General features: G+C 35.5%; 2 protein-coding genes across 4 annotated transcripts; both read right to left on the minus strand.

Moving 5' to 3' along the window:
- Positions 1-12,068: 12,068 nt before the first annotated feature.
- LOC138333495 (S phase cyclin A-associated protein in the endoplasmic reticulum-like) lies at positions 12,069-77,157 on the minus strand. 3 transcript variants are annotated; one of them, XM_069281917.1, is made up of 27 exons: positions 77,058-77,157; positions 76,162-76,293; positions 74,816-74,985; positions 73,375-74,210; positions 72,806-72,982; positions 72,544-72,613; positions 72,110-72,224; positions 70,382-70,493; positions 69,810-69,950; positions 69,134-69,235; positions 68,502-68,698; positions 66,914-66,995; positions 65,657-65,815; positions 65,140-65,241; positions 64,507-64,637; positions 64,298-64,363; positions 62,236-62,362; positions 61,786-61,898; positions 60,279-60,402; positions 59,420-59,667; positions 43,702-43,848; positions 36,337-36,574; positions 34,598-34,747; positions 26,934-27,125; positions 19,889-19,937; positions 18,516-18,629; positions 12,069-18,483 (listed from the first exon to the last, which is right to left on the minus strand). In XM_069281917.1, exons 1-26 carry the CDS (start codon positions 77,150-77,152, stop codon positions 18,526-18,528), a joined length of 4,179 nt encoding a protein of 1,392 aa, XP_069138018.1. In that variant the 5' UTR covers positions 77,153-77,157; the 3' UTR covers positions 12,069-18,483; positions 18,516-18,525. The 3 variants fall into 3 exon arrangements, with proteins under 3 accessions (XP_069138018.1, XP_069138017.1, XP_069138019.1); XM_069281916.1 differs by having other exon boundaries at positions 12,069-18,629; XM_069281918.1 differs by lacking the exons at positions 12,069-18,483; positions 18,516-18,629 and having other exon boundaries at positions 19,851-19,937.
- A 1,571-nt stretch (positions 77,158-78,728) lies between these two features.
- On the minus strand, positions 78,729-113,996 carry LOC138332629 (S phase cyclin A-associated protein in the endoplasmic reticulum-like). The gene is made up of 3 exons (XM_069280631.1): positions 113,775-113,996; positions 95,804-95,939; positions 78,729-78,970 (listed from the first exon to the last, which is right to left on the minus strand). Exons 1-3 carry the CDS (start codon positions 113,910-113,912, stop codon positions 78,729-78,731), a joined length of 516 nt encoding a protein of 171 aa, XP_069136732.1. The 5' UTR covers positions 113,913-113,996.
- Positions 113,997-128,085: the final 14,089 nt, after the last annotated feature.

Genomic DNA, 128,085 nt, shown 5'->3' on the forward strand with positions numbered 1-128,085 from the left:
AGTTCGAATCCTGTGTGGAGCAGTGCCAGGTACTATAACCACTGGTCGGTGGCTTTTCTCCGCGTACTCCGGCTTTCGTCCACCAACAAACCTGGTTGTTAATAGGATGTAAATTAATAAAACCAAAACTAAACCAAATGTAATGATATTTATTAAAGAAGTGAAATATGGACGAATCTCAACTATATCTGCTGAATCCTCTATGATATGTTGGTATCATAAGTACATGTATAATTTGTGACATGGACGCAATTTCTCCGGAAAAGGAAATTATGGCACTATACCCTCGCCGATACGTCATGTTGAAGTACATCTAATCTTCATAGTGATGATAAAAACATGAAATGACACTTTTCCTATCTCAAGTTTGAACCGGAAAGGTTAAATATATAAATACATGTATGTTGAAATATCAGGTTCATAAAAAATGCAGATATCCATAAATGATTTTTGCAGTTCGTGTTAAGATTTCGGTGCTTCCGACACCGATGGGAATACTAAACCCAAAGTTGACATCACTAGTATGTGTTGAAAAAAGCTACGGAAGGAAACTGGCCATTTTTTATACCCAAAACCAACATCTTTTCCAAATAATTCAATTATAGAGCCATGAAACTTGTAAGTCTGTTTTCTTTCACTGTCCGAACCTACCGTAATATGTTATTTAAAACTCACATTTGAAATTAATTTTTTGTGCCATCATACCGTACGTTTGTTGAAGTTTTTTCCGGAATTTTACTATCAGTTTGTCAGCTTGTAATTAAATCCTGCTGCTAACTCCGGCAACCTGCCAATCATCTTCTAGGTCGCCTCCCACCATCCGCCAGGTGTCCAAGGCTTATTTATACCACACAAGATAAAATGCATAAATATGTATATAGATAAATATTAAAGGGGCGAGGTATGCACAATATAATGCACATGCGTAAATATGAATATTGCATTTTGAAGTAAAGAAAATGCACACTTGTAAAATATGTACTCTAATGAGGATAAGAGTGAGTGTATTGGTTTCGTTTAGTTTGTTTATTTTTACGTCCTATTAACAGCCAGGGTCATGTAAGGACGTGCCAGGTTTGTTGGTGGAGGAAAGCCGGAGTACCCGGAGAAAAACCACCGACCAGCGGTCAGTACCTGGCAACTGCCCCACATGGGATTCGAACCCGCATCCCAGAGGTGGAGGGCTTGTGGTAATATGTCGGGACATCTTAACCACTCGGCCACCGCGGCCCGGATAAGAGTAAGTGTATTGGTTTCTTGTTGTTTTTATGTAAGGAAACTTTATGCAGAGATAACTTATATATACATTTATCATACTGACTTATCGTTTTCCATGTTAAAAAGGGACGGCGTTAAGCAACGGCTCTATAGAGTCAACGGTACATGTAACAACACTCGTCTGTTTGGCTGTGGGAGAATGTAAAGGCGTATGCTATTCCGAAACATTTGGTCACACTTCTCAGTGTACCATTATTCAAATCGGAAAAGTATTTGAAAGAATTATACACAAATACCTCCATAACTATTTACACGAAAATAATTTATTATATAAATATCAATCCGGCTTTGTGAAAGGACATTCAACGGTTTATCAATTAATTGAAATATATCACAACATCTGCTCAGCTCTAGAATCCAAAAACAAACATGCATGACTTTTTTGATATTTCAAAAGCCTTCGATAGGGTCTGGCATAGGGGACTGTTAATAAAATTGCATATTTACGGAATCAGAGGAAATATTCTTTCGTGGCTAAAAGACTATCAAACGAACAGAAAGCAGCAAGTTATATTAGGCAACACGTCCTCATCTATTGGTCATTTAAAGGTAGGTGTCGTCAAAACTTAAAATTCGGTCTAAATTTTTGATACACATGATGTTAATATTTCATGAAGTTTTGACGACGTTTAATTAATTCGTATTACAGGCAATTGCAGTTTTAAATGTCTTTTTATATGTACTTATATGTTTCTAAATTTTCACCTTTATTGACTTAAATGAAAACAAAAATTGGAGAATCTCGAACAGGCATACTCTCTAACATCTTCGCGTCTGCCTAACCAGTTATATTTCGAGCCCGTTTACCGAAACCAGGTATTTGTAAGTAATATACGTCCTTGCCAAAACATTTCATTTTTATTATGTCTACATCGGTATTGCATGTCCACAGTTTTTAATGAAAAAATAAATTGACCTCATATCAAGGCACTAGGAAGTACACCAATATAATGGGAATTCCAGAAATTATACGTTTGACATTCGTTCAACCACAACATTTTTTTAATTGACCTTCATTTTATTCATGTGGATGTTTGCAAATGTTTGGTTAAACAACTCTTTGGAAATTAAGCACAGATCTAGATAAACCATTCATTCCAAAGTCTGCGGACCCCGTCCCTTTAACGAAGCATCTATACTGAAGGATTGGACGAGACTTTAACGACTTAAGACTTTAAATACACATCAATGTGTCCGCGCGTGTCCAGTTAAGAGATATAGGAGAGGAAAAGGGGAGGGGAGGGTGTAAATTGCTGGGGATTAACACTCGGATGCTTATCTTATCATCTGGCTTTGGGACTTAATGGGCGCTGTTTGGTTAGAGGAAGATTTACGGGGCACGATACAAGAACTACCGTGTTCTGGTCTATACACGAACCACATCATATCAAACTATATATCTACATTTACATAGTTATCTATATCAAACAGTATTTATAATATGATTTACATTTTTTCACACCACTTAAGTAGTACACGATACGGTGATTGTATCGCAAAAGGAGTATCTAAAGTCCAGAGAAAATGAAAAGTGATGATGAAAATGGCAAAAAAAACATATATATATATATAATAAAATGGTTGGTTGTTGACTATAAGTAATACGGAATTACTTTGTACAGGTTTATATTCTGCGAAGATTAATTAATATTATCAATTAAATGATTACGATCTGTAAGCCATAATTAGTTGAATTCCTTTACGTGTACATATTAAAAAACGGCTAACAGCGTAATAAGTTATAAACAATGTTATAAACAATTTTAGTTTCTATTATGTCCTCGTGTACATACATGTATGTAACACATTGATGTGACTATTATGTCCTCGTGTACATACATGTATGTAACACATTGATGTGACTATCTATGTCCTCGTGTATATACATGTATGTAACACATTGATGTGTGGCTATCATGTCCTCGTGTATATACATGTATGTAACACATTGATGTGACTATCATGTCCTCGTGTACATACATGTATGTAACACATTGATGTGACTATTATGTCCTCGTGTACATACATGTATGTAACACATTGATGTGACTATCATGTCCTCGTGTACATACATGTATGTAACACATTGATGTGACTATTATGTCCTCGTGTACATACATGTATGTAACACATTGATGTGACTATCATGTCCTCGTGTACATACATGTATGTAACACATTGATGTGACTATCATGTCCTCGTGTACATACATGTATGTAACACATTGATGTACTATTATGTCCTCGTGTACATACATGTATGTAACACATTGATGTGACTATTATGTCCTCGTGTACATACATGTATGTAACACATTGATGTGTATGTCTCGTGTACATACATGTATGATGTGACTATTATGTCCTCGTGTACATACATGTATGTAACACATTGATGTGACTATCATGTCCTCGTGTACATACATGTAGTAACACATGATTGCTATATGTCCTCGTGTACATACATGTATGTAACACATTGATGTGACTATCATGTCCTCGTGTACATACATGTATGTAACACATTGATGTGACTATTATGTCCTCGTGTACATACATGTATGTAACACATTGATGTGACTATCATGTCCTCGTGTACATACATGTATGTAACACATTGATGTGACTATAATGTCCTCGTGTACATACATGTATGTAACACATTGATGTGACTATAATGTCCTCGTGTACATACATGTATGTAACACATTGATGTGACTATCATGTCCTCGTGTACATACATGTATGTAACACATTGATGTGACTATAATGTCCTCGTGTACATACATGTATGTAACACATTGATGTGACTATCATGTCCTCGTGTACATACATGTATGTAACACATTGATGTGACTATCATGTCCTCGTGTACATACATGTATGTAACACATTGATGTGACTATATGTCCTCGTGTACATACATGTATGTAACACATTGATGTGACTATCATGTCCTCGTGTACATACATGTATGTTGTAACACATTGATGTGACTATCATGTCCTCGTGTACATACATGTATGTAACACATTGATGTGACTATATGTCCTCGTGTACATACATGTATGTAACACATTGATGTGACTATCATGTCCTCGTGTACATACATGTATGTAACACATTGATGTGACTATATGTCCTCGTGTACATACATGTATGTAACACATTGATGTGACTATCATGTCCTCGTGTACATACATGTATGTAACACATTGATGTGACTATAATGTCCTCGTGTACATACATGTATGTAACACATTGATGTGACTATATGTCCTCGTGTACATACATGTATGTAACACATTGATGTGACTATCATGTCCTCGTGTACATACATGTATGTAACACATTGATGTGACTATAATGTCCTCGTGTACATACATGTATGTAACACATTGATGTGACTATCATGTCCTCGTGTACATACATGTATGTAACACATTGATGTGACTATAATGTCCTCGTGTACATACATGTATGTAACACATTGATGTGACTATCATGTCCTCGTGTACATACATGTATGTAACACATTGATGTGACTATCATGTCCTCGTGTACATACATGTATGTAACACATTGAGTCCTGTGTACATCATTATGTCCATTGATGTACATACATGTTGTGTACATACATTGATGATGACTATCATGTCCTCGTGTACATACATGTATGTAACACATTGATGTGACTATTATGTCCTCGTGTACATACATGTATGTAACACATTGATGTGACTATCATGTCCTCGTGTACATACATGTATGTAACACATTGATGTGACTATATCATGTCCTCGTGTACACTGGTACACATGTCTCGTAACACATGTTGATGTGACTATATGTCCTCGTGTACATACATGTATGTAACACATTGATGTGACTATCATGTCCTCGTGTACATACATGTATGTAACACATTGATGTGACTATCATGTCCTCGTGTACATACATGTATGTAACACATTGATGTGACTATATGTCCTCGTGTACATACATGTATGTAACACATTGATGTGACTATCATGTCCTCGTGTACATACATGTATGTAACACATTGATGTGACTATCATGTCCTCGTGTACATACATGTATGTAACACATTGATGTGACTATTATGTCCTCGTGTACATACATGTATGTAACACATTGATGTGACTATCATGTCCTCGTGTACATACATGTATGTAACACATGTATGTGTGGCTATCATGTCCTCGTGTACATACATGTATGTAACACATGTATGTGTGGCTATCATGTCCTCGTGTACATACATGTATGTAACACATTGATGTGACTATCATGTCCTCGTGTACATACATGTATGTAACACATTGATGTGACTATCATGTCCTCGTGTACATACATGTATGTAACACATTGATGTGACTATCATGTCCTCGTGTACATACATGTATGTAACACATTGATGTGACTATTATGTCCTCGTGTACATACATGTATGTAACACATTGATGTGACTATCATGTCCTCGTGTACATACATGTATGTAACACATTGATGTGACTATTATGTCCTCGTGTACATACATGTATGTAACACATTGATGTGACTATTATGTCCTCGTGTACATACATGTATGTAACACATTGATGTGACTATCATGTCCTCGTGTACATACATGTATGTAACACATTGATGTGACTATCATGTCCTCGTGTACATACATGTATGTAACACATTGATGTGACTATTATGTCCTCGTGTACATACATGTATGTAACACATTGATGTGACTATTATGTCCTCGTGTACATACATGTATGTAACACATTGATGTGACTATCATGTCCTCGTGTACATACATGTATGTAACACATTGATGTGACTATCATGTCCTCGTGTACATACATGTATGTAACACATTGATGTGACTATCATGTCCTCGTGTACATACATGTATGTAACACATTGATGTGACTATAATGTCCTCGTGTACATACATGTATGTAACACATTGATGTGACTATTATGTCCTCGTGTACATACATGTATTGTAACACATTGATGTGGCTATTATGTCCTCGTGTACATACATGTATGTAACACATTGATGTGACTATCATGTCCTCGTGTACATACATGTATGTAACACATTGATGTGACTATTATGTCCTCGTGTACATACATGTATGTAACACATTGATGTGACTATCATGTCCTCGTGTACATACATGTATGTTAACACATTGATGTGACTATATGTCCTCGTGTACATACATGTATGTAACACATTGATGTGACTATATGTCCTCGTGTACATACATGTATGTAACACATTGATGTGACTATCATGTCCTCGTGTACATACATGTATGTAACACATTGATGTGACTATAATGTCCTCGTGTACATACATGTATGTAACACATTGATGTGACTATAATGTCCTCGTGTACATACATGTATGTAACACATTGATGTGACTATCATGTCCTCGTGTACATACATGTATGTAACACATTGATGTGACTATCATGTCCTCGTGTACATACATGTATGTAACACAATTGATGTGATGTCCTCGTGTATACATGTATGTAACACATTGATGTGACTATATGTCCTCGTGTACATACATGTATGTAACACATTGATGTGACTATATGTCCTCGTGTACATACATGTATGTAACACATTGATGTGACTATCATGTCCTCGTGTACATACATGTATGTAACACATTGATGTGACTATCATGTCCTCGTGTACATACATGTATGTAACACATTGATGTGACTATCATGTCCTCGTGTACATACATGTATGTAACACATTGATGTGACTATCATGTCCTCGTGTACATACATGTATGTAACACATTGATGTGACTATCATGTCCTCGTGTACATACATGTATGTAACACATTGATGTGACTATAATGTCCTCGTGTACATACATGTATGTAACACATTGATGTGACTATCATGTCCTCGTGTACATACATGTATGTAACACATTGATGTGACTATTATGTCATCGTGTACATACATGTATGTAACACATTGATGTGACTATCATGTCCTCGTGTACATACATGTATGTAACACATTGATGTGACTATCATGTCCTCGTGTACATACATGTATGTAACACATTGATGTGACTATCATGTCCTCGTGTACATACATGTATGTAACACATTGATGTGACTATCATGTCCTCGTGTACATACATGTATGTAACACATTGATGTGACTATCATGTCCTCGTGTACATACATGTATGTAACACATTGATGTGACTATCATGTCCTCGTGTACATACATGTATGTAACACATTGATGTGACTATCATGTCCTCGTGTACATACATGTATGTAACACATTGATGTGACTATATGTCCTCGTGTACATACATGTATGTAACACATTGATGTGACTATATGTCCTCGTGTACATACATGTATGTAACACATTGATGTGACTATATGTCCTCGTGTACATACATGTATGTAACACATTGATGTGACTATCATGTCCTCGTGTACATACATGTATGTAACACATTGATGTGACTATTATGTCCTCGTGTACATACATGTATGTAACACATTGATGTGACTATCATGTCCTCGTGTACATACATGTATGTAACACATTGATGTGACTATAATGTCCTCGTGTACATACATGTATGTAACACATTGATTGATGTGACTATCATGTCCTCGTGTACATACATGTATGTAACACATTGATGTGACTATATGTCCTCGTGTACATACATGTATGTAACACATTGATGTGACTATCATGTCCTCGTGTACATACATGTATGTAACACATTGATGTGACTATCATGTCCTCGTGTACATACATGTATGTAACACATTGATGTGACTATCATGTCCTCGTGTACATACATGTATGTAACACATTGATGTGACTATCATGTCCTCGTGTACATACATGTATGTAACACATTGATGTGACTATAATGTCCTCGTGTACATACATGTATGTAACACATTGATGTGACTATCATGTCCTCGTGTACATACATGTATGTAACACATTGATGTGACTATTATGTCCTCGTGTACATACATGTATGTAACACATTGATGTGACTATCATGTCCTCGTGTACATACATGTATGTAACACATTGATGTGACTATTATGTCCTCGTGTACATACATGTATGTAACACATTGATGTGACTATCATGTCCTCGTGTACATACATGTATGTAACACATTGATGTGACTATCATGTCCTCGTGTACATACATGTATGTAACACATTGATGTGACTATTATGTCCTCGTGTATATACATGTATGTAACACATTGATGTGACTATTATGTCCTCGTGTACATACATGTATGTAACACATTGATGTGACTATCATGTCCTCGTGTACATACATGTATGTAACACATTGATGTGACTATCATGTCCTCGTGTACATACATGTATGTAACACATTGATGTGACTATCATGTCCTCGTGTACATACATGTATGTAACACATTGATGTGACTATCATGTCCTCGTGTACATACATGTATGTAACACATTGATGTGACTATAATGTCCTCGTGTACATACATGTATGTAACACATTGATGTGACTATCATGTCCTCGTGTACATACATGTATGTAACACATTGATGTGACTATTATGTCCTCGTGTACATACATGTATGTAACACATTGATGTGACTATTATGTCCTCGTGTATATACATGTATGTAACACATTGATGTGACTATCATGTCCTCGTGTACATACATGTATGTAACACATTGATGTGACTATCATGTCCTCGTGTACATACATGTATGTAACACATTGATGTGACTATTATGTCCTCGTGTACATACATGTATGTAACACATTGATGTGACTATCATGTCCTCGTGTACATACATGTATGTAACACATTGATGTGACTATCATGTCCTCGTGTACATACATGTATGTAACACATTGATGTGACTATCATGTCCTCGTGTACATACATGTATGTAACACATTGATGTGACTATCATGTCCTCGTGTACATACATGTATGTAACACATTGATGTGACTATTATGTCCTCGTGTACATACATGTATGTAACACATTGATGTGACTATCATGTCCTCGTGTACATACATGTATGTAACACATTGATGTGACTATTATGTCCTCGTGTACATACATGTATGTAACACATTGATGTGACTATCATGTCCTCGTGTACATACATGTATGTAACACATTGATGTGACTATCATGTCCTCGTGTACATACATGTATGTAACACATTGATGTGACTATAATGTCCTCGTGTACATACATGTATGTAACACATTGATGTGACTATCATGTCCTCGTGTACATACATGTATGTAACACATTGATGTGACTATTATGTCCTCGTGTACATACATGTATGTAACACATTGATGTGACTATAATGTCCTCGTGTACATACATGTATGTAACACATTGATGTGACTATTATGTCCTCGTGTACATACATGTATGTAACACATTGATGTGACTATAATGTCCTCGTGTACATACATGTAGTAACACATTGATGTGACTATATGTCCTCGTGTACATACATGTATGTAACCATGATACACATATGTATGATGATGTGACTATATGTCCTCGTGTAATACATGTATGTAACACATTGATGTGACTATATGTCCTCGTGTACATACATGTATGTAACACATTGATGTGACTATCATGTCCTCGTGTACATACATGTATGTAACACATTGATGTGACTATCATGTCCTCGTGTACATACATGTATGTAACACATTGATGATGAAATTGAGTGATATCATGTCCTCGTGTACATACATGTATGTAACACATTGATGTGACTATCATGTCCTCGTGTACATACATGTATGTAACACATTGATGTGACTATCATGTCCTCGTGTACATACATGTATGTAACACATTGATGTGACTATCATGTCCTCGTGTACATACATGTATGTAACACATTGATGTGACTATTATGTCCTCGTGTACATACATGTATGTAGCACATCGTGACTTGAATGAATAAAGAGTTTTGAATCTTGAAGAACGACAAATAAACATGTAGGGTACATTCAGACTATATACTGATTGGTATAGATAATGTATTTAAAATATTGAAACAAGCACAAAAACAGTTGGATCACTTGATGTACTTAAAACTTCATGTAACATTTTATGTGCACGGATTGTGTGCTTTACATTCACTATAATAGCATTCAAATGAGTACAAGAGTGACTCAATCATTGAAAAGAATTCTGGCTGACAGACACTGTGGCTTTTTATCCGGAACATTATCATGGATTAACAATGAATGGAATGTCTTAGTTGTGTATAATCTCCCACTTCTGTTTACATAATTATACGCCAATTTTTTATATCCCTGCTCACTAAACAATTCAAATTTCACATAAATTCTCGAGAAATCCGCCTCTTTAGAAACCCACGCTGTCACAGTGTTTAAATCGTCAACATGTTAAAAGATAACAGAGATATTTACTGTACAATTGGAACTGCTATCCCATGATTTACGTCCAATAAACTGTTTTGAAATCTAGCAAAGCATTCAACCCCATTCTTATTTTTCAGACAATACCATTTCAAATGTCAGTTCAGCCCAAAGTTATCTAGAGCTAAAATGATACACAGGTTCAAGCAGCAGGAAAAACGAAAGAAAAAAGTCAAACTGCGATTTGTTGACAAACAGACGATTATTAAATTTGACAGCTATTCCTTCACGTAAAGACTTGGTTTGAGTTTGGCAAAATTAGTACATGTATGTATTATGATAAACACTACCACCGTAATCAATGAATTAATTTCATCTTTTAACATTTACACATCCAATCGGCAATCAAACACATTTAAGCTATCAAAAACTTACAATGTAGGTGACTATACAAAAGAACGAAATTTGTCAAGATACAGTGTACCATCACAATCTTCAAAAGCTCCCAGCTCAAATTCTGATATGGTCCTAGTCTTAAATGTGGATTGAAGATATCTTGCATTTTATAAGTAGACTCAAATCATGTTCAACGGTATGGTAGCTCATTTGGAAATTATCAATTTTGATATGGATTTTAAATTGCATCTCAATGAATTGCTTTCTCTTCTAGAATGCATGGTCTGTTGTGCAATGCAGAGCTTGTTCTACTATAGTACAGAGTATCATATCTCGGAGAACGAGATCATTCTTCTTAAATTTTGTCTAATGTCTTGATAGAAGAGTTCACCATCTTAGAGCATATGGTTGGTGTGTGATAGAAAGATCCGAGTCTTATAGAGCAAAATATCTGGTGCCTGGGAGAAAAATCTCTCTTCTGGAACACATGGTGCTGTGTTCAGGACGAACAGCTCAAATCTTCTAAAGCTCCTGGTCACATTTCTCCCTCTTTAAAGCTCTCTCCACAATTCAGAACTTTGTGTATTTTTATTTGAATTTTGTGATAGTTTATTTGACTCCATATTGTTAATTTTGTCATTGTTCAATTGAATTTCATTTCCTGCTGTGTTCAGAACAAAATTTAGTGAAAACAAAATCAAAGCACCCCTGATACATGTAGGTAATTATAATAATGTTACTCTTATAAAAAAAGTCTCTGGTTCCATTAAGCTTTCTTTTATTAGTTTGCCAAACCAACGAAGATACTTATTCACCTTTTCCTGACTTTCTTGAAAACATCTCCACCCAAACACACACACCCTCTCACCCTCACACCCACAGAAAGAAAAAGAAACTAAAAAACAAAAGATTTAGAATATTGTGTTTTTATTGATATAGGTCAGGCTTTACATTGCATGTATGTAGGACTTGGTCTCAATATGTAGACAAACTCAAAAACATCAGTATCACAACACCTCACAGTATATATACATGTTATATTAACAACGAAATCAGAGTTTCATCACTCATTAATTAATTACTGTCCTTTACACCAAACATCTCAGAAATACACATGACTGGTTATATAACTCCTGGAATTCTGGTGATGTTACAAGAACAGGTACAGAGCAGCTCATAAATTGCTTCATATACAACAAACATTTTAAAAAAGTTCACATGTGTTCAGTCCAGCATTCTTCCACAACCTAACCAATGTGTTCACACTTTGTTCCTGTTTGTATTTAAGAGAAGCACTATTTTTCTAATTTTATCAAGTGAAGTTTCTTATTTTGACAGTCAGGGTGATAAAAACTAATTTACAACTATGTCAATTTGTGAAGTCTAAGTAAATATAACCAAAAACTTGAAATAAAATATGAATTTATCCCAACTGGTCCACAATCATTATAAAGGAATGTTTCTCTTCTTACGAAATCTTTAATCTAATTATTATGTAACTTTGAAACATAAAGTGCAGTATGAAATGAAAATGATGTGAGATGTGATTATATTTCTAAGAAATCTTGAGATTTTCCAATTGCATTTAATGAATTGGCAGACATGACAGGAATTCAATTTTATCAAATTCAAGTTGAATGTGATTCAGTGACATCTCACACTCCATACATATTCACTTCAATCAAAAAAAATTTACTTAGTTTGACAAAGCACATCAACAATTCAATAATACCCATAAACTTGATTAAACAACAAATAAATAATTCACAAGTTACATTACATATTTTAAATTTAATGAAATTCAATGAAAAAGCGACACACTAAAAAATTCACATTCAACAAGTTCATACATTGATTGATATAAATTGAAGAATTTCATTAGTACAAAGGATTCTAATGCATATTTTTGAAATTTCCTTAACAGTAACTGCATCTCACCCTGTAAATTAACAATTATTTACACAAAGATTTTTTTAAAGTTACTCTACCAACATATACTGTTACTCGTAAATTCACCCACACACATAATCTCTCCATATCAAATTCACTTAATATTAACAACAAATCAACAATAACACACCATCACTGAATTAACTTGGAGAGATTTATCACCTTTTGATGATAGCAGCAATTAAAAGCAAACCCAATATCATCCAGAAGTCAAATCTGTCATGTGTGTCAGATCTATGTAATAAAAAAAAAAAATCATCATAAAAAAATCTATATCCTAGTACGTATGATTTTGGGTTCATTTTCCATATAAATTATATTTTAGTATAATTTTCATACTTTCATATAGATACTTATTACCTACATGTCCTACGGCCTTTTTTGTTATTAAAATCTTCAAAAAGGAATTTATATGGATGTCTCCAGTTTAGATGATAAAATCTTGATAAAATTTGTATTTATTTGAAAATCTAACCAGAGCAATAATGCATCATATCAATAAATTGATGTCACTATCTTTCCTTTTATAAAATATCAATATCCATAAAATGATTCTCAAAGTTGAACAACAATCTTCAGGCGGATGACCATGTTAAGATTAAATGATACAGAAAAGTTACAGGAAATTAAAAACTACCTGTCACCGCTAACTGAATATCAAATTTCTATATTGGTCGCAGACTATACACAATCAATAACGTTTAATACTAACACCTGTTTAATTTTCCATACAAATAAAAAATGATCAAGGAATCTCTGATGATCTTAAAGTGCGTTTGCACACGTGTTTTGATAGAATCCAGGCAAGAGGTGATCTTTGTTGCTTTCAACAGTTTCTCTCTCCTATCACTTCACCTCAAACGGGTCAGCGTACTTTTAGATTAAAATAATAGTGATCTATCACATCCTTCAACATCTCCTCAGCAAAGTTTCGACCACTTTTGATGTTAATTGCCTTTTTGTTCTGTTAAACTGATAATGACCATGATTGTTTTATTCCTTATTTTTATTTTATAGGAAATGTTATTATGATATTGATACACATAACATCAGGTAAAACAAAAGAGGGGTTGGAAATTTTGCTATCCCTAATTTTATACTGATTTACTTTATACCTTTTTTATCTATTATTTGATTTTTTGGTAAATAGTTTCAATAAATTGTTAAAACAAATTTTGAATTATTTAAACTTATAATCATTTTATCATTTATCAACTTGAACTGTCTGTGGACTGTATACATACATATTACTTGTATTTTCAAAATACGGAAAAACAACTACAGACTACATTACATTCTATGTTACAAGAAATCCACATGTTTTAGCTGAGATCAAAATTACTTTTCTACATTGATATCTGGTAAAAAAATGAGAAACATAAAAACAATCACTAACTCGGATGAGTATTGAGCTACAATTAAAATCAAATCTGATTCCTACATCTGTATATCTATGTACATATAGACATTTATATACATTATACAATACAATTAATATTAACTACATGTACCATATAGCTGGTATTTTTGTGGGGATGATATTTTCACAGTTTTCAAATCAAGATCACGAAAATTTTGAACCACAAAAATAACCAATTCTACAGTATATCACATCAAGTTGAACATCCACACTCTATTCTGAAAATCTGAACAATTGCACCTATTTCAAAATAATTTCATATTTCGTCCTCATTGTCACAGTCTGTATCAAGTTCACTCATCCATACAGTATATCTTCTGGCTTTTTACAACATACAAGCAGCAATAAGTTAGGACTAAGTACAAGAGGCACTGGGATATATATATAATACAATATCACAGATCTAGGTATTAGAGGCATTCACATATCACAATACTAGCTCTTATATAAGGGTGGTGGAAGTAGGGTCAGAGGTCAAGGTCTGCAGGGTCAGAAGTCGGGTTCGGGTCAGGGTAGGATCTGAGGTCAAGAAAGGAGTCAGGAGATAAGTGGCGGGCTGAATGTATGTTATGGATCGAAGGCTGTGGTATTTTTGTTTTGGCTTCCTTCTAATAACCAATAGAACTGCTGACTATATTCATACATCACTAGAGCAAAATGTTTGAGTGGTTATGAAGTCCTTTTTGTTATAAGATGAGATTTATACTATCATACCAAGTAAATGGGAGTTTTTATATTGGAAAGTGGGGTAAAATGAAATAACAGTGTGGGCTTTTCTTGGTACAATATAGATGGAAATAAGAGAATAAGTTCTAGAATGGCCAGTGTCTCAATCAGTACAAGAATAATTTGTCAAGTTACATATTTTTTATATAGCTGTGTTGTGCAAATTATGGAGTGTGCTTGGATGTAGTATCTACTATAACATATAATCAGACTTAATACCTACATGAAAACTAAAACCAACTTTTCGGAAAAAGAATGGAATATGTTGTTTAATTCATTAACAAGGAAAGTTTTCAATCTACAAGCCTTCAAATGATGTGAAAATAAATCTACATACAATGAGATTGTGACTTCCAACTGAGAGTAGACTAAACAAACTCTTGTTTTTTGTTATTTTTTTGTAGTTGCTCTTTGGTTTCTTTTTTCCCAAAAAAAGAAAAACGTTCGGTGTTAATGAATTCAGGCAATAGCTGTGGTTGTAAGGTTCACACAGTGCTTGTCTGTAAGCATCACTTGGCTAAACATCTCCACAGATAACTAGTGGGAGTCGTCTACCTCAACCAGGTCAACTTTCATGTCAAAAGGCCAAGGAGGTCAGCAATTTCACTTAATACAGTTCTAATTGACCTGAGTCATTTGGTGATATTTTGGGTTGCTTTATTTCTGTTTTGACTGACAATTTTATGTTTTTAGTTATGATACATATAGACAAATGCATGTACAATTTGGCCTTACAAATTATATGTCTTACATCAGCCTATTACTTGATGAGGTAACCCTCCCCAAACACACAGCTAGGATAGAGAAAATCTTTCATGTATTTTTTTTCCGAGATAAGGATTGAATGACCATATTTCACTTTGAATTATAAGTCACAAAACAAAAGTCTGAAGCTTTAACTTGTAAAAGTGCAACAAAATTGAATCTCAATTAAATGAAAAATGTGGTCAAGGAAACCCTTATTCCATTTGTTCTTACTGTTTATGAAAGAAAAAATAACAAAAGCAACCTGTAAAAAAAAAGAAATATTTCAACAATCTGTGGTTTTTGACAGCGTACAGCACCCCCACCGCTAGCAATTCTTGATTTTTTACCCCCAATTTACCCAAACAGCATGAAAAAAGTCATGACAGGAAGCTCAACTTTCATATATCGGAGTAAAAGTGACAAACTTACATAAAAACCTACAGATATTATAGGTTATGACTAATTTGAAAATATGGTTATATTTATCGCACCACAAATCCACCTTTGGTTCCATCTTTTTCAACATTCAAAGTCAACACGCTAGACCACCCACAACTAACGCTTGGGATACATACGTAACAAACGTTTTTGAGATTTGGAATTAGCAAACGTCATTGAGACACACAGACACATCACAAGGAACGAAATTAATTTATTCCCTAGACAAGTTGAGTAATCAGGCTTATGTTGTAATTCCGACAGTTGATGGAGTAGTGCCATCTAGAAATAAATGAAAGCTTGATGAAAGAATGATGTTTTCACACATCAGATAATGTTAAATATCTACTGTTGATGTGTGTCGAGTAATTACAAATACAACTTCTTGAGTCATTCTTTTTAATTTTTCTGGCTAGCTTGCATCTCTATTTTCGGCAGGCTTTGGTCTAGTTGTGGCTATGATATAAGAATTAGTTTCAGATGGAATGGATTTCTTCATTTTGTTCTGGATTCAACTTTTATCAGAGAGAGAACTTCTATGACAGGGCAATTTCAGACTGCTGATTAAACAAATGATTTTCAGAAATAAGAAAAAAAAAACCACATAATTATGTAATTAAGTATTTACGGGTGTAAAATGATTCACTAATATCTATGAAAATAAATGTATCTAAAAACTAATTAAAACTAATAAAAAATAATATATATAAAAAATCAACTAACAAATGTAAAGCAAAAGACCAGAAAACACAACTAACAGGAGCTTTATATCTAAGAAACACAATTCTATAAAGCAGAAAGATAACATCTCCTCTGGATTAATCATCTTTAATGTCTCAGAATAGCACAATCCAATGTGCTAAATTTACAGATATTTTTCTCATCAGAGTTAAGGCATCTTTAAGAGATGTTTTACTTAAATTGATGTTAAATGTGTTACAATTTTAGTGGTGTTCTCTTCTTCTCAAACAAGCCAATGACAAAGAATGAATTTTTAAGGTAACAATCACCCTTAACAAGACATGTATAATGTGTAAAATAGTGCAGAAATCTTGAAACAGAGGAAGAACGATAGAACTTATCATTTTCTAGTTACATAAATGAAAAGTTCTTATTACATAAATGAAAAAGTGTTAAATCTTATCACGGAAATCAAACAAAACTATTTTCTGTATTATTGAAATAGATTGAGGTTTTTTTTATCACATTATTTGTGAGAATTTTCTATTTCAGAATAAACGATCAAGGACGTGTTGAGTTCCTTTACAAAGGTGAACTTGAATCGAACCTAGAACTTTTGATTAGCGGTCCAAGGCCACAGCGATTGTATATCATTATTAAACATTACTTCAAGATGGTAAAATAATACTGTGTAATGAGTATAAAATTAGGCGTAAATGATCTTGTAAACAAGTCATCATTATTTGTTCAGACAAAGGATATTATTTTGTAACCCAATACACGTATCAAAGATACACGTAACAAGTGAAATAATTTCAATACAGCAGATGAATGAAACTTATTTTCTTTTTTTCCTTTCATCTACATAATCATTATTTAAAGAAAGATTTTCTAATCGTTATTGAGAAATTCCTTAGCGTTCTCACTGGTGATTGCAACACCTACATTCATTTCCTCCCTAATGATATTTCCTATAAAACAAGAAACACGTTAACAATGAGGAAATTTTACAGTTGTTTTCATTAAAGAGGTAATCGTAATTATGTAAGGTGTTGAAAGGCATACATGTAAGGAAACAACACCACAGTCATGTACCACAGAAATGACTGTGTGCATCATTATGAGATGTACGTCCCTATAACTTGCACGTGCTCCATGTATGTAATTAAGTTGATAAACATTATGTTAAAACAAAGCTAAATTGCTTGTGTTGGTAGGGTGAAGTTGTAGAAACACATTTATATTGTCTCTGATTCTGCCAACACTGTTAGGCCAAGGTTAATACTGTACTGATAACAATGCGTCGTCATGACTTTAGGAAAAAGAATTTGGAACCAGACCCAGATTTCTGTATCTAATAGGTCGACCAGACCCAGATTTCTGTATCTAATAGGAGGTCTGGGTTAAGATATTTTGAAGTATTCCTGGGCTGCTGTCCACTGTTCCATTGGGAATCTAGATGCTGTCTGCATTCTCGGCTGATCCAAATCTTTCATTTTCTCTTTTTCTGAAAGGAAAAAGAAAAACATATCATACTATACAGTCCAGATTACTTATCTCGATAATATACATTCAGTTCCAATAGCAAACCATACCTGTATAATCTAGCTAGGTATCAAAATGTTCGGCACGATAACCGAAGCACTATTCAGTGTCATTGTATCTTATTGTATGTTATAGGTGAGGGAGTGAGAGACAGAGAAAGAAAACTCTTTGTCCTAACTTGGACTACTATACACTTTCATTGTTTTAAAATACAACTCTCATTGTCCTAACCTGAACCTCTTCCTTTACCCATTAACTTGTCCTAACTTAGATTACTATGTCCTGTCAGTATCCTATATAACTTTAACCTTATCAGACCTCGTAATTGAATTGTCCTAACTTAGAGTACCAAGTCCTGTCAGTATCCTAACCTTTACCCACTAATTTGTCCTAACTTTGACTACGTACTACCAGTAGTATTAACCCTAGTGTAAGACCAAGTGACAGGTGCCATACTGTTGGACCTCTTCAGGTAGCCCTCCACATTGTCTCGTCTGTCATCTACCCGTATTTACCTGTGATCTTAACGACCATCAAGGTGTGGCCAGTGGGACCCTTGAACCACTGTCAGACTGAGAGGATTAGGCCAGATTAATATCACTTTCGTTTGTCATGGAGTGGGGCTGAGGACATTGTCAGCCGTCACTTGGCCTTTAACTACCATCTTCATGGGGCCTCTTGAGGTCAATAAATTAGGATGAGCACTAATTCAAGAACAATAACAGAAGTGTTGAGGGATTAAGGCTGGAAAGCCAACCAAGGTGACACTCGGCTACTGTGACATGGACACAGAGTCAGGGTAATGGTCATACAGGTTGTCTCGGTGATGTCGTAGGCCAAAGATTTGTCAACTTAGAAACACACATAACGCTGAAAAATTCTTCACCTCATGTATTGATATCTCAGCAAAACAACTATTTCATTTACACCAATTAAAATGAATTCTGATTAAGCAAAAATTGAAAAGAAACAAAAAAAAAGAAAAAAATGTTAGGTAGTACATCACACGCTATCATTCAAACAATATTCTACAGAAGCTAACATAGCCGGTCATCAACAATGGCAGGTATTTTCTACATTAATGGATTGAGGAAAGCCTTGTAGCCCGACTGGCACTAATCCCACTGCCAGTAGAATACAAACTCAATAGATAAGGAAACTCCTGTAGATTCTGATAGGAGATACATCAAAATCTCCACTAATGTCTTCTCACAATTTTACCTTTCTTTGACGGATGCAGTTTCGCCTGCTGGACTTCAAGCTGTTTTTCCTGAAAGATAACAAAGACATGAAAAGATTAGAGACAATTGGACACTCTCGTTAAACCCAATCAATTACAAAAAGTGAAAATCCTGTAAATGTATTGTCATTAGGATCAATGGATACTTAAAGAAACAGTGACTGTAAAAATTGACATAATCACTCATTTTTACCAGTTTGTTTTTTCAACTTTTACAAGAGCATGATTGGAAATTTGAAAAAAGATAACATTTAAAAAAATAATCTTTCTCACTTACTTCCAATCAGTAGATTATTAAGAAATGTGGATTTTTTTCTTATTTTTTGCAATTTATACTATTATATATATACATTTTTTTAGACTTGACGAAAATATAATTCAAGTTCAGTGTCTATAATTAGTTTGTTCAAAAGTTTCAGCCTGACTGACTAATTCAGACATCCAGAAATAATGCCTTTATTGGACCATTTATTTCTGGGCTAAATTAGGTACATGTTGCAGTACAAGCTGAAGTTCAATGAAGCATAAAAATTGGTCAAAAAGCAATATTAGAAGTTCGAGAAATTTGAAAAATCTAAGAAAAAATGTCACAATTTACATACAGATCAAAAACATAGAAAACATATTTGACAGACTCACACAGTATGGAAGCTATAGTCAGTTGCACCTTTAGAAGTTATAAAACTCCAACAAAAATACAACATGCACAGCTAAATGCTGGAGTGATCCTGACACGTTAATTACAGTACTCGATCTCAAGATGCCTGAAAATGGCACAAGTGCCAGGACTTAAGATTGGTGAGGGGGTGTATAGTTGACAGGCATGGTGAATACAAGTGCCCTTCAAGGGCCAGACTTAGCACTTACATAATTACCCAGAATTACTTAACCAGTGCCGTAATCCTTCCTCCCTCCCGGCCTGACATGCATGATAACGGAGCTGTACGAGCTGTACGTAAAGACAGCTTCGACTATCGCAAACACACCAAAACATCACCAGACAACCTAGCATTTCTCACAGTCGGAACATGTGGTTTAATCAGCTCTTTAAAGTACACAAATCAATACCGACAGTTACACCAGGGGTTTATGTGTTTGTGAAAAAAGTAAAAAAAAGGCAGAAGTGGAAAGAAAAGAGATTGTATATATATATCTAAATATAAATCTTTCTCATACAATATCATCAACAGTTTTAGTAAGTCTCTGAAAAAGGCCATTTCATATTTCTCAGAAATCAAGAGACATTGAGAAATGATTCATTATTTTTTGCTTCATTTCATCTTTTCAGTTTATTGTTACCAGCTATGACTTCTCTAATAAAAGATACCGGCCTTCTAAATGCTGGAGTAACGTATCCAGAAAAATCAAGAAACTAAATCAAGATGAATTTGCACCTACATGCATGTACAGCTGACGTAAAGACAGCTTCGACATATCGCAAACACACCAAAACATCACCAGACAACCTAGCATTTCTCACAGTCGGAACATGTGGTTTAATCAGCTCTTTAAAGTACACAAATCAATACCGACAGTTACACCAGGGGTTTATGTGTTTGTGAAAAAAGTAAAAAAAGGCAGAAGTGGAAAGAAAATAGATTGTATATATATATCTAAATATAAATCTTTCTCATACAATATCATCAACAGTTTTAGTAAGTCTCTGAAAAAGGCCATTTCATATTTCTCAGAAATCAAGAGACATTGAGAAATGATTCATTATTTTTTGCTTCATTTCATCTTTTCAGTTTATTGTTACCAGCTATGACTTCTCTAATAAAAGATACCGGCCTATAGGTATCCAGAAATCAAGAAACTAAATCAAGATGAATTTGCACCTACCCATGTACATGAGTTATTATTTCTTAAAGGGACCAACATTTTAAAGGTAGGTTTCGCCCAACCAAATAAATATTCATTTTGTAAAATCTGATAATCGGAAGAAAAGGTGAAAAAACATATTAAAAATACCTCAATTTAATTTCTTAATGCGTATGAGATTGAACAAATGTGTCTTGAATACAAAATTGAAGGAAATCCTTGAATTATTACGATCGTCAGGCTGACAGGATTGTATGCAAATGAAGCTACGATTGATTGTGTTGTCGAAGTTTCGTGCATGGTATTGTTACGCACTAAAAGTAAACAAAATGGCTGAACGAAAGCGTGTGAGAAAAAACATGTATCAGAATCAGCATCAAAGAGTAGGAAATTAGAATGGAATAGGTAGCATCCTAGAATATCTCTAGGGAATGAAACTCAGAAATGGCATGTAGCAATAGATGAAACAGAAGCCACATCTCAAGCGGAACTCGCCTGGATTCTGTTGGGTCGTGTTGCACGTGTTGAGTTAAATTTCAACACATATGCCAGCACACATACAGCGGCAGACTAACTACATATATGTTTGGTGTACTTAGCTAGCGAGCGTATGTCAGTAACTTGAAGTGTTATAGATTATATGACATGAAGGGTATAAACAATCCATCATACATGTACTTCGATTTGTTGTTGTTGTTTTTAAACTAAACATGCCGTGGCAAGACTGTCACTTCTCTCTGACATTTTGTTGCACGCTTCCGTTTGTTGATGTGGCCTCGTTTTGGAAAAAAATACGTCAAGTTCTATGTAAAGCTTGACTTCGCTCTATTTTTAGAGGAGTATTTTTCTGGTCAAGCTAGGCAACTGACCATCCATATTGTTCGCTGTATGCATCGAAAATGATCTGAAGAATATATCTATGAACAGAATAAATTTCAATTTCGTAAACTTTATATTTCATTGGGCGAAACCTACCTTTAAAACTACATGGAAAAGACATTATATTGAAGCTTTTGATCCAATTTTCTTGAACTGAATCTCTACAAATGTCCAATATATTTGAAAACACCAGAACTTGAATTGTGTCGGAACGGAATTTGACTTAAAAGCCATCAATAGTTCACTGTTTGTTAACAGGTACATGTCGGAACTCTTCAAAGACAAGAGATAAATACTGAAGAATCAATGTTGTACACTAGCAGAGCCACACAGTGGTCCAGATTTTAGACAGTGGAGACTAGCCACGACACTAACAGAGTTTAGCCCCATGCATTGTCATTTCATTAATCAGTGTTTGGTCATAATTACAAAGTAGACAAAGGGAAGCGGGCTCGAGTGTTTACATTACAAATGTTAAACAATGGGCCAGACCGACAGATCCAACAGGAAGTTCGCTTATTGTCTCCCTTTTCCTCCGGGGAGTTGGCGACTGTCGGTGAATTGATCTTGGTCTATTCAGGTACCAGATACACAGGTTTTTATACCAATATAAAGGTATTTGTTCTCAGCCAAGTTTCAAGTTACGTTTATTTGAAGATAGTTTCAATAACAAGAGTAAACAAACATTGGTAGATTCTCGGTAGCAGTCGGTACCAATAAACAAACTCGCTCCGTGTCGTGCATGAAATCCCCGAATTACCTATAAATCAACAGAACGCTTTTAAAAAAACACTGTAGTCAGTGAATGAAAATGACACCATTTGTTTTTTAAAGCCGTGCGATACAATGGAACATGAAGTCCGTTAATGAATTGTCCTAACAATGCCAACGAGTGACGGGTGGAGAGCAAACACTTGAGGGGGCGGGGACAATAGGAGTAGGAAGCTGAGTCGGTCGATTCCAGTACGACTAAAAAGAAGACTATTCTGATTTTCAATTGTATTGTCCAAATATCAATAATGTAATTTCAGCAAAACTATTCAGTAGATCTATAGATTGAATCTATAGTAGCAATCAAAAATATGTCAACAAATTTATGTTTACTAAAATAAACCCACAACACTAACTTTAACAGATCTTTTATATTATTAAACTGGATGGCTGGTTACATAAACCTCAACCTGTCCATAAAAGAAACCTGTCTATAGTGATTTATTTTTTGTTTGTTATATCTCCTCAAACCAGGTCGTTATATCTGTCAAAGGCCCGACTGATAGGCTCTTTGAAGTATTTCATTATTAGGATTTCTGTATTTTTAAACTCAACATTTGATGAAGGTTATTGCCTGTGCTATATTGAAATTAGACAAGCACCGATTCTTTTTGAAAACATTATTCAGACTTTACACTTGATCAGTGTGCAAGCAATTAATTATCATCATTAGTTTATTATTCTGATACTTATATATATAGCTTCTATTTTTTTTTTAACTGAAAGAAATATAAATTTAATGATGAGATTCTGCCATATGTCAAGGCTAATTATTTTCTCGTTAGTGTAAATAGTAGATTTTTTTAAAATGAAAAGTTCAAATAAATTATCATATGGTTAACTATGAAAATCTTTGAAAATGAAAATTAATTACCATATCTCTTTTTTTTTTAAAAAAGAAATAAAACACACCAAGTGTATTCCCTTTAGTCAACAACTTTCTGTCCCAGAAGTTTACAACAATCAGTAAACTAGTTCACCCCCAGGAGTAGTAACATCTAATAACCAATCAGGAGCAGTGACATTTAATGACCAATAATGATCAGGAGCAGTAACATTTAATGACCAATCATTAGCAGTGACATTTAATGACCAATCAGGAGCAGTAACATTAAATGACCAATCAGGAGCAGTAACATTTAATGACCAATCAGGAGCAGTAACATTTAATGACCAATCAGGAGCAGTAACATTTAATGACCAATCAGGAGCAGTAACATTTAATGACCAATCAGGAGCAGTAACATTTAATGACCAATCAGGAGCAGTAACATTTAATGACCAATCAGGAGCAGTAACATTTAATGACCAATCAGGAGCAGTAACATTTAATGACCAATCAGGAGCAGTAACATTAAATGACCAAGTAACATCTAATGACCATCAGGAGCAGTAACATTAAATGACCAATCAGGAGCAGTAACACTAAATGACCAATCATGAGCAGTATCATTTAATGACCAATCAGGAGCAGTAACATTAAATGACCAATCAGGAGCAGTAACATTTAATGACCAATTAGGAGCAGTAACATTTAATGACCAATCAGGAGCAGTGACATTTAATGACCAATCAGGAGCAGTAACATTAAATGACCAATCAGGAGCAGTAACATCTAATGACCAATTAGGAGCAGTAACATTAAATGACCAATCAGGAGCAGTAACATTTAATGACCAATCAGGAGCAGTAACATTTAATGACCAATCAGGAGCAGTAACATTTAATGACCAATCGGGAGCAGTAACATTAAATGACCAATCAGGAGTAGTAACATTAAATGACCAATCAGGGAGCAGTAATATTAAATGACCAATCAGGAGCAGTATCATTAAGTGACTAATCAGGAGCAGTTACATTAAATGACCAGTCAGGGACAGGAGCAGTAACATTTAATGACCAATCAGTAATGATTCTATGTTACACCTTTTATCCCCAAGGTACAGGCCAATTATAACCAGATAATACTATTCTGCTTTAAAGAGAACAAAGTTCTTTAAAAATTAAACGAAAAATCCAAGCCCACATATGTGTATCTTTATTACCGATACTTATTTAATTCTGGTTTGAAAATGATTATTTTCCATCCCAAAAATGTTCCCCTACTTGAAATTTGATTAAACAAAAAAATTAAAAAAATGTGAACATATTTTAGAAAAAAGTCATTCATATTGACAATTATTCAACCTTTTAACAAGACACTCTTCATGCATCAACATTGTTAGTTAGTAAGCGTGGCTCTCATTTTTACTAAAACATCAACAAAGTTGACCCGATGGATGTTACAAAACTGTTTACTTCCCTGCTTTCACCCCGGTTAAAGGCGTGACATTACCTTGTTATAAATGTCCAGCCCATTGTGTGCAGTACTGTTAGAAAACTAATCAAACTTTAATGTGTTAAACAGGCAGTAGCGGCCAATAGATCAGATATCACAATAAATCGCTCATCTGTGGCCCATCATCAACCCAGAATACAGTCAACAACCATTTTACGATGATATTACGATATTTTCCGTATTAAATATTCAGTAGAGAAGCCGTGTAATTACATCTGCATGCCGATCTATCTACCTATCTATTGACACGACCGCTGATCAGGCTGATTCACAGGTGACAATTTCCCCACGTCCACAAATATAGTATCATATAATGGACAATAGTGGTGGCAGGAGCCGGCGGGGAGAAACTTTATTTCCCTGAAATGTTGTTTTTAAAACAGTGTGATATCATCTTGGAGAAATGCTGGTAGTTATCAACATATGGCGGATGAAATCAAACACACAGAAAAAAGGTGGAATTTTTTCAATGACAGCTAGAACAGAAAAAATCCACAATGCATGCAATCCATGAAAATTAAATGGTTTTTCTGTGATTACAAATGGTATCTTTTCTCATTCCATGATAAAAACACTGCACAATCTCCTCCTGAATAGTAATGAGCAGAACAGTGTATAATTGAGGGGTCCGGAAGACCATTGTACATCCTTGCCAGGTATCAAATGATAATGCGAATATATATCTAAATAACTCTTGGCTTTTATTTTCATCAAAACAGATCGAATAATTCAGGAGAGTAATTATAATTCCTCTGTACAGTGATTCCATCGACAGGTCAGACTTATTATGGAAGGTTTCAAATATGTAGGAAGTTGTTTCTGTTTGTTTGTCATCTTAAGATCGTCTGAAACTAATTCCAATTTAATACAGTGTGCTATCCCATTGAAACTTGGATTTTGAGGTGCGTGTTTTGGGAGACTGTGGTATATGTTTGTGTTGTGTCTCCTTGTACAGTAGAACTGTTGTCCTTTTAAAGAGCTATATCACTAAAGCATGCTGCCGAAGACACCAAGCAGCACACCCCACCCTGTGAAACTAAAGTCAGCATATGATCAATATAGGCTGATCCAGAAGCAATTAAGCATTTAAGCATGGTAGATAATAGGTTCTGGTAAAATGTTTGCCAAGAGGAAAGAACATACCAGATAAATTTTCTCACAAACAAAACTCAGCTCCAGGTAAAAGTGAAAATATTAACATGGCAGTGATAGCATACCTCAATGAAGTTGGACAGAAGCATACAGCTGAGCTCTTGTTCCAGGATCTGGCGATTTGATTGGTTGTTGTAACAGGATGAGATGAGGGTGGGGAACAGGACATTGGTGAGGCGAGGGTCAGAGAAATACTGGAATGGCAGGGAACACATCTGTTGAAGGATGGTAGGGGGCTGTCCTGACTGGATCACCACCTGTAACACACAAAACTTAGGGTATCAAAGAATCTCTATATAACTTGTAATTAGCTATGGTCAATGCTTTGTATCAAATGATTATAAAACTGTTCACAACCTCAACCCAGTTTCATCAGCATTAATCTTCCTAACTTTTAGGAATTCCTTAACTTTAAATTCCCCTTAAGAAAGCATTACAGAAGTCACGAAAAAATCCTTTGTTAAGGTGCCTGCCTTAAAATCTGTAATACTATACTTAGTAGGGCTGTGGATTGTCTAACATGTGGCGATCCGATCCGATCCACGATTCGAGTTTGACGATTCACAGATCGGACCACGAATCACCAGTTAGATACAAGCAAAAGATTCAATTGATGTAAAACTGTTTTTATTGATAAGTCAATAATGCTCTTATATATTGATAAATGTTTGATTGATAATAAAACCATTTGTAGCAGTTTTACATTCCTTATCATTAAGCAATATAGTTACATGTGAAGTACAGCAGGATTCAGTCACTGTAACTGTAAAAAAATCAAATCATTTGAATTTTGAAATGACGTCATCTCAAAAATACTACTGCACATAATTACGGCATGAATCAAATATCAAACCATCTGTGAACTGGTACACTGTATATAAATATTATCATGGTAAGGCATAAATAACCATATCAAAACATTTTCACTGCTACTTTCATTTTGGTCAAATACAGAAAAACATTGAGATTAAGAAAAAAAAAAGTGTTTAAATCTGTACTGTAAGTGATTTATGATTTTGACTCATAGTTAGCCTATAACTACCTTTCGTTTTTTACATCGGGTTCACACCTACGAACATCTACAGTACTCAGTAGCCTAATATAATATATTCGTATTTTTACATATTTCCGACCCATAATGAAAACGAAATCGATCATAATCTCTTACATCTCTAGAATTCAATAATTATGCTTTATCATTATCATTTTATGAAGAATTCACAACATTGCATCGAAGCGTGGATACGAAAATAACATGTTGCTAGCTTTACTTCACGCTTGCTTAGCTATATGGAGAGTTAAAGTTAAGGAACACCTTAAAGTTCAGTAATGTTGATAAAACTGAGCCCTGCAGAAAAGAGTTAGTGTAATATTATGTGAATACATTTCAAATATTACTGTATTTGATCAAACAAGCATTTCATTCCTTATAACCATAAGCATCAAATAAGACATTAAAATGTCACACAATAAAACATATAAATATTCTCATGTGGGAATAAAACCAAACACGTAAAAGATGGGCAAGTCGGCCTGTTGAGCACTTTTGTTATTCCCTAAATGGCCTTAGATAAAGCAACGATATTAAATCTGATTAATAAAATATTCCTCAATTTTTATACAAATTACTGTTGCAATGAATTAAAGAATGATGGGCCTGGTGAAACCAGGACAATGATACATTGTGGCTAGAAACATTAGTTAATAAATAAGTATAGCATGGCATTTACTTCAAAACATATGTAGCTAAGAGGAAAGCCCTCCCCGACACCAAGGCAAACCCATAATTAAAACTTACACATAATTACGTATCACGTACACACTTCACATTTCAAGATCTCTCAATTTGTATATTCAACTGTTATATTGGAATAAATTTTCAGAAATTAAGAATTTTTGTATAATCACTGAGGATGTCGAGTCGCATGCACCTGAGAGAAATTTTACAAGTATTTTACAAGTATTTCCTCATAAATCCATCCTAAAGCCATAAATTACTCCACTCTGCATCTGCTGCTCCGGTTACTGATCTGACCTCAACAATACACAGCTATATAATACCAACCCTTCAAAACTTGACATGCATGAAAGTTGTTTTTAATCAGAGAAAGCTGAAAACAACTTAAAATTCATTATTGCTCCGAGCTCACCATGTCTGAGCGCGATACCCGACGAGAGAAAGCTTGATGTCATAGGGAGTATGCCAATGATTGATGGAAGAAACAGGGTCCAAGTCTATAGCTCAGAACATATTTTAACAAATATTGGAACTCCTCATCAGTCTTATGTAAGCAGTACTTCACATCCTGGTGTCAGACTAAACTTCCCAGTGAAAGTTTCCATGATTATGATAAACTATTATCCCATTCACATGGTACCCCTGAAGTCCCATTTGAACTCTTCTGGTTCTAATAAACGAGCTAAAATGAAGTACTGTTAAATTTCATGTGATTATTAAGAAACAAGTTTTTTTTTTTTTCTATTTAAAAATTACAAAAAATTCATTTTCAAATTTTTTATTTTTCAAAAAAATTATATAATTTTTCAGAGTTGCCTCCCCTTGATACAGTGGCATTAATTAGCCAGTTCAAGTCTGAACAACAATCAATCAGTGGCATTAATCACCATGAAATGTAAATTAAGTGTCATTTCATCACCAGATGCTCTCTATCTACAAGTCCAAGTTGATTAACTCAAAAAGGCGAAGGAAATGATTACCTAACGCAACATTCGTGCAGACATTTCATCAAAATAATTGAAAACAATCGCAATATGATAATTGTTTTTCTTTGAGATTTTTAATTACCAGTGTGAAATGGTACAGTATTTCAGATGATGGATCATTTTTATCTCCTCCCAGAATGCCAATAACCAAATGGATATTAAACAAAAAACTCCTCTTTGACAAGAAATTGCAAATGATAAATTCAGTGTTTTATTTTTTAAAAACAAAACAGTCATTACCAAAATCAATCTGATTTTTGTTTTTGTCCGAAAATTAAATGAATTGAAAATCTTACATTTGAAAACAACGCAAAGAAATGGACAAACAAACCATATGAAAATGGTTAATAAAAATTTCAATTAAACATTAAACTTTTTAATAAGAAAAAAAGTTTTCAAGAGGTATGATCAAAGCTAAAATAAATGACGATGTTTACGAGTCAAAAAGTCTGATTGTGCTTCATTAACGGAACATATCACTGTCTGAGAAATCTCCAAACAAATTTCAACACAACAGTCTATACATATGTACGCTGTAGTACCTTGATGGAACAATACAATGCTATTTAATTTTGCAGACTTGTCAGGTTAATGGACAAGGGAAATTAACGTTGGATAAATCGTAGTGCATTATGATATTAGAATATCAAAAGAGCGTAATAATTGATAAATCATCCACGATGTTGGTGAGAAAAGGCAGCGTTCTTTATTTCTTTTAATTTCCTGCAGGTTTTTGTAATTAATTCATATCCTTTGATGTGAAACGTTCATCTACATAATTGGGCGTTACCTGCTTCAATAATAGTGAGAGAAGTCAAGATGACAATGTACTGAAGAATCACAGGTAGCAAAATCCCCGGCCCCGGACAAATGTGATTGATGTGTCCCAATCCAACCCTCTATCGTCCAATCGTGGCGTAAACACGGTCCCACAGGAACACTATAGCACTTTCACAACACCATCATGACCTAATCCTTACAAAATATGTGTCTTTTCAATTACTTGTCACAAGCTTAGGGCCAGCCAAAGCTCAAGGTATTCTCCACAGACATAGCACTAGGGACATCTGAAAGGCTCTCTGTCATCAGATTAACTCCAAAGTTGATTAAATGGCATTATTCTATAGCTTTCCTTGTCCGTTTTCATCCCGTTATAACTAGGGAGGCTGGCAGGTGGCTTTTGTTCTTTTGTAAACACCAGATTTGTAAACTAGATTCTACATCATGTCTGACAAATTAAAATATAATGTATTTCACTGGAAGTGAACAAGAAAAACCTGGTCTTCTATACCGGGACATGAGCAGTTAATCTTTCTCTCATTAGATATGAATTATTGTGCTTTCAACTTTCAAATAACATTGCTAATAGAAGGTTTGTCAAAAGCTGTAAAAAAGATATTGTATTTTTGTATTACAGATCACTTTAATTTATCTTTAAAAGTTAAATAAGCGTTTTAATTAAAATCATTTTGCCTTGGAATATTCACGAAGAATGCACCAGTTTGTTGTTGTAATCAAGAGAGGTAAGGAAACTGAATGTTTGACTACTTCATTCAGAAGAACTTTAATGCTAAGTCTAATTAATTTCAATAAATTCTTGCTATCAAATGCACAGAAGACAAAAATTATAAAACTTTTAGCTAATTCTAATATTGTCCAAGGACCATGGTACCTCTCTGTAGTAAAATTTAATGTAGATTTCATGTACTAGATGAAGCAAAACAGAGAAGAAATACACGTTTGAACTTAGAAAGGTTACTGCAAATGCTATGTCATTTTAAATAACAGCAATTAATCCTGTAAGGGGTGAATAAAAATGTAATGGGAAATATCACACTAAACTCCAACACTCACTATTCTAGACAAAGGAAATATATATTCCACTGATGTTATCAACAATCTAAATCAAGAAAATACATATTTTTACATTTTTCAAAATCAAAACCAACACCACCTTCCATATGTTGTTACCCTATATTAATTACTGCTAGATATGGTTATAGCATAATCATATTGGAACTTCAAAATTCTAAAGAGGATCAAGTTAAAAAATAAATGTTCATAAACCTAATACTCCATTGTTTACTCGATATTGGTGTTCATTAGTCCTTTTAAACAATTAATTCACAATCATGCACAACCAGACACAGATTGGTACAGATCTTGAAGCTCCTATTAAAACAATGATTTACAGCATTAGTGACTAATTAAGGATATTTAATGAAAAAACTAAGATAAGATTTCTGTGCCAGGTACAATTTTCATTTCCTGACATTTTTGTTACACACATTCAATCCCCCTGCAATTCCTCCCTCCCCTCTGTAATTCATTTAAATAAAAGTAGCTTATCATCAAAAATTAACATTCATGAATATTTGAAGCATTTAGAACATAATTTTAATTTGTTTGTAAAGTTTTTTTTTCCGTTCGGAAAATCATCTTTGTTTATGAATGTTTGAGGTATCTCCAAAACATTCTCTAGGTCATGAATAGTATGATGTTTCAGAATAAAGGTCCCCATCATTCCTTATAAGTTATCCAAAGTTTGACATAAATCTATTTTCTTTAACAGTATATTAACACAAACTTCTAAGGCCTGTTATAAACAGAATTGATTCTAATATAGAAATGATCTGAATGCATATAGGTTACCATCCATATGAACTTGAAAACAGTGATGGTATTTCAAGAAACATTATTGATTTACAAATAATACTTTCCCTTCAATTCGGACATGCTGATAAAATCATGTTCTGTTAGATTTTAATAAAAATTTTGAAGGTTTTTTTGCCTAATAGTTTTATCCCTTTAAGGGACATCTTGGTAGAATTCCAAAGCTTTTAGTGTAATTTGGTAGCAAATCTCCTGAAGGAATTTTCTGCAAAATATATATTTTTTAAACTACAAAATGAAGGAAAGACATGTAAAAATTACACAAAAACTTTAGATTAACTTGTAATAGGAGGAATCTGAAAGTAATTATAGCGTACTATGAATTTCCTGGGGAAATCCTGCTCTGGGGTAAACTCGCCGAGTAATTTTCCAAACAACATGTCTGGTTATATTTCTTATGTAATTAACTGCTACCAAAACAGACAAGGGAGGTTTTGCCGGTATTTAAAGAGCTTGAACACCTAATAATCAGGGCCATCTAATTACAACAGAACATTAAACTATCTGATAAATCATGCAAGTTAGCAAGCACATTTTTATTTTCATTTTTTTTTTATATTAATATTGCTTAAGCTGTGTTTAGATGAAAATGTTAATTAATCATATGAAATGATACATCATTCAACAGAATGAGGGGTCTGTTAAAATGCAGAATATTCATCATTGTTATCTTTTGAGGATAACAAAATATACATAGGGAAAACAATTCTAAATAGAGAAACTATTAAAATCATTGTCAGATTTTCCCAAAAACTGCAAAAAATTTGGTATCCTACAAACATTTTCAGTATTAAATATTGATTGCATGAAGTTGAAATAATTCACAGCCTTATTCCCATTAAACAAACTATAAGTAATCAAGTTGTAACTTTGTTGAGGTTAACAGGATGTTATACTAACCTTTTACAGTCTATAATAACCAAGACCAAAGTTAAAGTTTATAGATTATATTAGATTCCACCAGGTTGGCATAATACCATATAACTCAATCAAAGGCCATGATTTCTTATGTTATGATATGCACACAGGCTTTTTATTGGACTCAGTGTATGACCACCACGTACCTGATTATCTGGACAGAGAATGGTGAAGTAACCGACACACTGTATGACCACCACGTACCTGATTATCTGGACAGAGAACAGTTAAGTAACCGACACACTGTATGACCACCACGTACCTGATTATCTGGACAGAGAACGGTGAAGTAACTGACACACTGTATGACCACCACGTACCTGATTATCTGGACAGAGAACAGTTAAGTAACCGACACACTGTATGACCACCACGTACCTGATTATTTGGACAGAGAACAGTTAAGTAACAGACACACTGTATGACCACCACTTACCTGATTATCTGGACAGAGAACAGTGAAGTAGCCGACACACTGTATGACCACCACGTACCTGATTATCTGGACAGAGAACAGTGAAGTAACCGACACACTGTATGACCACCACGTACCTGATTATTTGGACAGAGAACAGTTAAGTAACCGACACACTGTATGACCACCACGTACCTGATTATCTGGACAGAGAACGGTGAAGTAACCGACACACTGTATGACCACCACGTACCTGATTATCTGGACAGAGAACAGTGAAGTAACTGAACTGTATGACCACCATGTACCTGATTATTTGGACAGAGAATGGTGAAGTAATCAACAATCAACACACTGTATGACCACCACGTACCTGATTATCTGGACAGAGAACGGTGAAGTAACCGACACACTGTATGACCACCACGTACCTGATTATCTGGACAGAGAACGGTGAAGTAACTGAACTGTATGACCACCACGTACCTGATTATCTGGACAGAGAACGGTGAAGTAACCGACACACTGTATGACCACCACGTACCTGATTATCTGGACAGAGAATGGTGAAGTAACCGACACACTGTATGACCACCACGTACCTGATTATCTGGACAGAGAACGGTGAAGTAACCGACACACTGTATGACCACCACGTACCTGATTATCTGGACAGAGAACAGTGAAGTAACTGACACACTGTATGACCACCACGTACCTGATTATCTGGACAGAGAATGGTGAAGTAACTGAACTGTATGACCACCACGTACCTGATTATCTGGACAGAGAACAGTGAAGTAACTGAACTGTATGACCACCACGTACCTGATAATCTGGACAGAGAACAATGAAGTAACCGACACACTGTATGACCACCACGTACCTGATTATCTGGACAGAGAATGGTGAAGTAACTGAACTGTATGACCACCACGTACCTGATTATTTGGACAGAGAACGGTGAAGTAACCGACACACTGTATGACCATCACGTACCTGATTATCTGGACAGAGAACGGTGAAGTAACCGACACACTGAATGACCTCATGGAGTATATCTTCAGATGTATGGTGACTACAGTACCACATCAAGTAACTGGCTATGTGACGAAACTCGAGTGACATGCCCTCGTCTCCTAGAGTTTTCTACAACAAAAATATGAATTAATTATTTCTTTTCCAAAATGTAAGTCAAGCTACATGCCTTATTATCAGTTATTTCCCTTCTGATATTCAAGTACCATGACTTTTGTAATGGTTTTAATGATTCTACATATTTCAAACATTTCCTAATGACTGCAATTTCTTTTTATTAGCATTCAGTTTAAGGCACTGCATGTACATTATATTGTACACCTGTAAAAAAGGAATTGCTATTTGAATAGACTTTAATGGTATAATAGTGAGCCAAATTAAGTACCTGGGTCTTGTGGTCCTTAAGAACATTTTGTAGAAGATTTTGGTTGTATCTAACCTGTATTTTGTAAAATCAAATTTACCAAAGTTGAACATAATCATGCTTTTAACCCAAGGTTAAAGTTATGTTGGCAAATAAGCAAAGAAAATGTCTACATGTTATTTGGAGACTGCAGAAAACCTATCTTGATTAGACACTTCAAACGTTACAGCCTGTAATGTCTGTGGTACGTTACAGCCTGTAATGTCTGTGGTGCGTTACAGCCTGTAATGTCTGTGGTATATGTTACAGCCTGTAATGTCTGTGGTATATGTTACAGCCTGTAATGTCTGTGGTACGTTACAGCCTGTAATGTCTGTGGTACCTTACAGACTGTAATGTCTGTGGTACGTTACAGCCTGTAATGTCTGTGGTACGTTACAGCCTATAATGTCTGTGGTACGTTACAGCCTGTAATGTCTGTGGTATGTTACAGCCTGTAATGTCTGTGGTATGTTACAGCCTGTAATGTCTGTGGTACGTTACAGCCTGTAATGTCTGTGGTACGTTACAGCCTGTAATGTCTGTGGTACGTTACAGCCTGTAATGTCTGTGGTACGTTACAGCCTGTAATGTCTGTGGTACGTTACAGCCTGTAATGTCTGTGGTACGTTACAGCCTGTAATGTCTGTGGTGGTAATGTCTGTGGTATGTTACAGCCTGTAATGTCTGTGGTACGTTACAGCCTGTAATGTCTGTGGTACGTTACAGCCTGTAATGTCTGTGGTACGTTACAGCCTGTAATGTCTGTGGTACGTTACAGACTGTAATGTCTGTGGTACGTTACAGCCTATAATGTCTGTGGTACGTTACAGCCTATAATGTCTGTGGTATGTTACAGCCTGTAATGTCTGTGGTATGTTACAGCCTGTAATGTCTGTGGTACGTTACAGCCTGTAATGTCAGTGGTACGTTACAGCCTGTAATGTCTGTGGTACGTTACAGCCTGTAATGTCTGTGGTACGTTACAGCCTGTAATGTCTGTGGTACGTTACAGCCTGTAATGTCTGTGGTACGTTACAGCCTGTAATGTCTGTGGTACGTTACAGCCTGTAATGTCTGTGGTACGTTACAGCCTGTAATGTCTGTGGTACGTTAGAGCCTGTAATGTCTGTGGTATGTTACAGCCTGTAATATCTGTGGTATGTTACAGCCTGTAATGTCTGTGGTATGTTAAAGTCTGTAATGTCTGTGGTACATTGCAGCCTGTAATGTCTGTGGTATGTTACAGCCTGTAATGTATGTGGTACCTTACAGCCTGTAATGTCTGTGGTTTTACCTGTAACATGTGAAGGTCAAGGGTCGCCATGTTATTGAGCATACGTAGCCCAGTGAGAGCTACAGCCATCGTGTGCTGAGGGAACTCTGGCGGGGAAGAGTCACTACGACTCGGAGCTCCAGAGTGAAGAAGCATACCATACAGCAGTGAAACTATTCCGACCAGCTCTGTCATTTCATACGTGTTGATAAGCTGTGTAGGGTCCTCTACCTTCTTCTGGTCAAATATAAAATTGTTTCTGAAAAGATAGAGATTAACAGGGGATTTATACTCAGTCTGATGACTCATAAACTGATAGTCTGTTCTCCATTTTTCAAAATTAAGAAAAAATGAAATAAACGCATAACTTTATATATTACCGGTATACACAGTTTTATTAATTTTGAAAAGCTTACTAACTTATTTTATTTCTATATTTTAGTTGGTTGTTGAATAGACAAAAGAGAACCAAGAAATCATATACATTTCTGTCTAGTTTCTGTTCTTAAAAGCATAAATTTCAATTGTACATGATTTAAAGTCAACAGAATAACATATAGTGTATTACTAAAGTCACTGGGTATATTTTACAGATTAATCTAAATTCTATATAATATCTAATATATATCTATAAAATCAGGGTGAAATTCCTCATCAAAAATAATCTCAACAGGAGAATCATCATCGATCATACAAAAGAACAAAAAATGGATATTACTTAAAATCCCATCATCATCATCTGTGAAATAATGGATTATACTATTATAAAACACACACCATGAAAAAAAAGGTATCATCAATGAAATCACTGGTCGTTCATAAAAATGTTACAAACAAAAAATACAAGTATTTATACAAAATTTGACAGCTTTTTTTCAAAGAATGCCATAGAAACTGGTAATGCAGTCATCATTTTTTTTTATATAATCTTCAAAATTAAACTTAAACCATCAATCTTATGAGGCTAGATTGCAATGTATCATGTTTAAGATAATAAATTGTGAGGATTTAAAGTATTTTTTTAAGCCTTTGCAGCATCGCAAAGATCCTACGCATATAGAGCTTTGTTTAGCCTACACTAAATCCTGTAGAATAATACTCATATAATTACATGTTGCTTCAGCTGCATTTTAAATATTAATTTTTCATCATGCTGAATACTCAATTCTGCAACAAAAAGCAAGAAAACAAATCCTAAAACATGTAAAATAAAAATCTTAAAGAAATAATTTATATAAGGAAGGAACTCTGAATTCTATCAAAAATAATAAAAAGGGTTCTTATTAGTTTGAGAGATCTACTTTATACAAAAGAATAAAGTGCAATTTACACCTTCAAGTATGTTTCTTAATTGTTGTATTTCAACCCATTTTCATCAGGTTTACCAGTAATTTGTTGTCGTTAATCATGTTTATCTACCTGCTGATGAACCGAGTCCCAGCGAAAAGATGGAGTAGATCAAATGTTCTCTATTTATTACAGCATAATTTCAGCGTTCTTGTTGGGTGGTAGAAAAAAACAGCTAACATCGTCATTTACAGTAATTACAATGTACCAGGATCTCTGATTACATCATGTCACCGTTTTGTTATACTTAATCACCTTATAATTACCAAATATACGGCCGTAATCTGGATATCAAAATTTCAGAGGCATTCTGGTGCAACCAAGATAAACTAATGGGATTTTTTTATAACATCTGAAAATATGAAATTTTATAAAGGAAACAAATGTTGAGATTAAGAAAGGCCTATCTGCTTACAACCTTTGTATAAAAGGTAACTGCTTATTTTAAGACCGCTTTCTTAGAGTTTATAACACAATTTGACAAGGTATACTTATGTACAAGGTCTTTATAGACAGATTTAATAGTAAATTACTTTTTTTTTTTTTTTTTTTTTTTGCAATGTGTACTTTTGTTTATGTATAAATCATTCAATAACAAAAAGATTTAATAGTAAATTACTTTTTTTTTTAAACTTTTTTTTTTTCGTGCAATGTGTACTTTTGTTTATGTATAAATCATTCAATAACAAAAATTCCAATTTGAAAAAATTCAGATTGTGCCTCTAATACACCTCAGTCTTCAGTACATATTTTCCATATTCCCTTGTGTTAACACTTTAATGTTATACAGCAATATATTTTATGCCATTTCTAATTTTACCATTTTCTTTTTAAAGAATTATCATTTTCTGATTCAAATGATTGAAAATATTGATCCGCCTTCAATCTTGATTGTGTATGGTGCAGAGTTTCCCCCTGGGCAGTATAGGTACATCAATGGTATGTGACAAATTCACTTTTCATCTCAGCTGAAAACTCCGTAATAAATGTAACCCAGCAAGCCTGGAGGACCATTCATTTCTATACCACCACCCAATTATGGTCAATTGGCTAGACTGCAGTTTCGCCTAACTGACCATTAAGAGTTCCGTCGATCGACTGACCACCACTCGTGAGCTGTTACGAGATGAGAATTTTGTCTGACGTGGCCAAATAAATATTGGAACATGTAAGATTTAATGTCTGTATAGAACTAGACATAGGATGTTTTAATGGTCTTATATTTTAATGTCTTAATCATGGTTTGATAATCTTCCATGTCAAATCCGGGGACCTTCCTGTCAATTGTAATCATTTTCAACGAGAGTTCAAATGTGTTTTTTTCTCCACTTTGCGCAAACTAGAAAATTGCGTGGTTGATATTTAGCACCAGACATCAAAAAGTCAGCCAAGTCACAGGACGAGATGAGCACTATCGAATCCCAGTATCCAAATATTATCATAACCTCAAGAAAAATTACACAAAATAACATCTTAGGTCTCCTTGATTGTATTTGGTGTTTTGATAGCATATTATTAGCCCAACATAAATGAGTCATATTCGATGGTGGATGCATTGATCAGAACGGGTGTAACTAGCATGTATCTTGGATATAATAAATTCACTTATGCCCCGCCAACGATCTAATGACCGGTCTGTAGGGACTCCTCCCGGCTCCATTAACTAACGCTCTTCTCCTGATGCTCGCATTAATAAGTTAATAAGCGGGGATTGTAAGATTCCCCCAGATTTTCCCCTGTCATAACGCATCGGGTTATAGGTAGAAAAATACTGGATGCATTGACAAGTCCAAAATTAGCTTCTTTGTTGATGGCTATCCCTGCAAGTAATTCAATAAAGACCACTGGCAACCGGGAATTATTGTCATAATCATCGCAAGAAAAAATAACTCATCTTTCCAAACTGCAAAAATATCACTTTTTATTGTAAAATATTGCTCCATAATGCATGTGAATTAAGTTAAATCCAGAGAAAAGATAGGCCTGAAAATTTGGATATGCTTCAGTGCATAGCTACAAGGTTTCCACAACTTCTAATAAGTGGTTTGGGGTTGGACATTGAGTATCTAGCTGCGACCAATTCATATGGAAATGTGTCCCATTGTTTTCCCGATCGGCCCAATAAAAGAACCATTGTGGGCTTATGATACATTCCAGAGGTTATTTTTATCAGATAATCCAGTTTTTGTAGAATTAAATTTCAAACCAAATCAAGCGGAAATCAAATTTGCGTTATCTCAAACTGTTCTGGTTATAGCCTCAATCCCACAGAATTCCTAATCAACCCTCAATTAAATAAAAACAAGAATTTAATATTCCTTTGGCAGTTTGGTTATAAATCATTTCATAAATCTGGACGATAACTAAATTTTTCACCCATATCTCCTTGTTGGACTTCAATCTGAATGGAGACTGATTTATTCCCCTTGTTCCTTTTATTGAGCAGATAGGAAAGTATCATCTATATCTGTATAGTAATTTGTGAGTTTCTAGAATATGTAATTCTAGGTAACAAAAAAGTCTAAGTAATTATATGTGTGTACCTAAAATTTAAAAAAATATATCCAGCATAAACAAGATTGTATGCATTGTCTTCTAAATTAAATGCACTATTATGAATGTTATCAAATTTCGATCTTGCATTTTATACTTTTGATTTTTTATAAACAATATTACATTTAAAGTTCATAGAAAATTAAAAATGGGTCAATGTTAGCTTAGCAATGACTAGGTATTTTATGCTTTTAGCATAGCATAATTACAACATATTGTTATTTCTCAATAATATAATCACAACAGTGATCCCTTTGTCAGAAGGGATTATAAAGCTCCTTATTTTTTCTTTTTGTGTTTTTTTCTTAAAAAAAAAAAAAAAAAAAAAAAATGTTGATACGTCACCTAACTAGAAAACTTGGATAATTCCAATTTTCACAATGGTCCCACTGATTTTGAATTATCAATTAAGGTTTAACTGAATTTCAATTTGCAATTTTTCACAAACTCCTTTTATCTACTGGTTAAATCAAATGAAAATAAAAGTACTAGCTGTTTATATACACCTTAAATTTACTGAATACAATTTAAGTAAATCATCTTTTTTAACAATGTAAAATTTCAAAAGTGTTTTTTTATTTCTCAGAATAAATATTAAGAGTCTTTGCAATATTAGGCCATTTCCAATAATATCTTTAATACAATGCTTTAGTTATCTCGAACAATGACTTTGATATAATCAACATTTTTCTAAAAAACAAAGGATGAACTTGATGACAATATATACAACAGTAACTTCAGTAGTTCAATATAAAAGCAGTATATTTGTGATTGTTGGAGGGAGTCATCTCACCCAATATCTCGCTAGACTCCCCCTAATGGAACGGCACTGAAATCAACATTATCTCCCATGAGTACCCGCCCAAATTGTCACCTCATACCAGCAAATACAAATTAGCTCCGTTTGTATACCATATGTTATGAACATCAAAACAAGCTAATTACTTGTAATCAAATCAAAGAATGTTCAAATTAGCAGTTAGAAATTCTCTCTGGGAATCGAAGGCCGGCCTACTCTGCCACTAGGCGTAAACTGGCCCGGATTATGATGGAATTTAGGATTTTTAATCGAGATGAGAATTGAGGGTGTGAAAGCAAGCCACACCCCCTTTCCAAGCATATGACCCTTTAAGTACTATATAACAGTGTGGGTTTGGGGCTTATTCGTCCCCCAGGGATACAAAGATTGGGTATGTACATAATGTGTAAAGAAGAAACAGTGTGCTCATCTTCAGGACTAAGTTTAGAATCTGGCTGATGTGTCATTAACACCCTGGGCCGGTAAGCCTGAGAATGCTTCCTCACTTTAAATACGCTGTCTAATGGACTGGCATCAGCATTAGGAGGCGTAAGATTGAAAGGAACGGAGAGTAAAAATCTCGTAATACAAAAATTACCACACAATCTTGCACAATGTGAACTGCTTAGGATTAGCCAAGCACAGCATGCGCTTCACAAAAGATACGCGTAAACTTGCCGTAAAAGTATCCACTTTCATTGGCAAGCATATTGTATGAATGCCCATCAAAATCTTTTTCATGCCCGTACTAAGTGTTCAAGACCACAACAGCCTCTGAAGCATGACAATAAAAAATCCAGCGTGCTCATTTACGCCTTTTCTTTCTCAACAGATAATGGACAATATAAACATTGGGATCCCTGTTTGCGCTTTATAAAATTTCTCTGCGAAACCTTTATATTTCCATTACGCAATACAAGGATAAATTTTGGTTTAATGTAAATGAAATGAAGGAAAGTGATGTTAAAAATTGCACAATTTAGCACAGGAACATAAAATCCGTTGGAAGAGAGTCGTATAATTCTACTTCAACTTTTGTCACTCGTATGCATCTATAAAAGAAATGCTCTTGTAATTTTATCACCACTTAGTTCATTAAATATTCCAGTCGTGAGAAAAGATGTTATGGAGTCTATTGCTATGTAATTTCTAACTTAATTTTTTTTTTTTTAATTTATAATGAACAAAAGGTAGGACAATATTGGCTTTCAAGAATATATATGATTTTTTATATACATTTTTTTTCTTTCATCATTATTTGTCACAGTCAAATACAGATGGATTTTTTTTCTTCAGTTTTGTGTAATTTATGAAAAAAAAAATCACTGTGTAATATGTAGGCACATCATGCATGGATTTGTACAAAATTTAATGGTTTGGATTTAAAGAAAATGAAATATTACTGAAAAATACATTTTAAGAAGAAGTGTATGTAAATATCAGAACAAATACAGTATAACTCTATTCTATGATGAAACCAATGTTTCAGTAACAAAATAATCATGCTATATTCTTAATTTAAAACAAGACAATTAAGTCTCCTTTCTTTAAGTGATATCCAGATTTACTTTCTGTTTGTGTTTCGGTTTTAATACTTATCAAATCCAAGTATTCCCATCTCATGACCAAGAAGCGATAATTTTGTTGATAATTGTAAACATCCAGTGCCGCTAAACCTGATTATCATGGTATCGAGATAAACGCCAATATCAGATCAATTAACTGTACACCAACGACAATTATCATTTACTGCGAAATTTACAGTAATGACGGTGAATGATAATTCTGCCTTATCAAGATCATAAATACAATAAATGACATTCATTACGAGCAATATTTGCAGCCTGACTAAAAACCTATTTTGTCAGCGGCGATGTAACATCCGGACTTACACACACAAACAATGATGTGACATTTCCTATAAATCCTCAATCTGGCTATTTTGCCCCCGGACATCCAGTCTGATGGAATTACTGCCACAAAATACGGACAAAATTTCAGCTTGTTTGAGTTGCGTAGTTACAATTTATCGTGGAGGTAATCAGCATTCTCACCAGAGTAATGGCTGGGATGATCTGTTTCTCTCGATGTGTTGTATCGTGATTTACATAAAGATGTACCACATGGTAAAGCCGAAATCAATCAACTCTCATTTTCTATATGTTCTTATCACTGAACAATATGAAGCTTAAATGTCTGACCTGTTTGTCCTGGATGGACGTTTTCATTACACTAATCTTAATGTGAACAAAAATAGAAACACCTTATCTAATGCATGTACTTTAAATAAACATATATATTTTAACACTAATCATATTTCACCATCAAACTTTTTTATTCTCTTAAATACGGATTGCATAATGTATGGATTTTCTATATCATAGTTAATAAAACAGCCATTGTGTCGGCATGGCATGAATTCAACATTGTATTTAATTGTTCAAAATTAAATTTGCACCAAATAAGTACAGGTAACATGAGAACTATCTTATAAGCTTGTGCCACTTAAAGATCTAAAAAATTGTCTTATCTAATTATCCAACATAGAAGAACGGTTCGTCACCCTGAGGCCAAACAATTTGCTAACTAATCAGAAATTGTTTTCGGAGTAAATATTATTTATTTATCTTACCTTTTTGACATGATTTTCGTCATGGAAACAAGCAATTAGACACTATTTATCTTACCTTTTTGACATGATTTTCGTCATGGAAACCAGCAGTCCTAGACTGTGTTGTAGGAACTCCGCCCCTTCCTTATCAGCGTCTATCGGACCCTGGACTCCCCGGAAATACTGAGTCAGCTTGTCTACTATACCCACACTGATGATGTAACTGAAACGACATAAATCAGGGAATACGTATATGAAAAATCTGAAACAGATATCAGATATCTGAAATCATTGAATTCTACGCAAGTCGAAATCTCCGCAATTTTTGCTAAAAACGAGAAAAATTAAATTTGAGTGGTTCCAAATTTTCACAATCTGGTGTATCAATTTATCATTTCTAAATATTTCACCAATCAAATTCACAATCTGGTTTTCACAGTCTATATAGAAGACTCGTCATTTCTCTATATTTCAGCGATCAAAGTTTTGCAATCACAGCGCTAGCAATGTCTGCAAAATCAGAAAAATGATATCCCTGCAAAAATTTAAAGCAGAGAATCTGCATGAAATCCCATTAATAATAAAATCCATGAGTTAAGATATATTCATTTTTAATTGTATTTTGGAAAAAAAGGCAAGATATTAGAAGCTGAAATATCAACGGAATTTAGTTAATTTGCAATGATATCAGAAGATATATGTCATAAATCCTTTATTGCAAATATCAATTAATAATTCAATTTTGCTTGTTACGAGCATTTTCATTGTCTTAAAAAATTTCCTTTATCAGCCCATAAAGGAAAAAATGGCGTCGCCGTTTGTAATGTTGCTTCTGATTGGCTGAGGTGATGGTGTAGTGATTTCATAGACAAAAGGGTCCGAAAATGATTTTTTAATATTGAAGAAATAATCTTTAGTAAATTGAATTATAAGGATGAATTTGAATAGATATTTTATGTTATGGAGATATAACACAAAAATCTTGAGTGTACTCTTCGCGGTTTATTTATAGTACGCTCAGAAGATTTTTTAGTTATATATATCCATAGCATAAAAATATGGGAAGTGGATCACACTCAATCGTAGATGCTTAAAGTTCATTATTGACATCTCTCACACACAGTTAAAGACAAAGGGTCTAATTAATGCTAAAGATAAAATTATGTCATATAGGCTAGCTATACTTCTAATCCACACATATGATGACTGGTGTTAAGAATAAATATCAATCAAGCCCAGTACCTTTTACTTTATTTGATGACCTGGGAACTTATTTTGTAAAATATGGGTAGAACAACAAGACAAAGTTTAAACTCAATGAGGACTACATGTATTTGATTTAATTGTTTTCAATATAACTATTGATATCTTAATTTACTTAAACTAAAAAAATGGTGAAACAAATGAAACATAAAGAAAATTCCTGCAAATATATTTATAATTAGACTTTTTTCCATGTGGATTGTGAAACAAAAATATTCCAACAATATAACTATACTCTTGAATACAGTGATGTCACTAACTTTGATGAAAATGAAACATCCCATTTAGGATTAAATTCTATGAAAATCCCTCTAAATCCTAATTGACAATGAATGATTGGACCAGCAAGATTATTTTCCAAATAAAGCATGAATTATAATGATTAAAACCAAATACACAGAAATCTGATGTGCTGTTCAGAGAGCGGAATCACATGGGACAATGACATCAGCAACCAAACCCGCCGTGACAGTCAAACAGGTATACAGTTTCATCTCATAGCAATGAAAACGTATTTAATTTGTCACATTAACTTTTCATCGCTACAATACAAACAGTCGTAAATTTAGGTTATTTTCATTCCCGCAGTTTCAATGGATAGAAGACATTTATTATAAATCTCTGTAAATGAATCTGATTCTTCGCCCAACACGCTGCTATTGTGTATTTCAGGTAGCCGAGCGGCCGAGTGTGCCGAATTAACAAACGGCCGTTTGATATTGTCTTTATTGAGTTGAGGGATTAGGTTGTTGATGGACAAACAATAAAACACAAATCTATCAAACCTGACGATATAATTGTAAAGATTTCATCCCATTCACCCTTTACTTCACCAACTCATCAACTGAATCATACGGCAATAAAATCTTGTCCCTCAGTTCACGTTTTAGCGGTGATATAGAAACTTCCTCGCTTGTGATGACTATCCAATGAAACAAAACATAAAACTATTAGGTGAAAAGTTAACGGAAATTGGAGCAGGCCTTTCACAAATTAGTGTTTTAGTGTGAGTTTTATGGATGAGGGTTAGCACCAGTAGAAATCATACTCAGCATGTGGGCTTGTCGACCAAGACTGGAGCAGTTGGTGTATCAAGTACCAGGCTCAGATGCTGGGACGGACACTCATTTCCGGATTGTGAAAGTATGAATGGGATTCGGTCGGCCGTGACAGAATCCAGTCATTGAAAACGTAGCGTAATCAGCCGGCACGACATCTATATCCGTCTTCATCGCTGGGTCCTGGGTGCGGGTGGAAACTTCCGTCCTCTTTGTTAGAGCTGTGCGCGGTGACCATAGTTTACCATGTTATTACTCACATCAAAAGATATAATTAATACCCATCCAAATATTATTCCATCTTTACCTCAAGATCTCATTTCAAAACAGAAATTAGCGTTAATCAAATTCATATTAATACCAGGTACACTATAAATGACAGGGTAGGAGATATTGTAGTGTAATATTTCAGGTGTGCTTATAATGGTTATCAATCTAACTTCAAGTTATCAAATTAACTTCAAATTTATAATCGAAATATTGAATTATCAACGAAATATTCTTATACTTGAAAAAAAAAATTCGAAGATTTTCAAAACATACATGATATTTAGACATAACAGCAACAATCACACACATTCATGTATAATTTTTTTTTTTCAAATTCTAATTTCCCAAGGTCATTCAAAGTTATCTTTTATACAATTTTCAATGAAATATTCTTCTTTGGATTAAATAAGTAACTTTAGTTTCAATTCTAGTGTACAAACAATATCTATGGATTGCTCTTTATTATCAAAATTTGTTTATACAAGATAAGTAATAAGCAACATAATCAATCCTACAACAATATATGTACCAGTATCTTTACAAGATTGACTGGCGTGTTGGGTGTGCATGTGTATATAGACTTAAGGCCTTGTTAATTACTTGTTGTAATTTTTATTTTATAATAAAATCATGGTGTATTCTGTTGAATTTGGTTTTTCACAAATTGTATACTTTACACTAATCTTTGTAATATTTTTGTTAAATTTGTTTTGTACATTCTGCAAGCATAAAAGTAAAATCCTTCACCTACAAGCAGTAAATAATATACTACTGAAAAAGTTTCTTGCACTTCATACTTTATAGCCATGTATGTAACTTGTGATGTTGGTGCTATCACCAAGTCAATGAGGGCTCTGAAAATTTCTAGTTACCAATGTGATATAAGGAGGACAAATGTGGGAGAAGGTCTCTCTTTATTTTACAAGATTATGTTCAGATCCCATAGTATGTTAAACACATCATATGATATTTCCTGTAATCACATTTCATGAAAATCATTATCTTTAATCCGTCTTGGTCGTAATTTGAAATCAATATTTCTGTGTAATCCTATCTAATGCTATGTTGTACATTGAGCCTTTTATAATGAAAAGATAGTGTCTTTGTGTTTAAATAAAGCATTAAACGCCGGCACTCATGTGTACATCTACTGTCACCAAACTATCCTCCGACATTACTGCAGCATTGCTGCATCCAAATCCGGATGACGATCATCGTCCGTGGCTGGAATAAGCCACATCGTTTGTTGCCGTTGTGGTTGAGTCTGTGGCAGGACAGGGATTGTCGTGGGGGCCTCCAGAGTCACGACTGTCATTCGATGGAATCAAAGTTTACAATAAACCAGCTACTAGTGACACCCATGATTAAAGCCTTATCAATCATCATCAGGAGATTTCCTTCTGTATATGCTTCCCGATAATCATTCGGTGGAAACGGCCAGATTTCAAATCCATATTACTGTCATCGTGGCCTCCCGTCGTTCTTAATGATACATGCTCTGTTGTAAGGAGAAATACTGCTGCTTAGTCGTCAAATTCATCCACATATCACATTAATTTTTAGGGGCACTTAACGCCAATACCATGGATATCAGTTTTAATGTCCTGTGATTTTTCTTTGAAATCATATGAGAGCTATATTTATAAAATAATGGATGGATAAACAAGACAATAGTTATAGGAATAAAACATTGTTTCAGGTGTTGGGAGAGAACCAACAGTAACACGCTAACACACATTTTTCAACGTGACCATAAATGAAAGTGTTTTTCATTTTCTGAATTGGAAAAAAATTCAACATTACTGTAAATGTCTGTAAATGGGCTAATTAGTCTGCCCATTCCCGTTATACTGAGTGCTAGGTAAAAGCAGAAACTATCACTTTTGTAAACTAAGGTGTGTCTCTGACTGGTCAAGAACTGAAATTTCATGATATTTGTACAACCCATTGATATAAATTATATATCCTTAACTCAAAGTAAAATTTGTGATGCTTCAAGATGTAAATATTGTTATGTATCTTTACAATAACTTTACCTCTGGAGTACACACTGTTATTGATTAGCGTCTTATGTTTGCCATAACTTAATGAAATAAAGTTTTTTCCAAAGAAAAGTTATCAAATATTGAAAATAATTTGAAATTTCAAGGAAAGAAGCTAAAATTGTTATTACAACTGGCATAACCATGTAATCAAGGCACATACCGCGGAGAACCTATAAATCTCATCACATCCTTCTGTAGTTCATCAAGTCTTTAAACGGACAACAAACGTCACACCAAAGTATCACTGCTGGTGACCTCTGAACTCACACAAACCCTCCCATACCCCATCCACAGCCTCCTAGGGAGGAAGGTAAGAACTTCAGGCAGATTTCACTGTTTCTATAACGATTATATACATTATACCACAGTGAATGCCAACACACTACAAGTGGAGCTTTCATTTATTTACTGTTTTCGAGGGGTGGCTATAGTGGGAGGAGGACTGTAAATTGAAAGCAGACACTATGACATGTGTCTTTGGAAACGTTTCCTGTGGAATCTGTTACCTATTGTGTATATGTTCAGACATAATTCTGTCAACATTGTACCAAATCAATTTCACAGCTAGATCATCCACTGAAAGAGAACTAGTATACAGCTGAGTATATATATATATATATAATCAGTAAATTCCAACATCCATCCAATCTCAAATCATTAAATTCAGTCCTTAAATTCCTATATCTAGCCTTTAAACTTACCTATCCTGGCCTCTAATTCCATGAATCAGTCATTAAATTACCATATCTAGCCTCTTAACTTCCCTATCCTGACCTCTAATTCATTAAATTCAGTCCTTAAATTCCTATATCTAGCCTTTAAACTTACCTATCCTGGCCTCTAAATCCATCAATCAGTCCTTAAATTCCTATATCTAGCCTCTAAACTTACCTATCCTTGCCTCTAAATCCATCAATCAGTCCTTAAATTCCCATATCTAGCCTCTAAACTTACCTATCCTAACCTCTAAATCCATCAATCAGTCCTTAAATTCCCATATCTAGCAACTAAACTTCCCTATTCTGACCTCTAAATCCATCAATCAGTCCTTAAATTCCTATATCTAGCCTCTAAACTTACCTATCCTTGCCGCAAATTCCATCAATCAGTCCTTAAATTCCCATATCTAGCCCCTAAACTTCCCTATCCTAACCTCTAAATCCATGAATCAGTCCTTAAATTCCCATATATCTAGCCACAAAACTTCCCTATAATGACCTCTAATTCCATCAATCAGTCCTTAAATTCCGATATCTAGCCTCTAAACTTACCTATCCTAGCCTCTAATCCCATGAATCAGTCCTTTAATTCCCATATTTAGCCTCTAAACTTCCCTATCCTGGCCTCTAATCCCATGAATCAGGCCTTTAATTCCCATATCTAGCCTCTAAACTTCCCTATCCTAGCCTCTAATCCCATGAATCAGTCCTTTAATTCCCATATTTAGCCTCTAAACTTCCCTATCCTAGCCTCTAATCCCATGAATCAGTCCTTTAATTCCCATATTTAGCCTCTAAACTTCCCTATCCTAGCCTCTAATCCCATGAATCAGTCCTTTAATTCCCATATTTAGCCTCTAAACTTCCCTATCCTGGCCTCTAATTCCATTAATTAGTCTGCAAATTTATACATATATCCCCTAAACTTCTCTATTCTGGCCTTAAATTCCATTAATCAGTCTTTAAATTCCTACATTCAGTCCCTGACGTTCCCTATCCTGCTATGAACATCCAGATCCTAACTTATCCCTCCATCCTGAATTTAATTTAGATTTTAATGTGACCAATAATGGTTATTACGACCTTCATGAAACCTACAAATTTCTTACTAAGCAAAATGGAAAATTTTCGAAGCGAGTATCTCTATGCTGTACATATAATCAATGACCTCGAACTTGTAGAACTCCAAACGTTACATCAATTCTGCTATCTGTTGAGATTACATACATTTATTATTACCAATAGGGATCGCGCCGCGACAATATGACGACGTCCTAAAACGTCCCTCTTTTTTTTATATGAAATCTGCCAGCCAGACGCCCGTTGTGATAAAATGCCGTCCGTTTTTTGCTCACTCTGACTGGCCGCGTCTTCTTCAGTCAATATTAACTGATCAATATCGCGTCCCTTTTGTTCGTCAAGACCGAGATTCTGTCAAACTCTATCATGTTTTCTCTGCAGGTCTCCACACAATAGGCTCAACATGTATCACATATGTTGAAATAATCATCTGAAAATTCCACATATTTTCTTTATTTCATATTTCACCTATCTATCTATCTTTTTTTTTGGATACATATGAATGAAAACAACATTAAAATAAAATGTTAGATTTGCATGTAAATATTCCAACTTATCAAAACCATAGAAAGATGACGACAAAAGTTAACACTCTTAAAAAAGAGCAACATTCTGTTCCCCGCTGTTACCCAGTAGAAACAGAGCACCGCAATGTCTGCCCTCCAGTTTCCTTCACAGTGTGTTTCAGCGATACCGACACACAATTGGGTATTTATTTAACAAAAAAATCTTATATTATTTGCTTTTTTCTCTTCCTGTTTGCAGGTAGCATTCTACAAGATGTGTGATATGGCCACATTTTCGCGTTACGTAACTGCCGTATCAGCAATAACGGCACTTACGAGCGAGATGTGGGTAGGGAGGCCGTCACCTTATGTCGCGGATCATACTAACGTATTTGTCGAATCTGCGATACAGTGATCCAGCTACACATAAATGTTTATACAATGCTGTTTTTAATCTACAACTATAAATTATTCAAAAGCTGTTTTGTGGCGTGCAATTGTCTGCCGAAAAAAAAAAATCAAATAAATGGGAAGATACATTTATACATATGAACATGTGGCTATGTATATATATATATAGCACATCCAATCATTTTTTATAAAAATAATTATTATAACTAGAATGATACAGATTCATCCGACTGAGACAAGAAATGACGCTATAATGACTTTGAAGTAGAATCTATAAGTATCAATTGTACTAAAAAAAACTTAAGGAGGCATAAATTAATGAAAATTCAATATTAAAATTATCTAAAAGAGGAAAAAATTTGCGATGGTGATAATTTTATCCATTTGTGTCTTTTTAAATTCCATTATATTAGTTAACAGTCGGAATTGGTCATTACAAAATGAATTTTTAAGTTTTGGACGCATTTTATTAATTTAGATAACTATATGGGAACACTTTGGTGACCTAATTAACAATTTAATGTTAATGATTACATGCACTGAGGAACCTGCTTCAATTTGCATTTCTTTTCCATTCCAATCTTTAAATGTAATTTATATACACACTTGTCACTCAATACAATAACATGTTGAAGCATATTTGTACTAAAAAACCTTTTCATGGCACCAAATAGAAAAATGAAAATAAAAAAAAAACTGGCAAAAAATGGTATTACGTATGTAATCTTATGGGGTAAAAACCTGAGGAAGGAGCTGCAATTTGTTAGAATTAAACCACAGTGACATATCAGTCGTATCTGTGATGGACGTAGCTGGTATCAGAGTTGCCCCCTGGGGCGGACTACACAGGCCGGGGAACTAACCATATCATCCATAGCCAAATCCCACTATCTCAGCCCGTGCTGATAAAGCTACAGGCACCAGCGATAAAACTTTTCAAACAATCTCCCCATAACCAGATTACTCCTCAGTATCTTTTTTTCCTCCTGCTATGAAATGACAAGAAAATCTAGCGATAAAATGCCAGGTTTTATCACAAATAATGCCCAACAGAAATTCCTACACATTCAATGGAACCAATGTGATGTCCTGCAGTGGTCAAAGGGAATTAACTCTTGTTCCTATGACTGTTATCTTTAACTGTCATTTATACACATTAATCTGATCAAAAATCTTGATGTGTACGTTTTGATTTCAACTTGTGATGCAAGATATTTCTTACCACTTAATTGTCAAAACAAAGAATAATAAAGCTTGTACCATTTGCCAGATGCATCATGATTGGCAATATAAAAACAAAACCATAAAAAACAGTTAAGACAACAGCTGAAAAACCTGTCAACACTGGTTAGTGAAAGGAGTGTTTAAGGTAAAATTTTAGAAATCTATACAGTTAACTTTCAACACAATTTTTCACTAAATAAGAAAACCCATGCTATCATATGTTTAAGATAACTCTGAAATTTTTTCTTTGAAATGCTTTTTATTTTATTCTTATTCAGAATAGTTTTTATTCTTTTTGGACAATAAGCGTTTTCAATATTTCTGAGATAAATACAAAATGAATTCAAAGTTTCTTTTCTGATAATTTCACATTATATAAGCTTTGAAAAAAAAAGTCAGTTGAGCTATTTTTCAGACTGCATTTAAAGATTTAGATTTGAGGTCTCAAGAAGTGGAAGGAGGTGCTTTCAGAGATGGGGCGACTTTATTAGTTCAAATACAGTAGCTTGAGATAGCCACCAGCTACTCCTAGGAAATATTGTCAAAAATTCATTGTGTTTGCATGGTTGGTGAGGTGAAAAATCTGCTTAAAGTCATAGTGATTTTACCCTATTAAATGGAGTACAGGTGAAATAAAATGCAACCCCTATATAAAAGCGCAATGTATAATTATAAAGTGTGTAGGGTTTAAGTATTTTGGTAACTTCACAAATATTCACTGTAATATATCTTAGAGAACAAAATCTAGATTACTGACTGACAGGAACAATAACTTGAAATGAAATGAAGAAAACAGGACTTTTACCAATTCTTTGTAAATAAGGAGAAATGAGCACACTGAATTCCAATTCTAATACAGGACATGACTCTACATATTCTAAAGCCGTATACTAGGGGTAAAGTTGTTGCAGATGTACATATCTTACTGAAATAAAATCAATTTTGAACATCATAAAAACACCAGACAAATATTTCTTTACATCTACAAAAGCTTTCCCGAATTTTATGTTTTTATCATAAGCGAGTGTATAGACAAATCACAGCCGAGAGAAGATTTGGACAAACAAGAGCACACAGCACAGTCCCACTGCCATTCCTAATCATGACAAATTGGTTTAGTAATTCATTTTTGGCACTCTTGTGGAAATCAATCATCATCGTAATTAGTTAATCAGATCTCTATTTATATGCATAATGTCGAATTATTATGCAAATGATGGGTGTGTAGTATAAACAATGTGGCGTGATAGGATCTCTGGTTAGGGTGATCTGTTCCCTCGTGGGATCTCTGGTTAGGGTGATCTGTTCTCCTCGTTAGGGTGATCTGTTCCCTCGTGGGATCTCTGGTTAGGGTGATCTGTTCCCTCGTGGCCAATGTTCCAAGGGATGAAGTAGTCAAGGGGAGATAAGCCTCGTGAACTGAAGGTCACTAAGCAAGGGAAGCTACAGCTAACTCCACATAGAGGACTTGTAGTTCGTAACAATCTAATTTCAATACACAGTCAACTTCACAATAAGTTTTCTAAATAATAACCTTTCTTTTTTTCTACAAAATATCATAAATTAGGTGAATATATACAGATCAAATGATATTTTACAGCAAATGTTTTGTACTTATGATGTGCTCCATAAACTATAGAAAGTATAAACATATCTCTCATTTTATACAAATACATCTATAGAGCTAACAAAAAATAGAATATGAGGCCTGATGTCTGAGGCTGTACGTACCAGACAGATCGAGCTCAACAGATAGATACAATAAAATGATAAGTAAAACCTATAAAATATACAACATTTATACAATCATGGTTTATGGACAAATTTAACGACCACATGCTTTACCCCTAGGGTGCTGTGCTGGATGGTCTCCTATAGTTTGTACACAGCCACGTCCAATATCTGGCATCGCACGGATCGGATCGAGAGATTACCAAATGGAGTACCCTCACAAATCACATCACCCATGTACAAAATCAATGCAAAGTGAAAGTAAAACATTAATTCTCAATTTTCGTCGACATTTATTCATTCGCTTCAGATCAGATTGAGGAAAACATATCATGACCAGTGAAAACCAAATTTGTTTAATGTACAGATGCTGGGAAACATCTGAAACCTTAAGACAAAGTCATTTCAACTTTGAGTGAAAGTAAACGACAGCTACTCCTCCAAAGAAATCATTCATTAACAAGAATAGAATATCAAAGATGCATTATTGCAATATACTAAGAAAGTTCAGCCCATAAAGTCCTTTAGTTTGCAATCTTTAAGACATTCCTTGAGAAGTTTTCTCCTTCAATCTTTAAAGCAAATCAGACTTTAAGCATCGTTACAAGATAAGAAAATCAGGAGCAGAGCATGGCCAAGTTGAATTAGTTTCACCGTTTAGAAACATCTTGACAAGTTGCAATACATCATGATAGTCATCAGACAGATATGTTTTCACTGCTTACTGGTCTGATATCAGCAAGGCCTATCACTATAAAAACCTTTTACCTTAAACAAGAAATATTGATCAAAAAATTGTGGAAAGAAGATATATGTCCTCCACAATTTTGAACTGAAGTGAAAATCTTAAATACTGAATCTGATATGAATGCATTGAATCTTTTGTCCCAAGCCATGACCTTTCTTCTTCTTCTTTTCTTACTTATATATATATATATCCTTACCTCTTAAGGCAATGTTTTGCATTTTCAATCTAAAGGATGAGGTAACTTTAAAAAAAAAAAAAGAATTTGGTGAATTCGGAAACATTTTTGTTCAGCAGATACAGCAATTTTTGCAGGTATTCTAGACAACACGTCAAGCAATATTCAGTAATTTTCGCTAAGATCTTATAGCCAGTATATTTTATGATGAAGACATTTTATAGTAAGATATTACTAAAGTTGCTAAAAATCTATTTAATTATGTACTCTTAAATATCAGCAAAATTTTAAATTGTGTTTTCTCTCCACTTTGAACTCTTCTAACAAATTATCTTCTCTGTTCCACACCCTCATTCTTTACTTGTTTTATCTTTCTATCAATTTCTGTTTAAAATATTTTTAAAATTCTGTAATAGTTTCCTTTTCAATATATGTTTCACCATTAGTCATTTTTTTTATCTTCTAGTCCCCAATTATTCAAGTCAGCATCCATATAATTTCTAGTTCATGCTTTCTAATTAGCAAATACTTTTAATTCCCTCTATTTCTTCTTCAATTTCATCCTTTCCCATTTCTCCATATCCAACATCGCCTTCACTTCTCCAGAGTTCACAGAAATAGGGTAGAAAATCAGTAGACAATAGAAGAATTCAGACACATGCTTTCAGATATGCTTTTAAACATTCCATACTGGCACTGGAATTTTACAGCATGGTACTAAACAGACTAATACAATCTTTCTGCTGTTACAGCCAGCCATGAAAATAAAACAAATGGGCTTTTGTCAAGGATATTCTTATTTTAGCAAACATCCTCTATAAATCTATCACATCTGCCGTCAGGGCGCAGGTATTCCAGACAACACGCCAAGCAAAACGGGCAAGAAAAGCATGTGAAAACCCACAGAATTATATACAGGTTGAATGCTATTGGAACCTTCTAAAACTTCTCTCATCCAATGAATGCTTCACAAGTGATGGGAACATTTCCACTAAGGGGAACTCGGGGCATCTGATCTTTTAAATATCTGATACAGTCTCTTTTGGGTAGTCATGTTCATCAAAGGGCTTTATATATAGCTAGCTGGTGTAGATCTCTAAATGGATTTGTAACATTGTAGGTAACACGCTATAAAATAATACAGTGTAAATATAACCTGTCAAAACTGGTCCTCTTCTAATCTAGACACCTGTCTATTCTGGCTTAATATTGTATGAGGTTTTGATCATGATCAGAAAACCTGTCCCTATACTGGCGAAGACAAGTTACACCGTACAATCATGGTAAATACAAAATATACATTTGCGTAGGTATATAAAAATATGATAACTGTAATTATTTCAAAATACAATTTCTGACATTTTATGAATATATATATATGTGCTCATGCACTGCTAGTGTGTGTGGGTCTCTACCATAAATCTGTACTACCTATATAGGTAAATGTTTTTCAAAACAGCAAATACAGAAACAAAACCCCTAAAACTCATGTAATGCCTCTGTTTCCATAAAACATCAGTACACAATGCTACAGAACAGGAGCGAGATCCATGGATAAGACTACAACTCCTCCTATACTAATATTAAACTGAGATATCCTGTGGTTACTAAGGGTGTAATGCCACTCTCATGTGCTATACAATTATGTAACGTCATCAATACATGCCACATACAATCAAATTTTATATTGGATTCAAAAGGCAGAAGTACATTTATTTGTATGTTAGAGAAATCAACAACATCAGCATATCTTTAATCAGAAAAGCAAAGTAACTGAATATGTACATTTCTTTCTTTGATTTTGATAAATAAGGTTTTTTTTTCATCCACTGGTTTTGAAGTTTTTTTTGTTGATCTGTTCTATTGCTACTTCTTGTTTTCTTTCTTTTTCCCCTTTTGTTTATTTCTGTAGAATTGAACATGATACAGGAGCAAGTAACTACCTACTGTTTTACAAACACATATGAACCCATCTGGGGTTAGGACACAGTGCAGTGTCACACAGTACAGAATGTTATCAATTGTCATTACAACGGGCCAACATGTGTCCTTGGTATATTTCTACAGATGAAAGTTCAATACTGCACGGAATGTTACAGTATCAATCACCAGTATGGTGGATGCAGCTGGACATTGGTTTTCTGTGCGAATTGTTACTAAATCCATCGATGAGTATACTCTACGGAATGTTACGATATCAATTGTGGAGATGATGTGGGCTGCACCTGTGTTAGAATGATCAGTAGTATCTAGGACCCAGCATGGTCGTTAGGGACAGCGGGTTGTTTATCTGCTTGTCACCAGATGGAGCATCCCGCACCTGTTACACGGAGGATCAGGGTTAAAGCCAAGCTTGTAAGATAACAAGTCAGGTCATCAGTACAACAGGCTACATCAGGACACTCGGTACGAGTCATAAAGTTTATTGGTTCACTTTTAATTCATCAAGGAATATTTGATGTTTTCTATAAATTCATTAATTACAAAATGAACTCAAAACGCCCATGGGCCTAGTTCTGAAATGGTAAATACAAAGTGGGTTTTTTGCCACAAATGATTGCTTTGAGTGAATATGTGCATGTTAATAAACATGAGCCCAATCGTCCATGTCATCAGCTTTTACATCTAACATCAGGTTTCCAGTCTCCTGCTTGCTGTAAAGAAGCTTAAGTCATACAGAGATATCTAGCCACTAAGTATGAAAATCCAGTCAATCATTTAAATAAACATGAATTTAATATATACTTTCAATCAAAATATGATGCTGCAGACTCAATATCAGGTCTCTAAAACCTAGCTATCGTAGAATGAGAAGTTGACAATTAATAAACCCCCATTAACCCATTATATAGCTTAATGATGGTTGAAGTAATTCACTCTCAAACAGACTTAATCCCAGCATACTTATAGGCCCAATATTAGGGTTTTTTTCTCCTTCTACACCGGTCTTTGAGCTTCTTACTTATTAGGAATAGTTGTTAAAGATGTTATAGCCTATCTGACCCATGTGACTTTAGTGATGTCAAGGTTATTCCTTTGAACAAACTTTGAAGCTCTTCATCTCAGCTTGCTATAAACCCAATATCAAGTCTCTTGGCATCATATGTTTTTTGAGAAAGAAAATGAAAAGTAAGTAGTAAATACAAGATGCCAAATCTCAATGACACTGGATAAAGAGGCTAACATAATCAACAGGAAACTTCATCTTAATCTACGTAATTTTTAAATTTTCAGCAGAAAGTCAATATCTATCTTGTTGTATTTCAAATTTGCCATAATACAATAACATAATACAGTATAACTTGCCCAAACCTGAGATCACAGAGACCAAGATATTTGGTCAGTATAGACAGGTATCCTGATTATACAGGACAGGTATCCTGATTATACAGGTTTTAAATTACTATAAAAATGAAGAAGGAAAATGTCCTACAATTATACCAGACTAGACAGGGATCTGGATTACACAATAACCCACTTTATAACAGGTTACCATGTAAATTATGTATGAATATTGAGGATATGACAACCAGCATAAATGATTAACTGAAGTTCTAACTTGTATAAATGATTAACTGAAGTTATAACTTGTATAAATGATTAACTGAAGTTATAGCTTGTGTAAATGATTAACTGAAGTTATAATAAGTTACATACAATGATGAAACTGAGAAAAGCAGGCATAACAAAATTACCTTTGTTTCATTACAAACGGGAATTACATTCTCTGTTACCAAGATATTTCATCTTATCCAACATTACATTCTAAGCAATACAACTTTAGAAGATCCCCAGTACCATATAACATTAATTTTTTGTTGTTTTCATTGCTGCTGAGGAACAATTGTGAACATAAAAACAACAAATATTGATTGATATATCAATGAAAATCATTGCTCCATTACCTTGCAACAAACCTTTCAACCCACAAAATTATTTGAAAACTCCAAGTCATGAAAGAAAGTAAACACAAATTTGTCTTATACGAACTAAAGTGCAATGATTAATTTGTGTCCTTCAAAAAATGCATTTTGACTGTTTTAAAATATATTGAAAAACAAAACCATTTTTCTGATTATCAGAAAAAGAAATCCTCTTGTGACCATTACTGCTTGGTTTACAAGACTTGGCAGGACTTTACAATTAACTTCGATCAGCTCTCAGTGAGGGTGCAACAACATGGTGGAGGGGAAATAACTCTTATTTCAGAGATGGAAAAAAAATGTTCACATTGTCCAACATTTCAGGAATTCATCATGTTGTAATTATAGTTGTATAGTTGATGATAATTGCACTTATCACGTTCATCAGCTATTGCAATTAAAAAATAAAAGGTCTATTGGTTTTCGAGGAAATATCTTAAAAGTAATTGTGAAAGGTTTGGTTTTCAGCCATTTAAGAACATGTCAAGTTCAGATGGTGAAGTATCTGGAGAAAAAACCATGGATCTCTAGAAATAATTGTCCAGCACAGTATTCCAACTGATGACCTAGAGATGGGAGGACAGACAAACTACAGGGCTTCTGTATTTCGAGACCCTACAATTGAATAAAGAATTGCTTACCTGATAACATCATTTCCACGTATGGTGAAGGGATCTCCGGAGCTGCTCATCCTTTCGGCTGCGGCCTCACTACACTTTGCTGTCGGTCCATACTTGGCCAAGCAGTTGAGAATAGATGACAATAGTTGCATGAGACTAACAGCCACTAAGTCAAATGGCAGTTTACAGGGACCACCTGACGAGCCAGATGATAAATTTGTACCAGACAGGCCAGAGGAGGGTCGTTTCTGCTCATCCGGTAACAGGATCTGATATACAGGAAACATTTTTCATTTTCACCAAATCTTATTTCGAAAGCAAAAAATATCAAGTAACAGATAGTGACTATTAGTTTTCTCGAAGTAACAATGAGAAGATATGATTTAACAAATAAGTGATTTTAAGTAATTATATTCATAAAATACAAGAAATACCATACTCTGACAATGGATGTAACATTTTAGACTCTACACACACATAAAATTGATTAAAGATGGTTTTTGTTAACAACTTACATTTTGATTCCCTAATAAGCGTCCTCGTTTGCTATATTTTTCAAACGCCATGTACGCTAATTATGGTGAAAAGACAGGTGTTTCATTATCTTTCAGGGGAGGCGATACAATATCAATTTCAGGGGGTACTTTTCTATACTTTATGTATGCTATCAGATGTAATTTAGCCCAAATCAGGAAGCACTACAGCTACGTTTAACTTGCAAAAAGTACCGAGTTCTGTCTGGTATTGAATCCTTTGATATAGTATATATATATATTTTTATCTGACTCAATCCATGTAAACAATCTATGATACTGATACCTTTATTTTTGTAACTATTTGACAATAAATGAAGTGTAATGAACTACACATATACACTTACAGTAAGTCTATGTACCAGCAGATCTATCACTGTGCCCAGCTTGTTACTAAACAACATGTAGTGACAGTTGTCATAGCAACCTTTACACGCCTGGCGGAATACTGAACTCGTCAAAACTAGAGATCTGAAAATCAAAAACGATTCAATAGATAACAATATTAATATTTATTCATTCACTGATCATGAGTATGACAAAAATTTATAAATAGCTATCAATGTATTTTTGTATATCTGTTGTCAAAACAGAGTATATGTATAGTAGAACATGGTTTTAACGAACCTCTGGGGACCAACAAAATCACTTCATCATACATGCCATGTTTTTCTAGTGGTGGAAAGGGAGATTGATAACCATTTTAAGGGATTTTGGTCTCAAAAGAGGAGGTATACGCGCAACATATATGAATAAATTAAATATCTGCTTTTTTATGATGAAATTCTGCATTCATATTGAATTTTACTGAAATAAAGGAATGTGTGGTTTTGCAAAAGTTCTGGAGCAGTTTTATTGTTCAAAATATTAGACTGGGCTTTTTAATAATCTTTCACAATAACGGATAATTAACTTGGATAAAGTTCTTAAATTTACAAGCACTAAATTAAAAAAAAAACAGAATCGTTACAGTAGTATTCAAAATGTAATTTAATCTGAGAGAGAAAAAAAGTAAATTTCTTTTTAATTTTATTTATTTAAATTCAGTTACTACTGATAATTTTTTATTATTAATATATTTTTTTTAAAATAAATTCACACAGAAATTCTAAAAAAAATAATACTTTTTCCATTTTTAAAAACGTTGTTATTAGGAAATCCGGAAATTCTATAAAATCCGGATCATCTATTACAATTACCCAAAATGGCGGCCATTACGATTGCAAAGTTTGTGACATCCATCAAATACAGATAGTCCTATTTAACATTAAAAACGTGAGTAAATCATTCACAGTTGTAAGCAGTATTTGTTTTGTTGTAATGCTCACTAGCTGTAGTCATAAAATTTATTGAAAGGCCAGCTGATTGTTTTCTAGGCGGCCGATCGGCTGCTTGACTTCAGTTTACGTAATACACAGACGTTAGTGAAAGTGACACCACAAGCCAAGGTGCAAATAGCCCAAGGCTGCTAATTAGGGCCACTTTTTTGGGTGTTGGTCAGGGGGTCAGGGAGTGGTTACTCTCGTGCTAAAATTAACCTAGCATGTACACAAATGTGGCAACGAAAATAAAACGGAGGGGTTTATAGAAATCGGGAATTTAGACTCTCCTGCCGTGAGACAATAAAAGGCTTTAAAATACGGGAGGTTTTGTCTCACGCCGGGAGGTATGGCATGTATGCTTCATTATAAAGCACAGTTCTTCATTAACACATTACATACATACTAGTGGAACATCGATGAGGGACAGAACTTACCACATTATAACCATGAATTCGCTGTAAGCATGTTCAAAACTGTGAAAAACTTATAATAATGGCATCTTTTCTATATCAATGTTATATACATGGCTTACTTAGGAGGTAGTACAGAAGGAAGGTTGAAGTCAGTAACATCCACTGTCTGAAGGATTCGGCCGAGAGTCGTCAAGCCTCCGAGGAGTCTAAGACATGTCTGGTCAGCAGCCACCTATAAGTACAAGAATGGTACAGATGTTTTACCTTTGTCAATTCAATACATTATAAACCAATTAGTTGATTAAATAAAATTTCAAAATCAATTCCAATATTTAAGATTGGGTAATAGTTACTTATGATACAATCATCAATTTTGTCAATTTTCAAATCATAAACACTAGGATTTATTTCTTAAAATCTACTAATTCAAAATAACCAACACTTTTAGTCTCCAAATAACAGAAATGGTCATTAATTTTCCTTTGAATTTAGCTTTAAGTTTTATCATGTCTATTACACTTTAACCAGTAACAAAGCTTCAATATGGACTAAACTATAAGAGAACTTGCCTTTTTATCCATGATACGACTGATCTCGCCTAAAGCTCGGTCGAGGGCAGACACTTTATTCTGTGGCCAAGGTCCGGAGTCTGGGGCCTGGAGGTATTTACTGATGTCTCTTATAACCTTCTGTAATCTGTTAAAAACAATTCATAGTTTATGTCATGTACAACCATCTGTAATCTGTTAAAAACAATTCATAGTTTATGTCTCGCACAACCTTCTGTAATCTGCTAACAGCAATTCATAGTTTATGTCTGGTGCATGCTTCTGTAATCTGTAAAAAACAATTCATAGTTTATGTTTCGTGAATCCTTCTGTAATAAATTAACAACAATTCATAGTTTATGTCTAATACAACGTTCTGTACTGTGTTAAAAACAATTCATAGTTTATGTCTCGTGAATCCTTCTGTAATAAATTAACAACAATTCATAGTTTATGTCTAATACAACGTTCTGTACTGTGTTAAAAACAATTCATGGTTTATGTTTCGTGAATCATTTTGTAATAAATTAACAACAATTCATAGTTTATGTCTAATACAACGATCTGTAATGTGTTAAAAACAATTCATAGTTTATGTCTCGTGAATCCTTCTGTAATAAATTAACAACAATTCATAGTTTATGTCTAATACAACGTTCTGTACTGTGTTAAAAACAATTCATAGTTTATATCTGTACTGTGTTAAAAACAATTCATAGTTTATGTCTCGTGAATCCTTCTGTAATAAATTAACAACAATTCATAGTTTATGTCTAATACAACGATCTGTAATGTGTTAACAACAATTCATAGTTTATGTCTCGTACAACCTTCTGTAATCTGTTAACAACTGTTCCTAGTTTACGTCTCCTTATTTATGTCTCGTACAACCTTCTGTAATCTGTTAACAAATGTTCCTAGTTTATGTCTCCTTATTTATGTCTCGTACAACCTTCTGTAATCTGTTAACAAATGTTCCTAGTTTATGTCTCCTTATTTATGTCTCGTACAACCTTCTGTAATCTGTTAACAACTGTTCCTAGTTTATGTCTCCTTATTTATGTCTCGTACAACCTTCTGTATTCTGTTAACAACAATTCATAGTTTATGTCTCCTTATTTATGTCTCGTACAACCTTCTGTAATCTGTTAACAACTGTTCCTAGTTTATGTCTCCTTATTTATGTCTCGTACAACCTTCTGTAATCTGTTAACAACTGTTCCTAGTTTATGTCTCCTTATTTATGTCTCGTACAACCTTCTGTAATCTGTTAACAACTGTTCCTAGTTTATGTCTCCTTATTTATGTCTCGTACAACCTTCTGTAATCTGTTAACAACTGTTCCTAGTTTATGTCTCCTTATTTATGTCTCGTACAACCTTCTGTAATCTGTTAACAACTGTTCCTAGTTTATGTCTCCTTATTTATGTCTCGTACAACCTTCTGTAATCTGTTAACAACTGTTCCTAGTTTATGTCTCCTTATTTATGTCTCGTACAACCTTCTGTAATCTGTTAACAACTGTTCCTAGTTTATGTCTCCTTATTTATGTCTCGTACAACCTTCTGTAATCTGTTAACAACTGTTCCTAGTTTATGTCTCCTTATTTATGTCTCGTACAACCTTCTGTAATCTGTTAACAACTGTTCCTAGTTTATGTCTCCTTATTTATATCTCGTACAACCTTCTGTAATCTGTTAACAACTGTTCCTAGTTTATGTCTCCTTATTTATGTCTCGTACAACCTTCTGTAATCTGTTAACAACTGTTCCTTATTTATGTCTCGGACAACCTTCTGTAATCTGTTAACAACTGTTCCTAGTTTATGTCTCGTACAACCTTCTGTAATCTGTTAACAACCTTCTGTAATCTGTTAACAACAATTCATAGTTTATGTACTTGGTATATAATTATGTAAGGGCACTCTTTAATTATCCAATATGAGCTTATCTGTAAATTAAAAGAGACAGAGGAATTATGCATGTTGTGAACACATTCAGTGTTCTTTAATCAAGCTTTAATAGATCACTTCTGAGTCAGGGACTATAACACACACATCTTAATATTGTGACTATTGACTTACTTGGCTTTGTGTGTGGACTCAGCATTTGTGAGTTTTCCAGTCAGACTGTTCTCATACTCTAATCCCCTGTAAAAGTAAATATATACAGTCAGTACAATGTAAATAAATACTATACATGTTTAATGCAAAGCATTTGTGAAGTCTGATTATGCCTTTTTTCATTAAAGATTAAAACGATCCTTTAAATAATTTTCCTTTTTAAAGCCTACCTTGTAATCATCCTCTGTCGTAATTTCTTACAGCGTTTCTTGAGTGACTTCAATCGTTCCTTCTCCGACACTATTTTCGGATGTGTACTGTTAGTGGGAGCATCAACAATATGCTTCAGGTTAAAGGTTTCCTGAACAACAAAAAGAGTACATCACATCTGTCCTTACTTCCAGATTTAACTTAACCGTCACCAACATTCAAAACCTTAAGTCACAATTTCAACATCGTAAATATCAAATGCATTGAAAACTATAACCTAAGATATATATAGCATTGGTATATTGATTTTTCCCAATACATCTACAAAACGTACGTATAGTAAAATTATCACTATGATAGTAAATACAATGATGAGAAAAAATGTCCTGTTTACCATGAAAACTGACCATAACCTTATGAGCAAAACCAATTTGTAATTTATAGCAATATATGACGAAGAATTGAGTACATGTTTTTGATATTTTATATTAAATACATATTTCAATATTGTCTGCTTAAACAGGTATACTTTTACTCTGAAATGGGTGTTCGATTTTCTGATAGCAGACAATAGCCTAGGGTCAAAAGTGTTCAGCGTGGTCAATTTTATCTAGATTGAAGCAGTATGCCACAAGAATAGAAGAGACACTCACAATTTCCTGTTTGGTCATAACCTTGCCAGAGTTATTATCCTGTAAGGCTTGTTGATGTTTCTTTCCACGTAAATGACTAAGAAGGTGGACCTCTGATGGAATCTGTGTGGAAAAATCAACAATTCATCAACGTTCACAAAAAGTGTGGCATGGGAGATAACTCATACTAGATATCAAGGAATACAGAGGAATTCACTTTATATTTGCTATTGTTGAACGGAACTTTCTTATGCATGACTGTTTTCCTCATTTTTTCAAACATTGTTTGCATTGTGATAAGCAAAATTACAATCCATGTCATTGCAATTATTCTTGATTTTTTGCATACATATATAATCTCCCTTCCTTGGTGATAATGCATCACCTTGAGAGAAGTTATGGGCCCCAACTCACATTTTCTTACTTTCAGTGAGTATTACAGTATATATCATTTAAAAACTATAATCTTTGATAATATTACTATATTGATGATATTAATATTACACAAGACTTAACTATCATTCCATTTTTAGCTTACCAGGACATTACATATGGTACAGAGTTTCTTGGTATCGTATGGAGCAATGTTTGGTGGCTCGTTGTGATCCTCTGATGACAGACGGAGCACTGTCATCTCAAAAGCTTTCTCACGGATCTGCTGCAGAGCTTCCTGGTGGCGCTGAGTCGACTCATCTTGCTAAAATGTCAAAAAGTTGAAGTCACATATTATATTCAATAAGTTTTTAGATTCGCTGATCAGTATTCAATTTGATGTTTATATAGAGTAACAAACTATCTCACTCTAGGTTAAACGACAAACTCAGATACAAAAGATTTCAGCATTTTCTCAACTGACGTTTATATAATAAAAACATGATGAACAGGCCTTAAAGTAACCATGTATAACACCTTAACTGTAATCAGCTACTAGCCAAAATATTAACACCAGTCTAGGTCTACAGAACCTTTAAATTAGATATGTGGGTAAGATAGTAATGGCTAGCTTCTATATATCAAAGCAGGATGTGATGGAATGTGATAGGATAGCAGATTGGACAGGACAAGATCAGACTGATATGGTTACACTACATGACACCCCTCTTCCCAATGTCACCACAGGGACTTAGATAAGTGATTGTGTGTCCTGACACAATAGCTTTAACACTTGTTATCACTTTGGTACTAATATTAATGTACCATATACAACGGTATGTAAGGTAAATTCTACAATAGCTGGACACTGTAACCAAGTTCAATGGTAAATACTACAATAGCCCTACACTGTAACCAAGTTCAATGGTAAATTCTACAATAGCCAGACACTGTAACCAAGTTCAATGGTAAATTCTACAATAGCCAGACACTGTAACCAAGTTCAATGGTAAATTCTACAATAGCCAGACACTGTAACCAAGTTCAATGGTAAATTCTACAATAGCCAGACATTGTAACCAAGTTCAATGGTAAATTCTACAAAAGCCAGACACAGTAACCAAGTTCAATGGTAAATTCTACAAAAGCCAGACATTGTAACCAAGTTCAATGGTAAATTCTACAATAGCCAGACATTGTAACCAAGTTCAATGGTAAATTCTACAATTATAGCCAGACACAGTAACCAAGTTCAATGGTAAATTCTACAAAAGCCAGACATTGTAACCAAGTTCAATGGTAAATTCTACAATAGCCAGACATTGTAACCAAGTTCAATGGTAAATTCTACAATTATAGCCAGACATTGTAACCAAGTCCAATGGTAACTGCTACAATAGCCGTACACTGTAACCAAGTTCACCTTTTGCTGTATTTTCTTTTGGAGTTCCTGTATGTGGGCTTGTTGTTGGGCATTTAGGGCTGCCAGTCGTTCTTCTCTCTCCCTAAATACAAATAACAGCATCATACATAATTCTACATGAAATGAACTTAAAACAATATATTGAATATCATTAACGTCATAATCTTCCAATAAACTTTGGCATGATCTCACATAAATGTGTATGTGTAAATTTTGCTTCAATTAACATACAGTGATTTAGCAGTTTTTCAACATGTTTTGCAGGTATTTGAAAAGTGTGCAATTATCAAAGTAATTAGGCAGCTTTTTAAGTATGTTTTGCATTTAGATATACTTCAATCAATAACGATAATCTTGAGGATATTTAGATTACAAAGTTTATTTACTTATTAATGTTAGGTATTTTCAATGCACCACAGTAGTTACGATAAGCAAACATCACATATGGTCTCCCAATATCATTTTCTTCACTATAATAATTCATCAACAGTCTTATCTTTTTTCACCCTTTTTACACATACTTATGATGAATGCAAATTCTAAACTAACCTCCTGTACAATACACTTGAACCATACGTAGAAGTAGTTTATTTTATCAATTAGTCAATGATTGATTCCTGATGGCTGTGATAAATCTTTATACAAGACAAGTGTCACCAGAAATTACTTATGACTGATCTGTCACCCACACAACACATTTCATACCTACTTTACCCTAATCTGACCCCACACAACACATTTCATACCTACTTTACCCTAATCTGACCCCACACAACACATTTCATACCTACTTTACCCTAATCTGACCCCACACAACACATTTCATACCTACTTTACCCTAATCTGACCCCACACCACACATTTCACCTACTTTACCCTAATCTACATTTTTACCCTAATCTGACCCCACACAACACATTTCATACCTACTTTACCCTAATCTGACCCCACAACACATTTCATACCTACTTTACCCTAATCTGACCCCACACAACACATTTCATACCTACTTTACCCTAATCTGACCCCACACAACACATTTCATACCTACTTTACCCTAATCTGACCCCACACACACATTTCATACCTACTTTACCCAATCTTACCCCCCACACATTTCATACTACTTACCCTAATCTGACCCCACACAACACATTTCATACCTACTTTACCCTAATCTGACCCCACACACACATTTCATACCTACTTTACCCTAATCTGACCCCACACAACACATTTCATACCTACTTTACCCTAATCTGACCCCACACAACACATTTCATACCTACTTTACCCTAATCTGACCCCACACAACACATTTCATACCTACTTTACCCTAATCTGACCCCACACAACACATTTCATACCTACTACTTTACCCTAATCTGACCCCACACCACACATTTCATACCTACTTTACCCTAATCTGACCCCCACACACAACACATTTCATACCTACTTTACCCTAATCTGACCCCACACAACACATTTCATACCTACTTTACCCTAATCTGACCCCACACCACACATTTCATACCTACTTTACCCTAATCTGACCCCACACTACCTAGTCTATACTAATACCCACTTTTCCCTAATCCTAAGGGCCTCCAATCGCTCCTTTTCCTTCTCCTGTTGTTGCTGTTCCACTCGTGCATCACGCTGTTTGCGCCTTTCCTCCATGTCTTTAAGTTTGGCCTGTCTCTCTGCGTACAGAGCACGTCTCCTCTCCTCCACAGCAGACTCCTTGGCTAGCTTCTCCACATGCTTTCTCTGACGCTCCTCCTGAGAACCAGAAAATAATGTTTTAAATAGGTGAATCAATTGTCAAATGGTGCTTTTTATGACGAGCAAGACAAACAACATCAATTATAATGATAATCTTGGCTAAGGTACAAAGAGATTCAATTTAGGATAAAACTGTAATAAAGGAGAGCAATCATAAAATAATTTTTAAATGGTTAAAAAATACTTTAATACAAACCAATCCTGAAGTTGATTTTTAATTCTTCCAAAGAAGTCAGACAATAAGATTCCTTTGTATTTGTATACTCAAAAGACAAGAGGATTTTTGTGATCCTCATCATGCACAAAAATTCTCTAACTCCCTTTTTTTTTTTTTAAATCACATCTTTTCTCTCTTAATTTTGATCTTTTACTCAATGTTTTTATAAAAATGTAATTTAATACCAATACATTTTTTAAACAAAAGAACCATACCTCAATATTTTGGAGTCTGGCCTCTGACTCCTGGTGTTTAGACATAATGTCATGCCTCTTATTCTGGGCGTCCAGGGCATTGATGAAGGCTATTTCATTTGCCTAGTCAGAAAAATAAAGATTTCCAATTTTATTGATATCACTTTAAAAGGAAAAGATTGAATAAACTCTATTATTTTGTGTAAAACATATTCAAGAAAAAGACTCCAGTGAATTATGTATTATTCTTTTTTAATTTGAAGGATAATTATTCAGAAAACAGATTTTATTATTGGTGGTCAGAGTTTAATAGTAAATCATATATTATGATCCAAGTAACAGAATAAATTGAGCCAAGCACAGTTCAACGTTTGAGCAAAATTTTAATAGTAGTTACTTCCCTTCTATCTACAGTTAAATAATAAATTTAATGCCTTTATTCTATTGTGACTGTTTGACTTAGCCTTGTTTGTGGTCTTATATGCCTTTTGTTACAAATAGAAAGAACATAACCAGACATCTAAATCCATTTGTAAAAACCATCCAAGTGTAAGCAATTTGAAATGCATGAATATTTCCATGGTTAATCTAATATGCTAGTTTCACACTCAGGAAATGAACATATTTTTTTATAGTCCATTAACAAAACAAAAGTTTTAAATCTGAGCTTATGGACATAGAGATGAGAGTTACCTACCTTTGCCTCCTCTTCGTGAGCCTTCTGTGCTTTCAATCGTAATTGCAGATGGCGCTTTTCCTCAGCTCTCATCATCTTACTCTGGATTGTGCCTTTCCTTTGTCTCATCAGCTCCTCCTTCCAGGCGCGAACCTCCTCCACCTATATAACACACCAACTTCTATTTCAAACTCAATTCTATGACACTATGAGAATATTTTTATGAGATAAATAAGAAAATAAACATTAAACTTGGAGACATGTTTTATAATGGCTCGTCGAAGGTATATCTTCATTAAACACACATTAAAGCCTGTAAATGGTGAAAGTTTAAATGTGAAGTATCAATGCCAGTATGTATGCATGTAGAAACATGCATTTTTGTTCTATAATTACAATGCAGAATAATCATTTTTGTTAAATATTAACAATATCTATCAAACAACCACTTTTAAGAACTATTTCTTCTCCACATGCCTGCAATTTCTGAAAGTGTTGTTTGAAAGATGTGGCTAAATAAAAAAAAAAATCCAATTCTAAAAATATTCAACATTAATTATTAATTATCTACAGTGTTAAGGTGTTTGCTTCACCTTCTTGGAGAGCTCTCCAAGTCTCTCTGATTTCTCATGCATGAATTTCTCTCGGAGTTCCCGAGCCTTGGCTTGCTTCTCCTCATGCCTCTTCCTCGACTCTGTAGGTGACCTGTTAACAGTTTTACATACTTAAGCAATAATCGGGGACAGGTAATATTTGTAAATATATTGATCTAATGCAGTCTTCGAAAATCAGACAATCACATCTAGTAAAGAATGTGAAACCATGTACAAAGAAAGTAGAAACAGTATTTTCTTAAAAGCTGTGATACAAACTGACTGATTGCCAGACAAACTCATTACATAATTAATACAATTAGAAAGAACAAGGTCAGATACTCCATAAAACTACAGATTAATCAACTTATAACACTCATAGAAACCTTCATCAAAATAGTAGTACATTTAAAGGAAAGGAGAACCTCTCAGTGGAACTGTTACAGATTGCACTTAACACATACATGTTGTTGGGTTGTAAGGGAGATTGATAACCATTTTAAGGGATTTTGGTCTCAAATAAGGGAGGTATACACGCGACATATATGAATAAATTCAATATATGCTTTTTCATGATGAAATTCTTTGCAAAATAAACACAAACACATAATTTCATATTCTGCAACAATTTTGCTTCATTAAGGTATCAATTTTCACATTGCATTTGCTTTCTTTGCTTTTTGGAATACAGCATTAGTCATCAGAGTGTAGCTGAAACAGCCTGCATTCATATTGAATTTTACTGAAATAAAGGAATGTGTGGTTTTGCAAAAGTAGTCATATCCCTATATATATATATACACCCAGTTCTGGAGTAGTTTTTTTGTTCAAAATATTAGACTACAGGGCTTTTTAATATATCTTTCACAATAATGGATAATTAGCTTAAATAAAGTTCTTAAATTTACAAGCTCAAATTTCAGAAAATACAGAGAATTGTTACAGTAGTATTCAAAATGTATTTTAATCGGAGAGAGAAAAAAAGCAAATTTCTTTTTAATTTCATTTATTCAAATTCAGTTACTAATAATATTTTTCTATTATTAATGTATTTTTTCTAAAAATAAATTCACACAGAAATTCTAAACAAAATTTTACCTTTTTCATTTTTAAAAACGTGATTATTAGGAAATCCGGAAATTCTATAAAATTCGGATCATGTGTTACAATTACCCAAAATGGCGGCCATAACGATTGCAAAGCTTGTGATATTCATCAGATATAGATTAGATAGGCATACTTAACATTAAAAATGTGAGTAATTCATTTACAGTTGTAAGCAGTATTTGTTTTGTAGTAATGCTCACTAGCTGTAGTCATAAAATTTATTGAAAGGCCAGCTGATTGTTTTCTAGGCGGCTGATCATATCATGATCGGCTGCTTGACTTCATTTTACGTAATAGGCCTATACACGTACAGGTGTGAGTGAAAGTGACACCACAAGCCAAGGTGGAAATAGCCCAAGGCTGCTAATTAGGGCCACTGGGGTGTTGGTCAGGGGGTCAGGGAGTGGTTACTTTCGTGCTAAAATTAACTTAGTATGTACACAAATATGGCGGGGAAAATAAAACAGAGAGGTTTACAGAATACGGAAATTTAGACTCTCCTCCCGGGAGACAATAAAAGGCTCTAAAATACGGGAGGTTTTGTCTCACGCCGGGAGGTATGGCATGTATGTTAACATGATATGCAGAAGTGATATGTAGAAGAGCGGGGTAATAATCTACCTGCGTCGGGAGGGAGACGATAACTTTTCATGCATGTGTACACCATGACCAGGTGTCCTCTTCTCAGCTTCATCCACCATCTCTCCCCAGGATAATTTTGGCTTTCCATCAGCATCTAGAAATAGCAGGAAACATGTAACAGCTGCTTCACGCATACCCATCAAGTCTCATATCCTGCTTTTAAAATACAGAGTACCTACATATTTTCAATGGGAATTTCATATGGAAAGTGAAATTAGACAGTCCTGCCACTGAGGAAATCACAAATTAAGGCTTCTGCTTACTTATGATACATAATGTATAAGATCAGAGATGTTCAAATGTCAATATCTCACCTAATATAATTACTTAACATTAGATAATCATTTACATTTCCACCAAGGGTTTCAAGCTAGCTTAAATATATAGAGCAATGATCTAATATATGACCATACCATCATATTGGGCACAGAGAGTATCCCAGTCCAATGTCTGGCCTGAAGCCTCCAGCGAACTCATCGTGTTCTGAAAAATTGAAAAATCTCATACAATCAATTTCAGACATTCTGTCTCAGTCTACATTGTAATCAATACAGTATTATAGCTCACCCCTAGTTCACTCTCTGTCTCAGTCTACATTGTAATCAATATAGTATTATAGCTCACCCCTAGTTCACTCTCAGTCAACATTGTCATCAATACTATATTACAGCTCACCCCTAGTTCACTCTCCGTCTCAGTCTCCGTCTCCACCTCAATGACAGAGTTCTGTTCCTGAGCCAGAGCCTTTAGCCAGGTCTCCTCTTCCTGTATGGCTGTCTCTAATGCCTGTTCCTGTTCCTCCTCTAGTTCTCGTGTTAAAGTATCCTCCTCTTCAAAAGCTGATGCTAATGCCTGTAACAATACAATCAATAGCGAGTTTATAGATAATCAATCCGATGAAAGTTGTAACTTGCTGATTTTATCTTAATATAAACTTCTTCGAGTAACTGTAATCCTTTATCAAATATGAATCATACACTAATATGTAAACTTAAATTTCACAAATTTCTTTTCAAATATTCTATCTTATCATACGTATACATGCAAATTCTTCAAACACACAGAAACTTTTCAATTATCTGATAATACATTGCGTCCTTACTAGAGAGAGCTAGCAAACTTACACTACATTGTGTCCTTACTAGAGAGAGCTAGCAAACTTACACTACATTGTGTCCTTACTAGAGAGAGCTAGCAAACTTACACTACATTGTGTCCTTACTAGAGAGAGCTAGCAAACTTACACAATCTAACTGAGCAGCATACGCTTCATCCTCTTCATCTTGTTGTCTGTCTTTCTCGCGACGTTCCAACTCTTGTCTTTCCTCATCTTCGTCTGTTTTAGTACCTTGGTCCAATGATAAACCGACCCTCTGGAGTACATTAACACTTAGGGGAGAATCCTTGCCTTTAAGATTTCCATCAATTGAAGATCCTTCAGCCTTAGATGCTGACACTGAATCTGTCTCGCCTTCCCGTTCCATAACTTTACTCAATATCACACTACTATCCTCCTTCGCAAGATCCAGGGACTGGGATTTCTTCATGTCCCTCTTTGAAGAGGTTGCGTGCCCTTTAGAAGGTACTGGAGATTTCCCTTTTGTAACTGAACTACTGTAAGACATTTTTGTTGGTACCGTTGGTTCCGAGCTCCTGCTCACCCCAGATATGTTTGGAGAAGACCGAGACACAGTCGGAGAGGTTCTATTAAGGGGCGGACTAACCCCACTAGTCCGTCCTGGTCGTGACACAGATAAATCACTATGAGAGGAGGCAATCTGCCGTCGACTTTCACTTGGACGGTTTTCTTTTTCACTGTCTTTACTATCAGTTCTTTGTCTAGGACCACTAGTACTGTTCCGATTGGCACCAGCAATAGATTTTTTAGCAAGTGGACTTTTCTCGATTTTACCTTGATTACCAGTTTTACCGGCATGTGGATCAGACAAAGTTCGTTTTAGATTCTTTCGTCCGAGGTTCTGACCCACCCCAGTCAAGTTTTCCAGAGACCGTTGTGATGGTGAATGTCTCGCTTTGGATTTACTTCCCCTTTGTACAGTCTCCCAGCCTTCATTGTCATCTAAAGCAAAATTCACGTAACATAGATTTTTATTCTTTAATCCCAAAATCGCCATGATTACAGAAGAACAGAATTAAGAGGGCTATCATAACTTTAGTTCTAGTAAATTGTAAAGAAATATAACTTATTTTTCATATTCTTTAAAATCACGATTAATAAACATTACATTAGTAATTTCTTACCAATCATTATAATCTTTATAGTATTTGTGATATAGATGTTGGTGTTAGTTAATCTTCTCGTTTCAACAAAGTGAACATTATGTTGAACAATTTTGATATATATATATAGTCTATCAGATTTCTTATTCAGCACAAGATATATTGAACAAGATAAGCTACTATGCACCATCTCCAAACATTCAAACCATGTTTGTACTTAAAATCTTATGCTTGCCTAAAACTCTTACATATACCAATGAACCATACTACCAAGACATGGGGCAGTACTCAGTATCCAATTTCATTATTGTGATAGCATGCTTGATGCTTTCGACCAAACATGCTTAGTTCCAATACCTTTAGCTCTTATAGTCAACAAAAAAGATATTTTTTGCATTAGTCCTAGAAAAACATCAGAACATGATGCTATTCAGTTTGCCCTACCTTCTATAGTGGTACTGCCGTCCGTCTCCGGCTCTGAAGCGGAGATACCATTCTGTGTGACAGGAGGGGGTGGCAGGGGTAGCGTACTGGTTGGAGATTCAGGGACGTCAGCAGAGGTTGGTGTCGTCACTTTTCCCTTGACTTTGTCTGCCCAGCTACTCTGTGTTGGACTAAAAGGGGAGATCTTTATTAGCCAAAACAAATATTTGTTGTACAATCACAAATAGACTCAATCTGTCCAATAGATTTTGACAGAAGTGCCCTCTCCCCCCCCCATCCATCTCCTTTCTAATGTTACAAAATATCTGTTATACTATAATAATATAGACAATGGGCCTGTAATGACAAACAATTAGACTTTCTGGCATTCTGACAATAAAACATTAATCAACAATATAATTATATCAAATTGGGCAATCATTCAATTTATAGTAATAATTACACATGAATGTTTCTCTATCAAGTAGAATTTGTCACAATTTTCGGACTTATATTACACCAATCTCAAGTTGTATATAAAACAGGGACACAATCAGCTTTGCATCAAATGTCAAATTGAAATTTCCAAAAACCAAATATTTGTCAACAGAAAACCTGTTGGTATAGTTAGAAGTCCTCAATAACTATCATATCACGATAATTAACAAGGATTTCTAAAATCAGACACAGTAATCCTATATATATAAAATGGTAGCCTGTAAAACATTGACATTATTTTGTTACAGAAATATTTAAAAACAGCTCCGATGATTATTTTCAGAGTACAAGGAGTACTTAAATTGTGTACAAGTAATATTACAATATATATTTCTTTCATACCTACAGGTGTAATACTGGCTGGTCTAGGGCAATACACTCATGCCGCCTGAGGCTGTATTGCAAGACTACCCATGCAATAAAGCCTCATGACGTCACAGCGTCAACAAAATTTCTATTTCCTCGGTAAAATTTTAACATTTTTTTCACAAACTTGACTGGTTTTACTATAAAAGATGCAAACAACGGATATTTTGTTGAAAATATCACGCAATTTTTCATGTATGAACAATTGACTTTCAGCAGTGGATTTCTTTGAATTTATTTCACAATGGCGGGATATTACAGTTGTAAAATTGCAATAAAACGTCGAGGTATGAAAGAAAAATACTCTTTCATAAGTGGATATGAAGAATAGGGATATTCTACCCTCGTGATCACAAAATGTTGCAAAACCTTCGACAAGCCTCGGGTTTTACTACATTTTGTGACCCTTGGGTAGAATATCCCTCATATCCACATATGAAAGAGTCTTATAATATAATATGATTGTAAACAACATGTAAAGCTGCAGCAGAAACAGTCATTACTCAGCTCTCTGCTCCGTGAAAGTGAGCACCCTCTGGGCCGGACTGGGAGAACTCGTACTCCTGCCGTGACTTTGGGTACCAGCACTTTTACCTGGTGACATTTTTCTTACTTCCCATGCAATTGATGTTGGCCTGAAAACAGTGCAAATTATAATCAAAGTAAAGCAAATGAAAATAAAGAGACTTTAAGCTCATTTGTTCCATATTTGCATATTTAAAGAGTGCCCTTGTGGATAGGTATTGATTATGACCTAATGTCTTTACTAACATAACATAATATTTTTCAGAAAAAATGACTTTTGCTCAGGAAATAATATATGAGTTGATACCTACCCGCAAGGGCAGATAACTCTGTAATAAGCAAAGACAGAACAGGAGAAATACAAAATGTATACATTTGTACCACAACCCTAAAGAATTCACCACACCTAAATAAATGATTTCAAGATGGGAAGTCTAAAGCAAGATTGCAAAAATTTACAATATAGAGATGATTAACATGCATGCATACTTCAGCAACATGATAGCACCAAGCATATATCTACATGCAAATAATTAGGTAGTACCATATGTACTGCCTGCATGAGAGTCTAAAAATGTCTGTATCTCTCACTGAAAAATCACTTTTAACATATCAATATTTACCCTCCCCACTCAGGCTTCACTGCCTGACCTCTTATAAATGCTTCACCCCTGCATAGGTTTTAAATTTCATGTCTTGAACACATTGATTACTCTCTAATATTTGTAAATATAGAGAATAATTAAGACTTCTCAGGGGAGCAGCAACATTCAGATTCCTAGGCCCTTGAAACTTATGACTATAAGCTATGATATTTAACACACATACCCATAAAAGGTTTTAAAAGAATACCAGACAAGGGGAGACAACTGACCTGTCACCCTCTTTCGCGGACTCCTCAAAGGCTCGTAGCATGTGAAGTCTTTCTATCAGAGATTTGAAGTCCCGTGTACTCTGTTCCAGCATCATGATCACCTCCTGTAAATATCATCATCATTAAAACTGGACCATGTCACACAGAAACATTTACTCTGACGACTAAAACGTTTAAGTTATATAATGTACCATCACTGGACAAAAGATTTTAGCATGCTATTTTTTTCTTCAGTAATCTATTGAATAGCATAAGTTTTGATGAATTAAGCTATGGAAATCATTCAAAGGTCTATTGAATAACATTAGTTTTGATGAATTAAGTTATGGAAATCATTCATAGGCTATGACAAATATGCATTCTTTCTTTATAGACGTTAGCTACATTACAGAATTTATGCATGGTATTAGCTCTTGTTTTTATATTTATGTCTATGCATTGTAAGCAAGGTCATTCTCCAAATGTTGGTAATTTTTGCTGGTGAATTACACATTAAAAACTCTTTTTGATTCGTGAGTATGAAGATTACACCACATGTGCCAACCAAGAAACCCATTGTGACGTCATGACAGAAATAAAACACTGACATCAGGAAAATGATTTGAAGGACGATGGAACACAAATTGCAAAGGCTGCCTAGGCGCTCTGTTAAGATATTTTCAGCACATTTTGGCATTGACATTCTTTGAAATGTGGGTGTTTTAATTACGTGATAAAAAGTATCTTAAATTTCTGTTAATTTCACATGAGATTGATTAATCTTGTCTTTAAGGCTTGCAAAAATGAAAACTTCTCTAAAAGTCACTTCATATACAGGGGTATTCCTGTATGCAATGACCGAAACTCATTTAACATCCTATAACATATGTAACACATCCAAATTGAGAGATTTTGTATAAACATAACCAATGCCTCTGATATGGATAAAAATCTGGACTTTTAGATCTAGTTTAGTCCAACGTTCAACAAACTGAACAAAAGAGAAGTCTTTTCTAGCCATGAGATATATTGTGGCAATAGTATTGACCAGATATTACATACCCTATATAATAGTCTACCGGGATATGTTTCCTAAAAATAAAGTGTTCCAGGGAGAATTTGTAAGCTAGCTTATTTACTACTGTATTCCCATCTCTTACATACATTATCAGAGGCAGTTAACCACCTGTTGCATACACATATAACCAGTACACAGAAAACAAATGACATCTTCATTGCATATTATATTGATTTCAATTATTTCTTTCAAATTCCATTTTTTATACGCTTAAATTTCTTACAGTAGATTTAAAAACTGTTATACAAAATATGATAAACAGCAGTTTACAATGCAATATAATTCATTGCAAAGATATTAAGCATTGAATCAAATTGTAAATCATCTTATACTTTCGTAAAATCATTTCATAATACAAGTATATTTTTTTTATTCTTTGGAAATATTTCATTTTTACATGTTTATTGTGAGATTCTTCACAGAAACAGAATATGGAATGATCATTGTATGGTGACACGGAATTATAAATCCAGAATATATCCTCAGACCTAACCAACCCACAATGTTAGTGGGATATAGTATCAAATCCAAACTAATCTACATGTATATATGTAGAAGAACGCTTTCGTCCTGTGACACGGAATGTATGTTGACCTCGACATTCTTATATTGCATCAACATGGCTCGTTGTCTAGATTATCAAACAGGAACTTCCAGTACCGTGCCCGTAAGTCTGGTTTACGGAGCCCGCTATCGGATTTCGGGGACTTTAGCAGCTCCTGATGAGATTTCTGCATAAGAGCATAGTCATCAGAAGCTTTCCTCTTCGGAGGCGTGATATTTCGGTGTGGATTTTGGTCCTTTAGGGGATGCTTCCGTCCACCCATTCTACCCATTGGTACAGGTTGCTGACCAGCTGGGAAATCAGAATTTTAACACTTATTACATTTATGCATATATGAACGTGTACCTGATCTAATGTAACATACTTACATGTACCTGAACTGTTGCGACGTACCTGAGATTTACAAGATGTACAGCAGCTTGCTCACATCAAACTTATCAATTTGTCACAATACAAATATTTCAGTAATTTTAATCGTTTTTTGTCCTTTTGTTAAATACAGCTCCTATATAACATGTAGGAAGGACTCTGGTGTGTACATTATATGTAACATGTGTCCAATGATTTTTCTTCATGTAATATAGACACTTTAAACACTAATAAAACAGCGACTATATATAAACACCTGGTTAAATAAGCACTGCCAATGTTAATGTAACTCATCAGTACTCCATCAATACAGTCAGGGCCAATCAACATCATCCATTGGTAGCAATTTGGGGTGGAAAGTCAGATGTATTATATCACCTTATTACTGGTAAGTAAAGTGTGTCATATTACCTATAACTATCTTTAATAATTACTTATAATTAATCTACCATGCAAGGCAGACAATACAAAAATATACCAACATCAAATTACAACTGTAACAATACATTTCTATCTATGAGTGACTCGCATTTCCACCACAAAACTAAGTTTGTACTGTATCATATGGTTAAACAAAGTTTTTGTTTGTGGCAATGCAAACAGCAACATAAAATAAGCCTGCAGTGTAAGATTTGGCGCCAATCTACACGCCTGAAATACTTCCTTATATGGAGCCAGCATATTTCCAGTCTCAATGTAGTGTAAAATCAATAGAGGATTCCCTTTTATAAGGTTGTATATGTGTGTTAGACTCCTATAATCAAAGCCTTACATCATACTGCTTACTGCAAACTTCAAATGTCTCGTCACGGTCAAGACTACCATGTGTACAGTACTTTCACTGAAACCAACCTAGTAGATTCTGTCTGGATTTATAGATAATTATACCAGTATACACATTGTTGCTAACTAATTACTTTATACGCAAATGTCCCTCAAAGGAAGTTGTCCTCATCAAGGTTTTGTTAATTCAATTTTGCCCAGATGGATAAAAGCTGTTGGAATGTAGCATTATAAACAGACGAGACATGTAAAACCTTCACTTTAATCTGCTTTTTCTTTGCAGTAGTATAAAGGTGAGGAACACATAAAAATTTAACAAAATAATGAGACAGAATTTCTTCTTACTGTTTATTCAACTTTGAGTTAATCTGTTAGATATGTATATATACTTCAAATTAGATATAAATGATTCAAATGATAACATACCATCCAAAATCTAGCAGAGTAAAAATGAGTTTGGGATGGGATCAAAGAAGGAACACTTTGTGGTCCTAAGTGATGCACACCATAGAAAGCCTAAGTATACCACAGTTCATGGCAAAGACACCTCATCTTGAGGTAACAAGACACCACACCTTGAGGTAACAAGACACCACACCTTGAGGTAACAAGACACCACACCTTGAGGTAACAAGACACCACACCTTGAGGTAACAAGACACCACACCTTGAGGTAACAAGACACCACACCTTGTGACCTTGAGGTAACAAGACACCACACCTTGAGGTAACAAGACACCACACCTTGAGATAACAAGACACCACACCTTGAGGTAACAAGACACCACACCTTGAGGTAACAAGACACCACACCTTGAGGTAACAAGACACCACACCTTGAGGTAACAAGACACCACACCTTGAGGTAACAAGACACCACACCTTGAGGTAACAAGACACCACACCTTGAGGTAACAAGACACCACACCTTGAGGTAACAAGACACCACACCTTGAGGTAACAAGACACCACACCTTGAGGTAACAAGACACTAGTAACACACCTTGAGGTAACAAGACACCACACCTTGAGGTAACAAGACACCACACCTTGAGGTAACAAGACACCACACCTTGAGGTAACAAGACACCACACCTTGAGGTAACAAGACACCACACCTTGAGGTAACAAGACACCACACCTTGAGGTAACAAGACACACACCTTGAGGTAACAAGACACTTCACCTTGAGGTAACAAGACACCACACCTTGAGGTAACAAGACACCACACCTTGAGGTAACAAGACACCACACCTTGAGGTAACAAGACACCACACCTTGAGGTAACAAGACACCACACCTTGAGGTAACAAGACACCACACCTTGAGGTAACAAGACACCACACCTTGAGGTAACAAGACACCACACCTTGAGGTAACAAGACACCACACCTTGAGGTAACAAGACACCACACCTTGAGGTAACAAGACACCACACCTTGAGGTAACAAGACACCACACCTTGAGGTAACAAGACACCACACCTTGAGGTAACAAGACACCACACCTTGAGGTAACAAGACATCACACCTTGAGGTAACAAGACACCACACCTTGAGGTAACAAGACACCACACCTTGAGGTAACAAGACACCACACCTTGAGGTAACAAGACACCACACCTTGAGGTAACAAGACACCACACCTTGAGGTAACAAGACACCACACCTTGAGGTAACAAGACACCACACCTTGAGGTAACAAGACACCACACCTTGAGGTAACAAGACACCACACCTTGAGGTAACAAGACACCACACCTTGAGGTAACAAGACATCACACCTTGAGGTAACAAGACACCACACCTTGAGGTAACAAGACACCACACCTTGAGGTAACAAGACACCACACCTTGAGGTAACAAGACACCACACCTTGAGGTAACAAGACACCACACCTTGAGGTAACAAGACACCACACCTTGAGGTAACAAGACACCACACCTTGAGGTAACAAGACATCACACCTTGAGGTAACAAGACACCACACCTTGAGGTAACAAGACACCACACCTTGAGGTAACAAGACACCACACCTTGAGGTAACAAGACACCACACCTTGAGGTAACAAGACACCACACCTTGAGGTAACAAGACACCACACCTTGAGGTAACAAGACACCACACCTTGAGGTAACAAGACACCACACCTTGAGGTAACAAGACACCACACCTTGAGGTAACAAGACACCACACCTTGAGGTAACAAGACACCACACCTTGAGGTAACATGACACCACACCTTGAGGTAACAAGACACCACACCTTGAGGTAACAAGACACCACACCTTCAGGTAACAAGACACCACACCTTCAGGTAACAAGACACCACACCTTCAGGTAACAAGACACCACACCTTCAGGTAACAAGACACCACACCTTGAGGTAACAAGACACCACACCTTCAGGTAACAAGACACCACACCTTCAGGTAACAAGACACCACACCTTGAGGTAACAAGACACCACACCTTGAGGTAACAAGACACCACACCTTGAGGTAACAAGACACCACACCTTGAGGTAACAAGACACCACACCTTGAGGTAACAAGACACCACACCTTGAGGTAACAAGACACCACACCTTGAGGTAACAAGACACCACACCTTGAGGTAACAAGACACCACACCTTGAGGTAACAAGACACCACACCTTGAGGTAACAAGACACCACACCTTGAGGTAACAAGACACCACACCTTGAGGTAACAAGACACCACACCTTGAGGTAACAAGACACCACACCTTGAGGTAACAAGACACCACACCTTGAGGTAACAAGACACCACACCTTGAGGTAACAAGACACCACACCTTGAGGTAACAAGACACCACACCTTGAGGTAACAAGACACCACACCTTGAGGTAACAAGACACCACACCTTGAGGTAACAAGACACCACACCTTGAGGTAACAAGACACCACACCTTGAGGTAACAAGACACCACACCTTGAGGTAACAAGACACCACACCTTGAGGTAACAAGACACCACACCTTGAGGTAACAAGACACCACACCTTGAGGTAACAAGACACCACACCTTGAGGTAACAAGACACCACACCTTGAGGTAACAAGACACCACACCTTGAGGTAACAAGACACCACACCTTGAGGTAACAAGACACCACACCTTGAGGTAACAAGACACACCACCTTGAGGTAACAAGACACCACACCTTGAGGTAACAAGACACCACACCTTCAGGTAACAAGACACCACACCTTCAGGTAACAAGACACCACACCTTCAGGTAACAAGACACCACACCTTGAGGTAACAAGACACCACACCTTGAGGTAACAAGACACCACACCTTGAGGTAACAAGACACCACACCTTGAGGTAACAAGACACCACACCTTGAGGTAACAAGACACCACACCTTGAGGTAACAAGACACCACACCTTGAGGTAACAAGACACCACACCTTGAGGTAACAAGACACCACACCTTGAGGTAACAAGACACCACACCTTGAGGTAACAAGACACCACACCTTGAGGTAACAAGACACCACACCTTGAGGTAACAAGACACCACACCTTGAGGTAACAAGACACCACACCTTGAGGAACAAGCACCACACCTTAGGTAACAAGACACACACCTTGAGGTAACAAGACACCACACCTTGAGGTAACAAGACACCACACCTTGAGGTAACAAGACACCACACCTTGAGGTAACAAGACACCACACCTTGAGGTAACAAGACACCACACCTTGAGGTAACAAGACACCACACCTTGAGGTAACAAGACACCACACCTTGAGGTAACAAGACACCACACCTTGAGGTAACAAGACACCACACCTTGAGGTAACAAGACACCACACCTTGAGGTAACAAGACACCCACACCTTGAGGTAACAAGACACCACACCTTGAGGTAACAAGACACCACACCTTGAGGTAACAAGACACCACACCTTGAGGTAACAAGACACCACACCTTGAGGTAACAAGACACCACACCTTGAGGTAACAAGACACCACACCTTGAGGTAACAAGACACCACACCTTGAGGTAACAAGACACCACACCTTGAGGTAACAAGACACCACACCTTGAGGTAACAAGACACCACACCTTGAGGTAACAAGACACCACACCTTGAGGTAACAAGACACCACACCTTGAGGTAACAAGACACCACACCTTGAGGTAACAGACACCACAAGGTAACAAGACACCACACCTTGAGGTAACAAGACACCACACCTTGAGGTAACAAGACACCACACCTTGAGGTAACAAGACACCACACCTTGAGGTAACAAGACACCACACCTTGAGGTAACAAGACACCACACCTTGAGGTAACAAGACACCACACCTTGAGGTAACAAGACACACACCTTGAGTAACAAGACACCACACCTTGAGGTAACAAGACCACACCTGAGTAACAAGACACCACACCTTGAGGTAACAAGACACCACACCTTGAGGTAACAAGACACCACACCTTGAGGTAACAAGACACCACACCTTGAGGTAACAAGACACCACACCTTGAGGTAACAAGACACCACACCTTGAGGTAACAAGACACCACACCTTGAGGTAACAAGACACCACACCTTGAGGTAACAAGACACCACACCTTGAGGTAACAAGACACCACACCTTGAGGTAACAAGACACCACACCTTGAGGTAAACAAGACACCACACCTTGAGGTAACAAGACACCACACCTTGAGGTAACAAGACACCACACCTTGAGGTAACAAGACACCACACCTTGAGGTAACAAGACACACACACCTTGAGGTAACAAGACACCACACCTTGAGGTAACAAGACACCACACCTTGAGGTAACAAGACACCACACCTTGAGGTAACAAGACACCACACCTTGAGGTAACAAGACACCACACCTTGAGGTAACAAGACACCACACCTTGAGGTAACAAGACACCACACCTTGAGGTAACAAGACACCACACCTTGAGGTAACAAGACACCACACACACCTTGAGGTAACAAGACACCACACCTTGAGGTAACAAGACACCACACCTTGAGGTAACAAGACACCACACCTTGAGGTAACAAGACACCACACCTTGAGGTAACAAGACACCACACCTTGAGGTAACAAGACACCACACCTTGAGGTAACAAGACACCACACCTTGAGGTAACAAGACACCACACCTTGAGGTAACAAGACACCACACCTTGAGGTAACAAGACACCACACCTTGAGGTAACAAGACACCACACCTTGAGGTAACAAGACACCACACCTTGAGGTAACAAGACACCACACCTTGAGGTAACAAGACACCACACCTTGAGGTAACAAGACACCACACCTTGAGGTAACAAGACACCACACCTTGAGGTAACAAGACACCACACCTTGAGGTAACAAGACACCACACCTTGAGGTAACAAGACACCACACCTTGAGGTAACAAGACACCACACCTTGAGGTAACAAGACACCACACCTTGAGGTAACAAGACACACCACACCTTGAGGTAACAAGACACCACACCTTGAGGTAACAAGACACCACACCTTGAGGTAACAAGACACCAACACCTTGAGGTAACAAGACACCCACACCTTGAGGTAACAAGACACCACACCTTGAGGTAACAAGACACCACACCTTGAGGTAACAAGACACCACACCTTGAGGTAACAAGACACCACACCTTGAGGTAACAAGACACCACACCTTGAGGTAACAAGACACCACACCTTGAGGTAACAAGACACCACACCTTGAGGTAACAAGACACCACACCTTGAGGTAACAAGACACCACACCTTGAGGTAACAAGACACCACACCTTGAGGTAACAAGACACCACACCTTGAGGTAACAAGACACCACACCTTGAGGTAACAAGACACCACACCTTGAGGTAACAGACAACACCACACCTTGAGGTAACAAGACACCACACCTTGAGGTAACAAGACACCACACCTTGAGGTAACAAGACACTCACACCTTGAGGTAACAAGACACCACACCTTGAGGTAACAAGACATCACACCTTGAGGTAACAAAGAACACCACACCTTGAGGTAACAAGACACCACACCTTGAGGTAACAAGACACCACACCTTGAGGTAACAAGACACCACACCTTGAGGTAACAAGACACACACACCTTGAGGTAACAAGACATCACACCTTGAGGTAACAAGACACCACACCTTGAGGTAACAAGACACCACACCTTGAGGTAACAAGACACCACACCTTGAGGTAACAAGACACCACACCTTGAGGTAACAAGACACCACACCTTGAGGTAACAAGACACCACACCTTGAGGTAACAAGACACCACACCTTGAGGTAACAAGACACCACACCTTGAGGTAACAAGACACCACACCTTGAGGTAACAAGACACCACACCTTGAGGTAACAAGACACCACACCTTGAGGTAACAAGACACCACACCTTGAGGTAACAAGACACCACACCTTGAGGTAACAAGACACCACACCTTGAGGTAACAAGACACCACACCTTGAGGTAACAAGACACCACACCTTGAGGTAACAAGACACCACACCTTGAGGTAACAAGACACCACACCTTGAGGTAACAAGACACCACACCTTGAGGTAACAAGACACCACACCTTGAGGTAACAAGACACCACACCTTGAGGTAACAAGACACCACACCTTGAGGTAACAAGACACCACACCTTGAGGTAACAAGACACCACACCTTGAGGTAACAAGACACCACACCTTGAGGTAACAAGACACCACACCTTGAGGTAACAAGACACCACACCTTGAGGTAACAAGACACCACACCTTGAGGTAACAAGACACCACACCTTGAGGTAACAAGACACCACACCTTGAGGTAACAAGACACCACACCTTGAGGTAACAAGACACCACACCTTGAGGTAACAAGACACCACACCTTGAGGTAACAAGACACCACACCTTGAGGTAACAAGACACCACACCTTGAGGTAACAAGACACCACACCTTGAGGTAACAAGACACCACACCTTGAGGTAACAAGACACCACACCTTGAGGTAACAAGACACCACACCTTGAGGTAACAAGACACCACACCTTGAGGTAACAAGACACCACACCTTGAGGTAACAAGACACCACACCTTGAGGTAACAAGACACCACACCCTTGAGGTAACAAGACACCACACCTTGAGGTAACAAGACACCACACCTTGAGGTAACAAGACACCACACCTTGAGGTAACAAGAACACACACCTTGAGGTAACAAGACACCACACCTTGAGGTAACAAGACACCACACCTTGAGGTAACAAGACATCACACCTTGAGGTAACAAGACACCACACCTTGAGGTAACAAGACACCACACCTTGAGGTAACAAGACATCACACCTTGAGGTAACAAGACACCACACCTTGAGGTAACAAGACACCACACCTTGAGGTAACAAGACACCACACCTTGAGGTAACAAGACACCACACCTTGAGGTAACAAGACACCACACCTTGAGGTAACAAGACACCACACCTTGAGGTAACAAGACACCACACCTTGAGGTAACAAGACACCACACCTTCAGGTAACAAGACACCACACCTTGAGGTAACTGAGTAACAAGACACCACACCTTGAGGTAACAAGACACCACACACCTTGAGGTAACAAGACACCACACCTTGAGGTAACAAGACACCACACCTTGAGGTAACAAGACACCACACCTTGAGGTAACAAGACACCACACCTTGAGGTAACAAGACACCACACCTTGAGGTAACAAGACACCACACCTTGAGGTAACAAGACACCACACCTTGAGGTAACAAGACACCACACCTTGAGGTAACAAGACACCACACCTTGAGGTAACAAGACACCACACCTTGAGGTAACAAGACACCACACCTTGAGGTAACAAGACACCACACCTTGAGGTAACAAGACACCACACCTTGAGGTAACAAGACACCACACCTTGAGGTAACAAGACACCACACCTTGAGGTAACAAGACACCACACCTTGAGGTAACATGACACCACACCTTGAGGTAACAAGACACCACACCTTGAGGTAACAAGACACCACACCTTGAGGTAACAAGACACCACACCTTGAGGTAACAAGACACCACACCTTGAGGTAACAAGACACCACACCTTGAGGTAACAAGACACCACACCTTGAGGTAACAAGACACCACACCTTGAGGTAACAAGACACCACACCTTGAGGTAACAAGACACCACACCTTGAGGTAACAAGACACCACACACAACCTTGAGGTAACAAGACACCACACCTTGAGGTAACAAGACACCACACCTTGAGGTAACAAGACACCACACCTTGAGGTAACAAGACACCACACCTTGAGGTAACAAGACACCACACCTTGAGGTAACAAGACACCACACCTTGAGGTAACAAGACACCACACCTTGAGGTAACAAGACACACACCTTGAGGTAACAAGACACCACACCTTGAGGTAACAAGACACCACACCTTGAGGTAACAAGACACCACACCTTGAGGTAACAAGACACCACACCTTGAGGTAAACATGACACCACACCTTGAGGTAACAAGACACCACACCTTGAGGTAACAAGACACCACACCTTGAGGTAACAAGACACCACACCTTGAGGTAACAAGACACCACACCTTGAGGTAACAAGACACCACACCTTGAGGTAACAAGACACCACACCTTGAGGTAACAAGACACCACACCTTGAGGTAACAAGACACCACACCTTGAGGTAACAAGACACCACACCTTGAGGTAACAAGACACCACACCTTGAGGTAACAAGACACCACACCTTGAGGTAACAAGACACCACACCTTGAGGTAACAAGACACCACACCTTGAGGTAACAAGACACCACACCTTGAGGTAACAAGACACCACACCTTGAGGTAACAAGACACCACACCTTGAGGTAACAAGACACCACACCTTGAGGTAACAAGACACCAACCTTGAGGTAACAAGACACCACACCTTGAGGTAACAAGACACCACACCTTGAGGTAACAAGACACCACACCTTGAGGTAACAAGACACACACACCTTGAGGTAACAAGACACCACACCTTGAGGTAACAAGACACCACACCTTGAGGTAACAAGACACCAACCTTGAGGTAACAAGACACACACACCTTGAGGTAACAAGACACCACACCTTGAGGTAACAAGACACCACCACCTTGAGGTAACAAGACACCACACCTTGAGGTAACAAGACACCACACCTTGAGGTAACAAGACACCACACCTTGAGGTAACAAGACACCACACCTTGAGGTAACAAGACACCACACCTTGAGGTAACAAGACACACACACCTTGAGGTAACAAGACACCACACCTTGAGGTAACAAGACACACCACACCTTGAGGTAACAAGACACCACACCTTGAGGTAACAAGACACCACACCTTGAGGTAACAAGACACCACACCTTGAGGTAACAAGACACCACACCTTGAGGTAACAAGACACCACACCTTGAGGTAACAAGACACCACACCTTGAGGTAACAAGACACCACACCTTGAGGTAACAAGACACCACACCTTGAGGTAACAAGACACCACACCTTGAGGTAACAAGACACCACACCTTGAGGTAACAAGACACCACACCTTGAGGTAACAAGACACCACACCTTGAGGTAACAAGACACCACACCTTGAGGTAACAAGACACCACACCTTGAGGTAACAAGACACCACACCTTGAGGTAACAAGACACCACACCTTGAGGTAACAAGACACCACACCTTGAGGTAACAAGACACCACACCTTGAGGTAACAAGACACCACACCTTGAGGTAACAAGACACCACACCTTGAGGTAACAAGACACCACACCTTGAGGTAACAAGACACCACACCTTGAGGTAACAAGACACCACACCTTGAGGTAACAAGACACCACACCTTGAGGTAACAAGACACCACACCTTGAGGTAACAAGACACCACACCTTGAGGTAACATGACACCACACCTTGAGGTAACAAGACACCACACCTTGAGGTAACAAGACACCACACCTTGAGGTAACAAGACACCACACCTTCAGGTAACAAGACACCACACCTTGAGGTAACAAGACACCACACCTTGAGGTAACAAGACACCACACCACCTTGAGGTAACAAGACACCACACCTTGAGGTAACAAGACACCACACCTTGAGGTAACAAGACACCACACCTTGAGGTAACAAGACACCACACCTTGAGGTAACAAGACACCACACCTTGAGGTAACAAGACACCACACCTTGAGGTAACAAGACACCACACCTTGAGGTAACAAGACACCACACCTTGAGGTAACAAGACACCACACCTTGAGGTAACAGACACAAGACACACCACACCTTGAGGTAACAAGACACCACACCTTGAGGTAACAAGACACCACACCTTGAGGTAACAAGACACCACACCTTGAGGTAACAAGACACCACACCTTGAGGTAACAAGACACCACACCTTGAGGTAACAAGACACCACACCTTGAGGTAACAAGACACCACACCTTGAGGTAACAAGACACCACACCTTGAGGTAACAAGACACCACACCTTGAGGTAACAAGACACCACACCTTGAGGTAACAAGACACCACACCTTGAGGTAACAAGACACCACACCTTGAGGTAACAAGACACCACACCTTGAGGTAACAAGACACCACACCTTGAGGTAACAAGACACCACACCTTGAGGTAACAAGACACCACACCTTGAGGTAACAAGACACCACACCTTGAGTAACAAGACACCACACCTTGAGGTAACAAGACACCACACCTTGAGGTAACAAGACACCACACCTTGAGGTAACAAGACACCACACCTTGAGGTAACAAGACACCACACCTTGAGGTAACAAGACACCACACCTTGAGGTAACAAGACACCACACCTTGAGGTAACAAGACACCACACCTTGAGGTAACAAGACACCCACACCTTGAGGTAACAAGACACCACACCTTGAGGTAACAAGACACCACACCTTCAGGTAACAAGACACCACACCTTCAGGTAACAAGACACCACACCTTCAGGTAACAAGACACCACACCTTCAGGTAACAAGACACCACACCTTGAGGTAACAAGACACCACACCTTGAGGTAACAAGACACCACACCTTGAGGTAACAAGACACCACACCTTGAGGTAACAAGACACCACACCTTGAGGTAACAAGACACCACACCTTGAGGTAACAAGACACCACACCTTGAGGTAACAAGACGCCACACCCTGAGGTAACAAGACTCCACACTAGGAGGTGACAAGACACCACACCTTGGGGTAACAAAACAACACACCTTCAGGTAACAAGACACCACACCTTGAGGTAACAAGAATCTGAGTGTACTCTAAATAAACTGCGAAGCGGTTTATTTGATGAGAGTACACTCAGATTTTTGTGTTATTATTTTTATCTACATAACATAAAAAAAATCTATTCAAATTAATCCTTATAATTCAATGTACTAAAGATGATCGCTTCAATATTCAAAATTCATTTTGGGACTCTTTTGTCAATGAAATCATTACACCGTCATCTCAGCCAATCAGAAGCAACGTTACAAACGGCGACGCCAATTTTTCCTTTATGGGCTGATAAAGTAAATTTTTAAGCCAATGAAAATCCTCATAACAAGCAAAATTGATTTATATATCTCCAAAACTTTCTTCACTAGCAAAGCCACAGTCTAAGTTAGTATATTGAAGAGCTAACAGGTTGTCTCCGGGACCACTGGTAACTGTAATTAACAAGCTTGCTTTTTTAATTGAAACACTTAATAAGCTTGCTTTTTAATTGAAACACTATGTACTATTCAATATACCAAAAAGAATCAGATAAAAATGTTATTATTGTCTGCAATCTACCAATAATTTGAGCAACCTTACCTGGTTTAGAATCACACTTCTATTCCATAGATATTTGCATACTGTACACTAGATACTGGACTTACCATGTCAGGTTTTAAGAGATTCTCTCAGGAATCCTTGCCTAGGGGTACTAAAATATTTATCACAGGTAAGTATATGAGTATGGAATTAAAGATACATTGGTGACCTTGTTAAGAAAGCACACCTGGGATGGTGAACCTGATTAAGTGAAAATCAGGTATTGATTCTATTATACACAATGTAGGTATAAACAAGTCTATATGTTAATTTACCTTAACTTAGCATTGATGGACATAGGATATATATTGTATATATAACCATATGAGTTCAGTGGCATCCGAATTGAAGGATATGGGGTAAGTTACATTTTACACAATAAATCAATAAGAGGCATGTACCAGTAGATTTTCTTATGTTTTTTCCTCTTTTTTTTAAAATTTACCTGGTTAAGGATAATAGTTTTTACAAACAATAGGCAATGCACAATTTTAATTCCTTTCCAGAATTCCTAGTTACAGATAAGTCAACCTAATTTACACTAAATATTAGCCAAATTCAAGAATATGAAATGTATCTATATAAAAACACTTACCCCGGTATTGTGTTCAAATCAAGTTAATTTTAAGGCTATCTCCAAACATGCTCTATGTTTGGTCTTTCATTTTTTTATAATTCAGTTTTTAGAAATCTTGAAGGATTTGATTATGAGAAACAAAACATGCATGTACAGAAAATAAGACAATAAAATTTCACAGGTCTTACTCAAAATATGAAGTTCTTCAAATGGATTCTCAAGTCCAACAAAGTTTTCCAAAGGTTACAAGATCACGCCAGCCGTTATTGACACAGCCAAATGTGTTATTCTTCGAATTCTATGACCATGCTTTTTCTATAATCCAGCCAAGACTGCTGTCACCTGAACCACTGTAAGTATGCTGTAAATATATACTCCATCCAGTGCTGTAACCATGTTTGCCGTAAGACTTTGGCTGTAAACTAAGAGGCTGCTGTATACTCCATCCAGACATGTGCTAAGAGTCAATAGAATCCATAGAAATTTTGCCGCAAGTTAAACCAATTGTGGTGCATAACGTACGAGGCGACACACGACTGTAGCGTATGTGTACGTGGGTGGGTTAGCTAACGTGTAAACATAACTATTGTCATTCAAAGACATCAGTTGTATACATCAGTGATATTTCATTCCACTACATCTTATTTGTCGTACAAGTTATGCAGAGAACAATCAATATTTGGAGTAGGTTTTTGGCCATCAATTTGTGGCGTTAGTGCAATAACAGACCGTCCCAAGTAATTATCCAGTCCATTATGGAGTGAGTCCACGGAAAAGGTCCCCAACATAAAATCTGATAATACACAGACATTACTGATACAGATAGTCCGTACTGGTAGTTAAATAGGCCTGCTGAGAATATTCATGACTTATTAGTAACATGGTATGACTAGTGTTGGTCCGTGTAAGGCTAGCAATGGCTGAACATTACTGACTATTATGGAGCTTTAGACCATATATATATATATAGCAACAGATCTAGACTGACCATTATAGAGCTATAGATATATATATAGTCTAGACCATATAATATGTACAGCAACATATCTAGACTGACCCTTATAGAACTATAGCTATAGACCATATATATATATACAGCAACATATCTAGACCGACCGTTATAGAACTATAGCTATAGACTATATATATAATAGCATAGACCATATATATATGTACAGCAACAGATCTAGACTGACCATTATAGAACTATAGACATATATATATACAGCAACAGATCTAGACTGACCATTATAGAACAGAATATATATACAGCATCGTCTAGACTGACCATTACAGAACTATATACAAATCTAGACTGACCAATCGAGCTATAGATATATATATACCGCAACAGATCTAGACTGACCATTATAGAACTATATCTAGACCTGAAATATATATATAGTAACAGATCTAGACTAACCAATATAATTACTAAATACAAATTGAATTTCCCCATGTATCACATGGATTTTTTTATCCCAAGGTTTATAATTAATCAAAAGGTATTATAAGAAGGGAACTGAAACAAGCTAGAACAACAGGATCCTAAAAAAGCATTTTACAACAGGATCTTTGGCATGGACTTACACAAGCACTACAGAATATCTGGGCACAGTAATATCTAGACCAATTATTCCTTCAAATTCAAATTCATGAAAGGTTTCTCCAAGCATCATATTCCGCAGAACAGTACAATCAACAATATAATAGAGGATACAGATATCTGATCTTGTAGTGGAGATATCAGATCTCAGAAATGGGTTAATGGAATTGAATGATGGGACAGATCAATAACATACTGTTTAAGTGTACTGTTCACAATGCCATGAGTATCCTCAGTTTTATCATGGAGAGTAGCAGTAGGTGGGAGTGGGGGTGGTAGAGGGGGACTCCTCAGGATTGGACTCCATATGTTAGGGTAATTAAAGCATTAAAAGTGTTGTTGATATTGAATTGGATGAATTAATTGCAAAAATAATTGTCAATGATCCCGGCCGGCCCATGGACAGATGACTCTGTGGCTATGTCAGTAGTTAGGGGACAAAAATACAGTTATAATACAATTAAACCGGTGAACACAAGCTCTCAATAACACTTCCCTTTTTCAATAGAACAATAAAATAGTCAGACTCCAAATGATGTACAGTTTAAAGGTTACCAAGCTTATACAGATCAATATTTACTAACTGTCAAGCATGAGAAAACACATTTCTCTATTTTCAAGAAATAGTATCAACAAAATTGTCAATTAATGATGGCTACAATTTAACACATTGTTTTCCAGATTACACTCAAATACAATAGGCACAACTGAACATCAAGAAAATCTACCTATATGAACAAATCTGGAGAAAAGTACTAGTCCCTCTTGTCAAATAGCAGCAATAATACTACTTAATGAACATAATGCATTTATGGCAGTCTAAAAATATCACATGTATCATCACACAGCCAAGAAGAGTACATCATCTCTTGTATCAGCTATAGCTAGCTATAGCTACATAAGGCAGACTTTGATAAATAATTCAATATTTTAGAACCTGTTTAGGTGCACTATGCAGAGTCAGTTTTTAGAACTAAAAGTTGTTTTTATTCATCTATGCAGTAAAAATATTGATTTTGATCACGCAGAACGAAACTTGCCAACTGAATAAACTACCAATGCAAACGTATGTTACCCCTTCAAAGCTATACTTATTTATGAAGATTTAAAAGAGATGCTGATTAGTATATTATTGTAGAGTGGCATTTTTTATATAATTACTGACAATTTCTTAATCTCTAAGTTTCAAAAAACAGATAAAACTTCAAAGAATATTAATAAACATTATGATCTGAATGACAATACATATTTTTGTATTTTATTTTCATGTCAAAAATACATTAAGAAAATAACAGAGAATGTTATATGATCATAGTTATATTGATAATTATTTTCATTCTGAATTTATTTCTAAATTAACTAACACTGGTCCATATAGTTGAAGGCTGTTAGAGTTACTTCCCTTTTTATCTTCTATTATGACATGTACGTGCATAAGAATCTGTACGTCACCCATATATAGTCTTTGAAGTGTTCTCTGAAGCATATTGTCTGACTTACTATGCAAATCAAATACATTGTATGCACACATATATATTACACACTGTTATAGCATGCCTGAAAATTGACCGATTGATTTTTAAGTCGGATACATACTTATTCTAACACGGTTTTTTATTCTGTACAGCTGCATTTGTTTTTAATAATTATCAAATCACTTTCATTACTGAATGATTTCTGTAAAAGCAATCCTGAAAATGACTTCATAGAGTACTGTTTATGCTAGAAAAAGATGGAGAATACAAAAACCAAAGGGAATATGAAATAAATGTAATAAATGAAAACTCATCATAATTGTTATCTTCATTATAATTACCTGCTGAAATGCCAGCTCCTGGTCGGTTCTGTTGTTCGACAGGAACATTATATATGACTAGATTTCGAGCTGTCCGACCCTCCTCCTGGACAATTTTCCGAACTCTATCATAGCTGTTCATTCTATTATAATGGCCCTGTGGGGGAAAACGACAGAAATCATTCAACATTGCAAACAACTTTAGTAACCAGTGTCATCAACATTCTAATGAGTCTTTATCAATTTAAAAAGATTTTTTCACATCCACAATTGGAAGCAGGATTAATTAATACACAATGTACTTTCCTAAATAAAGCTTGGAATGTTTCCTCTTCTTTACAGAATAGAGAATATTTAGCTTCCCTTGAATCAGGTAGGAATTTCTATAAATTGAGGAATGTTGATGAAACTGGGCCTCATTCAATATTCATCAATTTATTTTTTAGAGATTACTTATTATCTAGCGAATTTCATTACTTTCAGAAGGTAGTAAAAAAAAATTATACCTGGGTATTTTGTAACCTTATTTTGTGAGCCTTCAAATAAGAATTAGAAAATCATAAATAAATTTCACTGAAATATACGTAATTTTCGGTGTCAGAAATTCTTCATTTTTTCGCATTTGCATATAAGCATTGAATTCTTTGTTAAGCTTAATTGGTTACTGGTTTGAAAAAATCTCAAACATTCAATGTCGTATCAGCTGTTGCACTTACATACAGTGCACTTTATATGTTATTCATGCACTCATGTTAACTAAATGGAAGCTATATATGCACTGTGCTGCATTTTACTGATGGGGTTGACAGGAGCTTTATGGAGATTTATAGCTATAGAAGGCTTAGTTCACTTGTACGTTGTCTATATTTTTATAAATTAAGTTATATGTTATAGGAGCTAGATTTATATCTTTTTGTCTGTTCATGCATGCACATATATGTCCCTCAAAAAAATGGTAGTAATATTGGTATTTCAATGAATATGTGCAGTCATCTACACCATATTGTACAACTAGTATATACGTACTGCATTTTTCCAAATAAGCACCCATGTCCCTATAAGCGCCCATCCCCTTTTTGAGGCCTCAATTCAATTGTCTGGGCATGGGACCAAAACTTTAAAAACTGTATAGGTTTGCAATAATTTTGTCTTCATTAGCATGTGCACTTTTCCATTTTTTGAATCTTTTAAACACCCTAGATAGGCCCTTATTAGGTTGAAAACGTTATATATGAAAGAGGGTGTTACTAAATATAAGTTTTAAAACTGTCACTAACTTGAGACGTGTATATATGTTTGATGATCTATATATAGATCTACAAAAGACTGCTAAACAATATTCCGATACCATACTGTAACACATTCCACAAAAGGTATAACCCACATTAATAGTGTTCCATTAAATAACTCTTAAAGATGCTCCACCGCTAATATAACAAATGGTATTTTTTCTCTATCAAAAAAAGGAGCAGACAAATAAGAATTTTTCTTCAGATACAAAAGTTCTTACTTTACACCATTCGGCCACCATTAAAAAGTTTGAACTTCTAAAATATAATTTCACTTCAAGATAAAAATAATTAATTGCATCCCGAAAAAAAATCTGTGGCACTATATATCCTATATGGAATGTAGTACTAATTGCACATGCACCGAAAGTAAATTATATTATTTTATATTACTTTTTTGTGTTAACCAAACTTATATATACCGGTATACACACAGTATTGTTTATGCTCCGTCGGCAGTAGAGCATCATTTAAGTAATTATAAGCATTTTCCACATCAAAAAACAAATAAATCACTGATCAAAATTCTTAACCTGCTGCATATTCCTTGTACTGTGTGCATGGACTTCCTATAGCTAATAGTAATTAGTTTACTGAGCATTAAGTTCATATTACTTACAACTGCAGCTCCGTTGTCAGAAGATGTAATATATATGTTATTGTCAGAAAGTACAACACAGGAATGCTATTATGTAAAAGATTCACAAATACTTTAAAAAGTCTAGCTGCTTCACATATACAATGTAGATATATACCAATAAACCATTATACATAGCTGTATGCCTTCAACCTCCCTCCTTAAGAAGTAAATTGATGTGCATGTCTGTGATGCATGTGTTGTATGATATATTGGACCAACAATTTGGTATGCATGTATAAATATATATGCTGCCCTCACTTCTAATGTTTACATGTACAGCCTAGCAAGCTGCATGTGTGTGGTACAAGAAAAATATCACCAACTCCCAAACATTATTGTACACTAGCTGATACACAAACATCATTTCTTATCTTTCTAAATGTAACAGGACCCTATGATAAGTGTGATAAGGTAGTTATTTAACTATAGCCACTTATGTTTGATCCGCACAACAACCAGTTGATCATGGTTTCCACTGTTAACACTGACTAAACATCATTCAACTCCCAACAGCTTGTAGAAATCTTGTAACTGATGGTAAGTAAATTAAAACTGCAGACATATTTAATGAGGCATCTGCATAAAGTGTACTAGGTACAAATATAATTGCAGCAGGATTTTATTATGATAATAAAATAAATTCTTAGTTTTATAGTACAGGTTTCTATGGATAACAAAAAGTTTACGAGTGATCTTGAACACAGATCAAGGTTTGTAAATATCCAACATTATTTAACTAGCTTCACATGTCTGGCATGCGAATTACACAGTTTGCCTACAGGTGTAATGACTGCAGAGTGCTGACTTTTCTCTCCAGGTACTCCTACTGTCCCAAATTAACCACTAAAACTTTGCATCACATTATTATCTTTAAAACCATGGCAACTGGAAAGATGTGAAACCATACCAAGTCAAACCTAACTGAGGATAGGTAACCGTAAGTCAGCTAGAAACTACATACGTATCCTTATCATTTTAGAGTCATCTCCACAAATAGAACACAAGGTACATGATATACAAAAAATGTATCTTTTGGTGAAGAGAAGTTGATGAGCAAACCGTATAACATGTATTAAAATGTACCAGTAGTATAGTAATTCAAGGTGATTATACTTATAGTCATATATACACAGAGTCAACTTCAGTTATATAAATTACCTGTGACTGCATATATACAATTTTACCTGATCAATCACTTTCATACACAAACTGCCACATGTATAAATTTATTACGCACTTAGAGAACAATCTTTATAAACGTTTATTCAAGTTCAGTCTCATGTCCTTATCGGCTTATCAGTATCAACATCTGTGGAGTGTTGATGCATATATAACTATAATATACCTAAATACCAAATTAGCAGAATGACAGCCCACACTCTTACCTTGTAGTGTCTTTACCATGAGGTAAGCCTGTAGTATTCCACTAAACTTGCAGTACATATGTGTGAGAGTGGTGGAGGATAAACATATGATATCTGGCTAATACTGGATATTTGCCAGTCCTGAAACAATTGTGTGAGGAGTTTTATCACTCAGCCTTACCCCTAGTACACCTGTAGGTGGAGGGCCACAAGGAAGAGGATAAACACATACACATATGTGTATACACATAGCTAGGGGTGGCAGGGGAAATAATCATATTTACATGTGTATTTATCTAACTAGGGTACCTTTGGCTTCACCTTTATTTGAAGGTGAAGTGAGAGATGAGACACCCACATCTTTATTGAGACATCCTGAGGCTCCAGTATAGGGCTCTAACGCGGCCTAAAACTTTTCTGTACTGGTATGTTTGTAGCTAAGGATGTGGATACCAAAGGAAATCAAATGGTATGTACCTATTGAGGTATGTACACAAAATCACATCTGTTTTAGGTATGTACATGTACACACAGTGTCGCTATCACACCTACACTTGGGTACTGATCATGATGAAGTAGTGGGGAAAGAGATGGATACAATTCATGTACACAAACAATGTAGACACTGCAATATACTGATGTTGCTGTGGGGGTTTAAGATGCACACTTCGTTTTTTTTATTAGTTTAATATCCAATTAACAGACAGGATTACCAGAATTAAATGGTGAGGAAAGCCAGGAAAGCCGAAACACCCAGAGTAAAACCGCCTTCCAGCAGCCAGTACGTATACCTAGCAACTGCATGCCCCACATGGCTTGAGATGGGGACAACCACAAACACCTGTACAAAGGTTGAGGGATTAGACATGGGGACACAGTATGTACACACACTTGTACTAGGATTGTGGGGCTAGAGATGGGGACACTCCATGTACACAAACCTGTACAAAGGTTGAGGGATTAGACATGGGACACTGTATGTACACACACTTGTACTAGGGTTGTGGGGCTAGAGATGGGGACACTCCATGTTCACATACCTGTACTAAGGTTATGGGGCTAGAGATGGGGACACTCCATGTACACACACCTGTACTAAGGTTGTGGGGCTAGAGATGGGGACACTCCATGTACACATACCTGTACTAAGGTTGTGGGGCTAGAGATGGGGACACTCCATGTACACACACCTGTACTAAGGTTGTGGGGCTAGAGATGGGGACACTCCATGTACACATACCTGTACTAAGGTTGTGGGGCTAGAGATGGGGACATTCCATGTACACACATCTGTATTTAGGTTGTGAGGCTAGAGATGGGAACATTCCATGTACACACACCTGTACTAATTATATAAGGTTGTGGGGCTAGAGATGGGGACACTCCATGTACACACACCTGTACTAATATAAGGTTGTGGGGCTAGAGATGAGGACATTCCATGTACACATACCTGTACTAAGGTTGTGGGGCTAGAAATGGGGACACTCCATGTACACAAATCTGTACAAAGGTTGTTGGGCTAGAAATGGGGACACTCCATGTAAACACATCTGTACAAAGGTTGTTGGGCTAGAAATGGGGACACTCCATGTAAACACATCTGTAATAAGGTTGTGGGGCTAGAGATGGGGACACTCCATGTACACACACTTGTAATAAGGTTTTTGTTTCCGAGATTGTTGCTATGGCATCTTAATTAACACTTTATTATTTCATTGGGAGTTAATTTATCTGCTTTAATGATTGTGTATAAATTTGTACTCACTACCATTTATAACTTCTTTATTCTGGCTTAGCCTCTAATTATATACAGTAATCAAAGTGATAGAGAGTGTGATTACATATTGTGACTCTGTTTCTGGAGAACCTGAATTATATGTATGAACTCGTTTAGAGGCGTTGAGTTATTCTTTCAAATTATTGGCTAATCAGATGATCTGTGATCATACCCAAGTAATTATATAATAATAGAGTTGAAAGAGAAACTTATTATTTGGGAGGAGACACGGTAATACGAGTTCTTTTACTCTAGGCTTATTTATTTATCTGGTTGTGCCCTTTAAGGCCTTGCCTTCAGTCATATTACATATAACTGGGGTATAAAAATAGTTATCATATCTTAATCTATAGAGTCAAAAGCCTGTAATTGGGCAAATGGTAAAGCACTGTGTTAGCGAAGAAGTATGTGAAGGCATGTCTCAATATTAACATCAGGTTTATATTAATTATATTTTACAATATATATATATGTGAATATAATATATGACTTATAAATGTGACTTAGTCAATAGTCATCATATGACCCCCTCCTTAATGAAATAGTCAGAATTAACTTTTTTCTGGTGGCTAGGTGGCGTGATGTGGTCCAATATTAATAAAAAATATTATTGTTGGAAAATGGAAATGGAAAACACATCATTACTAATATTAATATAACATATTTGTTTTTTTATATGTGCAAGAGTACTCCACATAACAGTCATTCATTTAATAGCTAAACTTCTGTTCGTTTGAAAGAATGCAGCATTTCTATCGTAGGCGATCTGATACTGCATGAACAACTTTACTAAACATTAAACTATAATATGTCAGAAAAAATCACTATATTGAAAATGATCATTGATCAGTAGACTTTTGCTAATTCGTGTATATTTGTGACTAATTCAATAGCAGTTGGTAATCATTTATGTTTACACACTCCAGTGTGTAAACACCTACGGCACCTCTGATTGGTCAACTCAGAGATCTGTTGATTCCAATTCAATTGGCTCTCAACTTCGGGCTACTTTTCATGGCAAATTTTGTTTTAAATAGCATTGTATTTACTGTATAACAGGTAGTTAGTATATGTCAGTATTAGACCTTACCTTAGCTACACCAGACATTGCCGGACAGTGTACCTGGAGGGTTCACGAACACAATTTTGACAGTGACCACTTCCCCATCATTACACACTATAGATGTAAACCGTTAAGAAATAATACAGGTAATAAAGCGGGTTGGAATTTTAACAGGGCTGACTGGGTGGGCTATACAACATCTAGTGAAAGGGAAGTAACTCCGGTATTACTGGACGGCAATGTCGAGTCAAGTCTAAAAAATATCACCCAGGCCATAATAAATATAACTAATATTAATGTTCCTTTAAAGCAGAAAAAGAACTATAAATATTCTGCAGTACCATGGTGGAATGGGGATTGTGAGCGGGCAGTACGTGCCAAGCGCAAGGCTTATAACAAAGCCAGGAGAAGTTTTAATTATTCTTACTTGCAGGACTACAGAGAGAAAAGAGAGGCTTGTAAAACAGTTATCAATACAGCAAAAAAAGAACATTGGCAAAACTACTGTAACACCATTAATAAAGACACTACCATGGCCAAGGTCTGGAAAGCTGTCAAGGACATGAAAAACACAAACACATGTAAAGAAATACCTGCACTAATACACAACAATACACACATTACAGAAAATAAAGAAAAAACAAACTTATTTGCAGCCTCCTTTTCCTCTGTAAGTAGTACCGAAAATTATAATCAAGATTTTTTGCAGCACAAAACACAATTTGAACAAGAACAGTCTGATTTTATTAATAATACAGAACCTTGTGATAACCATATAAACAATATTTTTACATTTCAGGAATTCACTGATGCGCTTGCGCAAACTAAAGACACAAGTCCTGGGGAAGATAAAATAACATATAACATGTATAAAAAATTAAGTGTTCCAGCACAGAAAGTTCTTATTAGATTATATCAACCTGGTATGGATAAGCCAAAAAGTCCCTAATAGCTGGAAACACTCCATTGTTGTTCCAATATTTAAGAAAGGAAAAAATCCTAATATACCACTTTCTTACAGGCCCATCTCACTTACATCCACCCTTTGTAAACTTATGGAGAAAATGGTCAACAATCGCCTCAAATGGTACCTTGAGTGCAACAATTTACTTACAATCAATCAATGCGGGTTTAGATCTAACCGTGGAACAACCGACCAACTAATAAAACTAACTAACGAAATTCAAAAAGCCAACCTTAATAAAGAAAGTCTATTAGCTGTATTTATTGATTTTGAAAAAGCATTCGACATGATGTGGAAAGATGGTTTATTATATAAAATGAAAAATATGGGTATACATGGAAACATGTATGGTTTTATTAAAGATTTTTTACAGGGCCGAACTATACAAGTGCGTATAGGGGAGACGTACTCAGAAGTATACCCAATTGAAAACGGTACCCCCCAGGGCTCAGTGATCAGTCCTACATTATTTAATATCTGTATAAATGACATATCTGACTGTATTACTATTAAACAAAATATATCACAATTTGCAGATGATAGTGCCATCTGGAAAGCACATCGTAACCTACAACTATTGAGCACCGCTCTATCCAAAGACATTACTAACATTCTAAATTGGTGTAATACATGGGGATTCAAAATATCTGAAACCAAAACTATTGCAGTGCTATTTCGCAGAAGGGGTTCTGCTGAGTTTAAGTCAAGAACATCGGAGGTGAAAATCAAAATGGGGGAAACACTTATATCTATTAAAAATGTTGCAAAATTTCTTGGTATGTTTTATGACAGAGGTTTTAACCTGGAGCACACATATAGATTCTGTGATACAGCGGTGCGAACAACGCCTAAATTTAATAAAACATTTAAGTGGTACTAACTGGGGCTGCGATCGTTATATACTAACTACATTATATAAAACCTTAATTAGAAGTATAGTAGAGTATGGCGCTGAAGTATATAACTCAGCCGGCGAATACACATCTAGCGCGCCTAGATCAATTACAATATAAATGTTTAATGACTTGTTTGCATGCTATGAAAGGCACTTCACTTTCTAGTCTGCAGGCGGAAGCCTCAGACCCACCCTTTCAACTCCACAGGAACTTTTTAATTTGTAAATATCAGCTGAAAATTGAGGGACTTAAAACCCCGCACCCTACAATAAACAGCCTAACAGAAGATGCCAAATTCATATATAATGAACCTAAAATGCCAATAACATACAAATCGTACTACACTTCGATAAAAACAATCAAATCTTCTTTTCAGGTAGCAAACATCACATCACACACCTCCGAGTTCAGCCCAATCCCACTGTGGACCCTGAGCAAACCGGAAGTGAGCACCACACTACACGACACCGTAAACAAGTCAATGTCGCCGGCAGATGCCCTAGGTCCTGCAGGTCAATATATCCTATCTTTTTCAGGAGTACACATATATACTGATGGATCTAAAGATCCAACCACACAACTATGTGGATGTGCTTTTGTCATTCCGGAAATGAATATCACAAACAAATTCAGACTAAGTAATCATATTTCAATTATGACTGCTGAACTAACAGCTATTCTACTCACTCTACAATTTTTAAACACCATTGAAACTAATAACTATGTATATGTAATATTTACAGACTCACTGAGTTCATTGCAGGCTATACAAACGCCAGCTTTCAACATTAAGAATCCAATTGTTTATGAAATTTTATATCTATTGTCTGTAATACGGACTGTTCAGTTAGCTTGGATTCCGAGCCATGTCGGCATCCTAGGTAATGACTTGGCGGATACGGAAGCCAAAGCTGCCCTTAAATTAGAGCACGTCATAGTTAAAGTCCCTCTATCTAAGGACGAAGTAAGGTCTTTTTTGCAGGCACAGGAAACTAAAATCTGGCAAACTAAATGGAATGAACCAGACGTGGGGAGGTCTATGAAAACACAAATGCCCATTTTGAAAAAATTTACCAACAAAATTAATTGTAAAAATTTACAGCTAACCAGAGCATATACCCGTCTTCGACTGGGAAAATGCCGCCTCAAATTTTATCTATACCAAATGAATTTACATTCTGATGGATTATGTGAAACATGTAACGTTCCAGAAACCATAGAACACTATCTTTTATATTGTGATAAATTTTATTTACAGAGACAACGTTTATACAGAGATGCCGACATATATCAAGACACCAATACACCAATTAAATTGTTTCAGTTATTTTCAGACTCCCCACAGGTCTCATCAGCTGTAACCAAATTCATCTCAACAACAGGAATGGCAGGAGCACTATAGGTATCATTATATATACTGTGTACTCACATGTACATATCTCTTGTAGTCTACGGACTACTTTGTGCTTGGCACGTACTTTTTAAAATCTGACTATTCGACAGAAGCCAGCACAGGGGCCTGTCGCATCAGTCACCAGTGGCTTATAATAAGACACCTTTTATATTAATTGTTACAATATCCACCGGGAAGACCGTATTTCTTTAGAATAGGCTAGATGTGTAGTGCTAGGTCTAGGGGGGTTGGGCATTAGTGGTGTGCCGTATCGCTCGGCACACCTTATAGGCCCATCCCCCAACCCCATCCCGCTCTTTTTTGCATAAATAACTTTTTATAAATAAGGGGGGAGTTTGTGATACTGCTGCGTCAGTTGAAACAAACGATTTATTAAACTATATACGTAAAGTCCTAATAAATAGGGAGGTTTTTTTTGCTTTTATAGCTAGTTTTTGTTAGGAAATAACACTTTAAGCTTTTCAGTAAGATTTTTCAATAGTATAGGACTAAATAGCATTATAGCACATCATGTACCACCGCTGATGGTTAGCTTATATCAGCCCGACACGAGTGCAACAAATATCATGTTCATTATCGTCCAGCATTTAGGTTATCGACATTCATAAATCATATGATGACATGGTTCCATGATACGTCCGGAAGGGGGTCCCCAACCACTATTGTGGAAACATTGAAGATTCATAACGTCCGGGCCGCTGGTTAGCTTATAGTGACCTCGGAGACGGATGACCTTTAGTCTGAACTTGAACATAAATTTAAGGGTTAAGTATACATGTGAGTACATTTACACACGTGTGACAAAATTTTCATATATATACTTTACATACTTTAAATACACATGTATTTTGCACTTGTGACTGGAGAAGTGGTATAATGGTGTTAAAACACTTGTTTTTCTTACGGGGCTAGTTACTAACACTACAAATGTACATCACCTTTTTTCAATAAGAAAAATGGCGATAAACTATCGCTCAAGGATTATTATTTTTTCTTTATAATATACTAATATTAACAAATCCTTGAGTCAGAATGTAACTTTTTTTTTTTTTTTTTATAATCACCAGTCGGTGAACAGTATGTGGTACTTTTACCAAATACTATCGACCTCCCTCCACTGATACAGGTGTGGACAAAGGGAGGTAATCCAAACTCCGGCCAGAAGACAGGGCTTGGCCCATCTGGCAAAATTTTTCAATAAGTTATTCTTCATTTTTTTTAACACTTGATAAACCCCCTGTAACGAAAACTGTACTCGTGGCAGGAGATACAGTTTGACAAATGAACAATCAATGTTTTTTATCCTACAATCCACCACAATTTTCTGGCATCTTCTCTGTAAATTAACTATAATAACGAACTGATTCATAATAATATGAACATGGTCTCATCCTTTTGATTTTCCTTAAAAACTTATTCCTTATATATACCAACATCCAATTTCCTCTAGTAACCTGGATAATTACCTTATAAAATTATTTTTGATCGGTTTAGAAGCTACCGACACACTCTACTTGTTTTCCTTCTGTTTGATAAATAATACATGGGTCTCCCCCCACTGTACAGATGTGGAATAGGGGAGGCAACCCCTACATTACACCGGCCAGGATACATAAGGGCATGGCCCGCCTGGCATTTTTTCTCTAACGATTTTTATCTCTTTATCTTAAACTATATATACATAGTATAACTGTATAGTTATATTATTAGTCAACGTTTAACGTGGCAGATTAAACAGTTGATCTACATAATTATAGATATATGAAAGAATACAGCTAATCTGGCTTCTAACTCCATTAAATTTTTTAAATTTTATTTTTTTAATCTTTTAAATCTTTTAAATTTATTAACTATACAAATAATACGTATCCGTACGTAAAAAAAAAATTTTAAGCTGGTTGGTTCCCTCACATTAAGTTACTTTACTAAGTATCAAATAATTATTATTGACGGCGAAGTCATTTGATACTATATTTTTAAATTAATTTTTATAAATAGATTTATATTACAAATTTTGATCAATATATCTAAGTGATTAATAACAAAGTTCTCATTGTTTTTCTCCTCTACTTTAATAACGCATACACTTAATATAATTTAAAAGTCAGCACACACCATAGGAACCCCCGGACAATCTATACCTCCGGCCAAACCCGGCAAAAGGACAAAGTACCGTACTTAACGGAAGCGGTGAAGTCCTCTACTGTCGGGTGTAACTGGTTGTACTAGACCCGGGGCACAAAACAACTGTTAAAAATACTCCCCTATGAACAACAACATACCACAATAACTACACTTTTTATAAAACAGAAAAATTATTTTCATATATACCAATAAAATGTAAATTTTTTATATACATTTATCAGTAAGCCTTCTTGGCCCCTTTCGGTCGCCCTCCCACGACATAAACATACTATCACGTGGGACAACGTAACACCTACCACAATAGCGACTGGCGCACATGGGCCCGCCCAACCCGCCATTACCACCCACCAAGTTCCAGTATATACAGGTAGTTGATTATTCAAAGTATAAAACAGTAGACTATTGGCTCTCTATTTAGTAGCTACTGTTGTAGCGGAAATGATATCACCTTCTGACTGACTTTTCCGCTACTGCAAGCTAAAGGTCCCTCTATAAAGTAGATATATAATGGTGATAAAGTTAAAAACTCAACGTCTACAGTAGGGCTGGGTATTGGAAGGTCTAAAATGATACAATACATATTGACAATACACTGAAACAATACATGATACATAGTGACGATATACTGGACCTCTTTTTTCAAATTCAGTTGACCGTTGTGTTTTGAATACTGTGACAATAAAAGACAATTTTGATAAAACAGTCTATAACCTGGCAAAAACATACCAAACCTGTAATTTGGTTCACCATCTGTGTTGTTTAATTAATTCTGTCAATTCGTATTCTTAGTCATGAAACAACATTTCTAATCCATTTAGGTGACACAGATGCTTTAAACACTTCCTTTTGATTGTAATGCTCTTACTTGAATGATATTTTAGAATAAATTTTGTTTGAATTTCCTTTTTCTATAATGAAAAAAGTAGGTTAGGTTGTTAAAGCGATACAGCAATATACATCATTTTTGCGTATTGAACTTTTGAAAACCGATACATACATATCGGTATAATAATATCCATATATTGATCCAGCCCTAGTCTACAGCTAGAATAACATCCCCTTCTAACATCCAGGTATGTGTCAAAGCTGTGTTTGATCGGAATAATTTTTGACGACACATAATCGATGGTCGGTCGTACCTGATTTGGTTTCCCACACATTCATAGAGGGACCTTTCAGTAGCAGAAAAGTCAGTCAGAAGGTGATATCTTTTCCACTACAACAGTAGCTATCTATTTAGGCACTATATCATATGTTATGGCAGAAAGATACCATCACACATTGCATGGCAGTAAGTTTCCCTGAATGAAGACGAATAAATATAGAAGTAATAAAAGTTATGGGATAAATAAGTTCCCCAACGGTGTGACTGTTGTTTATCATGTTTATCTAAATTCTCATTGGTTAATTTTCAAATTTTAAAAAGACACTTGCTAAAGCTTGTGTCTTTTCAAAATTTGAAAATTAACTAACACGAGTTTGATAAACATGATTAACAACAGTTACTTGTTGGGGAACCCCTATATGAATGACTCATCATTTCAAATGCAAAGAAGTAGAAGTGGCCCTTACTGTTACTGATACAGCAAAATTACTTTGATTTCAGCAGTACCAGGGACCTACATAAAGAATTAAAGACATTTTAAACTAATATTACAAAAAACATACCATGTAAAATATTGATAACTGAATCAAAATTGATAAAAAAAATATTGCAGATATTGATCTACATATAACTGAATTTAAATTGATTAAAGCAACATTGGAAATATTGATCTACATGTAACATAATTAAATTGATTAAAAATACAACTGGTACTCTACATATATCCAGACATGTTACATATATTACCTTAAGGTCACCATGACAATATCGTTCAAGGCGAGTGACATAGCTGCTACCAAAGACTGCAAGCTTAGCCATGATCTTAGTATAATGTGTAGTATTCCAAGGAAAAAGGAAACAGTGAATAAAATTTGATTTGAAATGGAGTACATTTTATAATAGTTTGGACCAAGTAAGGATTGGTTATCATTGTCACAGACAACTTTTGATTGGTTACATTTAACAAGTGTTCATCATTAGCAGTCATCAGGGTTCTAATTAATTTTTTAATCCTTTGAGCAAAAGTGTTCATCATCATCATGGTAAATTTTTAATTATTTGAACAGAAATTCAGATATCTATATTAATTAGAGGATTTACCTTCTTAGAAAGTCATTTAATTATCTGTGAATAGTCCTTCCTTCATTAAAAGGCTATTAAATTACCTGACCAGTGTTGAGAATGTAGTCACAATGTAAACAACACCCATCCACATGGGGCCATGAGCCAGCAATTACCAGTGGCTAATTAACCCAAGCTGGAGATGTGTTCAGGTGTTAACTGTATAGGTAATCCTCTTGATTGTCATCTCACCAATTAGTGTCAGCTTGGGTGACAATTACCTGTATATATTTGAGACCAGTCTGTTATCCAGTCATAATCTGCATTACTAGTGCTATGGTCTGTATGTGTAGAAATTAAGATAAATTTTTCTTTCCTTTTTATATCCTTTTTTATGCTCATTTTTCAGAAATTCTATAATTAAGAGTAGTGCTGTAGATTTTTTTTTCAAATAGATTTTATTTTTGCTCCTAACTTAGAATTTTTTTCTAGTTTTGTATTTCATGATGGCCAGTACATTAGTATTAGGCAATTCTCAGGCTAGATATTTTTACCAGCATATTGATGCTAATGATCAGATGCATATAATTTCCAAGAGTGGATTAACATTTGAGAAGGCATGGCTTCAGTTGAGAAACATAGTTTCAAATTATAGCATTCTAGTTCTTCACTTGGGTTTTGATGAGATAGCTAAGAGGGAAAGTGATGAAGTTACATTATCAAAGTATCAGGCTCTGGTTGAGAAATTGTGGGGTATCCATCCAACACTGAAAATAGTCATTTCAGGTATACCACCAAGAGGTGATAACAGATTCACTAACATGATAGTGAAAGATTCCTACATCAGGTCATTTAACGGGAACTGAAAAGAAAACCAACAAAACTAGGCCTATAGGTTCATTAAAATTTAAACGGGTAGCATACTGTTTGACAAGTAATCCAGGAGTTGTTTTTGTACATTACATAGGAGATGAGAGTGTTTCAGTTGGACTTCCACATGGAAACAGTAAATCAAATACAGAGTATAAGCGCACTTGTCCCTCAGTTATAGAGAATATAAAAGATAAGGTTAATTCTAAACCATCTGCAGATACTTATAGAGATTTACTTAATGACAGAAATATAGCAGGACCACACCAAGGTGTATTAAATCCTAGGGACTTAAAGCAAGTTCAAAATGTTAAAGCAACTGTTTCAGCTTCAAAATCTTTACATAATGATATAGAGTCTGAACGTCCATGCATAACACCTAGCAGACAGGTAGCTCCAACACTAGATCAAACACCCAGGGACACATCACAGATCAGTTTGGCTAAATTTGTAATCAATAACAATGGTGTGACACATGTGCCAAGTAAGGAAACTTTTTTAGTAGATGGTAGGGATAATAAAAAGTATGCTGTTACTCTATTTCCTAAAGAACATTGTTCATGTCCAGCTACTACAAATTGTTATCACATTATTAAGGTTAGGGATATCAATAGGACAACAATTATCAGATAAAAAACGTATTATTAGTTTGAAACAACTTAGAAAAAATTCTCATAAGAAATCAGATAAAAAGTCAGGTAGAAAACGCCCTAGAGTTCTTGATGTTGACCAAGAGATCATTCCTGCTCCTGATTCAAAAGCTGCTAAATTAGAAAATATTAGCCTCTCAGATACACCAGTTCAATGTAATGTAAATACACCAGTTCACTGTAATGTAAGTACACCAGTTCAATGTAATGTAAGTACACCAGTAGCTCCAAAATCTAAGAAAAAATTACAATTTAGTGAAATTGACAATGTCAAAACCATTACACCAGATTATTCAAATAACAATAATTATTTACCAGTAAAAAAGAGACAGTATGGTAATTCAAAGAGTAAGAAATCATGGACAGGGAATTTGAAAACAATGCATAAATCTAAGATAGAAAATAATGGTTGGTTATGTTCAGATATCATGACAAGTGTCAGTTCAATTCTTTCCAAACAGTTTCCTAACATAAAAGGATTTCAAGACACATTGCTAGCTCCAACAAAGCATGATGATGGATCATGGAAAAATACTTCTTTGTTTAAGTCAACTTCTTTTTCCTTCTGGTCAGATACATCATAACGGTAAAGATCATTGGGTAACATCAGTTCAAACATCAGAAAATTCAATTTTTGTTCTTGACAGTTTACAAAACTCTGTCCCACTTTCAGATTCACTTCAAATCCAATTGTCATCCATATATGGTAAACCAGGTCAAAACTTATCAGTTAAAATCCCAGAAGTTCAACAACAAAGTAACAGCTTTGATTGTGGTCTATTTGCTATAGCATTTTTGGTAGAATTTTGTTTTAATACATTCACAGGGTCTAAGAAAATAGAGTTCTGTCCCCAGTATCTTCGACCTCATTTGGTTAGCTGTTTAGAAAAAAGATCATTTTCACCATTTCCAAAAACTCAAAGTAAGACTTGTGGTAGTTCCAAAATTAAATCTGTTAAAATAGAATTTAATTGTTCTTGTGGAAAACCAGATTGCTGGGAAGATATGGTAGGATGTGAATGGATTAAAGGCAAAAAAGTCTGTAATGTTTGGAAACACAAAAACTGTGTAAAATTATCTGCAGGAGACACTTGGTTTTGCGATAAACACTGTTAGTTGATATTAGTAGGTTCACCATTCAGTACAAACATCCAGGATGTTTTTTCTAATTTTTGCAGACTACACATTTTGATGACAAATATACATTTAATTTATAGTGCTTTCTAACTACTAATGTTTCCATCTGCAGTTCGCCTTGTTGCGTATAGATACTCGGATGTTAAACATTTTATTTTCATAGTACACATTTTCATGTCAAACAGATATGTAATTAGTCTTAGTGCTTTTTAACCTATAAATGTTTCCATCTGCAGTTCGCCTTGTTGCGTATAGATACTCGGATGTTTAACATTTTTTTTCATAGTACACATTTTCATGTAAAAAATATATATGTAATTAGTCTAGTGCTTTTTAGCTAATAAATGTTTCCATTTGCAGTTCGCCTTGTTGCGTATAGATACTCGGATGTTAAACATTTTTCTTGCATTTATTCTTAGTGCTTCTTGGTATAGCTGTACAACATTTTCATAACAATATGCATGGTAAGTATTTAGTAAATTGCTGTTTTTGTAATTAATTTTTAGAAATAAAGTATTTGATTACCATTGGACTTTATTTTTATTGTGTTAAGTAGGCTTAATGTAGATGTAATAATTATTATCAATTCATTACTAGTAAAAACAATATGCAGGTGTATCAAAAATAAAAGTAAGAAAAAATTGTTTGTCTTAATTCAGTCTCCAAGATCTATTGTGTAAATAAAATTATATGGACTCAGTGTAGAACCACGTCCCCGTCGTTGAGTCTGGAAACATATATGGCCAAGAGTTCTACATATTTCTTGTTGAAATTACATATACATATGTACTACTAAGACTAACACAGGTAACTTATAATAGGCCTATCAGTATCAGGTCCCGCTCAGGTCCGCCATGTTATTGTTACGGTAAGCGACCTTATTGGCGAGCTATATTTAAATAAATATATAATATTTCAAAAAAATTACAACCATATGTGAATTTATATATATTCAAACGGAAAACAAAGAGATGTTACTTATATATATCGATTCAATACTCTAAAACCCCGTTCAGGTCCTCCTTCAGGTCCCGTTCAGGTCCGCCATATTATCGGTACGGTAAGCGACCTTTTTGTCGAGCTTTATAATTAAGTCTTCAAAAAAAAATTTTCACAAAAAAAGACATCAAGATGTGTATTAATATATATTCTAGCATAAAATAAAGAGATATTGTATATAAATATGCATTTAATACTCTAAAACCCCGTTCAGGTCCTCCTTCAGGTCCCGTTCAGGTCCATTCAGGTCTTTAGTAGGACTCAGCAGTAATCTGCTTCCTTACGTACAGATGTGTTAAATATTCAATTATAAGTTGGAAAGTATTATTTGTTTCTGTATTGAGTCATAATGCCAAATAAAGATGTGACGAACCACGTGTACAAGCACTGCTACCGACATACAAATTGTAAACAAACCGCAGGCACAGCTCTTCGCATCGGTGAGCAGACAGGTCCAAACAGAACGAGAACATAATTCTTTATTTACATGCATTTTACTGATAAATGCATACTCCATAACCAATCCAACTACGGTTTTTATATAAATTTGACATATTGTTGTGGATTGATTGAAGGTTTTTTTGTCGAAGTACAATTTTCCCTTGTAAACTTACACTGGTCTGCGAGTTGTTGTTTCGGCCACTTCGAGAATGATGAGATGAAGAGCCAGAGTTTCGATGATGGAAATTTTCACCATTTTCTGCCCTAAGCCTTCCTCCAACCCCATGTCGTTTCCTTTTTGTTTCACTCATAGCGTGATACAATCACAAGAGCAACAACAATGATTTCAGTTACAAAATAAACATTTCTTGTATTCGCTAGCTAGAAATGCAAAGATTTTGACTGCGGAATGAAATATCGCTATCCCGCACCAGAATTAAAACATCTTAAAACATATGTTATATTTGAACGTATCTTAGATTAAAAGTTAATAAAAAAATAAAATCCCACACATATTAAGATATGAATAATAATTTTTATTCTACATATTTATGTTTGAGTTCATTTAATCCACAGTGGTTATGAAAGGTAAAAGCACAAGGTGTTCCACAGAGAGTTATCTTATTCGGAACATTTCGGGTGTTAGCATTGTAAACATTATAGCAGACGACGTGCGAAAACCGCCTGCAAAATAAAATGAATTTTTTAATGATTGACAAAAAATAAAATTATTCAAACAGTATTGTTTTAAGTCAGACGATTCCACTAAATACTCGTAAATACGCGTAAAATCTACTTCTCTCTAAATAATGCTGTTAACGTTCCTCTCTTACATGACGGAGTCCTGTTTAGTAGATTACCTGATCTGTTGATTTGGCACACGTTGTCACAATTTATATTTTACTTTTTATTAACGGCTGGTACGATAATACCAAAAGTAATTTTAAAGATGCTCCACCGCCGACAGAGCATATATAGGCCCTAAATGATACCGTCATCTCATCCTTTTGACAATAATGGGTGTTTACTCATGTAAATGTATGTCTCATTAGTTGTCACGCAAAAAAATGATATCAAATAATTTATTTTGCTTTTGGTCTATCCGCAATCAGCTTCATTCCATAGGCCTATAGGACAATGATTTAATGGATTTTTTCGGATCCTAATTATTTTTCATATTTTTATACTGAAGTAAAATTAGAAGCTCAAACTTTTCAACGGTGGTAATGTGGATAAATAAACTTTTGTAAATGAAGACAAATGCTATTTTGTCTGCTGTTGTTTTTGATAGAGAACAAATACCATTTGTCATCGGTACAGCAGCTTAAACAAATCCAGACACATGGCAAAAATGACTATAATTTAAAATGTAGCCTATCTATATGACCATCCAAAAAATTTTGACATTAGGCTTACGTGACGTCATAATCATTGGCATATAGATATATCTATCCTTTGCAGTAAAATTACATTCTTAGCGACCATATTTTAGTTAAGGAGACAGGTTGACATATTTAAAGATACTGCTTTGTTGACTATCGACTCCACTTCACTCCGGGAACCCACCAATTCCATGCTAAAAAGTCAAAATGCATATCCCTGTCGAGTTCTCTTGACTCATCGTCGATATTCCATGTGTTATCATTACAAAACCACACACTCAACCACAGTTTACAATTATTTAGTTTGATTTTTATACGAAGGACCAAAATGTGCTACCTGCTTGTATATTTGGTCGCCCTCAGAACCTTGAACAGTTTTGCTTTCAAATATTCCAGGTGTGTATATAACGACAATGATAATAACCTCTGGAGTAACTGTATCGAGGGTGCCCCCAACCAGGAATCGAACCCGGGTCTCCGGTTTCAAAAACTACAACAGCTGAATAACAGAGACTATATTTATCAAGCGCTACATGTACATTATGTACATTTGTACAAGCCACGCCGACCCGCTCCCTCCCATTTTTTAAAAATAACATAGGGCCGTAGCACAGGGACATGACGATATTTTTAACCAATAGTATATACATATACTTATATTATAGGATACTATAATATATGTATATATAATATTGTTGGTTAAAAATATTGTGCCAGGTCCCTGTTTGCCATAGTCAACCAGATCGATTAAGCTTTTAGATGACTGTACTTCTATATAGTTTATTTGCAAAGGCGGCAAAAAGGAATAGCTGACACCAAATCATAGACGTATCACATTTAAAAAATCAAGTATTTAATTTGTATCCGATTCTATAGATCTATAGTTACTAATATTCGCGGGCTCTTTAATTCCGCTAAATTCGCGGACTCTTATTTCAAGACAATTAATACCTCTCGAAATGTTAAAAAAATGGTTTTATATAAATCACACCCTATCACCTGAGATACGACAAAGGTAGTCTCCGAAAATAAATCGCCGCTAACCACAGGAAACTTATAGTTACTTACCGTTTATATGACCCACCAAAGTGTCCATAGACCAGAGTAGGAGTCTGGATCGAAAATCGATTAAAATCATATTCTACATTGTACCATACACGTATTTAGTATGTATACTATACACGTGTATAGTACTACAATTTGTATGTAGAATATGGTTTTTGCCGATTTTTTATCTAGATCCCTAATATGACTAAAAATGATTTACAATGTAGATGTATGAACATTCTGGTGTGTCCATGTTGATATAATTTGCAATTAATTCTCATATCCCTGTGCAAGCTACCCGCGAAAAAATAACAACTTAAGATGAACACTATAGATCGGAGTGCTACCTGCAGCTGCATGCTATAGCTATATATAGTCTGTACGATGGTCAGTAGTGTAGATAAAGAAGAAGAAGGTAGTTTGCTTTTCGACGAACTTTTACTGACAATACTAATCTGACTTAGCCTGGCCACCAGACCCTAAGTTGTTGATTAGACTTTCTCAACAGAGTTCTCCACTAGATTATCTCCCCCTAATTTGAAACTTTCAATATTCTAGAGACTGGTGGCCAGTCATCCTCGATACTCAAGGGGTTACTATCAATAGCGTGATATCCACCCCTCGACTATGTAATAGTAAAACTGGAGGCAACATAAGACGCATGTAAATTCAAATGAATTTGGTGCTTTGGTGTACATCAAGTGTGTTTGACTGCTTGATATGTATTCCTTCTACTTTAGGGAATCTACGTATTTGTAAAACATGAACAAACAGATTGAAGTTATTTGGAATTTCCGAGACTATTGTTATTTTAATGTTATTGAAGTCATTGTGACTGACGCTGGACGCAAATGAATATGAAGTCCAGTACATGTATCGACAAAACATGACCGGAAAAAAAATCGGATTTCAGTCGAATGTGTTCCTAAAACTGACCATAGCTCAAGGGACTTGTTTTAAAAATCAGTCTGCATGATTGTCAACTGATCCAGTGATCGGTACATCATGTATTGTTTACAGTGGATATGGAATTTTCAGGAAAGGCACTATCTAACTTATTTGGCATCAGCAAGTAATCTTGATGAGTCACGGACGGAGACAGTGTATATTGTGTAGAGAAGGTGACTCCGAAATATTCTGGTCTTCAAATTCAAGCATCCCTCATCCGAAATAAACAGGGCATGAAATTGTCGATCAGCTGTCTATCCCACTATCTTATAATGTGGTCAGCTCTATCACACGAAATCAGATTATATCTTGACCTATGGTCTTCAAAATCAGCACATCGAACACAGAACAGTAATACAAAACACAGATAAGTGTGTACGTTCACAATTTTATTTCTTTCGTGCACATTTTAAAGTTCTAGAATAACTGGAAATTAAATGGAATTTTGTTTTTACCAAATTACAGAATCTCAAGGATTTAAAGAATATGAACTTTCTCAGCAGAATCAATAAATATGTGTTTGTATTTGAAACTTTATTAATACATGTAGTTCAACCTACAGAGATACATTTTTTATATCGCCTCAATTTCCAAATTGTCCAATACATCGGTATATATATATATATCTGTGATGGATCAATCTCCAAACTCATTCGTTAAAATTTAGGATGATTTTGTAAGTTATGGTGAGAACCGAGTCATTGCTGTATTTGTGATTATATTTTGATCCGCAATTGGTGAGTTAACAATAATACATTGATTACAAAATATTACAGAAAAATAGGCTGATGTATTTAATAAAAATTACATTAAGTGAAGAAAAAATCAAACCGCATCTCTATACAAAATATTATATAGGGCTAAAATATTAACAGATGAAAGAATATCGAATTCGAAATGATGAAGATGAATAAAATGATGAGTGCAATGATACATGTTATAAGAAATAATGAATTACGTTGGATGGTGGGTATTTATTTAACTCATTAACCCATGACATTTCAGATTGGAATGGTTAAGTTCTTTTATATTCTAAGAGGAACCTAATAATGTGTCTTCAGAAGTGAATGAGTTAATTTAAAAACTCAATTATCCTTATCAATATAATCTAAATCTACGATTGTTGTCATCTTTTCAGCTATAAATGCAATTTTGTCAAAAATGTTTTTGTTCTAATTTCATATGACAATTTTAATTGTCACTTTCCAAGGAATCGGATAACGGTGCCATTTGACTGTATTTACCACTGTAAATCCAAGTAAGTAGGAGTTATTTCCCCTCAGTCATTACTTGTATCATCGGAAATTATTTTAGTTTGATCGATTAACATTCGGGTTCATTGAAGGACGTGCTGGGTTTATTGGTTGAGGACTACCCAGAAAAAAAATCATCGATCATGCAGCAGTCAGTACCGGGCAACTACCACATATGGAAATCAAACTTTTGATCCTTGGCCTAAAGAAATATTGTCGAGACTTAAAATTTCAAATAATTTTGTAAGTTATGGTGAAAACCGTGACAGTGTTGTATTTGATAATTATGATGCACAATTGATGATTTAAAAGTAACACATTGATTATACACTATTACAGAAATTTCTATTATTCATTACATAAAAGGACATTAAAGCTTGAAAACCCAAACAATTCACCACTTGGTGCATCTCTATACAAAATATTATATATAGGGCTAAAATATTAACTGATGAAAAAATATCAAATTCAGAAATGATCAAGGTGAATGAAATGATAAATACAATGATATATGTTACACACATATATATATATACGAAATATAATGAATAATTATGTTGAATGATGGGCGTTCCCTGTTGTGACATTCAAATGGACTAGTCTTTGATTCTAAGAAGAACCTAAAAATATCTTCAGAGGTGAATGAGTTCATTTAAAAATCCTTATCAATACAAACAATTTGGGTTTAATCGCTTTTGTTCTAACAGGAGGCGACGGGTTCCCTTGGAATCGACTATATGTCGGGACACTTTTTACCACCGGGTCACCGCGGCCGGTAAGTAATTATATTCTTTTTAAGATTAAAAATGGATTCCTCTGTCTTTCAGATACTAATAAGTAACATAAGTATATCTAAGTGCTCGGGAAAAAAAGACCTAATGTGTATAATAAGGATTCCTCTGTCACTAAGGGCTTAAGCTATGCCTATTAAAACCTTTTATTTTGCATAATAATTAGCAGTTATTACGAGAGACCGTCATAAATTTAAGTAGCTTTCAAAAGAATGTGCAAATATATTGTGAAAATAATTCCGCAGACAATAAGAAAGGTTTACGACACAGTACCGAATAGGACCATTTCTTTTTTAATTTCCAATGCGTGATAACAAATGAGAAATATGTATAATAAAACAAGGACATAGTCAATTCAGATGCCCCCAGCCCAATCGGAGAGTATCAAAGCTGAAGTAAGTTTTGATTGTGGCGACGTGTTATGTGTATGAAAAAAACAGGAAAAAGGAAGTTGAGCTTAAAGAAAGATGGGAGTAACTGAATTCTAAGTAGAGCTCGGCGGCTTGTGGCTGCCAATTGTTGAAATCAGGGTTACAGCCTGGACGTATTTATATGTAGACTATACATACACAAAGCATGTGGGTGGAGTTGTTGGCAAAGTAACATTTACAACCTCTTTACCCATGAATATTTTCAGCAATGTTTCCAATTTGTCCATGGTAAGTGCGGAAGTAATAACAAAGTGTTCGCAAAAGAATGATAAACCTACATGTAAATAGCAAAAGGTTACTACTAGTGTGCCATATAAAAAGAATGTGTCTATGAAGTTTGGTGGAAAATAGCTCTCTGCTGGTTCTTAGAGTTTATTCTCCGGACAATGAACCTGCTACAAAAATATGATATTTTCAGCAATATGTTTCTATGGTTACAGAAAAAGCAGACTGCAAAAAATTGAAAAAACCTAAAAATAGCAAAAGGCACTACTAGACCATAAGAACAATTGTCTGATGAAGTTTTCATGGAAAATATTGTTTGCTGGTTGTAGAGTTTATGCTCTGGAAACGACCTTGCAAAAAAAATCTGCCATTTTCAGCAATGTTTCATGTAGTTTACAGAAAAAAGTACAAGAAAGTGGAAAACCTTAAAATAGCAAAAGGCACTACTAGACATAAGACTAATGTGCCTATGCGAGTTCCGTGCATATATCTCAACCGGTTTTCCAGTTAAGCTGCGGAAACGAACCTGGTACAAAAATATGATATATTTTCAGCAATGTTTCCATTGGTTACGGAAAAAAGTGCAAAATATGAAAACCTAAAAATAGCAAAAGGCACTACTAGACCATAAGACCAATCTGTCTATGAAGTTTCATGGAAACATCTCTGCTGGTTTTTAGAGTTTGTGCTCTGGAAACGATTCTTACACAAACATCTGCCATTTTCAGCAATGTTTCCATGGTTACAGAAAAAAGTACAAAAAGTGAAAACCTTAAATTTCAAAGGGCACTATCTAGACCATAAGACCAATTTGTCTTTTGAAGTTTCGTTGGAAATATATCTCTTCTGGTTTTAGAGTTATGCTCCGGAAACGAACCTGCTACAAAAATATGATATTTTCAGCAATGTTTCCATGGTTTACGGAAAAAATGCAAAAAATGAAAACCTAAAAATAGCAAAAGGCACTACTAGACCATAAGACCAATGTGTGTATGAAGTTTCGTGGAAATATCTCTACTGGTTTTAGAGTTATGGTCCGGAAACCATTCGTGCGGACGGACGGACGGACGGACGGAACCCATTTGTATATCCCCCGCCAACTTCGTTGGGCGGGGGATAAAAATGAAATTCATAAGAACAATGTTTAAAACCGTAAAACATAAAGTTGAATGATTTTCGAAATTCACAACAGGAAATTTCAAAGACGTCATTACGCTTTTTCTTGTGTATTTTGTAGTATGCATGTCATCATCACAATACTAAATTAGACTCAAATATACATTTGATGTACATTTCAAAGACACACAATTCTCAAATTATCTTTCCACGCGTTGATTCGCTAGACGAGACCACATAACATAACTAATCATGGTAACACTAAATGATGCATAATCTGTGCTTGGTGACAGCATCCTCGATATTCCAGGGGTTCCGACCACTTACGATCTTACACCCCTGGACTATCTTATAGTAAAACTGGAGGCAACAGAATAGAACAGGTAATTTAGTCATTTGATGTACATGAAAAGAGCCGTATAACGGTACACTGTGGTTGGCTCTGTGGCTTTGATGTTAGGCGTCGTTCTTTCTGTAGTCTACAAATGAAATCTCTGCTGGTCTGTGATTGGTCAAATGTTTTCCGCTGAGCTGCCTTCAATTTCACTATGAAATTCCAGGGATGTAGAGATTGTAAGTGATCGGAACCCCTGGAATATCGAGGATGGGTGACAGAGGATAAAATGAATTAAGTAAAGCAAAACTAATATGGCTGATAGAATAATGTCTTTTATTTAGTAAAAATCTGTAACCATTTTTGACCATTCTTCTGAAATCTTTGTCTCACAAATACCTACCGATCCAAAAATTTCCATACAGATCCCCAAAACCTTCCTTGTACTCAGTCCAGTTCCGGCGGAAATTTCCATTTGTTTGCCTCTGTAGCACCTGTCGCAATGGTAATATTGCTGGTATTTAATAACAAAAACCAAATCGGCGATACTGATTACGAAAGGGCAATGTGAGACACCATTTTGGTATAATGATTCTTTTCGCTACCTGTTCTAAAATTTAAAAAAAAGAATTTTAAATGAAACATGGTCATAAATAACATAGGCCAAAGTTATAGTGAATTTACATAATGACATAAAAATACAAAATATGTATTTATATGGAAATTCCAGCAATCATAACCAAAATTTCATAATATTAATTTCAATAAGAAAATCGAATTAGTTATAAATTTTAAGCCTAAGTCAAAATGCAATTATTCATTTTAAACACCTTACAAAATATGTATTTGGACGAATATTCCATCAAACATAAATAGGTTTAACAGAACAAAATAACTGCTCTACGGAAACCCACGAGATCAAGATTAAAACATTAAAAATGGTAATCCTGTGTCGAGAACAAAACCACGTGAATAATGATAATTTTCAATATTGTGTCAATATTGTTTTAGAAACTATCTATTATGAAACAGCTAATATAAAGGTCTGTTCAAATTGATTAAAAACAAACGAAAAATGTAAAATGAATTATAATGTATAACTGTTTTGAACAATATTCATTGATAGGGCAAAAACTATCGATATTCTATACAACTTGTGGAGTAATATAAAGGATTTGAGTTAGTCCTTATAATATAATAATTGATATTATTTCAATTCTAACCGGTGAAGTTTCTTAAGAGGCCCTTTTTTCGTGAAATCATTGCGCCATTGTTTCAGCCATAGAAAGGCTGTGTAACACACAGCGTTAATTTTAAAGCTAATGAAAATATTTGTTACAAAAACGATGGAATTATTTCTGTAGATATGTGATCGATGGCTACGGACCAATAATTACTATAAGGGTTAAAATTGTACAATTTTGATTGACGGCACCATACTTACGATCCAAGGACTATCCTCAATGTCCATATCACAAAACAGACTAAGACTCCTATCATCCTCCCTAACAGATCTATGGATTCCGGGTGGAGATTCGATTTCCATGTCAGTTGAACTCTGTGTAATGGAATTTTAAAAATCAGTGTTTGAAGTTCTAAATATAATTAAAAAAAAACAACTGAATTTCAAAGTTATAAAAGCAAAATGGTTTAGTGCTTTTACATCGGTTTGTTTTCTATTGAATTTCTAAATTGAACATTTCATTAATTATTTTAGAAAGTATTTTAGATATGAAAATTATCGCATGGTTAAAACAATAAATCAGGCTGCACGTTTTTATTTATCTTTAAATTGTTTGTGCATTGTCATTCATCTTCAAGTCCTAAAACGTTTCGTCCTAAGTTCCTCAAAATGCTAAAACTTTATTAAAGAAGGTGCTTACCTTTGGAAAAGAACAGGGATATGTCAGGATCATTCTCGTCGACAAATAATCGTGAGTAAGTCTTAAAACTTCCCATAGCCTCATTGTACGAGAAAGATAAGCATTCCTCAGTGTTACACTACTTCACACAAATAGCATGATTTAGTATTCCAGTGTTTGATCCTAGATTAGAAAATTTTATATTCGCCGGGATTACACGCAATGCTCTGTAGACGCGTTTTCGATTTACAGTTACAACAATCCATGTCAGGTAGATAATTTTTTGTTGGTAAGAAAACTGCTTCAGGTAGGGTTGATAATTAATTGCTTGGAATACTGTGCAGGTTATTTCAACTTAGTTTGATCCTGTGGTGTACACAAGAACTAGAAAGCGACCATTGATGTACATCAAAAAAATTGAATATCGGTGCACAGGCTCTTGCAGATTATGATATAGAGTTGTTGTAAAATATTTTACCGGGTGTCTCTGGTATGTGGGTTACGCCAAGGTAAATGTCGAAGTGTCCTTAAAGGAGAATAACAACTTTTCATTTCAGTCAGCCTATGAGGTTGCAGCGGAAGTCTCGCTCATGCGTAATGCATGAGAAAATGTCACCATGAATTCCCACGTTCCGATTGAGGGCATTTTTGTGTCATTGATGTTAAAACGTGGCTGCTATCGTCTTATTGGCGGCCCTATGTATAGTTGTGTTGGATGATTTTGAAATGAAACTATCACTCTTTCCAACGATAGTAACCGTAAAGGTTTAGGTACGTATATGTCTACTATATTAATAACCAATGCACAATATCGGCCATCATTCGCCAACATTCAGATGCAGCTTAATTCAGTATGTAGTGAAACACGTGGTTTATGTATTGTCCAACATTGATTGACATCCTTACTGAAATGTCAGTTACAAACAATCGAATTGTCAACTTTGATTTTCAGCACAAAAGTATCCGCAGACGGCTCCTGAATGATAGAGCAGCATGACCTCTCAACTTCGCTTATCAAAATAGGTTTTGGACACCAACTCGCAGTAGTTTGGGAAATCGACTGAATTTGATGGTGTTTTCTCGGATTATTTCGTGTAGATGAAAGTGGTAGTTATGAGTGATACCATAGGTGAAAGATAAATATTTCCTGAATACAGTCATATATAGTTAGTAAAATGTTATTTGGAATAAATGTGGTTTTTAGACAATTGAAATGGGATGGGTGTGTATTTCTACGTGGCGGAATTGCCAGCCCATGGTCTACAGAGTTTAGCAGTAGCCCTATTACGTTTTAGTTTTTACAGCAACTTTATATCATAATCTTCAAGCGCCTGTGCACTGTGGTTGAATGCGTAACATATATTCCCTCTAATTTTAGGAAATGTATTTAACAAAGCATGACAATTTATTGACTCGTGCCCTATACGGGCCTCGAACTCACAATCTACGGCACCCGATCGCCTAGCCAAACATACCTGCGCCTTCTACCACCGCGCCACATCCACGTCCCCTAAAAAGGACGTTTCTATGACGAAGTGATAGTCGGTTCGATATGCTGACATTATCATTGTGGAAATTGTCAAATTAAATCTTTGGATCAACAACACATTAGGGCACGAGTCAATAAATTGTCATGCTTTGTTAAATTGTGTTTCTTTGATGTATATTTACCAAACATGAACAAACATATTTGTGTTATTTTGGCATTTTGAGACTATTGCTATTCCTTTTGTTATTGAAATCATTGACTGAGGCGAAGACCATGGCTCATGGGATTTGTTTTCATAAAGCGTGCATGGTTACTGGCCAACTGATCCAGTGATCGGTACATCAGGTAATGTTTACGGTCGAGATGAAACTTTCAGGAAAGACATTTTCTAACTCGTTTGCCGTCAACGAGTAAGATAAATCACGGAAGGAGACAGTGTATTGTGTGTGAAAAGGTGAAGCCAAAATATTCCAGGAGATGAAACTGTCGATAAGTGCCAGTTATCCTCCGTGTGTTCAGCTCTGTCACAACAAATCAGACTACATCTTGGTTTGTAAACGTCAAAATCAGCACATCGAAGCACAGAACAGTAATACAAAACACAAAGATAAGTGTATACTTTTACCAATTTATTTCTTTCGTGCACAATTTAGACTTGAAACTCCAGAGAAATTGATTGCCTATTAACAAATAGAATTTGTTTTACGAAATTGTAGAACCTCTAAAAATTAAAGAATATGAAAATCATTTTCTCAGCTATATCTTTTGAGCAGAATCAATGAATGTTTGATACTTTGATATTTTGACTTACACTTTTTTCATCGCCTCTACTTCAGTATATACATGCTGGGAACCTGGCCTAAAGAAATTGTCTAATACATTGGTATATCTGTGATGGATCACTCTCCAAACTCATTGATAAAAATTTAGGATGATTTTGTAAGTTATGATGAGAACCGAGACATTGTTGTATTTTATAATTATGATACACAATTAGTGTGTTAACAGTAACACATTGATTACAAAATTTTACAGAATCAAAAATGAAAAAAAAAAAAAAAATATTGCTAAAGAAATATTCTGATGTACTTCATAAAATGAAATTAAAATCTTAAAAAAAAGATGTGATCGCGAAGAAAAAAATTAACAATTCACACGATGTGGTATCTCTATACAAAATAATTATATATAGGGGCTAAAATATTACCTGATGAAAGAATATCGAATTCAGATATGATGAAGATGTCTGAATAAAATGATGAATGCAATGAATGTTGAATGATGGAAATGCCCTTTTGCCGTAATATGGGCATTCATTTAACCCATGACATTTCAGAATGGAATGGTCTTGTTTTTTTCATTCTTAGAAGAACATAAATGTATCTTCAGGGATGAATGAGTTAATTTCAAAGTCCAATTATTCTTATCAATACAATCTATGTTGCGTACCTTTTTTCAGCAATGAATGCAATTATGTCCATGTGAATTTGTGTTTGTTCTGATGTCATCGGATAATCGATTACTGTCACTTTCCTTGCAATCTGCTAACAGTCATTTACCAATGTAAATCCAAGTTAATCGGAGTTATTTCCCCTCAATCTCTACTTGTATAATCGTACAATGGCCATTATTAAAACGTCAGTGATTAGTTTGGTTTGACCGGGTAACGTCAATAGTCATTGAAGGACGTGCTGGGTTTATTGGTGGAGGGAAACCGGACAACCCAGAGAAAAAAACCCATAAACCAGCGGTCAGTACCGGGCAACTACCTCACATAGAATTGGAACATGTGACCCAGAGGTGGGACAACTTCATCAACCGGCCACCGCGGCCCCCTAACGGTATGGAACGGATGTCTGTAATTACATTTTGAAATTGAAATCTGATCCCCATGTCTTTAAGGGACATAAGTAATATAAGTATTTCTCTGTCCTCAGGAGAAAAAAAGGCCTAAGGTGTATCAATAGCTCACGGGCTTTGGCTATGTCTATTAAAACGTTTCTTTAGCATATTATTTAGTGTTAATACGAGAGACTTTCATGAATTTGTCATAGAGAAATTTGAGATGTTCCTTGTTGTTATGTAATCATATTACTTATCTATATTTGCTGATAAGCTTAAAATCTGCCCTAAGGCATTATGGTCTTATTTTTTATTTCCCGAGGCAATATTGTCTCATTGATAGGCTTGTCAGAGTAGATATATTTTATATCAAAGTGTACGATATATTGTAAAGTCGTTTAGATAACTTTTATGCGATTAATCACGATTATATTCTGGTTTACATATTGGACAATGATCATTTTAATTATAAAAAACCCTTTCCTGATTCGTGAACATCATTTGGATCCCAAACCTTCAAAGCGACCACTACGGATATTTGACGGTATTTCTTGGATTACCAAATAGTGAACTGTGAGTGTGAACATTATTCAAATCGTGGACTTTTATATGTTGGATCACCATCTACGGACAACTGCTTTGGTGTCTACGTTGGATTACCAATACGAGTGAACTTTTATTTTATTTCTATGCAATGTGCCACTATTTTTTATTGATAATATGAGAACCAAATGTATTACAAGAAGGAAAATTATTTGAATTTTTCGTTTTGTGCCCTTCGATTGATATTATTACCAACGGTCCGAACCGTACATGAAAACATAACATATTTTCCTTATTAAAAATATAAGAATGGAATTTCCAAAAATCTACTTAAAGGTAATCAAGATAATTCTGCAGACAAATAAGAAAGGTTTAAAGGGGAAAAAGAAAGAAAATATGACTAATATTTATATATATATAGACTAATAATAATATAATATATAACTAATAATATACCAAGAAAAAACGTGTCCTTGTAGAGTTAAATATATAAAAAATAAAACTCAACTACCTTCCTCTTGTACATTCACCATTTCATAATGGCTCTTCAACAATATAAAATAATAAGATATATATATATTTAATTTTCAATTTGTGATAATAAATGAGAAATATAAAATGCGTATAATAAAGAATTTGAAATTAGTAAGAACAATGTTTAAATCCGTACAAACTAAAGTTGGAGGATTTCGAAATTTATAACAGCGAATATAAAGCCGTCATTATGTTTGATCTTATATGTAGTATGTATGTAATCATCATAAGCCTGAATTAGACTCAAATATAAATTAAGAGTACATTACAAAGTCTTTCTATTCTCAAATTATCTTTCCACGCGTTGATTCGCTGGAATAGACCCCATAACATATAAACAAAATGATAATTTATATTGGGAGAAATAATCATGAATCATCAAACATCCAATTATTTTAAAAATAATGTAATATTTATAGTTTATCACAATTACATAAGTAATAAAATATATTTTTGTTTTTCAATTATTTATGATAAAGAGATAGGTTACATTAACGAATAACAGAAAGGAGAAACCAGCAGCTAAATTCAAAACACAATTTAATTATATATACAATATTATACAGAGATGGTTTACAATATCTAAAGTAATTGGTGGTGGTACAAGAGTAGTACGATGATTTAAAGTGTTACTTATCTGTATGTGAATGTCCTGGTATAATCCTTGATCCTTCCAGGTTTCAAATT

The sequence above is a fragment of the Argopecten irradians genome, chromosome 10 (assembly GCF_041381155.1).
Source record: "Argopecten irradians isolate NY chromosome 10, Ai_NY, whole genome shotgun sequence".
Lineage (NCBI taxonomy): Eukaryota > Metazoa > Mollusca > Bivalvia > Pectinida > Pectinidae > Argopecten > Argopecten irradians.

Coding starts and splice junctions, on each gene's coding strand:
- LOC138333495 (XM_069281917.1), bottom strand. CDS start 77,152: ATGATGCTGGAACAGAGTACACGGGACTTCAAATCTCTGATAGAAAGA. Junction 74,211..74,815: donor CGGCAGTACCACTATAGAAG/GTAGGGCAAACT, acceptor ATTTTGCTTTAG/ATGACAATGAAGGCTGGGAG. Junction 72,983..73,374: donor ATGCTGCTCAGTTAGATTGT/GTAAGTTTGCTA, acceptor GTATTGTTACAG/GCATTAGCATCAGCTTTTGA.
- LOC138332629 (XM_069280631.1), bottom strand. CDS start 113,912: ATGAGTGAAACAAAAAGGAAACGACATGGGGTTGGAGGAAGGCTTAGG. Junction 95,940..113,774: donor ACAACAACTCGCAGACCAGT/GTAAGTTTACAA, acceptor TTTCCCCCACAG/GGCCATTATAATAGAATGAA. Junction 78,971..95,803: donor AGGAGCTGGCATTTCAGCAG/GTAATTATAATG, acceptor CTGATTTCCCAG/CTGGTCAGCAACCTGTACCA.